The sequence below is a fragment of the Ovis canadensis genome, chromosome 3 (assembly GCF_042477335.2).
Source record: "Ovis canadensis isolate MfBH-ARS-UI-01 breed Bighorn chromosome 3, ARS-UI_OviCan_v2, whole genome shotgun sequence".
Classification (NCBI taxonomy): Eukaryota; Metazoa; Chordata; class Mammalia; order Artiodactyla; family Bovidae; genus Ovis; species Ovis canadensis.
In genome coordinates this window covers 140,615,821-140,742,314 of record NC_091247.1, presented here as the reverse complement: position 1 = coordinate 140,742,314, position 126,494 = coordinate 140,615,821, and the positions used below count along the sequence as shown (strand labels likewise).

The window sequence follows — 126,494 nt, the reverse complement described above, 5'->3', positions numbered from 1 at the left end:
ATGGTAGTAGTTTACTCAAGTTGAATGGTAGATCCATGGGTTATTGTTTCATTATTATTTTTCATAACTTACCAAAAAAATGTATTATTGAATATGTAACAGATATTACATAAATTAGCATCTGAGCCAGGAACTACCCTAGTTCTCTTAGCTGGCCTTTGCCTACAGGGATGCCTCCCTGCTAGTGGTACAGCTCTGGGGACTGTACCTTGAAGTTGGAATGCCAGGCCTGGAAACAGGAATTCCAGGAGCAGTCCTGAGAGTTCTGCCTCCAAGAAAAGATCATCAGGTGTTCCCCTGGACATCCAGCAGCATCCATCAAGAAATCAAAATTTTGTACCCATAACAAAAATCATGGTTTCTATTAGACCATTACTCATAATAAATTTGAGTGATTAACCAGAACACCTGTGGCCCAGAGCTCCAAATTCAGTGTTCTGAACTATTGCCTCATTGTAAAGCATTCATTTCCCTAGACTAGGTCCTGAAACTAGACACTGTTTAGATGGAACACAGCAAGACCTACCCTGGAGGGTGGAAACATGGAAATCCTACGCAAAAGATCGGGACAGATAGCACTCCCCAGGTCCCACCCTATATGGGACAAAGTTAACCACACAGGCTTTAGAGACGGCACATCTTGATTTAAGGCCTAGTTCTGTTGCTTACAAACAGAGCAACCCTGAGTAGATTCCTTGTATTCTCTGCACCTCAGTTCCTTGTCAGTGTTAGTTGCTTAACTGTGTCTGACTCTGTGACCCCATGGACTGTAGCTTGCCAGGCTCCTCTGTCCATGGAATTCTCCAGGCAAGAATACCGGAGTGGGTTGCCATTTCCTTCTCCAGGGGATCCTCCCGACCCAGGAATTGAACACAGGTCTCCCACATTGCAGGCAGATTCTTTACGATCTGAGCTACTAGAGGTCAGAGGCTTGAGGGCTCAAACTCTCTGGAGGATCCACACCTATCCATCCCCTGGGCTTTCTAATTCGTTTAAGAGTCAGTCACTGTTGCTGCGGTCCCAAGTCAATCACCAGGCATTTTCCTCCAGGTTCAGGAAGAGATCATTATCCAGGCAGGCCTTTTTCAGGGACAATCTAGTTTTAACTCTTCACATCTTTCATACATTCCAGACGAAGAAACTTTGAGGCCCAGTCTGGCTTCTTTGATGGATCCTGCAGTTGAGGCATCTGAAGTGAAGGGTGGTCTTTTGGGACAGAGCCCTTTACCTGTGGAATCTGATGCCATCTCTAGGTAGATAATGTCAGAATTGAGCTGAGTTTTTGGACACACTGCTAGTATCCGAGAATTGCTTGCTGATGTGGGGAAGCCTACACACACACACATGCGCACACACACACACACACACACACACACACGGGTTCAGGAACCCAAAGGAACATCCCAGACTCGACAATAGAAACTGCAGTCCCTCCATACTCACCCCTCTTCCTTTAAAGCCTTCTGGGGCCAGTTGCCAGGAAATGTTCTCAACTGGTCTGAGCCGGAGATAACAGCTTCCGCTGATGCTTCTGCTGGGAGCTGTTGGGAGATGCCTGTCTGCATTCAGGGCCAGTCGCTGCCCAGATTCCATTCACTCCCATATGTCACAGTCTAAACATTGCAGTGCTACTACCGAAGCCTCTGAACCTGCTTTCTCCCAGTGGCCTGAAGTCAGGGACTCAGCTCTTAGGATTTCCTTGACAAAGTGGGTAAAAAATGCATTCAGTCATCTGTCTGCTATTTATCAAGCATCTGTTTTGTGCCCTTGGCCTGGGTCCTGAGTCACAGCCTAGTGTTCAGTTCAGTCGCTCAGTCGTGTCTGACTCTTTGAGACCCCATGAATCGCAGCACGCCAGGCCTCCCTGTCCATCACCAACTCCCAGAGTTCACCCAAACTCATTTGGATCGAGTCTGTGATGCCATCCAGCCATCTCATCCTCTGTCATCCCCTTATCCTGCCCTCAATCCCTCCCAGCATCAGAGTCTTTTCCAATGGGTCAACTCTTCGCATGAGGTGGCCAAAGTATTGGAGTTTCAGCTTCTACATCAGTCCTTCCAATGAACACCCAGGACTGATCTCCTTTAGAATGGACTGGTTGGATCTCCTTGCAGCCCAAGTGACTCTCAAGAGTTTTCTCCAACACCACAGTTCAAAAGCATCAATTCTTCGGCACTCAGCTTTCTCCACAGTCCAACTCTCACATCCATACGTGACCACTGGAAAAACCATAGCCTTGACTAGACGGACCTTTGTTGGCAAAGTAATATCTCGGCTTTTCGATATGCTATCTAGGTTGGTCATAACTTTTCTTCCAAGGAGTAAGCATCTTTTAATTTCATGGCTGCGATTACCATCTGCAGTGATTTTGGAGCCCCCCAAAATAAAGTCTGACACTGTTTCCACTGTTTCCCCATCTATTTCACATGAAGTGATGGGACCGGATGCCATGATCTTAGTTTTCTGAATGTTGAGCTTTAAGCCAACTTTTTCACTCTCCTCCTTCACTTTCATCAAGAGGCTCTTTAGTTCCTCTTCACTTTCTGCCATAAGGATGGTGTCATTTGCATATCTGAGGTTATTGATATTTCTCCCGGCAATCTTGATTCCAGCTTGTGCTTCTTCCAGTTCAGCATTTCTCATGATGTACTCTGCATATAAGTTAAATAAGCAGGGTGTGGACACCTTATCTTTGACAAAGGAGGCAAGAATATACAATGGAGTAAAGACAATCTCTTTAACAAGTGGTGCTGGGAAAACTGGTCAACCACTTGTAAAAGAATGAAACTAGATCACTTTCTAACACCCTACACAAAAATAAACTCAAAATGGATTAAAGATCTAAATGTAAGACCAGAAACTATAAAACTCCTAGAGGAGAACATAGGCAAAACACTCTCCGACATACATCACAGCAGGATCCTCTATGATCCACCTCCCAGAATTCTGGAAATAAAAGCAAAAATAAACAAATGGGATCTAATTAAAATTAAAAGCTTCTGCACAACAAAGGAAAATATAAGCAAGGTGAAAAGACAGCCTTCAGAATGGGAGAAAATAATAGCAAATGAAGCAACTGACAAACAACTAATCTCAAAAATATACAAGCAACTTATGCAGCTCAATTCCAGAAAAATAAATGACCCAATCAAAAAATGGGCCAAAGAACTAAATAGACATTTCTCCAAAGAAGACATACGGATGGCTAACAAACACATGAAAAGATGCTCAACATCACTCATTATTAGAGAAATACAAATCAAAACCACAATGAGGTACCACTTCACACCAGTCAGAATGTCTGCGATCCAAAAATCTGCAAGCAATAAATGCTGGAGAGGGTGTGGAGAAAAGGGAACCCTCCTACACTGTTGGTGGGAATGCAAACTAGTACAGCCACTATGGAGAACAGTGTGGAGATTCCTTAAAAAATTGCAAATAGAACTACCTTATGACCCAGCAATCCCACTGCTGGGCATACACACCGAGGAAACCAGAATTGAAAGAGACACATGTACCCCAATGTTCATCGCAGCACTGTTTATAATAGCCAGGACATGGAAACAACCTAGATGTCCATCAGCAGATGAATGGATAAGAAAGCTGTGGTACATATACACAATGGAGTATTACTCAGCCATAAAAAAGAATTCATTTGAATCAGTTCTGATGAGATGGATGAAACTGGAGCCGATTATACAGAGTGAAGTAAGCCAGAAAGAAAAACACCAATACAGTATACTAACACATATATATGGAATTTAGAAAGATGGCAATGACGACCCTGTATGCAAGACAGGGAAAGAGACACAGATATATATAATGGACTTTTGGACTCAGAGGGAGAGGGAGAGGGTGGGATGATTTGGGAGAATGGCATTCTAACATGTATACTATCATGTAAGAATTGAATCGCCAGTCTATGTCTGACGCAGGATACAGCATGCTTGGGGCTGGTGGAGGGGGATGACCCAGAGAGATGTTATGGGGAGGGAGGTGGGAGGGGGGTTCATGTTTGGGAACGCCTGTAAGAATTAAAGATTTTAAAATTAAAAAAATAAAAAACTAAAAAAAAAAATTAAAAAAAAAAATAAGCAGGGTGACAATATACAGCCTAGTGTGGACAGTCAATATTAGGATCGTGAGATCTATGCAGAAACAAGTGCTGGCTTCTGTGTCATTTTGGCCTCATTATTTCAAAGTCCTGCAAAGCGCCTCTGATCCCCAAACCTAACATCTATATCTTAGACATCTCCTGTCCCTTGGGTGGGGAAGGGATGGGAGAGCATGATTTGGAACCCAGCACAGTGCCTGACTCAGGAATCCTGGTTGGGTGGAATCAAAGCTGATGCCTTCTTCTCACCAGTTTAGATTATGTCACTCAGACCTTATCAATACTAGGAAGATGGGGCAGGGGACTGGGGAGAGGGAGAGTCCATGGAGGTATGGCATGAACCCTACTCCTAGGAGGGAGACCCATTTTACAGCCATACTTTCCCAATTCTGAACTTGAGTGGTGGACCTGCTCATAATATTTGCTGGCCTGGGAAACAGTACAAAGGAAGATCCTCTTACCTATATCTAAATATTTATAAAGCATGTGGGTGCATGCTAAGTTGCTTCAGTCAGGTCTGATTCTGTGTGACCCTGTGGAATGTAGCCTGCCGGGCTCTCTGTCCACGGGATTCTCCAGGCATGAATACTGGAGTGGGTTGCCATGTCCTTCTTCAGGGAAAGCATAAATCAACCTAATTGTGACTATTCTAGCCTCTCATCATGATAAGCATGCCTTCATAATGACCCAGAAGGCCAGGTTTGAATTTGAACTTCTAGGACTCCCTCAAGTTCTGTGCTAGAATGTGCCTCAGTCCTCGTCCCCAGCCTGCCTCCTCTTAACCCCATTGCAGCTCCACCTCACACTGTAAAGGGCTTTGTACATATGTAGAGGCATCCAGCCTGCATAGCCAAGCTCTGTCCACCAAGCTTTCTGACAATAGCTGCCCCGTGGCAGGGAATTCTGGGGTCCTAGGTATCAGGGGTGGTCTGGAAAGAGAAAGGTCACACCCGCCTGACCCTGTACCCCACAGGGAGATCATGGCAGTGAAGCAGGAGTCCAGGGCGCTGATCCTCCTCCTCTTGCAATGGGATTTTCCAGGCCACAAGCTCTGCCAGCAAAGGCAGCTAGCTCATCCCCTGGTCTCTGACCCTGATTCTCTTACATCACTCTGAGAGGTAAAAGAGAAACAAGCAGACCAGTACAAAAGAAAAAATACTGTTTATTCCGCACAACTACACCAAGTGCTTGCCCCCTCCCCCCATTCTCCCTACCCCACCCCTCACTCCAGCTCTCAGCAGACTTTGTCCATGTCCAGGAACAGTCAGAACCTCGGTGTCAGAGCCTGGCCTGTGAGACAGGAAGGGAATCTAGGCATAGGAAGGTTATTGGATTTCCAAGGATACACAAAAATGCCAGGGCCTCTCATTCCAAATTCAAACAGGTTCTTTAATCCACTTGGCTGAGTTCTCTTCCTGAACCCCAATTGGATAAAATGTCATGATTAGTACAGGGTCAAAGGCCCCAGCCAATTCATTAAGCCATAGAACATTTTGGTCTTTGAAACAAAAACAAAACCACATGCAAACAGTGAAGTTTTTCTGCCCTTTCGCCTGCCTTTCCATGGCAAAGGAGCCACTGAGCTCTGGCTGGTAACCAGAAAGGTGCTTTTAAAACAAAATCAGTATCAACTCCCTTCAGAGTCTGATGCTGCTCGTAAGAAGGATATAAACAAAACAAAACCTCACCTCAAGGCCATAGCTGCTTCCAGGGGGCCCTATGGTGGGGCAGTAAGAGCAGAGATCAAGTTGGTGAGTTCCTCTGTGTCCCTACTTCAGGGACTCCCTGAAGCCCCTGCCTGGGGAATTCAGCTTGCAAACACTCTGGCCCCCTCCCCCCGGGCTTGTTTCTCTGAAAGACCAACCCATCATTCCAGCAGAAGAAAAGGTTTCGTTCTACCCAGCCTTGGGAAGACAGATTTAGATGCGGGAGGAGCTAAGAAAGCATGGCCGGGACTAATTTAGAGCAGCTTTTTCCTGCCGTGACTCAGGACAGATGGTGTCCTCCGGCATATCCACTGCCATCCATTGGGTCGCATGCTACTCCTGTGTGCACCAGCCAGGACCCACTTGTCTCTCGCAAGAAAGAAAGCATATCTGAAAGCAAAGGCTTGAGGGTAAAAACCTGTATCTCTCTAATTAACTGAACTGTAAGTCACTGAATCCTTCACAAACTCTGGTACTTGATTCTCACTGAAAACTTGTTTACGACACCCCTCTCAAGTGAGCCTGTCACCTCATTGAGTCGGGTGGATAACCTTGAACTTGAGTGTGCAGCCTTACCCTTGGAGACGTATTCTCTGCTGCAGCAAGCGAGGTGCGCACCTGCGTCCTCATCCCCCACCACACTTGAGCAAGTCTGGTTGGTCGGAATGCAGTGGTGTGGGGTGTGTGTGTGCGCATATGTGGCAATTTGACACACAACTGCCCTCTCACTGGCAGGGCCACCAAGACGATGGCCACAGTGGCCCTGAAAGGCCTGGGACGCACCAGCTTCAGGTAGGAAAGGAACCCCAGTCTGCCAGGGGAAGCAAGGCTGGGCTCTGCCCCAGTGTCCCAAGGAGGTGGTGACAGTCACTTCTTCAGGGTTTATCGTGTGAGGGCAGCTGCTAGAGACCAGGTTCTGTAAGGACAGGAGTTGTGAAAGCAGGGGGCGGCTGACCCCTGTGACTTATGTGTGACCTTTAAGTCTAGTCCACATAGCAGGTCTGGACTCCTCTAGCAAACCTCCCAGGGCCCTCCTGACCTTCCGGAGTCACATACTGAGTTCCAGGGGATGCCCAGCTGCAGGGAGGCTGGGAAACTCATTGGATATCTTGCAGGAGATGCCAAGCTCCAGTGTACCACAGATATCCTCTCTGAAGGCAAAACCCAGCCTGCTCTAGGCGGATTCTCAACTCAGAAGACTCTGGGGGGCTTGTTCACACAAACACATGGTCCAAGACTCTGGACAAAATTAGATTTCTCCTCTGGTATCCAAGACTGCAAGTTACAAAGAAAATTAGTTAAGTCACCTTCCACAGAGGACCTTCCCAGGCTGCTGTCCGCTCTTCCTGGATGTGGGCTTTTTCCAGGACCTTCCTGTCTGGTGTCGCTTCATTTGCTGCTTCTGAGAAAACCCCAGGACTGGGTGGGAGGTGAGTGTGAGGGCAAGAGAGACTTAGCATTCCTTTCTTCATTTCCCCACCCCCCCGCCCCCCGCCCCCTGAGTGCCTGCTTATCTGGGCAAGGGGGTTTTCCAGGCTGCAAGTTCTCTTAACCACATCATTCTGATGCAGAGATGGCCACAGACAGAGATCAAATTAAAATCTGGGAGAGATGCCTTATTTATCAAGTTCCCAACCTGCTGGCTTAGCCGGTAAAGAATCCGTCTGCAATGCAGGAGACCTGCGTTTGATCCCTGGGTTTGGAAGATTCCCTGAAGAAGGGAAAGGCTACCCACTCCAGTATTCTGGCCTGGAGAATCCCACGGACTATACAGTCCATGGGTCGCAAAGTCGGACACAACTGAGTGACTTTCACTTCACAACCTGCTATAGGCCCAGGTCAACTCCAGGACAGCTAGTGTTCACTGCTGATTTCTTCCAACATGATGTATAAAAGAAAAAAATTCTGCTTTAGTGAAATTTTCCCTACCTAGGAGCCAAGGAGAGATGGGAGTGATCATGTGTTCTGGCCCCAGGTCTATGGAAACCTTCTGACCTTGAGGTCAAGGCATACATGGAATCTGACTTTCTGAGCTGCACATCACACTTTTCAGAACAAGATCTCTTGGATTTTGTCGGGGGACAGTGTGCCTACAGGCAGAGGGTAGGTGGGTGAGGCTGTGGTTCCACTGGACGAGCCGCTGTACCTGCCACGGTCACACAGAGGAACAGAGAAGAGACAGTGGAGAGAGTGCCATCAAAAACAAGAGCTAATGGCCAGTGGTCCTGGAGGCTACTACAGCCCCGTCCCAAAGATGGGGGGCCTCTGGTTCCCAGCCAGAATTCACCCTTCAAAAACCCACATCAGCAAAGTGCTTCTTTAAGTGACATGACAAGTCCCCTCCTTCGGCATGACCAGCCCCAAACCTGGAGGTCTCAGGTGGGCCCCACTGCCCTCCCTGGGATGCAGATGGCACGGGGAAGAGAAGGGAGGCAGCTGACACACAGGTGCATGGCGGAGTCTCACAACCCAGGACAAACACAGCCACAGGCAGCAGAATGGCAGAGGCCACAGGGTGGCAGCCGGAGCCGGATGCCAAGGGGAGGTACAAAGTGCTGGGACATAGGGCTGGGGGCTGAGCCCTACGGGATCTGAAAGACATTCAGCTTGCTGGTGTTCTTGAGCGTCTGGCGCCGGTTGCAGAACCAGACCCGCACCACCTCCCGGTCATAGTTGAGCTCCTTTGCAATCTCGGTGATCTCCTGGCCTGTGGGCAGCGGGTTCTTCTCGAAGTAGGCATTGAGAGCCTCTATGGCCTGGGGGGTGAAGGAGGTGCGGCGCTTACGTTTCTTGGAGGGCTCGCCTCCCACAAACTCCATCAGGTTCTGCTGGCCTTCCTGGTTCCGGAGTTCAGCTTCATGCAGCCACTTTTCCAGCACCGGCTTCAGCTTCTGGGCACTCTTGGGTGTGATGTCCAGCTTCTCAAACCTGTGGGTGACCCAGGCCCAGGAAGGGACAGTGACAGTGCCCTACTCCCCACCCCGGGCGTGAGTGCTGGCCTCAGGGGGCTGCTTCCCCCGGGGCTGGCAGGCCTGTGCTCCCCTGACAACCCCCACTAGGATCCCCTGGCTCGGCCCAGCCCAGACTCCTCAGATTGTCCTGTCTCCCAGGTCATGACAGGGAGACCATTCCCATGGCCTCAGTTTATAGTGCAATGATAACAGGGCAGCTGCTTTATGAACACCATTCCAAAACTTTCACACCCAAATGGGTGAAGTCCTTTGAGGAATCATGTTGAGAGGCCTCCAAGATGGCAAATAGATGTCCTAAGTGCTGTCTTCCTCCAACTGCAGCATCACTAAGTCAGAATACTCTTTCTGGCTGAGCCCAGATGAGACTACAGAATTCCCAACATGACACTGTAGCTTAATAGTCACTCTAGTCTAATATATAGCATTGGCAAGCAGATGAAACCTTTTGGCCATACCTAAGCCATGTGCTTTTTCGAAAATGCACATGACTTAGGGATGTGCTTTTTATTATATCTTTCTTTCACCATTAAAAAAAAATTGAAGTATAGTTGGTTTACACTTTACAATCAACTATAATACAGGCACCAGAATCAGTCTGTACGCTGCATACAGAAAAGTCAGTTACATCACTTCAGAGTCATGTCTCACAAGAGGGGGCGGTGGAAGCATGATAGAGGTGATTGTGGGTTATAGTCGAGAACCAAGCCAGAACCGAAGTTCCCAGTCTTGTGATTAATTTCATAAGCTGTACTCCTGTCCCTCTAGGATTCCTAACTGGATCAGGATCTTGGATTCCTCCTAAATAGATAATATAAATGCTCAGGATTGGAGGATAAACTTCAGAGGGCCCCAGAAAGACTTTGACTATTCCAGGTGTTCATGTCTAAGTGCCAGATACCTGAGCTCCTGTGAGTGCTCTGATCTTGCCCAGGCAGCCTTACTCACCGGCAGATGGCTGACTGGCTGTAGGCTGGGCCTTCCGTTGCAGTCAGAGCCTGACCCACTTGGGTCTGTGTGAGGCCCAGGGATAGCCGCCGGATCTTAAAGTTCTTGGCAAACTCCCGGATCTCTTCTAAGTTGATCCCATCCTCATCCAGACTTGGGGTATGTGGCTCTAGGCCAGAGGAAGGGGGCAGGGGTGAGTGTGTAAGACAGATAATCATCACTGCTTACCCAGCCCATGGGCCTAGCCCTGGTGAGTAGTGAGGGATCAGGATGTTTGACAAAAAGCCTGCGTACCCTAAGACCCTCATCATTCCTGTCCCCAAGACGAGACGGGAGCAATGAGCCAGGACCAAGGTGCCTGTAGATAGAGGTCTATTTTAAGTTCTTCCAGCTCTAACTGTTGACCCTCCCTGATTCTCCCCAGGCTGGCCCCACGCACACCTGTTAGCTATCCACATTCTTCAAATACTGGTGAGAGACCATAGGAGAGACAGCCAATGATTTGGCTTCTCAGAGAAGCAGCCAGACAGCCGGCTAAGCAGCCTCCACCATGGTCATGCACAGAATCCAGCTCCGTAGAATGAGATTAAGAAAGTCAGTTCCTGGCTACGGGCCTGTGCTCTTCCCTTTTGGACTCCGGAAAGTTTACTAAGGGGAGCATCATCTAATATGGTCAGGGTATCTGAATAAATGCCTCACCCCTTCCCCATACCCTTCCCTTGGAGCCACTTACTGGACACCAGCTGGCTGACTGTAGGGGTCTCTGAGCAGGTGATCGGGATGGGAGCAGAGGCAGCAGGCTTGGCCGCTGGGGCTGGGCTGGCGATGACCACGGCTGGCTGGGGCATGGCTGGTGTGGGCTGGATGGGCTGCACCTGTGAGAAGAAGATCCAACAAACCCCAACTGCCCGCCTGCCTGGGTCAGCGGGGTGGGCAGTCCAGAGGCAGGGCAAAAGCAGGCATGGAATCCTTCCTCACCCAGCACACTTTTACCTGTGCCCCATCAAAAGGCTAGATTAGAAGCTATGCATTAGCACCCACCCAGGCAAGGAGATCCAACCAGTCCATCCTAAAGGAGGCCAGTCCTGGGTGTTCATTGGAAGGACTGATGCTAAAACTGAAACTCCAATACTTTGGCCACCTCATGCGAAGAGTTGACTCATTGGAAAATACTCTGATGCTGGAGGGGATTGGGGGCAGGAAGAGAAGGGGACGACAGAGGATGAGATGGCTGGATGGCATCACTGATTTGCTGCACATGAGTTTGGGTGAACTCCGGGAGTTGGTGATGGACAGGGAGGCCTAGCGTGCTGCGATTCATGGGGTCCAAAGAGTCGGACACAACTGAGCAACTGAACTGAACTGAACTGAATGATGATGACCTCCAAAATAAGCATAGGTTGTGCTCCACCGAGCCAGGGCCTTGTAGGTGTCTATGACCCAGGCAGGTCAGAGGCTCAGAAAGGTTCAGCATACTTGGTCAAAGCTCCAAGTATCCACCCTTGCGATAACTGCTCTCCAGTCTCTGCCCTCAAAGGAGAAGCCTAAACCTGATGCTAGAGCCACCACACCCCAAATATCCATTAATGCGTGCGAGCATGTGTGCTAAGTCGCTTCAGTTGTTTCCAAATCTGTGCAACCATACACACTGTAGCCCACCAGGCTCTTCTGTCCATGGGACACTCCAGGCAAGAATACTGGAGTGGCCTGCCATGCCCTTCTCCAGGGGATCTTCCCCACCCAGGGACTGAACCAGCATCTCCTGCGTCTCCTGCATTGCAGGCGGATTCTTTACCTCTGAGCCACCGGGAAAACCCCATATCCATTAATATTTAACTGGCATATTAAATATGTAAATGACTTTTGGGACCTCGCTTCATTAAGACACTGTGCAGCCATGAAAAAGAATATCTCTTAATAACTGCCGTGGAAAGACCTCTGAGTCACAGTGCTTAGTGAAAGAAAAAAAAAGTAAGGTGAAAAACAATTTTTATGGAATAATTCCTTTAAAAAAATATGAATTTCCAAGAAAAAAATTCTGGAGTCATATAAAGCAAAGTGTCAACAGAAGTCATCTCTGGAAGTGGAGTTAGAAGGGATTTTTACTTTTTGACATCACACATAATGTTGGAATTTTAATAAACAGCTTATATCATATTTACAATCAGGATAAACTATATGAAATCAGTATTTGAAGTATGATTTTTTTTTAAGCTTCCTGAAAGTGCAGATTTCTCTAGGATGGGCCTTGTTCCCTGAATTCTGCCTCCTGGTAGCTTAAAGTCATTCCCTCGTCATCCCCAGGGCTTTGTTTGGAGCTCCTTGTCTCTGGGTAGAATTCTTTAAGCTGTCTCCTAATAGCTGAGGGCTGAAGAATTGATGCCTTTGAATTGTGGTGCTGGGAGAAGACTCTTGAGAGTCCTCTGGACATCAAGGAGATCAAACCAGTCAATCTTGAAGGAAATTGACCCTGAATATTCACTGGAAGGACTGATGCTGGAGCTGAAGCCCCGATAATTTGGCTCCCTAATGTGAAGAGCCGACTCATTGGAAAAGACTCTGATACTGGGAAAGATTGAGGGCAGAAGGAGAAGGGGGTGACAGAGGATGAAATGGTTGGATGACATCACCGACTCAATGGACATGAGTTTGAGCAAACTCTGGGAGATGGTGAAGGACAGGGAAGCCTGGCGTGCTGCTGTCCATGGGGTTGCAAAGAGTCAGACCCGACTGAGCGACTGGGCAACAGTAACAAATAGGACTCAAGTCTCAGCACAGTCCAATTCTTGGCTCCACCTGGATAACAAAAGGAATTTTTAAAATACACATCTAACTAGCCACTTTCCTGCTAAAAACTCTCCGGTGACTCCCCGTTACCTAATATTAGTGATAACAATAAAAGCACCATTTTTTACACATTTTACACACATTTCACTTTGTGCACCAACCTTCCATGTAATGTGTCCTTTACCATTCATAACTTAAGTTGGTACTCTCATCACTCTCCTTCTATAGATGCTGCTGCTGTTAAGTCGCTTCAGTCGTGTCTGACTCTTAGCGACCCCATGGACTACAGCCTACCAGGCTCCTCAGCCCATGGGATTTTCCAGGCAAGAACATTGGAGTGGGTTGCCATTTCCTTCTCCAATGCATGAAAGGAAAAGTGAAAGCGAAGTCTCTCAGTCGTGACCCCATGGACTGCAGCCTACCAGGCTCCTCCGTTCATGGGATTTTCCAGGAGAGAGTACTGAAGTGGGGTGCCATTGCCTTCTCCTTCTATAGATGAGGCTGAGGTTATTCAATGAAGCTGGGAAGCAGCATATCCATTTGAGAACCACAAGCCTCAACATCACCTAGGAACTTGTTAGAGATGTGAATCCTTCAGCCCCACTCCAGACCTACTGTATGAGACTCAAGGTGGGGCCTGGAAATCTGCATCTTAGCACGCCCTCCAGGTGGTTCTTCGGCACACTCAAGTTTGAGAACCCCTGCTCTGGCACACTGTACTTCCTGCAGTTCTGTGGAAGTAGAAGAATCTCCCATCCCACCCATCCCTTTAGATTAGTTCAACGTCGTACTCTGAAGGCTTGTCAAACTCCTCAGTCAGCAGACTGGGTTCCTAAAGCACCTTATCCTGCCCCTATCAGAGCCTTTGCCACACTGTCTTTAACTGTCTCTGATGCTGGGCTACCTAAGGCAAGGAAGGGCATCTTATTCATCTCTGTATCTTCAGCACTGGAATACAGCAGGCACTCAAAAACCACTCCTAGAATGAACACGTGAGTGAATAATCGATGCCACAGTGCAGAGCGGAAGAGGGGTGGAGGGATGAAGGGGTGAAGAAGAGGAGGGTGCAGAATGAACCTCCCAGGGCCTTTCCAGCAATTTGTTCACCCTGGAGTTGACTGAGCCCCAATTAACATTTTTTTTTTTTTGGCCTCACTCTGCAGCATGTGGGATCTTAGTTCTCCTACCAAGGGTCGAACCTGCGTCCCCTGCATTGGAAGTACAGAGTCTTAAGCACTGAACCACCAGGGAAGCCCCAAGGCCCAGTTCACTTTGACCACCCTTCCCTGGCCTTCTCAGAGTGGCACTGGCCTCTGAGGACACCTATACACGTTTGGTGTGTGGGGGTAAGGGGCGGGGTGGTGGTGGTGTTTTTCTGGGCAGAGCACGTGTGAACCAAAGGGACCTTCTACCTTCAGCCTCCCTCCACTTTGGGGAGGTGTCCTGCTTTCCCAGGAGCTTTGGAAAATAATGTTGTCTTGCCCAGCCTCTGGAGGGAGGCCGCTCATGCCTGACAACACTGCCTGCCACCCTCCCCCAACCCAGCCCTTGTACCTCACTCTTAGCAGGGGACTCAGGAGTGCTTGGCTTCCGGACAGCCACAGGAGGAGGCAGGGGGCTGCTGGCCAGGGTCGCGATCACCTGGCCCTGGGCGTTCAACAACAGCTGGGGGGTCACAGCCTGGACCTGCAGGCTTTGGGCCGGTGCTGGGGCCGCCACGCTAGCCGAGTTCACTACCCACGGAAGTGTTCCAATAACCTGGGAGGAAACACAGGGACCCCACGTGTGAGGGCAGCGTCCAGCTCCACCCCCAACCCCCACACTGGCAAGAAGGGACTTAGACAAGTCACCTAACACTTCTGGGCCTCAGGGTCCTCCAGTAAAGTGGAGGATTCACACTCTAGGGGCTGCTTCTCTGTCCTCTCTCCAGAGCCGCGAGGGAGCAGGAGTGGGCCTGCATGTGAAGCCCTGCTCTGCCACACTTTAACTAGCTTAATTTCTCCGAACCTCAGCCTTCTCTCCTGGAAAATGGGAACAAAAATCTCCACCCAACAGGCTGTACTCAGAATTAAGTGGGATAATGTATGAGAAAGTACTTAGCACAGAACCTGGCCACAAAGCGAGGGCTCCCTAAATGAAAACCCCCCACTGGAGTGAGCACCGCCAGGGTTGGGGTGCAGGCGATGCCCCCGCCTGGCCTCAGTGTTGGCAGAGAGCTGTCACACAGGCAATAATGAACAGCAGCTTCTCACCCTGGTTGAGTTTCTAAGACCCAGTCCTGCCCCTCCCCCACAGCCAGCATCTCCACAATCCCCACCCCTCCACCTGGCTTTGACCACTTGCCTGACCCTGAGCGTTGGTGAGAATCTGACTGCTGATCCCCGGCATGCTGGGAATGGCGTTGGCAATGACTGGAGCTGTGGTGAGGGAGCCCAGGATCTGGGTCTGTCCCCCGAGGGAGGCAGCACTGATCTGTGGGTGGAGGAAGAGCCTTGCTCAGAGGCAACGGGGCAAGAAAGAGCCCAAAGCAGAAGGAAGAGGGCTGAGGGTATTAGGGCAGGGGTGGGGGGTAACCGATGCTGGGCAGATGTGAGTGTGGGCTGCAAGCCCAAGTCCACCAACTGAATGGTATCCAGGGCCAGGGGCTGCAGAAGGTGAGCAGGGAAGGACGGGGCCACAGTTATGGAGGAGTACCTCTGGCGAATCTTTCAGGCCAGCCCGGGGAGAGTAGAAGGGCCAGGCTGGAGAGGCTGATGTGACTCTAGCCACATCTAACTAGAAGCTATCTACTCATGCCTAACAGCTCCACTACCAAGTCAGGAACCACACTGGATAGACACTGGCATGGGGCCGTGAGCCTCTAGCGCCACTTGAGTGACAGCTCACAAGTTTGCAATCCCCAGACATCATCCCACCCTCCAAGGCTGGTCCATGGTCCAGGTTCTGGAAAGTTGGGCCAGCCCTCTTGGCAGAGGTTGTCTGCTCTTGGCTGGGATGCATGGGCTGGCAGCTGCCTCGGAAGGAGCCCATCTCTGCCGAAGTGTTGGAAAAGAGCCGCATTCAGGGGGCTGGTCCTCCACCTCCATACTCCCCCGTGGGAAGGGTCAGGTTCACCCTTGGCCAGAGATCCAGTCCATCCCCGGTGAGCCTTGGGTGAGGGCAGCAGCTTACGATTCCTGGGCTGAATGCGAAGCCTGCAGGCTGAACGGTGATCTGTGTGGGGGTGTCCACAGACTTGGGGGTGGGGGCAGTGGCGGTGGCAGCAGTGGGCTGTGGTAGAATGGCCGGTGTGGCCTGCAGCAGTGGCTGGGGCTGGAACAGCGTCTGGGGCTGAGCCGGTGGTCGGGGCTGGGCAGGCGAGGAGGCCTGGGCCGGTGGGGCGGCTTGTACAGGCGCCGGGAGAGCGGTGTTCAGCACGGCAGCTGCTACGGAGCAAGGCAGAGACAGAGGCGCTCAAATGCCTAGCCGCAGGCCAGAGCAGCTCCAATCCCAAGGGATCTGGTATAAGAACGAGACGGGGGTCGGGGCACTGGGGTGGGGGCACAGGCTGCTGTAATTCCCTTGATCCTTGCAGGGGTGGCACATGCCAACATCTCTCATCCCCCCTCCCTAGGGCCTGGAGATGTGTAGGTTCAGAACCAGAAGTGGAATCTTCTTGCAGTCCTTCTCAGGAGGCTGGTCACAGGGTGAGGTTTGGCGTAGGGGGAGGGCAGTCCCAGACAGCTGGCTGAAGGAAGACAGGCCTGCTGGGCCAGCGTGGTGTCTTGGCCTAGAGTCCTGAGGTGGTGCAGCAGCTCTGTGGCTGGGGGCCTGGGGCACCAGATCCAGACTCCAAGGCTCTTGCCCTGGGAGGGCCGCGGGTTCAGAGTCCAACATGGCAAACACACGAGCAGGGAAGGTAGTGGAAGGTGGCGGGGGCCTGGTGCAGTCCTGGGGAGAGTTGCCGTTACCTTGGAGACCGGCTAAAGGTGGCTTGAAAATTCCCCCCGTGGGAGAAGCAGCGGTCAGTCCTGGGAGGGCAGCCACGGTTGCAGTAGGAATTGTCCACACGGCCAGCCCCTGTTGACCAGCCACTTGACCTGCAATACTGATGGGGATAAGAAGAGGTTGAGTAACTGCCCCTGCTGGAACCATAACTCCTGTCAGAACTGTGGCTAAGTTTTCCTGAGTCAAGACCTGCAAAAGCAAACAAGATTTCAAAAAAGAAAAGAAAAAATAAAAAATCAACATCAACAGCGCAAACGCTGGGTCTTTTAGACCCAGCTGAGCACACACAAAGCATCCTGAGGGAAGGTGGGAAAAGGCTGCATGAGTGCGGGGAAGAGATGAGCCCTAGCTGGAGGCCCATCCCTGAGGAGGGACCTGGACTGGACTATCCCATCTTTGGAGAAGTAGCCCACATCAGGGTCAGGGCCCAGCTCTGCCCAAGGATCAGAAAGGGTCACAGGCCTCTCCCGCCATGGTTGGCCGCCTCCCAAGCCTTCCCTGGGTCTTTGCTCACGGGACCAGTGCTTTGTGACCAGGAGCAGGGGCAGGGGCTGGTGGAACTGAGTTGTCCAGGCCCACAGAGGCCTCTGGGAAGCTATGATAGAGGACACTCCTGATGGACACCTTGGATATCTGTGTGTGCAGTGAAAGATGTCACAGGGTGCTAAGTCTGCCTGGAGGCCCCTGGAGCAGCTTCTTGCTGTGCTGAGGCTGTCCTCTGCTCTAAATGAGGAGCCATTAACTCTTCCAGGGACCCCCTAAAGGGGCTGACAAGGGTATTCACTCATTCAATCATTAGATGACTTGAAGAGTTACTGTAATCTACTAATCCTTGCTGGACATGAGGGGATTACCTGACAAATGTAGATTTACTTTCCCCAGGGGGCCTGATCTGGGCTAGGGGAAAAGTCAGGGGTCCCTAGTAGGAGATTCCCTCCCTCAAGCCACAGCCCCTTCCCTGTCCTGCCTCATGAAGGAGGCAGGCCAGACCCCCAGACCCCATGGCCAGCCCATGTTGGCTATCCCATGCCTTGCTCTTGCCCACTGCCCTCTGTCTAGCTCCCTGGGGTGGTCCTTACCTGGGGGGCAGCTTGTACAGCCAGCGGCGTCAGGGTCTGTGATGCCTGAGGCTGGCATGGAGCTTGGCTGAAGGTGGCAACAGCAGGGGCAGGGCTCGAAGGCATCCCCGGAAGCGACTTCACTTCATGCAGCATTGGGAGAGAGAGGGACAAGGAGTGAACCTGGCGGAGTGGGACAACTCTCAGTGCTGCACTGCGTTTCTGCACAACCCGAGGCCGATCTCTGGCTTCCTTGGCCCAAAGAGCGAGTTCCCCCAAAGTTACTGGTAGTGAGCATGGGAGGCTGGAAAGCCCTATGCCAGACTTGGAAGGTATACCACCCTCATCCCACATGTGGATGAAGAAAATGCAGACCCAGGCACAGCTGGGTATCAGCCTGTCATCTCCTGGCTTGGTAGGATGCTAGGACCTATCACATAACCAGCAGTAGAAATGAACGTGTGTCAGGGAGAGAAGGCGCCAGAATCAATGGGATTGATTGGCGCATCCAGCAACTGGATCAATGGTCACTCTGCCTCCAGGCTACTTTGGGGATGCAGTGCTGGCTCAGGGAAGGGGCAGGATTTCTGCAGGATGAAGCCTAGGAAGTGACATGTCATGGCCACACTCTGCATCCCGGGGCCAGATAACTTCTCTCTGGCATTCCCTGAGGTCTGAAGTCTGATGAGCAGCTTTTAGGAGGTTCTAAAGGAGCTTCCCTGGAGAAGGCAATGGCACCCCACTCCAGTACTCTTGCCTGGAAAATCCCATGGATCCAGGAGCCTGGTGGGCTGCAGTCCATGGGGGTCTCGAAGAGTCGGACATGACTGAGCGACTTCACTTTCACTTTTCACTCTCATGCATTGGAGAAGGCAATGGCACCCCACTCCAGTGTTCTTGCCTGGAGAATCCTAGGGACGGGGGAGCCTGGTGGGCTGCAGTCCATGAGGGTCGCACAGAGTCGGACACAACTGAAGCGACTTAGCAGCAGCAGCAGCAGCTGCAAAGGAGCTTCTCATGAATTGTAGCTTTTCAACTAAGTGAGAGCTTCCTCTCACTACATGGAGTTAGGTAGGTAGGGACCCCTAGCAGAAAAATTCTTCAAAGTCACATAACAATATGGAGAAGGGTTATTTAATACATAATGAGACATTACAGGGAGTCCAGGTGTTGGGTGTTAGACCAGATGAGTGACTTCTTAATGCTGGCTGGGCATAGGTTTCCAGACCCTATTCTAGGCCAACTGAGTCAGAATGTCCAGGAGTGGAGGCCGGCAACCTCACATCTCTCTCTCTTTCTTCTAAGCTCCCTTGTAATACACAGGGACAAAATGGGAACCACTGAACTAGAGAACCTTCCAAGCCTGCATTCCCAGCTCTTGTTTTAATCTGGAAAGGCACCAACCTAAGCCAGGACTATTCACAGTATACAATTTTAAAATCCAGATTGCTTCAAGGACTGAAAGAGACAAGCAACCACAAAAACCATATAAAATACCAAAGAAAACCAAACGGCAGATTTATGTCCACTGTGAAGGGGAAATATATTTCTAACTGTTGAAAAAAAAATCAGAGAAGATAAGGATAATCTGAACCTCTGAGAATTCAAAAAATATTTCACTTGACAAAGTGTCATGAAACCGGGACTTCCCTGGTGGTCCAGTGGTTAAGAGTCTGCCTTGCAATGCAGAGGATGTGGGTTCAATCCCTGGTTGGGAAACTAAGATTCCAAGTGTTGTGGAGCAACTAAGGCCAGGCACTGCAATTACTGAACCCGTGTGCCATAACTAGAGAGTCCATGCATCACAGTGAAGGACAACGAAGATCCGATGTCCTGCAACTGAGACCCAACACAACCAGATAAATAAATAAAAACAAGCAACAATACCAGCGATTGTTTATTTTTTTTTAAGTGTGATGAAACCTATAAAGGAAACTGAGGAAATGGAATTGTAACAAGCATGAGTGATGAAAGCTTACCATCTGAAGAAATAAGTCATTTCATTAGGATACATTTCCAGAGTGGGACTATGGGGCCTAGGATTCACCTACATTTAGGTTTTTTTTTTTTTTTTTTTTTTTGCTTCCTGCTAGACTGCTTTTCCACCTGGAAAATCCCATGGATGGAGGAGCCTGGTAGGCTGCAGTCCATGGGGTCGCTAAGAGCTGGACATAACTGAGCGACTTCCCTTTCACTTTTCACTTTCATGCGTTGGAGAAGGAAATGGCAACCCCCTCCAGTGTTCTTGCCTGGAGAATCCCGGGGATGGGGCAGCCTGGTGGGCTGCCGTCTATGGGGTCGCACAGAGTCAGACACGACTGAAGCAACTTAGCAGCAGCAGCAGACTGCTTTTCAGGAAGACTGAACCCATTTGCGGAACCATCAACAATGTGCCTGTTTCTCCACAGCACCACCCAGTTTAGATTTTATCACAATTTCTTTTTCTGGCTTCAGAGATATAGATGGTACCTCTTGGCTGACTACTTTTCCTCTCATTGATAGCAAGGTTTTGTGTGTTTTTCCATGTAATGATTTCCTATTGTGTAAACAATTCATTTCTCTTCAAAAGGAATTTTAGTGGACTACACCTCAAAGAAAAATAGGGTTAAAGCAGCTGTTTATGACAATGAAAAAACCAGGGAGTTTGATAATAGCCAGAGCCAAAATCAGTGAGTGAACCTGTTAGTAAAGGCTACAGAATATGAAATAATATGGTGGTAGGTGTCATACTACTTAGCCTGCCCTCAGGGGCCACATCTATAAAAATACGTATGTGTGGCCAAGTCTGGGTAATAGAGTAGCACAAATCACTAGATTCTTTTTTCATCTGGAAAAAGTTTCCTATTACTTAGTTTTAAGAGGAAACCCTTCTCAATAGTTCATATGCAGAAACGTTCTGTTAAAGCTACATTTTAAGCTGGCAACTTCTTAGGAATTACTACCAACATACCTCCCCTACCTGCTTGACCATGACTAAAATTCCTTTACAAAGAAGACTTTAATGAAAGGCTTAATTAGATAAACTTCTGGAAGAAGATGCACACTACCATGAACACTCATGCTAAGATGTAAATTACTGGTTTTAGATCCATTTCTGAGAGTAAGTTTTGGGTAAGGAATAGAATTAAGGCGCTAGAGGAAATGAGATACGGAAGATGGATAAAAGGGTAAAAAAGAAAGGGAAGCACTGTGGTGGGGGGGCTTCCCTGGTGGTTCAGTGGCAAAGAATCTACCTGTAGTGCAGGAGCCACAGGAGACCCCATGTTCAATCCATGGGTCAGGAAGATCCCCTGGAGGAGGGCATGGCAACCCACTCCAGTATGCTTGCCTGGAGAATCCCATGGACAGAGGAGCCTGGTGGGCTACAGTCCATGGGGTCACAAAGAGTTGGACATGACTAAAGCAACTTCACACACACACACACACACACACACGAACTGTGGACAAAGCTGGAAAATCTCCCAGATTTCCTGAAAAGGGGCTCCATCCCCACAATGGAAAGGAATGGAAAGGCTGGCCGAGATGGAGAATCCTTGTTTTTCCTGCCTGCTCACCAGGACACTGGCCCAGGACACTTCCTCAACAAGGAAGCAGAACACTGCCAGGCTAGGGAAAATGGGCACGTGTCTTGTCATTCCTTTACTCAAAAGGAGAAAAAATAAAATACCAGGCTCCCAAATGGATCTATATACTGATTTGCAAGTACAGCAAGGGAGGTGAGATCCCGAAGTGTTCTCACCTGTTTTCTATTCTCTTTGCTCTCTTCATGTCTCTTCCTCTTGGCCCCCCCGCCCCCGACCTCCCCCAACCAGATCACCAATCTAGGGAAGCGGTGAAGTTCAGCAGAAGGCAAGGCGAGATGAACCATGGCTTTCTGGGGGAACTGGCAAAGGAGGCCCCAGGCTTTCTGCAAAAAGAGATGTCTATTCTGCAAGGTGTTAATGAGGAAAGTCAATGAAAGGGTACCCTGTGCCCAGAAAGCAGTGCCTACAACCAGTGCCAGCTTTTAGAACAGCCTGGCTATCTCACAGCTGTACTGTAGAGTCATTGGGTGAGACACTGTGAGTCAATCAGCCACATCCATTCCCCATGCAGGAGAATCAAACTCATGCCCTAAAGTCACCTTTGGAGATAAACAGCCCAGATAAGCCCACCAGGCTAGATGCGTGTCAGTGTAGTCAGGAGTGAGAAGCTGTGATTCTACAAGGCCCTCCCTAACACACATTCTTAGCCCAGTGTGGGTAAGATGCCGTTCCATCTCCAGCTCCTGGCACCTCCCAGCTCTACCATAAAAGGTACTGATTTGCAAGGGCTGGTAGTACCCTAAAGGTTAAGTCCTCTCTGCCTTGAGCCTGAGGGTCTGGTTTAGACCTGGGAGCCCTCTCGGAGGTTAATTCAATCCCCTTGATGTGCATGTACAGTTAAAAGGCAAATTCTGAACAAAAGATACAAAGAGATCAAAAAACCCACCCGCCACTTTTGAAGAGCCGAGAGCAAAAGCAGAGGACTGTGCATGCCCCCTGCACACGCCACCTAAGGGATGGGCAAAATACCTAGGCCACCCCTTCAGCCTGACCCCTGGACACATCCCTACCTTCACCCCATGTAAGGAATAAGCTGGTCCTCCCTCAGGGAGCGAGCAAGCAAGGGAACCTGTTGCTTGTTCTCGCTTCCCTCTGCTGCAGCAGGGGCCCCAGGAAAGCCTTGTCTGAAAATAAAGAAAATGCAATCCCCTCAGCCGAGTCCCACCACTCTCCTCCCACCTCACCCTGACACGTCCCAGTTTAGGTCTGTAAATAACTGAAAATGGTCCTTCATTCCAGGGATTGAGGACTGGTCTAGGAGCTGAACAGCAGCACAGGCTGTGACCAGAGGCCTGCCCAGTGGACAGGAAGACAACACACCCCTAAAGCCACCTAGCCCCCTGGGATTCATGCTGGCTCCCCAGGGGGAACACAGGAAGGGACTCAGGTGGGAGCAGTGGCCTCGTACCAGTTGCCTCCACGGAGGAGTCTGGGTTGTCTGGGCCAGCTTCACCAGCAGCTTCACCAGCTTCAGCAGGGCCTCCACTCTGGGAGCCCTCGGTGGCCACAGCCTCCAGTGCTTTGCCCTCCTCCTCAGCAGGGATCTGAGCATCCACTCCAACCTCCAGAACTCGGATGGTCTCATGGCCTGACATCACGATGACCTGTGAACAGATGAGAGGGACACTGCTAGGGGAAGAGGCTGATACAGCCTCCGGGGAGCTAAAGCTCTAGGTGTGACTGAGGCAGAGAGGAGAGAGTATCTCAGATTGCAGACTTCCTGTCCCGAGGACTGTGTGCTCGTGAGAATTCCCGGAGCCTGGAGCTCTCTGATTCCAGGGGAGGAAGTGCTAGGAGAGAGCAGGCCCTGGTGACAGGGGGAAGGGTCTAACACAAGCTAGAAAAAGTCCCACTGAGTGAAACCACTTGAAGACATTTCTATCTGCTCCCTCTCTTGCTCTCAGTTCAGGGACTGGTAAATGGCCTCACCCACAGCCTTGCCAGGATGTCTTCTTGGCTGCTAGGATACTGGAGTGTGGTTACGATGACCCCAAACACAGGACCCACAGCTTCAGCTGGGACAAGACAGGAAGCCCTCTACATGTCCCTCTAAACATTACAGGAGTGGAAAATGAATGCTCCAGGATGCTGAGGAACTTTTGAAGTTCATGGTTCCTTAATGTCCAAAACCCTGAGGTTAGAGGCCATGATTTCCTTGCAAGCTAACTTCTTGAAGTGAGGGTCAGGAATTCTGAAGGCACGGCCTCTCGCTGGCCCTCCTGAACTGGAGCTTTGTACCCTGTCGACCTGCAGCTCCAGCGTGCCATCTGGTGTGTGCATGCTCTAACCTTGCACCTGCTCGAGGGGAGCCCCCATGCCCAGCGATGCGGGTGGCCCCTGGGCCTCCTTGGAACACTGGGTCTTCCTTCCTGCTCAGACAGCCAGCACTTAGTGCTTAACCTCCAGCACCGACATGCTTCCACTTGGGTCTTTCAAGAATCAGGGACACCCTATGCATGAAAAAGCTCTGTATCAGGCCTTCCCTGCGATTGTCCCAGGGCCAAAGCCACTCCCACAACACGCTCCTTGGGACTAAAAACTGGATCCAGCCAGAGACTCTGCTGGACAAAAGCAACTATGTGACCCATCAGGGGAGTATGAGTGAAATAACCTTCCCAAGCAGTTTCCTTTCTGACTCAAACCTGACTATGAGAAGCTTTACTCCAATTACATTTTAAGAGATGTTCATCTTTTTTTCTCCTTTTAAAAATACATTAAAAATACATAAGGGAATTCCCTGGTGGTCCAGTTGTTAGGACTTGGTACTCTCACTGCCAGGGACCTGGGTTCGATTCCTGGTTGGGAGATTAAGATCCTGCAAGCTACAGGCATGGCCAATTTAAAAAAAAAATTTATATAAGTTATAAAGATCATTGAAGTAAAAATTAGAAAATGATATATAACCAAGAAAAAGAAATAAGTTCCCGGATATCCAAATCTTTCCCCATATTAACTTATACATATTTCCACTTTTTAAAGTCACAACTAAAGTCCCCAAACCCAGCCCCTGAAAAATCCTAGCTGGCAACCACATCTGGATGGGTCAAGTGACCATGAACGTTGGTAAGAAACAGACAACAAGGGGCTTTATGGAGTTTTCCTCCTTGCCCACACCCCTCAGTCCATCCCCCTCCCCCTCCCCACCCCCACCTCTTCCTGCTCCAAAAGATACCTGCTCATTGACAGTCAGAGATGAGTCTGGCCTGGCTCCAGGATCCATGGTGACTTGTCAGGATGGGGTGGGGGCTGGCCCACACCTACACATTCTGCAGGGTGAGATGAGATGGGAAAAGCAAAGGCTGATGTGACAATGTAAGACAATTTCCATATCATCTCAGAAAGTCAGAAGTAGAATGGTAGGAAGAGAGAGAAGCTAAGGGCTCTCAGGCATGTGTAGAAGTGAAGGAAACAGGATTCTAAGGATTTTACAATTAAAATGTCTGACTTCCTGCAGCACCCTAGGACCACCTACACTCAGGCGGAGCCAGGGTAACAGGAGGAATGGGGGTGGGGGGGGCAGATGTCTGTCCCTGGGAGTTCCCCAGTCCAATGGGAAAGAGCAGACCCAGCAGAACCCAAAGTGACTTTGACCCAGACACTCAGAACCAGACACAAGTAAGGAGCCCTCTGGGTATCAGAACAATTCTCAGGGGAGGGGTCTGAGCAGACTTCCCCCAGAAGAGATGGCAAAGATAGGAATAAGTGGAAACAGTTGTCTCAGACTTTAATGCGCCTGGAACACATTAAAACTGCAGACTGCCCCCCTACCCCGATTTTCCCAGACCAAGCATCTCCAGGGAGTCTGATTCAGTAGGTGGGTCCCTCAGGGGTTTCTGTGGCAGTGGCCCAAGAACCACGCTGGCCTTTAGCATGGGAGGCAGGACAACATACCAGATGGTGGAGCGGCTGCCACAGGCAGTGAGGACTGAGAAGACCTTACGAGAACAGACGGTCTGGCTGGAGCCACTAACCACAGTCACAAGAAATAAAGGAAATAGCTAGGACAACGAGTTTTAGACACGGAAATAGAGAAGAAGCAACCAACACTTTTATTCTGAGTGCCCACTGTGCTAAGCATTCTATGGAACACTAATTCACGTACTACTCAGGCCAGCTGGGGTATGGGAATATCAGCATCACCGTGTCATAGGTGAGGACACTCAGCTCAGAGAAGGGTTCTAGACGCCTCACCTTTCTCTTCTTCCTCCTTTTCTACCTCTGGGTTTGTTTCATGGGGCTTCCTTTTGTTGTTGTCATTTGAGTAATTGAGGTACAAGTCACATGACATCAGATTAAATGTACAACTCGATGGAATTCAGTACACTTAGAGTACATTTACAGTGCTGTGCAACCATCAACACTGTTTAGCTCCAGAGCATTTTCATCCTCCAAAAGGAAATTCCATGCCCATTAGCGGTTACTCCCTTTTCTTGCCCTTGGCAACCATGAATCTGCTTTCTCTCTTTGGATTTGCCTGTTCTGAATATTTCATACAGGCTTTCCTGATGATTCAGATGGTAAAGAATCTGCCTACAATGCAGAGACCTGGGTTCAATTCCTGGGTTGGGAAGGTTCCCTGGAGAAGGGAATGGCTGCCCACTCCAGCATTCTTCCCTGGAGAATTCTATGGACAGAGGAGCCTAGTGGGCTACAGTCCATAGTCATAATGACTTGGACACATCTGAGAGGCTAACACTAATATTTCATATATTAATAAATGGAATCATTTGATATGGGGTCTTCTTGTGTCTGGCTTCCTTTACTTTGCAGACTATTTTCAAGGTTTATCTGTAGCATGTATTGGCGCTTCATTTTTTTACACAGCTGGATAAAATTTCATCATATAGACTCTTTCACTCTCCAGGGAAAGCAGAGGCGCAGGTAAACCAAGACTTTGTTTCCAAGATGGAAAGTCCATCAGACTCAGCTGTGACTTCACCGAGCACTCTGCAGGTCTATGCCAATCCACCACCTCCCCATACGAACAGTTCAAGAACACAACCTATTAGCCCAACACTTAAAGGGCAATTAAGGAAAACAAGATCTTCATTTAATTCTCATAAATAAATGGAGTGGTGAAGCATCTCAAAGTCGAGAATGAAAAAAACTAGCAGATCTTTTCAGAGAAGACCGGATCCTTAGCAAAAGAAAAACTGTTTGGAATTTCAAGAAAAATTTAAACACACAGTGAGTTAGAAGAAAGTTTATATTTGAAAAATACTTTAACGAATATTGATGCAGGACTTCCCTGGTGATCCAGTGATTAAGACTCTGCACTTCCAGTCTGGGGTGGCAGGGGGAGACAGGTGCAGGTTGGATCCCTGGTCAAGGAACTAAGATCCCACATGCCACATGGCGCGACCAAACACAAACAAAAGTGTTGCATATGAATCTAAATCACTGGATACTGGGTTATGCATGGTCCTCCAAAACGATTTTGTGAATGAGAACATTTCCAAACAAGGATTAAATGAAGAAAAAGCCAAATCCGCCAAATGGGTGAAGGAGATTCCAGAGAACTTCAGAGGGTAAAACTAGTCAAAATGTATCACTCAAAGAACGACCTGTCCCAGTTACAACTGTTAATAAGGAAGCAAAGACACTGTAGCTAGATGTCGCTCTGTGAGGGGCAATCAACTAAGTCCCCAAAGGACAAGAAACTGAACCTCACCCAGTTGATAGATCACTGTGGGTAAGATGATAAATTGCTCCAGTGTAACAGAAATGAAGATGAATTCATAAGAGTTTCATTCATAATTCTTTCTCCAGAGAATCTCTGAGAATGCCAACATAATAAAAAAGATACTTGCACATTTTAAAGAGAAGGTATAAGCCACTAGAGCTTAGAGAAAGGTATCCTGATGAACACCAATTTATGAAGCTTGTTATTATCCAAATATAAACCAAGTTCTAAAATAAGGTTTCAGTATTTTGGAGAAATCTGCCAAAGAAAACATTTAAATAAATATGTGAAAATTTTAAATAGCGATTAAAAAATAATTTGGACAATTTTGGAAGTCAGTTTTAATACAGTGTTCTGTTTATTGTGGTAAAAAAAAAAAAAGTTGTACTGTCAATGTTAAAAAACAGTCCAACCTTATAAATGTCTAAACTTAAATGGGTCTAAAAATGCTGGCCTCTCTTATTTTATGACTCTTGTTTCCATCCACTTATCACATATTTCCATCTGGATAGTCTAGCACATAATTAAACTCATATGTCAAAAAAAAAATCCCATGGTATGGATATGCCATATTTTGTTTATTCAGTCATCCGATGATGGATATTTTGGTTGTTTCTACCTTTCTGCTACTGCGAATGGTGCATCTATGAATCTTTGTATACGAGTTTTTGTTGGAACACCTGTTTTCAATTTGGGGGTATATACCTAGGAGTGCAACTGCTGGCTGACCCCAGGGGTTTTAGGGGTTTCACTCCAGTGACTCTAGTAAATAGCACATCTGGATGGCCTGCCTCCTTTGAGCCCATGATATCATCATGCAGTGTCCACAGCCTGAAAGCAATGAAGAGACGATCACCTGTCAGTTTTGAGAGAAGGGGCTCCTGTGACTACCCCAGAAGTAGAACCCCGGTGCAATCATAGATCAGAGCAGAGCTGCTTTGGTTAAAGCTGGGACAGGAGCCAGTGCCCAGCCACAGCATGCCCCTTTGCCTTCTTTCTTCAGTGAGTTGAGTTTGAAAAATACCTGAATCAAACCTGGCAAGGCTAACAGATGGCTCACTTGTCCCTGGCTTTCCTGTGCTAGCATCTAAAAACACAGGCAGCCTCGGAGGGAAGATAAACAGCAGGTCCTGAGGCATTTGTCTCCAACCCCAAAATCCAGAGGTCCAGGACCATCCAGGACTCTCAGTGGCAGAAAAACTGAGTTGGAGGACCTGGTTCTATTATTATTCTCTTTTGGGAACTGGTTTGGGCTTAAGGTAATCTTCCAAGACACCCAGGGGGAGCAATGAAGTATAAAACAAATCAGAACCCCCTAGAATAGCCTGAGATCCTGTAAGAAGAATCCTGAAATGCTTTGTCCTTTGTTTATTCAACAAATACTTCAGTGGCCACTATGTGCTGGGCATTGGGATACAGTGGGGAAAAAGCATGTTCCCCAGCTTTGTTAAGGAGTCAACAGTCTAATATGGGCATTGAGGAAATAAAAAGATAACAACAATATAGTATGTTTAAGTGTCATCGTGGATGAATAGAGGGTGGCAGAAGATACACCGAAGGTATACCTAATGCACTTTTAAATATGATCCTTTGCCCCTTGTTCCAGGGTGGCAAGTGTTTCAGACATAAAATTTGATAGTACATGAAGCATCTTGTGACATGTAGAGGAAAATGGGATTTGTTGTATGAGATTCAGACTTTTAATGCAGACTCATCTCTGTGATTTTAATCACTTTATATATACTTAATGTGGTTGAGGTTTCCAAGAGGTAAAGTACCTCTCACTATAGTCATTTTGAGGGGTGGAGAGTATTCTGCATGGATTAAAGGAGTGAATGGAATGAGTTTAACTGGTATTTAATTGAAAGTCACATTTGTTATGGGAAATTACCTTTCAAATTTTTGACATAATCCTCTCACGAGATTGTTTGTTGACATCAGCATCTCCAACTCTACATCACTTCTATATTTAAATTGTGCACCAACTTACCTCCTGCAGGGCTGCCATCTAAAAAGGTCACAAGGACAGGAAGCAGGAAGCAGAAGATTAGTACAGACAGAAAGTTGGAGTTGAGCCAGATCGTCCAGACAAGAATGGTTTCCTGAGGTGGTCTCACCCAGCCTGTCAGCCACCAGTTGAGACCTCACCTGGCAACTTCAGACTCATATAATCCAACTACCTACTGATTGCTTACAAAATCTTATACTTAACATATTCGAAATCAAACTCCTGATTTGCACCCCAAACCAGCTCCACCTGCCTGCAGCCTTCCCCATCTCAGCAAACGGCAGCTTCATCCTTCCACAGATGCTCAGATTGAAAACCTTGCCTTTGCTCTTATATTTCTATCTATATTGATTTCTTCAAATCCTGTTGGCTCTCCCTTCTAGTGCACCCAGAATCCCTCCACTTCTTATGACTTCCATCATGGTCCATGTAGTTGTACCTGATGTAAAGGAACACAAGATAACATCCCCTCTTGCATGCAAGCATCATCTGCTCTGTTCTTAAACCATCAGTCTTCAGGTGGGTTGCTACAGCTTTCAAGTTTTCATTTGCTTGATGGATTTTCTGTATGTTCTCCCACCCTTCTCCATTTCTGGCCCCAGGACATAGATTTCCCTTCCCATCTGCTGAAAAGTAATCATTATTAATGATTAATAAAAACTGTTAATCATTATTAATAGTTTGTTGGTCCTGGGATAAATGATAACGGAACAGAAGATTAAAAAAAAAGTATGTGTGTATATAACTGAGTCACTTTGCTGTATAGCAGAAATTAATACAACATTATCAATAAACTATACTTCAATTTAAAAATAAATTTAAAAAATAGTTTATTGGGACCCAGCCCCTTTATGCATAGTACTACACTGAGCACTCTTTGGAGACAGACTTTAGGGTTCACAATGTCAGCTTTGACATTCCCTAGCTGTGGGACTTCGGGCAAATTATTTAACCTCTCTGCCTCAGTTTCCTCATCTGTAAAAATGAGAGTAATACCACCTACTTCATAGGGCTTATTATGAAGACTGAATAAATTGATGCCCATAAAAAGTTTAGACCAACGACTGGCACAGAGTAAGTGCTCAGAAGATGGTAGCTGTTATAAAAATTTACATATTCTCCAGGCAAGAACACTGGAATGGGTGGCCATTCCCTTCTCCAGGGGATCTTCCTGATATGGAAATTGAATCTGGGTCTACTACACTGCAGGCAGATTCTTTACCATCTCAGCCACCAAGGAAGCCCTTACAAATACTATCTCATTTAAATTTAGTACAGCAGTTAGGAGCCTAGGTTTGGTAACTGAGGTCTTTATGCCTCAGTTACCATATTTGAAAAGGGAATAACTAGGCATTGTAGCAAATTGTGTAAGGGTTCAATAAATATGAACTGTTAACTATTATTCAATTTTGACACCAGCCCCATCAGGCTACAGAGTAAACACATAGTAAAGCTTGACCACCTGTGTGACAAGTGGGCAGATTACTTCCGTTTTTTTCAGGGATAAATAATAAGAGAGCTTATCTTAGAATTACTGTATAAAGCACAAATAACAATTAGCTATTACAATCCCCATTTTTATTGAAGAGTAAGTTGATGATCAAAGAGAGATAATGGAATAGGCTTAGGAGAAAACCCTAGGTCATGAAATAGCTGTGCCATCTTGGGCAAATGACTGAATCTCTTTGAAGTTTAAGTTCCTTATCTTTAAAATGCTGATTACATGGGCAAGCTTCATGGGGTTGTTATAATGGTGATAGGAGATTAGGGCTTCCCTGGTGGCTCAGACAGTGAAGAGTCAGCCAGCAATGTGGGAGACCCAGGTTCAATCCCTGGATCAGGAAGATCCCCTAGAGAAGGGCATGGCAACCCACTCCAGTATTCTTGCCTGGAGAATTCTTTGGACAGAGGAGCCTGGTGGACTGCAGTCCATGGGTTAGCAAAGAGTAGGACACGATTCAGAGACTAACACTTTCACTTTTTCATGAGATCATGCAAGTAAAATGCTTAACATTGTATTCTTACAACGATCCCCATCTTTATCTATAGGGAAATGGAGGTGGAGAGAGGTCAGGTGATTTGCCCAAGGGCACAGTCCCTGACCTTCAAACTTCAAGGTCACATCACCTGCCCCAGATTTCTTTTCTGACACCACACTAAGCCTTCATTCAGGAAATGGCAGGAAGGCTGGTGGGGGCTGCTCTGGCCCCCAAGGATCAGGACACACTGGAAAGCGGAAGCTCTCAATTCTGCTCCAGGTTGTTTCAGTGGTTAAGACTCTGAGCTTCCAACACAGGGAGTGTGGGTTCAATCCCTGTTCAGGGAACTAAGATCCCACATGCCTGGTGGTGTGGCCAAGAAATAAAAACAGGCTTCCCTGGTGGCTTAGATGGTAAAGAATCTGATTGCAATGCAGGATTTGATTCCTGGGTCAGGAAGGTCCCCTGGAGAAGGGAATGGCTACCCACTCCAGTATTCTTGCCTGCAGAACTCCATGGACAGAGAAGCCTGGAGGGCTGCAGTCCACGGGGTTACAAAGAGTCAGACATGACTGAGCAACTAACACTTTCACTTTGGGGCTTCCCTGGTGGCTCAGATGGTAAAGAATCTGCCTGCAATGTAGGAGACCCAGATTTGATTCCTGGGTTGGGAAGATCCCCTGGAGAAGGGAATGGCAACCCACTCCATTATTCTTGCTTGCCAACTCCTATGGACAGAGGAGCCTCGTGGGCTACAGTGCATGGGGGTCACAAAGAGTTGGACATGACTGAGCGACTAACATTAATCAATTTACTTCCTCCAACCCCAATTCATGGACAGAGATAAATGATTTGCCAAGCTATTGGTAGACTAGCTAGACACACACATGGGCCAGAAGGAGAAGGGCAAAAGACAGGATAGTAGTGAACAAACTTATTTCTTTCCAACCAACCATTTGTAAATTTTAGACAAACATAGTCAAACAGTAAAGACTTGTTTTATAAAGACACATTTAGAGTTGGTTTCTCCTCCTGCACCAACCCCCCATCCCCTTGTGCTCAAACTTGATTTATCCCAGGCAGGGTGAATAGAGGGGATAAATGTGAAAAATAACAAGAAGTATGTTCCCCTACTAGACTTTAAGGACCAAGAAAGCATATCCACTTACCATCATATCCCAGAGCCTCATAAAATTCCTGGTACACAACAGAGGTTAATGAATACGAGCTGAAAACATAAATTATGATATCAGATCATACTCTTTAGTCTGCTCATATTTCCTACCTTTTCCTCAAAATACACAGCCTATTTCAAATTTCATGCCCTCATTTTCAATATTAGAGCTACTTAAAAATGATTTCAAAGAAGCAGTATTAGGTTCTTAAGAAACCCAGTCACACTCACCCCTTCCTAATGTGCCAGTTCAGCTCCTCATTCCCAAGTCTTCCTTCATTTGGCCAGTTTCTCCCGAGTCTCATTCTCTCTGTGGCCTCACTGACCCTCATTTTGACACAGAAAGAGCTTGGGGTTTAAAGGCAGAAGACTCAGATTGAGTATCACTTCTGTTTAAGGTAACACCTCCCAGCCTGTTTCCTTATCTGTGAAATGGGGCTAAATTCCAGTGCCCACCTCATGGGCTATTGTTAAATCATTAACATTTATGTAAAGCTTTTGGAACAGGGCCTGGCACACAGCAAACGCTATGTAATTGCTTTGAGTTGAAGTAAAGCACTGTTCTTAATTGTAAAGTGTTATAAAAAATGTGTAAGATTACTACTATGACTTTACAGTGAGCAAATCTTGGGGAGAGGGGATATGATCTTGTCCCATGTTCCTTCATAATGCAAAGACTCCTTAGAAAAGCAAATTTCTTCTGAGTCATCTCTTAATTGCTAGGTAGTACTTCCAAGAAGAGAATAACCCATCTCCTTCTCTCTCTCTCTCTCACACACACACACACACAATCACTCTATGATCTTGTTTTTTTCATGTTTATGATCTGCCTGTCCCCATCCCCATCCCACCCATCAAACTGAAATTAAAACTCCAAGACAGGGCAAATTCTGTCTGTATTGTTCAGAGTTGGCACAGAGTGGATATTTTTGTCACCCTAATGAACAAATAAATGAAGGTCTACAGCAGATATGCAAAGAAATACCAGATCACAGAAATAACACCCTGAGAAACTAGACTTCAATCAAAACAAAATACATGGAATTATTCCTCAGAAGGCCCTGCTGGTCAACTTGGCTGCCTTGGATTATCAAGAAAAGGGAGGTGGGAAATAACAACTGAAGACCAGCCTTTTACTTTGGGATCAAGGAATTTCAAAGAGCAGATCACAGATCTCCGCAAAGAGCTTCTTTCCACTAGCCCAGGTAGGCTTCACAACCGCGTTTTATTTTCCCCCACAGCCGGCTGCGGAGGCTTTCGAAGATTTGGGGCTTCCAATGACAAATGAGTAGGGGACCGCAACGCGGGAAAGTGGAGGTTGCAAGGCGCCCTGCGGCTCCTTGGCCTTGCCAGGTGAGGATGCCCAGGGAGCACACAGCGGGTCCATTATGATTGTTTATTAATAATAATATCGTTATTAAATATTTATGAAGTGCTTGTGCTCGGCTAGACGGTGACCCTCCCACCACTCTCCCACCCTTCCAGCAGCACCAGGCCCCTAACCCCGAGTCCCACCAGTCCTCCGGGTGTATGGTGGTTGGAGAGAATTGTGACAGGTGCCTCTGGCCGCCTCATTTGACCTTGACTGCTGGGAACCCAGGCGTCCGGGTTCTCCAGTGGGGCGACAATCCTTTCGCGGTCGCCACGGGGGCTGGGTAAAGAACGTCCCCGTGGTCCGTGCCCAACCTGGGCTCCCGGAGCAGAAATGGGGAGGGGCCAGGTCCAAGCTCCCCTCGGGGTCCACCTGGCGGCCGCCCCCTCCTCCCCTCGGTCCCCGTGGGCCGGCAGGAAGGCTAGGGCGCGGCCCCCGGGGTCTCCGGCCTCCGGCGAGCGGCCACACGCCATTCAGCTCCCGGAGCTCCTCGCCGCCCCGGCCCAACATCCCGGCGCCCCGGCCCCGCGGCATTTTTTTTCTCTTTATCATAAATATATAAATTATGCTAATTACGGGCATTGCATATTAACCAAACCCGAAACCTCCCCTGCCCGGCCCCCTCCCCCTCTGTGCAAACCCCTCCCCGCCCCGGACCCCGCTACTTACCGGAGCCCGAGCCCGAGCTGCCTTCGCCCCGGGTGCCCGGCGGCCACCGATTAGAGATTCATCTCACAGCTCGGGCCAGGGGGCCGGGGGCTGGGGCCCGGGGGCCGGGGCAGCCGCCACCCGCAGACAAAGAAGCCAGTGCGGCTTGGCTGGGCTCGGCTCGGCCCGGGAGCCGGTCGGGACCCGCCGCCGCCCCCGGGCCCCCAGCCCGGGCTGGCCAGAGCCGAAAGGGACTCGGCGGGCTGCGCTGGGCGGAGGGGGGAAGGCTGGCAAGCGAGAAGGGGAAGCAGGGTGGGTGGGGGGGCGGTCAGGTATATATATATATATTTTTCTTCCTTCCCCCCCTTCCACGGCCCCCCCTTTTCCCTCCCCCCCCCCTCGTTTTTTTTCCCTCCTTCTGCTACTTGGATTTTTTTAGCTGCTGCGTCACGAGCATAATTTATGCAAAGAGCTTTGCCGCATGCTGCACCGCGCGCGCCAGCCGCCGGGGGCGGCGGGCTGGGCGGGCCGGCAGGGAAGGGAGGGGATCTGGGGAACCCAGAACGAGCGATGGTGGGGGCATCCCAGCCCCTTGCCATCCCCGCTCCCAGAGGCCCCACAGGCTAGCTCCCCGGACTGGAGTGGAAAGTCGATGTGGCGGGTCACGCAGCCCCGCTCCGAGGAGCATCCTGAGGTCGTTTCATTTTGGAAGGTGCGAGAGTGGGGAGCACAGAAGTCCACACTGGGGACCCTATGCCACATTCCCGTCAGCCTAGGGTGGGGGCGGTAACTCCCAGCGGCCGCCCTGTCCTCTCTAGCTTGGTCAGTTGCCCTGCTCAACACTGAAAGTCAAGTTCGTGTCCATTCCCAAGTCCCAGGCCTGGCCCCCACTGTGAGAAAAGGGAGGGAACTCAGCCAGACCAAAACCACCGCCCAACCAACCTCCGAAGCAACTGCGGCCGAGCTCCATCTCACCCGGGGGGAGCGGGGTGGGGAGGTGGGAGGCGTCGGGGGCCTGGACCCGAAAGCCCCCATATAGCAGCTGTCTAGAGACTAGCTTGCCTGCTTTCTTGACCAAGTAGATGAGGAAATGTGAAAAATAGACAAAGTTCTGTGGCATAGAGCAAAAAAAAAAAAAAAAACCCACAAAAAACCCAACGTTCTGCTTTGGTGGTGGTGATGTCGGGAAGGGTTTGGTTTAAGAGGCTCCTGAAGGTGGGGAAAGGGGAAGGGATAGAAAGAGGCACAGTTTGAGGCTGAGGGAAAACGGAGGAGACGTCGTTGGCAAATAAAAGAGGAAGGAGTTGGAAGAACAAAGGGGAAGAGAAAGAATGAGGGAAGAAGAATTGGGGAGGAGGGAGGCTCTGTAAATGCAGCAACTGTGGGTCCCAGCTTTGAGACCTAGAGACAGCCTGACGTCACCCTGGGCTGCTTGCCCTCTGGCCCACCATCTACTGCCTGCTCCCCCCGATCCCGACCCCCAGATTTGGTGGCTTATATTTTGATGAGGTAAGCATAGACGAGTTAGAGGTAATGTGAGGAGAATGGAAGTGGGGCCCTCAGCCCACCGGAGACTGTTCACCCCTCCATGGAAGGACACTGAAAGGCAGGGGAAAGGAGCAGAGGGGAGCAGCACCAGGTGGTAGACCATCTCTACACACTTTGCCAGAACCTTACCTGCACTTGGCAGATCTATGAGTAACCCATGGATTCCAAGTTAGGATATTTAGGGTTTAGCCCCTACCCTTCCACTCAAAGTTCAGGCAGGTGATTTAACTTCATTACTTACTTTTCTATTATCATTACTTCACGGGGTCAAGAAGTTTAACTGTGTGAGCTTGTATGTGAAAGAACCTTGAAAAATTCTAACTGATATACAATTGTAGTTTTAACTGGCCTTGTAAAACTGATACATGACAGTATTACAGTTCTTGGAGGTTCTGTTTGATCTTTTGTCCCTATGGTCCCTCCTCTTAGGCTGTAAATTTCTTGAGAGCGCAGATGGTGAGAACTCATTTTTGTCTTTCCCACTGCTGTTTATGTGAAGAGGCTCAGTATTGCTATTGAATGTAGTCAGATGAAGACAAAAACTATGTGACATGTTTTGGTGCCACACACAGATAAATCAAATGCATGATATCAGGGACAGTATGAAGAAAGAAACGGATGTGATCAAAGGGATTCAGGGAGACATACATGAGAATGGTAATTGTGGTTTTCTTTGGAAAAAGGAAGCCTTAAACTTATATTGTATACTCTTCTGCCTAAATTTTTGATGCTGAACATATATTACTTTTTTGTTGGTCTAAATTTTTTATTTATCGGTTGTAACATGCACACAGTAAAGTACACAAACCTTAAATGAACATATTGATGAATTATTTATACATAAAATATTTATTTTTATCTACACAGTACATTATTTACACACATTATTTACATATAAAATAGATTATGTTATTTACATATAATATTTTTAATAGCAATTGGGGCTTCCCTGGTAGCTCAAATGGTAATGAATCTGCCTGCAATGAGGGAACCCTGGGCATAATTATAATAATTACATTTTACTATATATCACACATATGTATTTTATAAACATATATAAAATCAACACCCACAATATGATGTAGAGCATTTCCAACAACTGAGAAGACTCCTCTGTGTTCCTTGATAGGTAAACTTCCAATTATCACTATAGATTAATTTTACTGGTTCTTGAACTCCATCTAAATGGAGTCAGACAGTATGTGTATTCTTTTGTGTCTGGTTTCTGTTACTCAACACATGTTTTTGAGAGTCACCCATGTTGTTGTGTTTAACAGTATTACTTGTTCTTTTATACTGCTGTTTACATTCCATTGTATAAGTATACCACAATTTATCCATTCTACTATTGATGGGCATTTGAGTAATTTCTCTTTTTGTCTTTTATGCATAAAAGCTGCTCTAAACATGCTTGTATAAGTTTCTTTATGAATACAGGCACTTATTTTTCCTAGGTGAATATTGAGAAGTGGAATTGCTAAGTTTGGGGTATATGTTCAACTTTTTATTGGGTTGGCCAATAAAAACCTTTGGGTTTGGGTTTTCCATAACATCTTACAGAAACTCGAATGAACTTTTTGGCTAACCCCATAGATACTGCTCCCCTGGTGGCTCAGACATTAAAGAGTCTGCCAGCAATGCGGGAGACCTGGGTTTGATCCCTGGGCTGGGAAGATCCCCTGGAGAAGGAAATGACTATCCATTCCAGTATTCTTGTCTTGAGAAATTCCATGGACAGAGGAGTCTGGCAGGCTACAGTACATGGGGTCACAAAGAATAGATATAACTGAGCCACTAACACTTTCAACACAGATACAGCTAAATACTTTCCCAAAATGTCTGAACCAATTTATATCCTTACTAGTAATGTATGAGAGTTCTAGTTGTTTCATCCTCACTGATGCTTGAAATAGTCTTTTTTTTGAAATATTGCAATATATGATTTTTGGAATAAGTATACATTTTATAGTCAGAGAAAAAGCCAACAATACAAATATTTCCATGAGTAAGTAGGGAGAAGCTGTCACCAGTGACATGCTGCGCCAAAGAAAACTCATCAATAGTATCCTCAGCCCAGGACATTTTTTTTTCCTCCTTTGCTCCCACTTCCTGTGCCTCTGAGCCTACATTTATTCAAAAAATATTATTGTCTACTACATTGGATGCTAAGTGTCCAGTGGAAAACAAAACAGCTTTCTTGAAATTATAGTCTTCTGGGGAAACACATGTTAAACAAAAAAAATAAGCACACAAATATATCATTACATGTGACAGTGAATGAAACTAGAAGGTGATATGAGAAAGAATCACACTGGGGGGCAGGGAAGGCCTCCCTAAGGAAGTCACATATAAGGTGAAGTTTAAAAGATGGAATAGGGACTTTCCTGATTTTCCAGTGGCTAAGACTGCACTCCCATTGCAGGGTGCCTGAGTTCAATTCCTGGTCAGGGAACTAGGTCCTACATGCCACAACTAAAGATTCTACATGCTGCAGCTTAGACTTGGTGCAGTCAAATAAATAAAGAAAGAAAAATAAATACTTTTAAAAAGTGAAACAGGCAGGAGACCAAAGGAACAGCAGAGGTGATAAGACAGGAAAGCACCTGGTGTTCAAGAAACGAGCACAGCAAGTGATGGGAAGAACTTCACAAAATAAACTTGGAAGGATAGGCAGGGCCCGAATCAGGAAAGCCTGGCCATTTGTACCTCTGCTGCTGCTGCTAAGTCGCTTCAGTCGTGTCCGACTCTGTGCGACCCCAGAGACGGCAGCCCACCAGGCTCCCCCGTCCCTGGGATTCTCCAGGCAAGAACACTGGAGTGGGTTGCCATTTCCTTCTCCAATGCATGAAAGCGAAAAGTGAAAGTGAAGTCGCTCAGTCGTGTCTGACTGCTAGCGACCCCATGGACTTCAGCCTTCCAGGCTCCTCCGTCCATGGGATTTTCCAGGCAAGAGTACTGGAGTGGGGTGCCATTGCCTTCTCCAATATGTACCTTTAATCTTCACATTCAGCTGGAGCTGTTCTTTCCTTGCAAACTCGCCTCAGGATTTACCCCCTCTAAGTAGCCTTCTTGAATATTACTGAATTGTTCAAATTAATATTATTGTTTTAATTATATCATTGTTTCAAAAACCTCATAATTTGTAGTAAATAGCCCTTTCTTTCTGTTTCCTGAGAATATATTGGTTTACCCAACAGATGTAGGACAGGGCTTTGTGTTTCCTCTTTTACCTGAGTCTCCTCCAAGCATCAGGATGCTCTGTTGACAGTAAGGGCCTTCCTTGGCCCTGCACTCTATTCCTAGAAAGCTCTTGGGATCTAAGTAGATAATCCCTAGAACCCTGTTTTTCCTGGTTTGAGGACTGACTCAGTTTCAGATCTTCAAAAGTTGCCCTGGAGCAACCAAATTTCCCCAGGATCCACATACATTTTCCCAGACACCTTCCTTAACTGCCAAGTTAATCTTGCCCTCCTCCTGCCAATCACCAGGTTAAAGGCATCTTTGCTGTTGCTAAGAGAAGGAGGCTTGGGCAGGTGGGAGTGAGTTGAAGGATGATACAGCAGGGAGTCAGGCTGGTCAGCAGGGGAAAAAATCTTTCAGCTGTGAGGGAAGACAGCAATGCAAATACATTTTTCAAGTGCTTCTGGGCCAGGTTCCACCCCCCACTGTGTTTACCTGCTTGCTCTCTGAAAGCTTTTAGGACTTTCTTTTTAAAAAATCTCTGATGTCTTAAATTTTACATCATGGCTTGTAGTTGGCCAGCTTTCATAAAACAAGGAAGCTATTGTTCACCTTGACTAGTTATACTGAAGTCCTTGTGAAGGGAAAAAGAGAAGATCCCTAAGTGCCGGTAACAATGTGGGGCTATTTAAAGGTGAGAAGTCAGAGTTCTGGAATACTTGCTTGGCAAGGAGTGTGGTTGGGCATGCTCCATTTTTTATAGACTTCCCACACCGAAATGCATATATTTTATCTATTTACTTTAATTTTAGCAATGATGTAAAATTATTGCTGGGCTGCTGTCACTCTGACAGATCACCTTACCAGCTCAAAGGGTAAATATGGATTTTTTCCCCCATAATTTTTGTACAGTAACAAGGTGAGGAACATTTTAGCTCATAAATTATTCACCAAACCTCACAGGCATAATAGGCTGTGTGCATATTCATCAGGTTATCATCCATTATTCATAAGAAGTTCACTTCGACTGTTAGAAGAAAATGAGGTTGTTGATTGAAATGCTGAAGAAACGTGGGCTTTTGTTCCCCCCTTCTTTCTCCCATCTAAGTCTGGAAGTTTCCATCAAAAAAATCATATCATAGGGGAAAATTTTTATTCCTGACATGCAGATGTGTAGATAAGAGGAAAAGAAAACATAAAGTAGGAAATAAGCTGGCAGAATCAACCATCATTCATTTAACTTGGCTAAAGGCCTCTGACTCCTGCTTCCACAGAAATTGTGTCCAGGAAGTGTCCAAAAGGAGTCCCCTTTCTTGCAACAAAGGAGCAGCTTTAGCAAATCTGATAGATATTTTTTCAGACTTCATACATACAGATTACATTCTGCAGCCCAAGAAGTGTTACCATTTATGTTATTATTTAACCTTCATACCATGTCTGTGAGGTAGGAATAATTTCAAGATGAGACAACTCAGGCTCAGAGAGGTTAAGTGATTTGTCTAAAGCCAAACAGCTGGTGAGCAGAGCAGGACTGGGATCTACGTTTTCTTCCATATTCCATGTTCTTTATACTCTGTCTTCCTAAATCCTCTGGAATAATGAAACCTACCACTCCCAGAGGCATTTCACATTGTTTTCCAAGAACCACTGATTTTATTATTTTCTCTTTTTAGTATCTTTATTATTTCTGTGAAATTCAGAAGCAATACAGGCTTGAAAGCATCAAATAACCTAAAGTTCTATAGAATAAAGAATAACAAATGGACAGGCAGTTAACTGCCATGATTGCCAAACTCCTCTGCCACAGGATCCAGGAGGAGATATTATAATTCAGCCAGATCTACAGATATGGGTTCAGATCTGATCACGGTCACTGACTAGCTGTTTCACTGGGGCAAGATAGCCTCTTTAGGCTGTAGTTTCTCATTTGTAAAATGGGGATTACACTTCTAGAGTTGTTTTTTTTTAAGAGTTTTTTAAGAATTAAATGAGATGATGTATATGAAACCCAAGTGTCAGCACTTTCCTCTATTTTAAAGGCTCCTTCTCTCTAGCACAGCTGGCCATCCACTATCCATGGGTATTGCATCAGAGGATTCAATTTACCAAGGATTGAAAATATCTGGAAAATAAATTTCAGAAAGTCCCCAAAACCAAAAGGTGAATTTGCTGCAAATCAAACTTTGTATATAGAATCTACAACTACATAGTATTTAAAACTATGCAACTTACATAGCATTTACATTGTATGGAGAAAGAGATGGCAACCAACTCCAGTATTCTTGCCTGGAAAACCCATGGATGGAGGAGCCTGGTGGGCTACAGTCTATAGGGTCAAAAAGAGTCAGACGGACATGACTGAGTGACAGAACTGAGGTATTATAAGTAATCTAGAGATGATTTCAAGTTATACAGGAGAATGTGCAGAGGTTTTAGGCAAATACCATTTTATATAAGGGATCTGAGCAGTCTTGGATTTTGGTATCTGTGAAGGGGGTGTGGATCCTAGAACAAAATACCCCGTGGGATCTGTATATTTATTTGGGGAAATGGAATGGAAGGCAAGGCTTGTCGTTTGCCTGTGCCCCCAAGTCTTTCGCTTGGTCCTCTGTTTCCATCTGTCCTGCTAGTTGCCTGGTGTGGTTCCTCTGGATGAAATGCAGCTGTAGTCACAGTGGGGCACCGCTGTGAGTTCTCCCCAGCATGACTGAATATGGTTGCTCTTTTTTTAAAGAAAAGTATTTATTTGGCTGTGTCAGATCTTAGTTGCGGCACGAGGGATCTTTAGTTGGGGGATGTGGGATCTAGTTCCCTGACCAGGGATCGAACCTGGGCCCCCTGCATTAGGAGTGCAGAGTCTTAGCCACTGGATCACCAGGGAAGTCCCTCAAGGTTGTTCTTTATTGAAGAGTTGGGAAAAAAGCTAAAGAGAATTCCAATGAATAAGAGCATTTAATTTTTTAACTTTCTGTGTAATTCAAATGAAAACCAGATAAGAAGTTCAGTTTTTATGAGAGGGTCAGATTTTGCATGCCTGCACCCCAAACCCTAATCTGACTCCCTGTCCTCAGGCCAGTTTTCCTCCCTAGGAACTCCTCCTTCAAACTTCCATTCCTTTCTGGGAGGGCCCAAGCCCTTCCTCCCTCTGCTTCCTCACTTTTACTCAGAAGTGTGTGCGCGTGCGCAGTCGCTTAGTGGTGTCCAACTCTGTTCGACCCCATGGACAGTAGCCCGTTGGGCTCCTCTGTTCATGGGATTTCCTAAACAAGAATACTGGAGTGGGTTGTCATTTCCTCCTCCAGGGGATCTTCCCAACCCAGGGATCGAACCCGAGTCTCCTGCGTTACAGGTGGATTCTTTACCACTAGCACCACCTGGGAGCCCCTATTCAGAAATACATTTCCCTAAATGAGGGTGAGGGATGGAGTGGGCGCTATGAGCTTTAGCACACAATCCACCCAGAAAATTTGTCCAAGGAAGGTTGGCACCCCAAGTCCAGACCCCTTCCAGTCTCTTGGGCAGATGGAGATGGAGATGAGGCTCTATTTTTTCTGAGTACCCTTTGGAAAATAACTTTTGGAGCACACACACACAACACACACACACACCTTGAAGAATAAAATGAAAGCTTAACCCTCAAACCAGCAAATGTCATGTGGTAGAATCACCCTACTACGCTGTATTTTTAATAAACACTAAGTGATTCTCATACAAGTGGTTTGGGATTTCACAGGGATAAAAATTGCTCAGATCCCCCAAAGAAAAGAAGCTGTCCCAGGATTTACTAGGCTCCCCAGCTACAGTGGAGTTAAGCCTTGACATTATTATGCAGAGCAGTGTTATTGCCTCTCCTACAAAGGCTTGCCAGCAATAAGAAAAGAGGATCCATTTCTGAGCCATATATCTTGTAATCTTTGTTCCCTTAGTTAGTTACACAAAGACCAGCCAAAGCTTTGAAAAGGTTGCTTCAGAGCCTGACTGGATTCTTCCACAAACCTCCACCCTCCCTCTCTGGGCTGAGAAAGAGGAGGTGTTTTTGTTTTCTGTTAATAGAAATGAAGAGTCCAACACAGTAGATGTTCAATAAAGGTACATTAAAAAGCTCTAATCAGGGACTTCCCGGTGGCACAGAGGATAAGAATCCGCCTGAAAGTACAGGGGAAACTGGTTCGATCTCTGGTCCAGGAAGATTCCACATGTTCTGGAGCAGCTAGGCCTTTGCCCCACAGCTGCTGAGCCCACATTCTAGAGCCCATGTGCCGCAGCTACTGAAGCCTGCATGCCTGGAGCCTGTGCTCCACAAGAGAAGCTTCTGCGATGAGAAGCCCACACATCACAAGGAAGAGCAGCACCTGCTTGCTGCAACTAGAGAAAGCCTGAGCAAAAGCAATGAAGTCCCAGCATAGCGCAGAAGAGCTCTAGTCAGCCTAATTTACTGGGACTAGGATAACCTTCGGGGCTTCCCTGGTGGCTCAGTGGTAAACCCACCTGCAACGTAGGAGCCAAAAGAGACTCCGGTTCGATCCCTGGGTCGGGAACATCCCCTGGAGGAGGGCACGGCAACCCACTCCAGTAATCTTGCCTGGTCGTTTACAATCCATAGGTTCACAAAGAGTCAGACACAACTGAAGTGACTTAACACACACACAGGAGAACCTTCAGGAAGAGGTGTGTCAATCTCTGAACCCTCGGAGGGCAGTTTATCCATCTCTACTGTAGTGCTTACTGAGTTCTATAATTTCCCTCTCAGCATCTCTCTTGCCCAAACACACTACAAGAGTTCATTAGCCATCATTCTTGGCTATTCTCTCTTCTTCATCCCAACAATTTTAAAATTTATTTTTAAAAAACAATTATTGGACTTCCCTGGTGGTCCAGTGGTTAAGATTCTGCTTGCGAAAGCAGAGGACATGGGTTCCATTCCTGGTCTGGGAAGATTCCACGTGCTCTAAGGCAACTGGGCCCCTGCACCACGACTGACCCCACACTCTAGAGCCTGTGTGAGTCAACAAGAGAAGACAGCACAACGAGAAGACTAGGCACAGCTAGAGAGAAGCCCCTACTCTCTGCAACAAGACAAGCCCGCAGACAGCAAAGAAGACCCAGCGCAGCCAAAAATAAATAAATAGTTTACAATTTTTATTTATTTGGCAGCTTTGAGTGTTAGCTGTGGCTCACAGGACCTCTCCTTGCAATGCTCAGGCTTCTATCTAGTTGTGGTGTACAGGCTTAGTTGTGAGATCTTAGTTCCCTGACAAAGGATCAAACCCACATCCTCTGCATTGGAAGGCAGATCCTTAACTACCGGACCACAAAAGAAATCCTCCCAACATTAACTTTTTTTTTTAAACACCTTTATTGGGAATTCCTCTGTGGTCCAGTGGTTAAGACTCTATCTTCCAGTGCAGGGGCATGGGTTCAATCCCTGGTCAGGGAATTAAGATCCCATAGGCCACACACTGTGGCCAAAAAAATAATAAAAAGAGAGGGGTATCACCAAAAAAAAAAATTAAAAACACCTTTATTAAGGCATAATTGACACAATAAGGGCTTTCCAGGTGGCTCAGTGGTTAAAAAAAAACCTTTCTGCCAATGCAGGAGACTTGGGTTCGATCCCTGGGTTGGGAAGATCCCTTGGAGTAGGAAATGGCCACCAACTCCAGTATTCTTACCTGGAGAATCCCATGAGCAGAGGAGCCTGTCGGGCTGCAGTCCATGGGGTCACAAAGAGTCGGACAGGTGAGCGACTAAGCACGCACACACAACATACAATAAACTGCATATGCTTAAGATGTACAAGCTGGAAAATTTTGACACTCCCAAGAAGACTATCACCACAATCAAAACAATGAACATATCCATCACTCCTCAAAGCTTCCCAAAGTCCACCTCTTCTCTCCTGTCCCTCCCTTTCCCTTTATACTGGCAATCATTGATCTGTTTTTTATCACTTATGGTTTGTAAATTCTCTAAAATTTTATATAAATGGCACCCTTTAGTGTGCACTCTTTGTCTGGTTTCTTTCCTTCAACATAATTGAGCTTAAAAGGTTTTTCCAGTAGTCAAGTATAGATGTGAGAGTTGGACTATAAAGAAAGCTGAGCACTGAAGAATTGATGCTTTTGAACTGTGGTGTTGGAGAAGACTCTTGGGAGTCCCTTGGACTGCAAGGAGATCCAACCAGTCCATCCTAAAGGAGATCAGTCCTGGGTATTCATTGGAAGGACTGATGTTGAAGCTGAAACTCCAATACTTTGGCCACCTGATGCAAAGAGCTGACTCATTGGAAAAGACCCTGATGCTGGGAAAGATTGAGGGCCAGAGGAGAAGGGGACGACAGAGGATGAGATGGCTGGATGCTATCATCGACTTGATGGACATGGGTTTGGGTAAACTCCGGGAGTTGGTGATGAACAGGGAGGCCTGGCATGCTGCGATTCATGGGGTTGCAAAGAGTCGGACATGACTGAGCAACTGAACTGAACTGATGTTGCATGGATACACAGTTCATTCCTTAATACCACAATGTATTTATCCACTGACCTGTTGATGGATATTTGTGTTGTTTCCAGTTTCTGGCTGTTACAAATAAAGCTGTAATAGTCATGGGCAAGCGTTTGTGTGCCCACATTCTTTCGTTTCTCTTGGGTTAATAGGAGTGAAAGGACTGATCACCCAGTAAGTATAACTTTTAAAATCCTGCCATACTGTTTTCAAAGTGGTTGTACCATTTTACACTCTTATCAGCAGTGTGAGAATTCTAGTAGCTCCACATACTCTCCAAGGCTTGAAATAGTCAGTCTTTTTTGATTATTATTAAGTTACTTTATTTTTGGTTATGATGGATCTTCATTGCTGTGCAAAGGCTTTCTCTAGGTATGGACAGTGGAGGCTACTTTTTAGTTGCGGTGCCCAGGCTTCTCATTGCAGTGGCTTCTCTTGCTGTGGCGCACAGGCTGTAGGGGCACAGGTTTCAGTAGTTGTGGCTCCAGGAACCTAGAGCATGCAGGCTTCAGTATTTGTGGCACACGGGCTTAGCTGCTCTGTGGCATGTGGGGACCAGGGATTGAACCCGTGTCCCCTGCATTGGCAGGCAGCTTCTTATCCACTGTACCATCAGGGAAGTCCAGTCAGTCTTTTTAATGTTAACCATTTTAATAGGTGTGCCAACATTGTTTTAAGTTTTTGAACTGGTAAGCATTCACGTTTCAAAATTTTTAAAAATGTTTTTTAAGGTATACAGTGAAAAGTCACTCCCATCTCTGTCCCCAACCTGACTCAGTTACCACTTTTATAGGTATCATGTGTAATCTTCCAGAATTTCTTTACTCAAAATACTAACGAATATGGTTTTCCCACTCTTTTACACAGAAGATTCCATGCTAAGCATGATTCTGAACCTAGCCTCGTTTTCATTTAAAAAATATTTTGGAGAGCTTTCTCATTCTTTGTTACAGCCATGCAATGTTTAATTATATGGATGTACTAAGATTTAATTTACCATTTCCCTACTGATGGACATATATAGGTTATTTCTAATCTTTTGCTTTACAAACAATGCTGCAGTAAACAGCCTTATATACACAGTGTTTCTCATGAATGCAAAGGTATCTGTAGGAACCATTCTTAGAAGTGGGGATTATAAAATTTGACATTTGCCAAATTAACCCTATAGGAATAGTACTCCCACCATCAATAAATTAAAGAGTGTCTGCCTATCCACAGCCTCACAATTAAAGTTTGTAAATGTTTGGATTTTTGCCAGTCTGATGGTAGTATCTGTGTGGTTTTAATCTGCCTTCTTAAGAATGAGGCTGAACATCTTTTCATATATTTAGAAGCCATTCATCGAAAAAGCAAGAAAGTTCCAGAAAAACATCTATTTCTGCTTTACTGACTATGCCAAAGCCTTTGACTGTGTGGATGACAATAAACTGTGGAAAATTCTGAAACATATGGGAATACCAGACCACCTGACCTGATTTCTCTTGAGAAATCTGTACGCAGGTCAGGAAGCAACAGTTAGAACTGGACATGGAACAACAGACTGGTTCCAAATAGGAAAAGGAGTATGTCAAGGCTGTATATTGTCACCCTGCTTATTTAACTTCTATGCAGAGTACATCATGAGAAACGCTGGGCTGGAGGAAGCACACACTGGAATCAAGATTGCTGGGAGAAATATCACTAACCTCAGATATGCAGATGATGCCACCCTTATGGCAGAAAGTGAAGAAGAACTAAAGAGCCTCTTGATGAAAGTGAAAGAGAAGAGTGAAAAAGTTGGCTTAAAGCTCAACATTCAGAAAACTAAGATCATGGCATCTGGTCCCATCACTTCATGCCAAATAGATGGGGAAACAGTGGCTGACTTCATTTTTGGGGGCTCCAAAATCACTGCAGATGGTGACTGCAGCCATGAAATTAAAAGATGCTTACTCCTTGGAAGGAAAGTTATGACCAACCTAGACAACGTATTAAAAAGCAAAGACATTACTTTGCCAACAAAGGTCGGTCTAGTCAAGGCTATGGTTTTTCCTGCAGTCACGTATGGATGTAAGAATTGGACTATAAAGAAAGCTGAGAATTGATGCTTTTGAACTGTGGTGTTGGAGAAGACTCTTGAGAGTCTTTTGGACTTCGAAGGGATCCCACCAGTCCAACCTAAAGGAAATTAGTCCTGAATATTCATTGGAAGGACTGATGCTGAAGCTGAAATTCCCATACTTTGGCCATCTGATTTGAAGAGCTGAATCATTTGAAAAGACCCTGATGCTAGGAAAAACTGAAGGTGGGAGGAGAAAGAGATGGACAGAGGATGAGATGGTTGGATGGCATCACCAGCTCAATGGACATAAGTTTGAGTAAACTCCAGGAGCTGGTGATGGACAGGGAGGCCTGGCATGCTGCAGTCCATGGGGTCTCAAACAGCTGGACATGACTGAGAGACTGAACTGAACTGAGAAGCCATTCATATTTCCTTTTCTGTGGACTGTCTGTAAAAATCACTTGCTATTTAAAAAACTTTTTAATTAAAAAAAATTTTTTTTCCAGTTTTATGGAGACATAACTGACATACGGCACTATGTAAGTTTGGGCTTGTCTGGTGGCTCAGTGGTAAAGAATCCGCCTGCCAATAAAGAAGATTTGAGTTCAATCTCTGGACAGGGAAAATCCCCTGGAGAAGGAAATGGCAACCCATTTCAGTATTCTTTCCCGGGAAATCCCATGGACAGAGGAACCTGGTGAGCTACATCCATAGGGTCACAATGAGTCAGACGTGACTTAGTGACTAAACAACAACAACTATGTAAATTTAAGGTATACAACAAAATGATTCGACTTACAAACATCATGAAATGATCATCACAATAGGTTTAGTTAGTGAAATCCATCTCACATAGATACAAAATTAAAGAAATAGAAAAAAATTTTGTGATGAGAACTCAGGATTTACTATCTTAAGAACTTTCATTTACAATTACAGCAGTGTTAATTATCTGTATCGTGTTGTATGTTACATCCTTGTACATTTTGACTACGTTCATCTAACTCCTTGTGCTCCCAGCTATTTTTTCTGATGGTTGGTCATATACTTATTGATCTCTAGAAGTTATTAATATTTAGGGGGATTAGCCCTTTGGAGAAGGTAACAGCATCCCACTCCAGTACTCTTGCCTGGAAAGTCCCATGGATGGAGGAGCCTGCTAGGCTGCAGTCCATGGGGTCGCTGAGGGTAGGACACAACTGAGTGACTTCACTTTCCCTTTAACTTTCATGAATTGGAGAAGGAAATGGCAACCCACTGCAGTGTTCTTGCCTGGAGAATCCCAGGGACGGGGGAGCCTGGTGGGCTGCCATCTATGGGGTCGCACAGAGTTGGATATGACTGAAGCAACTTAGCAGCAGCAGCAGCCCTTTGTGATGCAAATTGCGATTTGTTCCCTCATTTGTCATTTTTCTTTTGACTTTATGGAGTTTTTATCCCTGACATTAACCCTGTTAACTAATCCAGGACATTAATCTCGGTGTTAGTCCAGCTGGTTTTCAGGTATAATTCTACCTGTTTATTTATGGCTGTGCTGGGTCTTCGTTGCTGCGTGGGCTTTCTCTGGCTGCTGCAGGTGAGGGCTGCTCTCTAGCTGGAGTGCTCCAGCGTCTCAGTGCAGCGGCTCTCTTGCTGCTGAGCACAAGCTCCAGGGCCCTAGGGCTTCAGTAGCTGTGGCTCCTGGGCTCTAGAGCACAGGCTCAATAGTCGTGGCACAGGGGCTTAGTTGCTCCGCAGCACATGGGATCTTCCTAGATCACGGATTGAACCTGTGTCTCCTGTACTGCAGGCAGAGCCACAAGGGGAGGCCCCATACCATCGTTATGACAGCACTAATCACACTATACTTTGACTTTGTTTACTTTCTCTCTCTCATTAGGTAGACTAAGTTCCATGAGGACAGGGACTAAGTGTGCTTCTTCATTACTGTGTCCCTGGAGTCTATTATAGGGCCTGGCACATAACAGGTGCTTGATAAATAGGCTTTTTTAAGTTACTTTTTAATTTTTAAAATTTATTTACTTTTAGCTGGGCTGGGTCTCTGTTGCTGCTCACACCCTCCTCCAGCTGCAGTGAGTGGGAGCCACTCTCCTGCCTATGTGCGTGGGCCCTCACTGTGGTGGCCTCTCCTGTTGCACAGCACAGGCTCTAAGGTGTGTGGGCTTCAGCAGCTGTGGTGCATGGGCCCAGCTGTCCCACAGCATGTGGAATCCTCCCAGACCAGTGGTCGAACCTGTGTCCCCTGCATTGGCAGGCAGACTCCTAACTACGGAAGCATTAGGGAAGTCCGTCAATCAACAGTTGTTAAATTAATTCAGGAAAGGATGTTTGATGACTGAATGGTATCTTTGTCTCATTGGGGGACCCAGGAGCATGAAGAAAATAAAAAAGCTTTTGATGCCTGTTCAAGAAAGTAGCCATATGCCCCTTAATCCCACCTGCCAGGGAAAACAAGTGTTTGCAGCTCCTTCTTTTTGGTGGTAACCTCATTTGGCTCTGCCCTGGCTTTCAGGAGACCCAGGTCCCTGAAAGCATTAAGCAAAAAAAATACCTAACATCCTGTAGAGGAGGATGAAGACTGACCAGTCTGAAGGCAGTTAGCCTTAGCTGGAGCTAGATCCTGCAGGCTTCCTGGACGTCAAGAGTTAACCCTTTAGTCACTAGACTATGGAAAGGTCTGCAGAGGAGGGGTTTCACTGAAGGGCTGGAGTAGAGGAGGGTATTAGGGGAGAAGGCTTGGGGCAGTGGCTGATTATCATCCAGTAGAAGTATTTGTATTTATCCTTGTAACACCTGATAGGGCCTGACTGGGCTTCCCTGGTGGCTCAGATGGTAAAGCATCTGCCTGCACTGCAGGAGACCTGGGTTCGATTCCTGGGTTGCAAAGATCTCCTTGAGAAGGGAATGGCTATCCCCCCCAGTATTCTTGCCTAGAGAATTCCATGGACGGAGGAGCCTGCAGGGCTACAATCCATATAGTCGCAAGGTGTTGGACACGACTGAGCGATTAACACACACAGAGCCTGACAAGAATTTACAATCTGATTATCAGCTTGGCCCACTTCCCCTCTGCCTTCTCAGGCTCCTCTTTGCTTTTTTCCTTCCTCAAAACAGAGTTTAGATTTAGAGCAGGAGGTGACACAAGAATTATGTGAATTTTTTGGCAGATGATGAAACTGAGACCCTTGGGAGGCAACAGATTAAAAACAAGGTAAACAGATTAAACAATGTATTAATAAACATTAGAAACAAGGCTTGTAAATCAAGCAAAGCTGAGACTGAACACTGGCTCTGTAGCAGTGTAACTTAGTTCAGCTATTTAACCTCTCTGAAATACAGTCCTCTTGCCTGAATGTTTCCTCTGTCTGTTATGGACACAAAGTGCATAGCGTCTGCAAGGACACTGGTGTAGATTCTGATTCCTATATGACAAGGAACAAGTGCAGCAGAGATGATGAGGACCAAAGTCAGTTAGCTGGTGACACACTGATGACCAGAACTAGCATCCCTCTCCTACATTCTCACTGACATGGGTTGCTATGAAAGGGAAGTTGCTCAGTCGTGTCTGACTCTTTGCGACCCCATGAAGCCTACCAGGCTTCTCCGTCCATGGGATTTTCCAGGCTAGAGTACCGGAGTGGGTTGCCATTTCCTTCTCCAGGGGCTCTTCCTGACCCAGGGATCAAACCCGAGTTTCCTGCATTGCAGGCAGACGCTTTGCCCTCTGAGCCCCCAGGGAAGCCCGACATGGGTTGCTATAGTCAACACAATTTCAGGGTTCCTAACTGAGGGTCCAAAGAGAAATAAGGGCAGTTCCTTTCTTAGGTTCATTGCTGTATTGTCTGAGGCCCTGGGCACAGGGTAGGATGGGTATAGATTAGTGACCTCTCCAGTTTCAGGCTTTCGGGTGGTTTAGGATCTAAGTTGTAAAAGTTAGGTTACAAGGGAGAAGATTGACTGATCTGACCTCCAAGGACTTATTCTTTCAAATTTACCAATTAGTGACTGCAAATTTCATGCTAAGAAAAATGCAAGACCCTAAAAGTCCACTTAAACAAACCAACCCCAAAACAGTGTTTTTCAAAGTGTGAGTCCTGACTTGTTAGTAGGATGTGAAATCACAACCAGAATTGAAAAAAGGAAATAAGAGAGATTAGAAAATATGAGAGTGCATTGTATACAGAAGGATAGATATCAGGTCATAAAATTTCCAGTTACATATAATTACACATATTTATTTATGTGTGTGTACTGGGTCATGATTTAAAGTTTATTACTTTAAATTACTGTGAATTTTGCTCAAAAAACTTTGCAAGCCCCTTTACCAGAAGGTGAATTCAGGAGAGCAAGAGCTTTGTTTTCTTTTAGAACAGTGCTTGGCATTTTTCAGTGTTCTCCAAAGAACTGTTGAATGAGTGAATATCTAACACTGTGCCTGCCTTCAAGAAGATTAGTCAGAAATACAAGAAAAGGTAAATATCAGAGGCTTTATCATACTAATAATACCAGCCTGAACCAAATAAATAATATGAATTTAAAGAAAGGGAAAAAACCTAAAAGAACTCCAAATACAGTCTTGGATATTGTGCTTTTAGGGCATTTTAGTTGTGATAGGCTGGAGAAGGCAATGGCACCCCACTCCAGTACTCTTGCCTGGAAAATCCCATGGACCAAGGAGCCTGGTGGGCTGCAGTCCATGGGGTCGCACAGAGTTGGACACGACTGAAGCGACTTAGCAGCAGGAGCAGCAGCAGTTGTGATAGGCAGAGTAAAGGGATAAGAACAAAACAAAACAAAAACACTGATTTGGGAACCGGGGTGGGGGCGGGGACCAAGATAACACACCTGACTTTGTAACCTGTTCACTGTGTGACTTAGGGCAAATCTCTCATTTGAAAAACAGAAATGCTTAAACAAGCCCTGCCTGCCACACAGGGCTGTTGTGAAGATCTGTGATGACTCCATAAAATCAGGCATATTAATGGTGTCCTGCAAACTGTAATATGACACTGGAGAGAAAAACAGCGGATTGCTGATGAAGTGAGTACTGGTCTTTTCAGTGGTTTAAGTCATTCAACAGCAAGTATGGATCAGGTTTCTAATGTTTACCGAGGGTTTTTCTTTTCAAAGCTTTCTTTTCAGATGCTTTTCTAATGTTCTTCCTACACTACAGAATGTAAAGCTGTCTTGTTCAGCTCCATCTCTGTACCTGAACACAGCAAGCGTTCAGCAAATATCTTAAAATAAAGAATGGAAGCAATTGTTGCCTTAAAGGATGGCATCTTTGCTCTTAAGAACGATTAAGTTAGAAGAGAAGGGATACACAGAGAAAATACCTATCAGGTACCATACAGGTGTCTGTGACAGGTATCAAAGTAAGGGCCAGGGCATGGGTACTCCTTGGGTACCAAGAACATGCGTTTTGGTGCTAGCTGTTGCGGCGGGGTGGGGCGGGGCACAGCACAGCATACCCTTCCTGTCGGTGAGAAAGCGACACAGAAATAAAACACCGACAGCCTATAGGTAGAATAGAAAGGCAGTGAAGACTTGAGTGAGGGGAACGAGAGACAGATCAAGGGTTGCGAAGCATCTCAGGCAGTTAGGTAAGATTGTAGGAATCTATGTCCCTTGTGTGTGTGTGTGTGTGTTAGTTTCCGGTTCGGTCCATGGGAAATGGCAACCCACTCCAGTATTCTTGCCTGGAGAATCTCATGGACAGAGGAAGCCTGGCGAGAATCTCATGGACAGAGTCCACAGAGTCGCACAGAGTCGGACTCGACCTATGAGACTTAGCAAGCATGCATACCCCTTGTAGAAAGGCTGTCAAGGTGAGGTGACCTTGAGGTGCTGAACGTAGGTGGAAAAAGGTTCCAGAGAATAGTTTAATGTTACTGCCTCCGAGCGTTCAAGAGAGAGAAGATCCCGTTTTGAGACAATACCTGTATTTGGTTTTCCTTCAGCCGAGGGACAAGGGTAGGGGTTGGAGGACCAGACCCGGTGGGCGGGGCCTACGCGAGCGGACGGGATCACGCGGGCCCTCCCTCCTGCAACCGGCGGCCGGGCGAAGGGGCGGGGTTTCCGGTGGCAGCGGCACTCGGGCGTCGGGTGACGCTAGGCGGACAGATCGTCACGTGACACGGAAGTGACTACGAACAGGAAGAGGACGAAAAAAATAACCGTCCGCGACGCCGAGCCGAGCCGGACCCGCAGCCACCATGAACAGCAAAGGCAAGGATAGGGGGTGGCTGAGGCCGCCGGGGGTAGTAGTGCTGGCCCGGAACGAGCGGGCCCGGAGCCCAGGGTCACCGAACGCCAGGCCTGGGGCGAGGTGCGCCGCGCTCCTGAGCCAGCTGCAGTGCCCGGGGCTGCGCCAGACACCTTCGTCATTCCCGAACTACGGCCGTTCGCTCCCTCACGGCCCTTTCTCCCTTAAACTCTGTGGCGCAGTTTGGAGCTGCGGACTCGGGTTGGGGGGGGGCTGTTGGGTGGGTGGGTTGGGGGGGTGGGGAGAAGGTTTGTCGTGATGGGCATCTGTAGGAGCAAATGGGGAGCTGGAGGCGAGATTTGGGTAGGCCAATGGAGAACTGGCAGAGGCGGGGCGCCGCGCTCCGGAACCACAGGCAGGCCTCCGGGCTTAACTAGTAAAGTGCCGCTCTGGTGGGCGGGCCAGTCGGGCCCGAAGGGGGTCTCTTCCCCCTTACCCTCGCTGGCGGCCAGAAAGTCTCCCGGTTTCTGTGTCAGAACATTCCCCTCAGCCCCCTCCCCGATCTCAGCGTTCACTTCCACCACTCACTCTTTTCATTTGGAAGTCGACCTTGAGTAGGAACCTGTGAGGTCGATGACCACAACCACCGTTACTCACGAGGTCTTGGTCAGTTACAACCAGACCTTTGGAGACCACGCAGGACAGGGAGACAGGACACACCGTTGAAATACCGGCTAGAGGGGATGCCCAGAACTGCCCTGCGTTCTGAGAGGATCTTGGGCCCAGCTAGACTTTCCCCTTACAGCAGTCCGCTACTGGATGTCCAGTTGGAATCCAGCTTCTTCAGCTTTAAGGGTGCAACGAGAATGTTTATTTTCTTGGCTCCAGGAATCAGGCCCTCTAGGGCAGTCTGTTTGGAAATCTCTTTTTGCTTATCCCAGCTAGATTAGCTACCCAATATGCCCTGCTTTGTTTTGGTGACTGTATGGTAGACAACATGCTTTTTTTCCCCCCTTGTCTTCCAGGTCAATATCCAACGCAGCCAACTTACCCTGTGCAGCCTCCTGGGAACCCTGTGTACCCTCAGACCTTGCATCTTCCTCAGGCTCCACCCTATACTGATGCTCCACCTGCCTACTCAGAGGTGCTTCCAGTTAACTTAATAATGGAATACTCTTGGATCATGTTTTCGGTCCTTGGCCAAGTCTGGCTCCACACGTTTATTTACTTTCCACAAACAGAAGAGAGTGCTCACATGAATCATCTTAAAACGTGACATAGTTCAGCCATTTCTTTTGGGTTTGAGAAGGCATTATCTGATTGTTTTATGTTATTTGGCACTGGCTGAAGTTAAGAAGATGAGTTTGCATTCCCTGAGCCTAACATTAGCTATAGCAGGAAGTGATCCAGGAGAATATTGAGTGGCAGTGGAAAGGCAACTTGTGTAACTCAAAGAGTGTAATCTGCACAAGGAGAATTAAGACTTGACTCATTAAATTGAGATCTGAAATAGGAATGTCATGAAGTAACTTATTGCCTTCTCTTCTGCCTCTTCTAGCTCTATCGTCCGAGCTTTGTGCACCCGGGGGCTGCCACCGTCCCCACCATGTCAGCTGCATTTCCTGGCGCCTCACTGTATCTTCCCATGGCCCAGTCTGTGGCTGTTGGACCTTTAGGTTCCACAATCCCCATGGCTTATTATCCAGTTGGTCCCATCTATCCACCTGGTTCAACAGTGCTGGTGGAAGGAGGGTATGATACAGGGGCCAGATTTGGAGCTGGCGCTACTGCTGGAAACATTCCTGTGAGTATGACTTGGTCACAAAAAAGCTCGACCCTTGTGTATTTTAACTTTCTGAAATGACTGGTCATCCTTTCATCATCCCTGGGTAATAGTTGCTGGTATTGGTGTAATAATCACTGACGTCCAGTAGTCAGGCAGAAAGCACTCAAAGGGGCAGGAGAACCGTGGCCAGTCAGTAACATCTGGCGTACTCACCGATGTTAGAATTTATCAGATTCCTTTGTTTTCCTGTCTTAGGAGTCCTGCCTGCTGCTTTTCCAGTTCACTTTGATACTAGTTTAGTAACACTCCTCATTCATTCCATAAGCATTTATTTATATGTGCCATCAGCATGGCATTGTAGTAGGAACCATGACGATTAAAAAAACAATGCATAATCCCTATTAAATTGCATTTAGAGAGATACTAGGGATTTTAGCAATGTCTTTTGATTAGTTCCCCTATGTATGGGAGTTAGAGCCCATATGGTCCTTGCTAGGACCATCTACTCAATAACCATAGGCTAGGGATGAAGTGAAAATGCTGTCATCAGGTAGAGCCTTCAGATTATCCAGGGCCATTTGAAAACTGTCAGGCCCCGTGATATAAGTCCCTGGACCTGGTACCCGCTCCGTTTTGGGATGTGAATAGGAGTGATTTTCTGCACTGAAAATGCCGAGTCTGGACTTCCCACACTTAGAAGGTATCCATAGGCTTTATTTTGGATCCAGAACCCTTTAAATGAGTGGGTTTCCTGTTTATATCTTTGGCCTTACAAAGAATGTAGACCTGCTGGACTCAGATTGGTGGCCCAGATAGCTCTTTGAGATGCCGCTGGTTAGCACACTGCCATCTTCCTGATTGGTCCTTTTTCACCTTTGTCCACTTCCCTCCCATAGCTGCCCTCTGCCCAATCAACCTTGTCTTTTCCTTTCAGCCTCCTCCCCCTGGATGCCCTCCCAATGCTGCTCAGCTGGCAGTCATGCAGGGAGCCAATGTCCTCGTAACTCAGCGGAAGGGAAACTTCTTCATGGGTGGCTCAGATGGTGGCTACACCATCTGGTGAAGAACCAAGGCCATCTCTATGCCGGGAAAGACATCACATACCTTCAGCACTTCTCACAATGTAACTGCTTTAGTCATATTAACCTGAAGTTGCAGTTTAGACACATGTTGTTGGGGTGTCTTTCTGGTGCCCAAACTTTCAGGCACTTTTCAAACTTAATAAGGAACCATGTAATGGTAGCAGTACCTCCCTAAAGCATTTTGAGGTAGGGGAGGTATCCATTCATAAAATGAATGTGGGTGAAGCAGCCCTAAGGATCTTCCTTTAATTCCTCTGGAGTAATACTGTACCATACTGGTCTTTGCTTTTAGTAATAAAACATCAAATTAGGTTTGGAGGGAACTTTGATCTTCCTAAGAATTAAAGTTGCCAAATTATTCTGATTGGTCTTTAATCTCCTTTAAGTCTTTGATTTATATTACTTGTTATAAACGAACCGCATTAGTTGTCTGCCTTTTTCTTTCCGTCCTTTGCCCCTGGTCCTACCCTCAACCCTTGTCTTCCACTCCTTCCCACCAATCTCCATTGAATCAATGGTGCAGGACAGAAAGCCAGTCAGACTAATTTCCTTCTCTCCTTGCACTTCCCCCCACTTGTCATCTTTTAACTAGTCTTTCACAAAGGATCCTCTGAAACCCCCTCTGTGCCCCAAGCACAGGACCCATTGCTTCTGCTTTTGCATCTCCTCAGGCAAAAGCGGAGGGTGCCTTTTGGACCCTCCTCATAGGTTTTCTCTTCAGACATGAACCAAGCCCAAATTTGTTCTGGTGCCAGAAAAACTGAACCTTGTTTTAACAAAGGATATCAGTGCAAACTGTACCGTAAACAGCAGTCTTTATAATTTTGAGGGGCAAGGAAGAGGATGCATTTAAAAGCCTGATGACTCTGGAGCCAAATTAAGGGGAGTTTGCAGATCAGAAATTGGTTACCATTTCTTGTCAGTGTCTGATGTAGCCACTTATGGCTCCCAAGAATTCCTCAGCTGGGTTAATGGGGTCATATTGTGAATGCCTCACTACTAAATGACTTGAGTCCAGTGAAATCTCATTAGGGTTAAGAATATTTCAGGGATCCTTAATATTTTGATTTTTGTTTTCTAAAATTGGATTTTATTTTATTTTATCTTATAATTTCAGTTCATCTAAATTTGTGTTCTGTACATGTGATGTTTGACTGTACCATTGACTGTTATGGAAGTTCAGCGTTGTATGTCTCTCTCTACACTGTGGTGCACTTAACTTGTGGATTTTTTATACTAAAAATGTAGAATAAAGACTATTTTGAAGATTTGAATAAAGTGATGAAGTTGCATTACACCTCACTTCAAGGATTCTTTACTCAACTTGTTTTTAGATCTCTTCTGTATATAACGTTTTTTATATCCCACCTAGACTTCAGATAAGTGTTGCTGTCATTGTTTTGTTTTGTTTTTTTCTTTTAATGAAGTCTTTGAAATAAATGCAGGAGTACAAGGCTAAGATTTGACCATTTTCATGAGTTCCATTCTAGATGTTTAGCTTTTTTTCATTTTATTTCCTAAGTGCTTTCAGATTCTTAAAAGCCTATTAGGCCAGAGGAATTCAGAACATAAACTTAGAAATAAGGGAACAACTGAGTCTCCTCATTTGGAGGAGTCTCCTCCAGCCATTAAGTTTGACAACTGTTAAGCTGTAAGTTGAGGGTGATCTTCGGTTTTTCCAAAATTCTGTTTGGAGAAATGCTGAAAACTGGAATATAAGTTGCTAAGATGAATTTCTCAACTCTTGGGTCTTACCTTGGGTGGACTTGAGCTTGAAAAATGAAGACCATATAGTTAAGACCTTGAAGGAGGTTTAGTTTAATTCCAAAGTAAACAATGCATGGAGAGTTAATGATTTCTACCAAAACACTGTACCTTTTAAATATGCCTCATTTTGAGATGGATGAAATGAGATAGAAAGGGCACTGGTGGGAAAAGTCACAGGTTGTTCCTGGTTCCCTCTGTGTGTACACAGAATGGATCAGGGACATACTGGCCCTTGCCAGGATGGAGGCTAGACAACTCATCTCCCAGGGTCTATTTCTAATGACCCTCTTCCAGGACAAATTTCCCAGGACCACCTCTGTTGCAAACCTCTGAGATTGTTCTGGGAACTTCTGAAACTTCCCTGGGGCCCCCTTTGCTTGGGAGAGAACACAGGTAAGAGTTGAGTAAGCAAAAAATGGACATGAACTTGTGCAAACTCTGGGTGATAGAGGACAGGGAAGCCTGGCATGCTGCAGTTCATGGGGTCACAGAGTCGGACAGGCCTGAGAGACTGAACAACAACAGCAGCAACCTGTCAAAAAAGTCTCAGCAAAGATAAGTCACAGTGTAAAGATGGTGATTTTTTGCACATGAGAATCGGATTTCTGTATCAGTAAATGATTTTAATTCCAATAAAAATAGCATATGTCTGGATTGTTGGGGGCTAAGGAAAGGAAGGGCTCAGATTTAGGGATGTGGCATGTTCATCAGGAGGGAGGTCTCCACAGTTTCCTGGCCTGGCCTTTCCTTGTGGTCTCCCGCCTCTGGGAAGAACTAAGGATACTGCTTCCACTTGGGTTGTCACTAGGTGACCAGGTAAGGGACAGGAGCATCCAGTGACCCCCAACTCCTCTTCCCTTCAACCTGTGAAAAAAGTGAAGATGACTGGGTATATACTCCAGTGTTGCCCAGTCCAGCTCCATCTCACTCATCAGTCAGAAGCTGTGTGACAGGCTGGTTAGAGACGTGAGCAGCTTTCTTCGTGTCCTCGGTCCATGGTGTCGGTGATGCTGGCAGTTAGGTCTGTGTCCTGGAAGGAGCTCAGGTCTACCCATATCAATCGATGGTTCTCACCAGTTTCAGGTAAAACTTTCACCTAATAAATAGTGTGATAGCACTGGAACCTGGATAAGCTCCTTGGGGCCTGGGAACCATTAGATGAAATATTCTTCCTTTTCCCTGCCCTTGGCTGAATCATTCTCCATCAGGACAACGGCACCGGGCTCGCCATCTGCGGGTTCGTAGGTGACGTAGCTGCCTTTGTTCTTGTACAGGTAAAAGAAGATCAAGATCACGACTGAGAGCAGGGTGAGGAAGACCACGGTGATAACAACTTGGAAAGGAGAGGGAAAATGCATGTTTCAGGATTGGGGCGTCTCAGTAACTCAACCGGGTCCCCTGCTTTAGACGATTCCCTCACTCTTAATGAGGATCCTCATGCTGTTAAACTAGTGTCCAAGTCCATATTCTCCCACCAAGCCCAACTTCCTCAGTATATGATATCCAGAGTCTCCTTGGGCTTAAGGACTTGATTTCTGTCAAAATGAACTGCTCAACTCGTTCCTGATGATTATGATGGAAATAGGAAGGAGGGAAACAGGAAATCGCTTATCCCAACAGGAAGAGTTTTTAAACCCATCGCCTCCTGTAGGGGTTTCTGATCCCTCCCATCCTCTTTCTCACCACTCAACAAACCACACACATCCTCATCGCTATCCCCACACCCAACTGCAGCACCCATAGGCAGTGCATCTGTTTGTGGCTACCTCCCAACCTCTCAATTACTGGCAGTGCCTCTGATGTGAAGCCTCTATGTGTGTGTAACATAACTTACATGCCAAAGTGAACCCATTAATAGATTTAGTCTCTAGTTTGTGGTGCTGTTCTGTATAGGGAGAATCTTAGTCCATCACATTGGTTTCTTGGCTGTCTTTGAAGCAAGAGGGCCCCTGAGCTCAGAAGGCCCCTTGGATTTGACTCAGAGTCTTTGTTACCTGCAATGAGAGCTGTGCTGGCTTCAGCTTCCGGAGACAGGGCCTCAGTGGCCTGTAGAATTGTGGTAGCCATCAGTTCTTCTGGAAAATTTAACAAAGTGGAAAAAGAAATAGTGTGGATTCTTTTGTTCTAAAACATATTTATCCTTCAATTTCACCCTCCACTTCTTCCCTACTCAAACTTCTATCATTTAACTCTTATAGGATATCTGTATAGAAAAACCTGGAGAACAGAGGAGAAAGCAAACCACCACAATGAACATTTTGATAGATTCCTCTCTGTCTAACATAATAGTTAAGAGTATGGGCTCTAGAATCTCCTAGTGGTACAGTGGTTAGGACTCTGCACTTGTACTGCTGAGGGCCCGAGGTCTGATTCCTGGGCAGGGAACTAAGATTTTATAAATTGCACTGCCTGGCAAAAAATATACACACACACATATATACGTATATATACCCGCAAGGTTCAAATCTGAGCTTTATCTTTCACAGGCTGTGTCATTTTTGGAAAATTACCTAACCCATCTGTGCATTTGCAAACTGGTGATAACAGTACCTACTTTATAGGGTTGTCGTGACATGTAGTAATTCAACAGGGTATGTTATTGTTAGGAATACACATTTTTATATAAATGAGATCAAATAATGAATGCATATATGTGTATGTATATTTATATTATACAGCACATGTATTTCTTTAATGTTCTTACAAACTCTTTGTAAACATTTTTTTAAAATAATGAAACATTTCTCCTTCCCTCATTAAAACCCTTTTCTATACATTCAGAGTAGGCCTTGCAATTTGAAAGTTTTTGAAATAAGGCCTCTCCTATCCTAAAATATATCCCATACCTCCTCCTGCTATATTGGTCTATCTGTGTCCTTCAGAGCCTGGAAGTCCCACTTCTAAAAAGTCACTACCCAGGCTTTCCATAAGTCAGGAAGCCCTTCAGTTTTCTCCTAGTCAGCATTTTACTGTAGGGGCTCCCCAGGTGGCGCTAGTGCTAAAGAACTCGCCTGCCAATGCAAGAGACTTAAGAGATTGGCTTGATCCCTGGATCTAAGGAGCGGTGGCTTCGTGGGCGCAGGAAGGCCGAGAGGAGCTACTCCACGTTCAAGGTCAGGAGGGGCAGCGGTGAGGAGATACCCCACGTCCAAGGTAGGAGAAACCCAACTAAGAGGGTAGGTATTGCGAGAGGGCATTAGAGGGCAGACACACTGAAACCATAATCACAGAAAACTAGTCAATCTGATCACAAGGACCACAGCCTTGTCTAACTCAGTGAAACTAAGCCATGCCATGTGGGGCCACCAAAGACAGGCGGGTCATGGTGGAGAGGTCTGACAGAATGTGGTCCACTGGAGAAGGGAATGGCAAACCACTTCAGTATTCTTGCCTTGAGAACCCCATGAACAGTAGGAAAAGGCAAAATGATAGGATACTGAAAGAGAAACTCCCCAGGTCGGTAGGTGCCCAATGTGCTACTGGAGATCAGTGGAGAAATAACTCCAGAAAGAATGAAGGGATGGAGCCAAAACAAAAACAATCCCCAGCTGTGGATGTGACTGGTGATAGAAGCAAGGTCTGATGCTGTAAAGAGCAATATGGCATAGGGACCTGGAATGCTAGGTCCATGAATCAAAGCAAATTCGAAGTGGTCAAACAGGAGATGGCAAGAGTGAACGTCGACATTCTAGGAATCAACGAACTAAAATGGACTGGAATGGGTGAATTTAACTCAAATGACCATTATATCTACTACTGTGGGCAGGAATTCCCTAGAAGAAATGGAGTAGCCATCATGGTCAACAAAAGAATCCGAAATGAAGTACTTGGATGCAGTCTCAAAAATGACAGAATGATCTCTTCGTTTCCAAGGCAAACCATTCAATAATATCACAGTAATCCAAGTCTATGCCCGAACCAGTAACACTGAAGCAGCTGGAATTGAACGGTTCGATGAAGACCTCCAAGACTTTTTAGAACTAACACCCAAAAAAGATGTTCTTTTCATTATAGGGGGCTGGAATGCAAAAGTAGGAAGTCAAGAAACACCTGGGGTAACAGGCAAATTTGGCCTTGGAATATGGAATGAAGCAGGGTAAAGGCTAATAGAGTTTTACCAAGAGGACGCACTGGTCATAGCAAACACCCTCTTCCAACAACACAGGAGAAGACTCTACACATGGACATCACCAGATGGTCAACGCTGAAATCAGATTGATTGTATTCCTTGCAGCCAAAGATGGAGAAGCTCTATACAGTCAGCAAAAACAAGACTGGGAGCTGACTGTGGCTCAGATCATGAACTCCCTAATGCCAAATTCAGACTTAAATTGAAGAAAGCAGGGAAAACCACTAGACCATTCAGGTATGACCTAAATCAAATCCCTTATGATTATATAGTGGAAGTGAGAAATAGATTTAAGGGGCTAGATCTGATAAGAGTGCCTGATGAACTGTGGACGGAGGTTCGTGACACTGTACAAGAGACAGGGATCAAGACCATCCCCATGGAAAAGAAATGCAAAAAAGCAAAATGGCTGTCTGGGGAGGCCTTACAAATAGCTGTGAAAAGAAGAGAAGCGAAAAGCAAAGGAGAAAAGGAGAGATATAAGCATCTGAATGCAGAGTTCCAAAGACTAGCAAGGAGAGATAAGAAAGCCTTCCTCAGCAATCAGTGCAAAGAAATAGAGGAAAACAACAGAATGGGAAAGACTAGAGATCGCTTCAAGAAAATTAGAGATAGCAAGGGTTAGTTACATTTCATGCAAAGATGGGCTTGATAATGGACAGAAATGGTATGGACCTAACAGAAGCAGAAGATATTAAGAAGTGGTGGCAAGAATACATAGAAGAACTATACAAAAAAGATCTTCACGACCAAGATAATCACGATAGTGTGATCACTTACCTAGAGCCAGACATCCTGAAATGTTAAGTCAAGTGGGCCTTAGAAAGCATCACTACGAACAAAGCTAGTGGAGGTGATGGCATTCCAGTTGAGCTATTTCAAATCCTGAAAGATGATACTGTGAAAGTGCTGCACTCCATATGCCAGCAAATTTGGAAAACTCAGCAGTGGCCACAGGACTGGAAAAGTCGGTTTTCATTCCAATCCCAAAGAAAGGCAATGCCAAAGAATGCTCAAACTATGCACAATTGCACTCATCTCACACGCTAGTAAAGAAATGCTCAAAATTATCCAAGCCAGGCTTCAGCAATATGTGAACTGTGAATTTCCATATGTTGAAGCTGGTTTTAGAAAAGGCAGAGGAACCAGAGATCAAATTGCCAACATCCGCTGGATCATGGAAAAAGCAAGAGAATTCCAGAAAAAACATCTATTTCTGCTTTATTGACTATGCCAAAGCCTTTGACTGTGTGGATCACAATAAACTGTGGAAAATTCTGAAATATATGGGATTACCAGACCACCTGACCTGCCTCTTGAGAAACCTGTATGCAGGTTAGGAAGCAACAGTTAGAACTGGACATGGAACAACAGACTGGTTCCAAATAGGTAAAGGAGTATGTCAAGGCTGTATATTGTCACCCTGCTTATTTAACTTATATGCAGAGTACATCATAAGAAACGCTGGGCTGGAAGAAACACAAGCTGGAATCAAGATTGCCAGGAGAAATATCAATAACCTCAGATATGCAGATGACCCCACCTTTATGGCAGAAAGTGAAGAGGAACTAAAAAGCCTCTTGATGAAAGTGAAAGAGGAGAGTGAAAAAGTTGGCTTAAAGCTCAACATTAAGAAAACGAAGATCATGGCATCCGGTCCCATCACTTCACGGCAAATAGATGGGGAAACAGTGTCAGACTTTTGTTTTCTTGGGCTCCAAAATCACTGCAGATGGTGACTGCAGCCATGAAATTAAAAGACGCTTACTCCTTGGAAGAAAAGTTATGACCAACCTAGATACCATATTCAAAAGCAGAGACACTACTTTGCCAACAAAGGTCCGTCTAGTCAAGGTTATGGTTTTTCCAGTGGTCATGTATGGATGCGAGAGTTGGACTGTGAAGAAAGCTGAGCGCCGAAGAATTGATGCTTTTGAACTGTGGTGTTGGAGAAGACTCTTGAGAGTCCCTTGGACTGCAAGGAGATCCAACCAGTCCATTCTGAAGGAGATCAGCCCTGGGATTTCTTTGGAAGGAATGATGCTAAAGCTGAAACTCCAGTACTCTGGCCACCTCATTCGAAGAGCTGACTCATTGGAAAAGACTCTGATGCTGGGAAGGTTTGGGGGCAGGAGAAGGGGATGACAGAGGATAAGATGGCTGGATGGCATCACCGACTGGATGGACATGAGTCTGAGTGAACTCCAGGATTTGGTGATGGACAGGGAGGCCTGGCGTGCTGCGATTCATGGTGTCACAGAGCGTCGGACACGACTGAGCAACTGAACTGAACTGAACTGAACCTTCCCTGGATGCAGATATCAGTTGTTTTCCACTTATATTAAGCCATCTGGTGAAGCAATAAATGGAAACGAAGGTGGTAAAAAAAATTTTCCTTCTATCCAACACATCAGATGAAGGGAGACCCCTATACGAAATTTACCTCTGTAGAAAATTTATCTCTATTCAAAAAACACTAGAAGAAGGCAGATCCTACATCAGATTTTTAATTTTGATGAAAACAGTCTTTCTTGGAAGTGACATCTCTCCGGAACCTACCTCTAATCTAGGAGGAAGCACACTCCCCAGGGCACAGGGGTCTACGATGGACAAGGATTCGAGGTTCGACTGTTAGCAGAGATTTGACTGCTAGTATTTTAATTCAGATTGTTGTTGTAGTTTTAGGGTTCTTGTTACAAAGTTACATAAGTTTTGAGTGTTCTGTCCCAGTTCTGTATTTCCTGTAAGCCCATTTCCAGTAACGTGATTTCAGAAGGTGAGTCTTTAAAAAAATGCACATAAAAGCTAATAGCAGAAACTTAGAGAACCGTGTCAGGAAACTCTACACAGCTCCAGCTGGCAAAGGACACTGGAAGGACAATTTTAAAAGTGTTATATTTGGAGCAAAAACAAGGAAACGGGACAGGTCTGCTGTCTGGCACTGAAGCTAAGAGACTGGAGGTAACAGAGACTAGAAATCTCTCAGCCTCTTTTGCCTCTGCCTCCTGTCAAAGTGAATGATTTCTGCACTAAAAGAGTAGCAGGAGCCTTGGCGACATGGGGAAGTGAGCTCAAGGGAAGCGAAGCAAAAAGCCCCAGGCTAATATGAAAGGGACTCAGTGAAGTGGCAGTCAAGGGCACTGGGAGAGTATGTAAATGGGACAGCTATTGGTGACACAGGAGCTTCTGAGAAAGATAGAGGGGCCAGAAGCCTGAAGGGCCACCGAATGGGGTGGGTTCTATAAACAACTGGTGAAACTGATATCATTCCCACGAAAATTCTAGTACAAGTTATAAGGGACTGCTTTGGGGGTCTTGAACTTGAAACCACAGGCATTAAGAGTTAGTGTGAGACCACTAGGAGCAAGCTAGGTCAGACAAGTCACACAGCCTTTTTAGACTGTCCAGAGAATGAGAAATTAAAAAGTTAATTCAACAAGTATTTATGGAGTGTGTACTTTGGACCAGCCTCTGTTTGATTATAGATTGGTTTGGTTATAGATTAGTGAACACAACAGGCAAAAACTCATGCGTTCATAGTTCCTTAAAAAAATTAAGTAGAATTATCACATGATCGAATTATCACATGATCCAGCAATTCCACTTCTGGGTATTTATCCACAAGAAATGAAGGCAGGAACTGGGACTACCATTTGTACATCAATGCCCACAGCAGCATTATTCACATTAACAACTAAAGAGTGAAACAACTCAAATGTCTATCAACAGATGAGCAGATAAACAAAAGATGGCATAATTCTATATATATGTGTGTATGTGTGTGTATATATATGGGCTTCCCTGGTGCCTCAAATGGTAAAGAATCTGCCTACAATGCAAGAGACCTGGGTTTGATCTCTGCCTTGGGAAGATCCCCTGGAGAAGAGAATGGCTATCCATTCCCATACTCTTGCCTGGAGAATTCCAAGGACAGAGGAGCCTGGTGGGCCACAGTCCATGGAGTTGCAAAGAGTCAGACAGGACTGAGCAACTAACACACACACATACACGTGTACGTGTACACACACACACACACACAACAGAATATTATGAAGCATTGAAAAGGAAGGATGTTCTGACACATGCTACAACATGGATGAATGTTGAAGATATCATGCTAACCGAAGTAAGCCAGTCACAAAAGGACAAACAGCACATGATTCTACTTATCTGAGGTACCTAGAATAGTCAAATTCATAGGCACAGAAAGTGGTTATCAGCAGCTGGGAGGAGAGGAGAATGAGGGGATACTGTTTAACAGGTACCGAGTTTCAGTTTGGGATGACGAGAAAGTTCTAGAGATGGATGACAGTGACGGCTGCAGAACGATGGGAATCTACATAGTGCCACTGAACTGTATCCTTTAAAAGGGTAAATTTTATCTTGTGTCTAATTTTACTGCAATTTAAAAAAAACCCCATTTTGTCATACAAGTTACATCCTGACTGGGGGAAGATGGACCATGAACAGATAAAGGAGTAAAGGTTGTACCACGTTAGACTTTGGTTAGTGCTATGTAGAAAATAAAAGCAGGAAAGGGAATCAGGAGTTGGACTGTGAATGGGGTGGCCAGGGAGGTGACTTGAGTGAAATAAACACCTATAGAAGTTGAGGGGGGAATTCCCTGGCAGTCCAGAGTTTTCACTGCTGAGGGTGCAGGGTCAATCCCTGGTCAGGGAAACAAGATCCCACAGGCTGCATGGTGCGCCGAAAAAACAACAACAACAACTAAGACTTCCCTGTGGTCCAGTGCCTGGGAGTCCACCTGCCAATGCAAGGACATGGGTTCAATCCCTGGTCTGGGAGGATTCTACATGCCTTGAGACAACCCCACAACTACTGACCCCATGCTCTACAGCCTGTGCTCTGCAACAAGAGGAACCACCACGATGAGAAGCCCAACTAAAGAGCAGCGCCCGCTCACTGCAACTAGAGAAAGCCCGAGCAAAGCAACGAAGACCTAGGACAACCATAAATAAATTGAAAAACTGGAATCTGGGGAAGAGGTCTGGACTGGAGATTTAAAAAGTCAGCACAGGGCTTCCTCGGTGGCTTAGTAGTAAAGAATCTGCCTGCCAATGTAGGAGACACAAGTTCGATCCCTGGCCCGGAAAAATCCTGCACGCTGCAGAGAACAACTCAGAGTCTGTGCTCCAGAGCCCAGGAGTCACAACGACTGAAGCCTGCGTACCCTCGAGCCCATGCTCTGCAGCAAGAGAAGCCACTGCGGTTAGAAGCCCCAGCACTGCAACGGAGAGTAGTGCCCGCTTGGCCCAACGAGAGAAAAGCCGCCACAGCAACAAAGACCCAGCACAGCCATAAAGAAACAGTTTTTAAAAAATAAATAAAAAGCCAGCATATTTACAAACATGAGACGGAATGAGATCACCAAGAGAGTAAGTATGGACAAAGAGGACCAAGGACTGAGCCCAGGGAGGGTTAGGAGGCTGAGGAGTAGCAGCCAAACAGACCAAGTAGGAGGACTACCAGGTTTTGCATGCAGAGGTCATGAGTAACGTTGACAAGAGACATTTGGTGGAGTGCTGAGTATAAATCCCTGGTTTACGGTGCGTTCAAGAAAAAAAGAGAAGGCAACCTAAATGTCACTTGACAGATGAATGGATAAGAAGATCGCGCGTGCGCACACATACATAAACATACACACACACACACAGTGGGATATTACTCAGCCATAAAAAGACACACACACACACACACAGAGGAATATTACTCAGCCATAAAAAGATACACACACACACACACACAGTGGGATATTACTCAGCCATAAAAAGACACACACACACACACACACAGTGGGATATTACTCAGCCATAAAAAGACACACACACACACACACACAGGGATATTACTCAGCCATAAACACACACACATACACACACACACACACACTCTGGGATATTACTCAGCCATAAAAAGACACACACACACACACACACAGGGATATTACTCAGCCATAAACACACACACACATACACACACACACACACTCTCTGGGATATTACTCAGCCATAAAAAGAATGAAATAATGCCATGTGCAGCAACATGGGTGGACCTAGAGATTGTCACACTAAGTAAGCCAGACAAACATGATATGATATCGCTTATGTAGAATCTAAAAAAAATAAATGAACTTATTTATAAAACAGAAATAAACCCAGACACAGAAAACAAATTTATGGTCACCAAAGGGGAAAGGGGGAAATTAGGAACTTGGGATTAACATATACATGCTACTATCTATAAAATAATTAACCAACAAGGACCTACTGTATAACACAGGGAACTATATTCAGTATTTTTTAATAACCTATAAGGGAAAAGAACCTGAAAAAGAATAGATATATATGTATCTACTGAATCACTGAATCACTGAATCACTTTGCTGTACACCGGAAACTAACACAACGTGTAAGTCAACAATTACACTTCAGTAAAAAAGAAAAACAGGGAAGGAAAGGCGCTGACAGCGGGATATGAACTCTTTCATTTTTGCAAAGGTGAGCAGGGAGATAGAGCTATAGCTGGAGGGGGGAAGAGAGTTCAAATTTTTTGTTTTTGCTTTTTGGATGGGAGAAATGACAGTATGTTTATGTATGGATATGAATGACTCAGATGAGAGGGGACAATTGACACCTGGAGCCATGTCCTTGAAGGGATGGGATCCAGTGCACAGATGGAGGGACTGGCTGCAGACAGCAGAGATCACTCAAGATTAATGTGCACGTGGGCATGGAGGCGGGTAGTATGCAGATGGGGGCAGGGGAGCCTGAGAACTCTAATTTGCTCCAGAAAATAGAAGGTCATGTCATCAACTTAAGAGTAAGGATGAGAAGGGGGTGGGTTAGGGGAGTTGAAGGTGCTGCCCGAGTAGCTAGCATCTCATCCGAGAACACATGATGGAGTGTTTATAATATCTCTGTGGACTAACACAGCCTGGCTTTATTAAGGACTAAGTGGGGTAGTAATTGGCCATCAAGGAATGGAGTGATGCCAGTCTAAACAGAGCTTCTTCCGCTGGGACTTGACCTCAGTTCTTTTTGAACTGATATTATTATGACAGACCATGCCAGGGCCAAATTAAGGCCTTTATGTAATTCAAAATAAAAATGTTAAATCACAAGACAGATATAACAAAGTCCAATAATACATTTTCCCCTTATGGTAACAGCTCTTAGCTTTTTTGCTAGTGTTTAAAAAATAGTGAGGGGGACTTCCCTGGTGGCCCAGGGGCTGGGACCCAATGCTCCCAATGCAGGGGGCCTGGGTTTGATCCTTGGTCAGGGAACTAGATCCCACGTGCCTCAACTAAGACCCAGCACAGCTAAATAAACAAAAATATTTTTAAAATATACATAAATGAGGGAGCTCCTTGCTAGTTAAGTGGCTAGGGCTCTATGCTGTTGCTGCTGAGGGCCCAGGTTCAATCTCTGCTCAGGGAATTAAGAGCCCACAAGCTGGGGAGCATGGCCCCCCAAAAAGTAAATATCGAATTCTTTACAAGAGCTTTGGTTTTGGTGTTCTGCCTTACTGGTGCTGTGTGGAAGGGTTTAGTGTCCTTCACGTAAATACAGAACCCAGTAGACCCAGGGAAGTTTTGGCAAATTTGTGAAAGACACAAAGTTAAGGAGCCACTGATAAGTTGATAAACAGAGATTAAAAATGGCTAGAGAAATGGGCCAGATTTAACAAGATGAGAATTCAACAGACTCCTTGCTCTTGGGTCCAGGAAATCAACTACTCACAAATAAAGGGGGGGGGAGGGGGAAGCCACAGCTTAGTGGCAGCATCTATAAAAGACTTACAGTGGGATCAGTAGAAACTCACTGACGCTGGAAGCACAGACCTCAAAACAGCAGTGAAAGCGACAGGGAGGTGGTAGGACTTTGGACGCCTTTTAGTTTCTTCTGTATCTTTTCCTTTATCTTTCAAGTTTCTTACAATGATAATGACTTTTATAATCCTAAAATAGTTAAAGCTTGCTCTTATTTTCAGTTCAGTTCAGTTGCTCAGTCGTGTCTGACTCTTTGCGACCCCATGAATTGCAGCACGCCAGGCCTCCCTGTTCATCACCAACTCCCGGAGTTCACCCAAACCCATGTCCATTGTGTTGGTGATGCCATCCAACCATTTCATCCTCTGCCGTCCCCTTCTCCTCCTGCCCTCAGTCCTTCCCAGCATCAGGGTCTTTTCAAATGCGTCAGCTCTTCGCATCAGGTGGCCAAAGTACTGGAGTTTCAGCTTCAACATCAGTCCCTCCAATGAACACCCAGGACTGATCTCCTTTAGGATGGACTGGCTGGAACTCCTTGCAGTCCAAGGGACTCTCAAGAGTCTTCTCCAACACCACAGTTCAAAAACATCAATTCTTCTATGCTCAGCTTTCTTTATAGTCCATCTCTCACATACATACATGACTCCTGGAAAAACCATAGCCTTTACCAGATGGACCTTTGTTGGCAAAGTAAGGTCTTTGCTTTTTTAATATGCTGTCTAGGTTGGTCATAACTTTCCTTCCAAGGAGCAAGCGTCTTTTAATTTCATGGCTGTAATCACCATCTGCAGTGATTTTGGAGCCCAGAAAAATAAAGTCAGCCACTGTTTCCCCACCTATTTGCCATGAAGTGATGGGACCAGATGCCATGATCTTAGTTTTCTGAATGTTGAGCTTTAAGCCAACTTTTTCACTCTCCTCTTTCACTTTCATCAAGAGGCTTTTTAGTTCTTCTTCACTTTCTGCAATAAGGGTGGTGTCATCTGCATATCTGAGGTTATTGATATTTCTCCCAGCAACCTTGATTCCAGCTTGTGTTTCTTCCAGTCCAGCGTTTCTCATGATGTACTCTGCATATAAGTTAAATAAGCAGGGTGACAATATACAGCCTTGACGTATTCCTTTTCCTATTTGGAACCAGTCTGTTGTTCCATGTTCAGTTCTGTTGCTTCCTGACCTGCATATAGGTTTCTCAAGAAGCAGGTCAGGTGGTCTGGTATTCCCATCTGTTTCAGAATTTTCCACAGTTTATTGTGATCCACACAGTCAAAGGCTTTGGCATAGTCAATAAAGCAGAAATAGATGTTTTTCTGGAACTCTCTTGCTTTTTTGACGATCCAGAGGATCCATGAATATAAATATGGCCTCTAATAGTGGTATCAGCAGGGCAGTCCCACTTTGTGCTACTCCTAGGCTGCTGAGTTGAGTCTGGGTATTTTTGAGTTGAGTGGGGAACACAGTAAATGGCTTGGAAACCATATCAGATAAGGAAAGCTTGCAAGAGAAACCACATCAGATGCGGAAAGCTTGCAAGAGAAAGCTCAGAGTGAAAACCTGGTCAGGAAGCAAGGACTAGGACTTGAGTGCTGTCTTCGAATACATCAACTCGTACAAAAGGACTACTGGCAGAAACTAACGGGAGATGGGTGTCTCCCCCAGAGAATGAAGGACAAAGCGGGACAGAAGCTTCGTGGGCATCAGGAAAGAGAACCCTGGCTCAGAAAGGGTAGCTGAACTAGCTGACCCTCCAAGACTTTTCTCAGTCTTAATGTTAAGAATTTTTGAAAATTTGAAGTCTTTTATCAGAATTATCTTCAAAATCAAATTTTCAAATGTGACATCTCAGTGAAATCTGTAATTTGTTAACAGTATCGTGCCAGTGTTAATTTTTTGGTCTTCACAAATGTACTATGGTCCTCTGTATTAATGTCAAATGAACCAAATGACATTTCAGGTAACGAAAGGGTGCTGTTTCTGTCCTTTATTGAGCCCATCTTTGCATGAAATGCTCCCTTGGTATCTAATTTTCTTGAAGAGATCTCTAGTCTTTCCCATTCTGTTGTTTTCCTCTGTTTCTTTGCATTGATTGCTGAGGAAGGCTTTCTTATCTCTCCTTGCTAGTCTTTGGAACTCTGCATTCAGATGCTTATATCTCTCCTTTTCTCCTTTGCTTTTCGCTTCTCTTCTTTTCACAGCTATTTGTAAGGCCTCCCCAGACAGCCATTTTGCTTTTTGCATTTCTTTTCCATGGGGATGGTTTTGATCCCTGTCTCCCGTACAATATCACGTACCTCCGTCCATAGTTCATCAGGCACTCTTCTATCCGATCTAGTCCCTTAAATCTATTTCTCACTTCCACTGTATAATCATAAGGGATTTGATTTAGGTCATACCTGAATGGTCTAGTGGTTTTCCCTACTTTCTTCAATTTCAGTCTGAATTTGGCAATAAGGAGTTCATGATCTGAGCCACAGTCAGCTCCCAGTCTTGTTTTTGCTGACTGTATAGAGCTTCTCCATCTTTGGCTGCAAGGAATACAATCAATCTGATTTCGGTGTTGACCATCTGGTGATGTCCATGTGTAGAGTCTTCTCCTGTGTTGTTGGAAGAGGGTGTTTGCTATGACCAGTTCGTTCTCTTGGTAAAACTCTATTAGTCTTTGCCCTGCTTCATTCCGCATTCCAAGGCCAAATTTGCCTGTTACCCCAGGTGTTTCTTGACTTCCTACTATTGCATTCCAGCCCCCTATAATGAAAAGGACATCTTTTTTGGGTGTTAGTTCTAAAAGGTCTTGGAGGTCTTCATAGGACCATTCAACTCCAGCTGCTTCAGCGTTACTGGTTCGGGCATAGACTTGGATTACTGTGATATTATTGAATGGTTTGCCTTGGAAACGAAGAGATCATTCTGTCATTTTTGAGACTGCATCCAAGTACTTCATTTTAGACTCTTTTGTTGACCATGGCTACTCCATTTCTTCTAAGGGATTCCTGCCCACAGTAGTAGATATAATGGTCATTTGAGTTAAATTCACCCATTCCAGTCCATTTTAGTTCGCCGATTCCTAGAATGTCGACGTTCACTCTTGCCATCTCCTGTTTGACCACTTCCAATTTGCCTTGATTCATAGACCTAACATTCCAGGTTCCTATGCCATATTGCTCTTTACAGCATCAGACCTTGCTTCTATCACCAGTGGGGTATTGTTTTTGTTTTGGCTCCATCCCTTCATTCTTTCTGGAGTTATTTCTCCACTGATCTCCAGTAGCATATTGGGCACCTACCGACCTGGGGAGTTTCTCTTTCAGTATCCTATCATTTTGCCTTTTCCTACTGTTCATGGGGTTCTCAAGGCAAGAATACTGAAGTGGTTTGCCATTCCGTTCTCTAGTGGACCACATTCTGTAGACCTCTCCACCATGACCCACCCGTCTTGGGTGGTCCCACACGGCATGGCTTAGTTTCACTGAGTTGGACAAGGCTGTGGTCTGTGTGGTTAGACTGACTAGTGCAAGGAGATCCAACCAGTCCATTCTAAAGGAGATTGGTCCTGGGTGCTCTTGGAAGGAATGATGCTAAAACTGAAACTCCAATACTTTGGCCACCTCATGCGAAGAGTTGACTCATTGGAAAAGACTCAGATGCTGGAAGGGTTTGGGAGCAGGAGGAGAAGGGACGACAGAGGATGAGATGGCTGGATGGCATCACCAGCTTGATGGACGTGAGTTTGAGTGAACTCCGGAAGTTGGTGATGGACAGGGAGACCTGGCGTGCTGCAATTCATGGGGTCACGAAGAGTCGGATACGACTGAGGGACTGAACTGAACTGAACTGAAATGAAAGGGTACTGTACTATTTTTTCAACTTTTCTATAAACTTAAAATTATTCCAAAATAAAATGTCTATTAAAAACATAAAAAATTTTAAAGAATCTAAAAAAGACTGGGTATAGGTTTGTGTATATAACTGGTTCACTTTACTGTACAGCAGAAACAAACACAACATTGTAAATCAATTATATTTCAATTAAAAAAAAAATCAGGGACTTGCCTGGTGGTTCAGTGGTTAAAACTTTTGAGTTTCCACTGCATGGGGCAGAGGTTGGATCCCTTGTCAGGGAACTAAGATTCTACATGTCATGTGATGTAGCCAAAAAAAAAAAAAAAGAATATGAACCTAACTCTATGCAGAAGAATTTTTCTCAGACTACAGGTCACAGGATGTTCGCGTGAATGAGCTGGGGCCTTTGGGCTGACACAAGAGTTGAACCCGTGTCTCTTATGTCTCCTGCGTGGGCAGTCATGTTCTTTACCACTAGCGCTACTTGGGAAGCCCAAGTATCACAATGGTAATCTATATCTGTGACTTAGAGTTCAAAAAACATAAGCTATTTTATCTCCACTCCAATAACGTGATATAACTAGGGTTGGTGTTATCGTTACATACAAGCCAAAAAACTGAGGCAGCTCGGCAAGCTTCATCCACCAGCCCCTCGTCACTCAGCGGTTGGCTAGGCCCAGCTACAAATTTGTCTCCTCACTTCAAGGTTCTCTCCAAAGTCTGGAACCATCCCTATTCACTCCAGCCTGAACATTTTGTTGAACTGTCTGCTGGGTTTGGTTCTCAGAGCTTGACTGCAGGATGGAAAGGGTGTTCACTGAAGCACTGTTTGCAAGAGTGACACATATCTGAATGTCTATCAGCAGAGGAATGATTAAATAAATGACAGGCCATTCATTCTGGAAATAGTACACAGTTGTTAAAAAGAATGTGGTAGATCTGCAATTACTGGAACAGAGTATACGGTTAGACAAAAAAAGCAAATTGCTAGGGCAGTACGTGTAATATGATTACATGTTTGTAAAGAAAAAGTAAGTTAAAATAAAACTATAAATACGCACACACACACACACACACACACACACACACACACACACACATATATATATATATACACACAGAGAAGCCTAGAAGGTTATTCCCTGAGGGGGATGTAATAGCTTTGTAATGAAAAAACAACAATGAAATAAACAAAGTTCAGGAAACCTGGCATTAAGTGGAAGGAATGGTTTACTTCCCTGATCTCCTTTTCCCATCCCATTTCTCTCCTGTCTCCTCTTCCAAACAAAGGAATAAGAATGTGTCTTTATCCTTCCCTTCTTAGACATGGAAAGAGTATAGCACTGATTTTCTTTAAGAAGGGAGGCCTGGGGCTGAGGACCATAAGATTTGAGATTTGAGGCTAACCCAAATCCTAACCTACAGTAAATGAACTTCAAGATCTATTTGGCTCACCTACTCTTTTTTTTGTTATAGTTAACCTAGATACTGGTTGGTTTCTTTGTGGCCCTTGTTCCTGGGCTAAATCTCTTATCACTGAGACATCAGATCCTTTGCCACCTGAGTCTGCCAACCTACTTATTTGTTCTAGCCCTGCCCAGCACAGGGCGGCTCCCCCAGTTCTCCTTTCCATGGGAACCCGCCCTGGAATTCTGCTTCCTTTCTTCCTTCTTTGTCATGTGCCTCAGCCACGGGGTGGAGTGGCTGAGAGCAGTGCACTATGATGGAAAGAACACAGGCTCTAGAATAAATCAGACTTGGCACAATATCCTGCCTCTGCCATTATCAGTTGCTTAACCTTGGGAGAGTTTAGCCTCTGAACATTTAACGTCTCTGAACCTCAGTTTTTGCTTCTTTAAAATGTGAATGAAACATTCTCACAGAACTTTCCTGATGGTCCAGTGGTTGAGAATCTGCCTGCCAATGATCCCTAGTCTGGGAAGATCCCACAGGCCTCAGGGCTACTAAGTGCGTGCGCCACAGTTAATGAAGCCCGTTCACACTAGAGTCCATGCTCTGCAACAAGAGAAGTCATCACAGAGAGAAGCCTGTGCGTGGCAACAAAGAGTGGCACCCACTTGCTGCAACCTGAGAAAGCCCGTGCACAGCAATGAGCACCCAGTGTAGCCAAAAATAAATAAATAAATAAAATTTTAATAAGTGCTCACAGGATTGTGATGAAGAATAAGCATGATGAAAAACCCTGAGCATCTAATCTAGAGTGAGGACAACCTAGTGTGACTAGGTGGCAAGGCATTGGGCTTTACCTGGTGGGGTGGGCAGAGCCCACAACACCAAGTCCCACTCCACTCTCCTTCCAAGAAGGCAACTTACGCACTATGTACAACAGGCAACATGCTAGGATCCATAATACTTCTAGGGGCCCATGAAAATGTTTTTTAATGATCTTAACTTCTTTTAAAATCAGAAGAAAAAATTGATACATGTTTATGTCAAGGACATTGTAATATTGCTATATCAATCAATTAATTATAAATATAACCACTAGTGATTTTATTATATTGATATTATATTCTTCCTTATAGCAACACAGTTGTAAAATACAATTTTTAATATATTACCTTTTTCAAATGGAGGAATGGGTCCACAAAAGCACACGTGCTAAGGGCCCATGAAAGTTACAATGTGGCCCTCACTTTCAACCCTCTTAAAGTCCTCCTTGGGGAGGACTTTACAGATTGAGGAAAAGGGATGTGAGAGGGGATAGGTAGGGAGGTGGGGAAGAGACATTCGAGGCCCTCAATGATCACATTTTTCCCAGTGAAAGCTCTCACCCTGTGGGATTTTTTTCCATTTCTGTCCTGGGAACTTATTAATACATTTGCTTGGACCCACTGGGTAGGGGACTATATGGTATGTCCTAAAACACCACTCCACTCAAGTCATTTGGTGGGTCAAAAATGTAAATACACAACTCAACAACAAATCAAAACAGACAACTAAAAAATGGGCATGGACTTGAATAGACATTTCTCCAAAGAAGATATACAGATGCCAATAAACACGTGAAAAGAGGTTCAACATCACTAGTCATTCAGTTCAGTTCAGTCGCTCAGTCGTGTCCAACTCTTTGCGACCCCATGAATCACAGCACGCCAGGCCTCCCTGTCCATCACCATCTCCCGGAGTTCACTCAGACTCACGTCCATCAACTCCGTGATGCCATCAGGGAAATGTAAATCAAAACCACAGTGAGATCCCATCCATACCCATTCGGATAGCCACTATCAAAAATCAAAAAATAACAAGTGTTGTAGAGATGTAGAGAAATTGGAACCCTATGCATTGCTGTTAAGAATGTAAAGTGTACAGCTACCCTGGGAAATAGTATGACAGGTCTTCAAAAAATTAAACAGAATTACCACACATTCTTGCAATTCTACTCCAATCCAAATTCTAATTCAATCCAAAAGAATTGAAAGCAGGGACTCAAAGAGATATTTGTAAAACCATGTTCACTGCAGCAGTTCACAACAGGCAAGCAAGCCAAGTATCTACTGATGAATGAATGAATAAAAAAAATGATGTACTTATATACATATATATGTATATAATATTATTTGGCCTTAAAAAGGAAGGAAATTCTGACACATGCTACAAAATGGATGTGCCTTGGAAATGTTATGCTAACTGAAATAAGCCAGACACAAAAGGACCCATTTTGTATGATTCCACTTACACTAGGTACTTAGTCAAATACAAACAGATCAAAAGTATAATGGTGGTAGCCAGGGGCTGTGGGGAAAGTGGAAGGAAGAGTTATTATTTAATAGATACAGAGGTTCAGTTCGGGAAGGTGAAAAGTTCTGGAGATGGATGGTGGTGATAACTGCAGAGCAACCTGAATGTCAATCAATACTTAACAGCACTGAACAACATGCCAAAAAATAATCAAAATGGTAACATTTATATTATGTTTATCCTACCACCAACTTAAAAGAAAAGGAATGTATACAGTTCTCCTTTTGCCCAAGTTCTAACTCCTTAGCTGCCAGGCAAGCGTCACTTCTCTTCCCTACAGGCAGGTATACTCTGGAGGGCCTCTGTCTTCTCCCTCAGGATACCCTCCAGGGTAAGCATAGGCTCTGCAGCTCACAAGAGGTGGCACTGCCTTTGTCTGGAATCCCTGCTGCACCCCTCTTGGCCTGTATAAACCTCACCCATCCTTCAAGCGTTAATGCTTAATCCCCTTCCCCACTCATGAAGCCTGTACTGACTAATCTAGCTGGCTACCTGTTTCTCCCTTTTCTTATCTCTCAGCAGAAAACTAAAGATCTGAATTGTGTTCATCACCAGTCATACAGGACAGCACCTTCAACTTCCCCTGGGGTTCTCACTCACTTGTTTCCACAACAGAAAAGCAGAGAATGTCTGTCCTAATGACAGATGAGACGGTATATGAAAACAAAAGTATACAGACTAACCAAGGTTTCATTCTTTCCTCATCCTAATTAACATGCAATGAAAACAAGCTTAGTTTGTCCAGCTAAGTTTGTTTATGAAATGAAAGGTGGGACTCCATTCTCAATGTGAAGCAGAAGAAGAGGGGGTACTGGCCTGAGGAACAGGGTTAACAATAGTTCCAGGAACAAGGGATTTTTGATGCTGGAGTGAATCATCAGAGTGGAATTAGAAAGCAGGCCGAGGGACTTCCCAGGCGGCCCTGTGGTTAAGAATCTGCCCCTCCACTGTAGGGGGCCAGGTTCAGTTCCTGGTGAGGGAAATAAGACACCACATGGCAGAGATTTGGGGAATCCCACACAACTGGGGGCCAGGGGGGAAAAAACAAGCAAAACTGCTTCCCAGGAATAGATGGACTTTTCTTACAAGCACCCAGTAATAATAACCCATGTTTTTGAGCGCTTACTAGACACCAGACACTGTGTTCAGTGTTTTGCATGGATTATCTCATTTCACCCTCACAGATAATCTCTTAAGGTACTATTTCCCCCATTTTACAAATGAGGAGACTGGCGCTAAGAAGGTAGATAATTCACTCAAGGTCACAAAGCTCTAAGTGGTACCAGGAATGGGCCCAGGTCCATGAAGCTCCAGATTCAAACTGTACTGAAGTGTGCAGTCAGGTTGCCTTCGGCTTCCTCGCGGGTTTTGCGGTGTCAGGCAGGTGGAGAGTGGTGGAAGAGTCTTCCCTTCTGGGCTGAGGCCTCAGGGAATTCCGGAACTGGGCTGTGGGTGAGGGACTTGAACTGGGAGAGGCGCTCACCTACCTGCTGGAGGAGGCGTGGTTGGGAAGCCAGTCATCGCGGTAGGTGATCGGGCACCGGTAGGGAGGTGCGGGTCTGTAGGAAAAGGGACAGAGCCCAGCATGAGGTGGGTGGGCCCGTGCCTGGGGCTGAAAACGACCGGAAATCCTAAGAAAGCATCTGGTGCCAGGTTTTCCTGAATCCCTTCGCCTCCCCCCACCCACCCTTTCCCCTTTGAGCGTCTATCCCGAGATCCCTTCACTGGGCCACCACGTTTACCTAGGAGGCTTATCAAGGCCTGAGAAAGTTAGGTAAGAGTCTGCAAATTAGCAACGGACCCGGGCTCGCCCAGGCGCGGTAATAGGTTCCCCCCCTACCACCGGCTCTCTCCCAGCCCGCGAGTTGGGGGAGCCGTCCACTAGGTGTCAGGAGAGCGCAGGGAGGGCAGGCCCCCGGCCCAGGCTCGGTGGCGGCGCGGGGGCAGGGACCCGGCCCCGCTGGGGGAGCCAGGAGCGGGGAACCGGAGAGGGGGTCCTCAATCGTCCCCCGGCCCGTCCGAGACGGCCGGCTGTCGGGGCCCGGCTCGCCGCCTCCCAGTGGCCCCTCGGTCGTCCGCTGCGCCGTCCGAGCGTCTACCGACCCCCGCTAGCCGGGCCCCGGGGCCCGCCCCCCACCTGGCCCTGCCGAGACCGGGACACCCTGGGGCCCTCGTCGCGTCCACGATCGTCGGGGCTCGCGGCCCCCGCCCCGGCCCCCTTTACCGCGCCAGGCAGGGCTCGCTGCGCTCCGAGGGCGGCCCGTCCTGGTCACCGGTTCCGAGCCGCCAAGACGGGAGGCTCCAGCCGAGGCCCAAGCTCGGCCGCTCTGGGTTTCAGTTCCTGCGCGGCCGCGGCGGCTGCGGTGCGAGTGTGGGCGTCCGGCGCGCCCGGCCCTCCGGCCCTGCGCAGTCCCCTCCCCCGCGTGCTCACCTTACCAGTCGGACGGGCGGCGGGGACGGGCGGGCGCCGCGCGTCCCTCTCAACTCGACGGGGGCGGGCACCGCAGGCAGCGCGGGGACCCGCCGGGGACTCGGAGCTGAGGAAGCGCGCAGGGACTGGCCGAGTTAGCTGCCGAGGCCGGCGGGAGTAGGGGTGGGGGTGGGGTGGGGGCGGCCGACTGGGTGGGACAGGAAAAGAGGAGAGAAACCGCCCTCTGCAGGTTCCCTCTGCCCGCCGGCCGCCTCCTGCTCCCCCGGGAGGAAAGGCTGCTTTTCCTTCTCCGATTGTCACTTTACTCTCCATCCGGAGCCGCTTCCTCCCCCGCCTGCCTCGAGGCTCGGGAGGGCACGGGACCTGATGAGCCCCGGGGTTAGTGCGACCATCCGCTTTCCCCGCCACCGACATTATTTGAATTTTCAGCAAATAAAAAGTTACACTTCACTTGCATTTGCGTGTCATTTACGTAAACAGGTCTGTGTGCAGAAGCTTGGAACCTAAGCTAACGTAGTGGGCACACCTCGGGCCGGGGAGCATGCGGGTGCGATGGAGAGAGGAACGATGCCCGAATTCTTCTGAAGAGGTGTAGCGCAGAGGTGGAGAGACTCGTGGACTTTGGACTCAAACAGTCCTAGCTCCGCTGCTTCTTAGCCTTGTGACTTTGGGCAGATTAGTTAACATCTCTAAAATCTGATCTTTCATCCCTGAAATGGGGGACTGAAAAATCATGCCGTTTCAGTGTGGTTCTAGCACCTGGGAAACACCTCCATTTGAGACTAATTAATGCCAGACTTTAGTCACCTCTTGACTCACTTCTTTGTGGCAGGAAATGTTCCTAATTAATGAGGAGCTCGATGAGTAAGGCTGTAATGTTAGTGTTAACACAGGCTCTGGAACCTGCTCTGCTGTTTGATCTTGGACAGTTCTGTTTCATTTCTCTCATCTGGAGCAGTACCTGTCTCACAGAATTGCTATGGGGATGGAACGAGTTCATGCATTTAAAGCGTTAGAAGCTTACCTGGCACAATAGTAAGTGCTCAGTAAATGTTATCTTGGCTTCCTACTTACTAGTTAGAACTCTTATTGTTACTCATCTTCCCTCTAAGTGTTACAGACTTCTATGCTTGCTTCTTATTCCTGGAAGGAGTTCTCTATCTTAGCGAATCAATATTTATATAAATCAGATAGAGACAGGAATTGTACTTGTTCATTTGGGAAACAAGGACTGAAAGACAGAGTCTCAGAGAATAGGGGCATAGAGTAAGGGGAAAAAGGCAAAGAATACTCTGTAACAATTTAGAGGGGTGGGAATGGGTGGGGTGGAGGTTAAAGAGGGAGGGGACACATGTATACCTATGACATTCATGTTGATGGGTGGCAGAGGCCAACAAGATATTGTGAAGCAATTTTCCTTCAGTTAAAAATAAATAAGTTTGGGGGGGGGGGAAGCAAAGAATAAATAAAATAATAAGTAAGCAAAGATAGTTGCTTTTATTCCTAAAGATACTTATTGGTTAAAAAAAGGAAAAAAACAAAATAAGTTGATTAAATTCATTCATTTAAATATATATTCAACAACGAGCAGTTGTCAGTGAGGAAGAAAAAAGGCCATGTGTGAGAAAACTACCAATCCAACCAAGAAAGGCAAAGAAAGTTAACACGTAGGCAAGATGTATGTAAGTTAATAAAAAGGTAAGCCTAGCCAGTCCTCAGATAAAAGAATAGAAAAGGAAACTCAAATCCTAAGGGTTAAATTGCAGAGGTGGACAACTGCTTGCATTTATTGACAAACTGACCATGAATTCCAGGGAAAGTTGAGATTTTTCTTGTATCTGGGTCAGTCTCCCCCATGGCATAGTCCATTATGTTTTTTTCCTAACACTTTAAAAAATTATTTTTATTTTTTTATTCATTTATTTTTGGCTGTGCTGTGTCTTCATGGCTTAACACGGTCTTTCTCTAATTGCAGCAAGTGGGGACTACCCCCTTCCTTATGCTGTGCGGGCTTCTCATTGCAGGACTTCTCTTGTGGGGCACAGGCTCAGTAGTTGTGGCACATGGACTTACTTGCCTCAAAGCATGTGGATCTTCTCAGACCAGGGATTGAACCCACGGTAGGAGGCGGTTTCTTAACCACTGGACCACCAAGGAAGTCCCTCCACTATGTTTCAAGATTGTTAGAACCACAGACTCTCAGAAGCCATCCAGTCCAACTGACTACTGATTTGCTATTACTTTTACACTTTAATGTGAAGGTTCATAGTCTCTCAGAAGCATCTTTTTTTCTGTTTAAAATGTAACCTTAAAAGGTTTGCTGGTACATGATTTTATCCATGTTGGCACATGCCATTCACTTTGAAAGTGTAAACATGCGGAAAAATAGGGTCCATATGCATGCACGGACTGGTTCCAAATTGGGAAAGGAGTATGTCAAGGCTGTATATTGTCATCGTGCTTATTTAACTTATATAGAGAGTACACTGAGCAAAATGCAGGGCTGGATGAAGCACAAGCTGGAATCAAGATTGTGGGCAGAAATGTCAATAACTTCAGATATGCAGATGACACCACCCTTATGGCAGAGAAAGCAAAGAAGGATTTAAGGAATTAAAGAGCCTCTTGATGAAGGTGAAAGAGGAGAGTGAAAAAGTTGGCTTAAAACTCAACATTCAGAAAACTAAGGTCAGGGCATCTGGTTCCATCATTTCACAGCAAATAGATGGGGAAACAATGGAACAGTGACAGACTTTTCTTGGACTCCAAAATCACTGTGGAAGGTGATTGCAACCATGAAATTAAAAGACGCTTGCTCCTTGAAAGAAAAGCAATGACAAGCCTAGACAGCATATTAAAAAGCAGAGACATTACTTTGCCTACAAATGTCCATCTAGCTAAAAGCTATGGTTTTTCCAGTTGTCATCATGTATGGATATGAGAGCTGGACAATAAAAAAGGCTGAACACCAAAGAACTGATGCCTTCGAACTGTGGTGTTGGAGAAGACTTGAGAGTCCCGTGGACAGCAAGGGGATCAAACCAGTCAGTCTTAAAGGAAATCAACCCTGAATATTCATTGGAAGGATTGATGCTGAAGCTGAAGCTCCACTACTTTGGCCACCTGGTGGGAACAGCCGAGTCTTTGGAAGAGACCTTGATGCTGAGAAAGACTGAAGGCAGGAGGAGAAGGGGACGACAGAGGATGAGATGGTTGGATGGCATCACCAACTCAATGGACACGAATTTGAGAAAACTGCAGGAGATGGTGAAGGACATGAAAGCCTGGTGTGCTGCAGTGTATGGGGTCTCAAAAAGTCGGGCACGATTGAGTGAACAACATGCATGCACATGCTCAGCATCCACTTCAGCATAAAATAACCAGTACCGTAATCAGTGTGTCCTCTGCTCTCTGGTGTGTCCCGTGTATCCTGGATGTGTCTAGTTTCTAGTATTCTCTGGATATTTTCCCTGGTCTGTCAATAGTCTCCTTCACATTGTTGGAAGTCAGGGATTGGGTGATGGGCTTGCAATCAATTCTAGATGCATACAGATAGGTGATGAATGACGCCTCAGGTGGTGGTGAGCTACCAGTATTCTCCAAGTATTAAATGCCAGACTTCAGAAGCTGCAGCCATCCTTATGGCAACAGACCTCCAGGGGCCTCAGGGTAGAGGGTAAGACATATTCATCTCTGCCCAGCTTTCAGCCCCTTCTTGTGGTGCTGCCAGGATGGCAGTCTTCTAAGTCCTAGTCTAGTAAGTTCTGTCAACCCACTACCACTGGACCAGCTACAACTTCACCATTTTTCAAATTAGGGTAAACAATTTGATTCCTAACTGGGACCATCTGCCCTAGATAAGCAAAATGATTACTCATGCCCAGCTTACTAGCCCTCTTCCCAATATTCCTGGAGCCTCAGGTGGGGAGGCGGCATATGCTAATAGAGCGTCAGTCTCACACAGTTAAGTTTTCCACTTCATTTGTGCCTCTTTTGTGGAAGTTACCTTGAGTGCTTATCTCCCCACCAATAGACCAAGGACCCTAGGAGTCCTCTCTGGCACACTTTCCAAAGAGGATCAGCTTCCTAGGAGATGAGGGTCAGGAAAGCCCAAAAGAGAAAAGGCTTGAACTGGGGTTTTGCCTTGGGAGGAGCATTCTATGCAGGTCCTGGAGGGCCTTGAACAGCCAGGAAGCCTGTATTCCTAGCATTCCCCTACCCCCTCCATTAGTCCTAGAGTATCACCCGCAGCAGTGACTGAGTGCCAGGGGAGCGGGAAGCCTTCTAGGAGAGGAATTAAAATACAGACAGGAGGACTTTGATAGGGGGATATGCAACCTCCACTTCATTAGAGATCCTCTGAAGTTTTTAAAATGGAACAATAACAGGATTAGATCTTAGAAAAATGACTCCTAAGTACGAATATGCATTTCCAGCTCCCTAAGTGACATGTCTACTGAAAAGTCCCGCAAGTTCTGAGGCTCTTTGTATTAATGTTTGTGTGGGACACCCAATAAACTGCACATAAAGGGTACAATTTGATCAGTTTTGACAAAGGGATACATATTAAATTATCACCACTATCCCAGTCAAATCACCCCAAAGCTTCTTTGCCCTTCTTTGTAATCCACCCTCCTTCCTACTCCCACCCTCTACCACCACCAACACGGTCTTCCTGTCATTCCTGTAGACACTAACATGCCTCCCCCTACACTGGGCCAGTCAGAGTCTTTCTCCAGGGAAAGAACACAGTGGCAGGAGACAGCTGAAGCTGAGTCTTCCAATGACAGCAGCCAGGAGAGGCAGCCCATGCATTCCTGCTACAGACATCCGTAGACTGGTCCTTTCTGCAGCCTGGTTGTCTTTCAGTTCTGTGAGCTGCGTAATATCCTTCCATCATATCCTTTAGTGCTGAATTGTGTCAGTTTGTTGTCTGAAACCAGAAAACTCATATATAATGCATTTCCTCCTGTAGTCACCATTCCAGGAAATGTTACCACCAAGCCTAACCTAAAATAATTCCTCAAAACTTCAGTCTTCATCACATGTCTCCTCTCACTCATTGCTAAATCCTGCCTGTTCTGCTCCCTGCTGAGCAGTCTGTCTCTATAAAGTTCTTACTCTCCCCCATCCTCATTGTTTCTCTAGTACTCAGTGCAGTGCTTGGCAGACTACTCAATAAATTCTTGCTGAATGACTGAACGAATAGTGACATCATTAATCACCCCCAGAAACAAAAGCAAAAATGGATGAGTGCTTTTATATGTATGCATATTTATCAGGGTGGCAGGACTTCAAAGTGAAATTTTTTAAAAATTTATTATTTATTTACTTTTGGCTGCACTGGGTTTTCTCTAGTTGTGGTACACAGGCTTCTCATTGCAGTGGCTTCTCGTTGCAGAGCATGAACTAGGGTGCTTGGGCTCAGCAGTTGTGGCGTGAGGGCTCAGTTGCCCCTTGGCATGTGGAATCTTCCCAGATCAGGGATCAAACCCATGTCCCAAGCATTGGCAGGCGTATTCTCAACCAGTGGACCATCTGGGAAGTGCTCGAAGTTAGTTTTTAATGTTTTCACAGAAGCAAATGATAGTACTTGAATCCAAAAGTTCTGATTCCAAATTCCATACCACTTCCATTGCACTTTGTATCTATACCATGAATCCTTCCCCTTCACTTGGAGTTCTGTTTCTTCTTCCACCCTGGTCAGAGCCTTACTTACATCAAGTACCAATCTGTAGACACTAGACACAGCTCTAAAATAAAACCCCTTTCCAAGGATATCTGCTTATTAACCAAAGGGCAGAGGAGGTAGGCAACAATGCATCTAGACTGAGGAGAGAAGCCTGTAGCCCCAGGCATCAGCAAAGTGTTATAGCCACAAGGTAGGGGGAGCTGGAGGTCAGGGATGTGACTAAAGCTTTCTGAACCTGGGGTACAGTCAATAACCTTGCCTAAGTGGAGGACAGTGTGCCGGCCTGGAACAACTTCCTGTGTCCAAAAAAGAAACCCCACACACATCAGAATAATACTTTATTTATCAATCTGAAAATCTGTTCTTTTGGCTTTAAGTCCTGCAAAATGACTGGTAAATCAAAGATTTGTGCATGAGTCTCTGGGCATATGTGGTTATATGTCTGTATGAGGACAGATGTCTATGTCCACAGATGCTTTTGCTTTTTTTTTTTGCTTTTGCTTTTTATAGTCTCACTATAATTTTAGTCCCACTTAATTAGTATATAAGGTCTTATTACTGTCAAAATGCTAAAACCTGAACTAAATATTCCAACAGTCTCTTCTCCCAAGCCTGCCTCCCTCCCTCCCCTAAGTGTGCTCCTCAGCCTCCATTAATGCTAGGTCTTTAGAGACAGCCGGGATTCAGAGCCTGAGAAACCAGGAATGAATGCTGGGTCGTTAGTCCCTCTGACCTACATCCTCTAGCTGAGGACTTTCTCCAGGGAGGTGTGTGGGGAGGTCCTCGCGGTTCCTCTTCAGAGTTGGGCATTTTGAATGGCAGACACCTAGAAAGTAAACATGATTGCATTAGATGTGGACCTGCCCTCCCACCAACCACTCAAGGGAAATAAAAAATCAGCCTTCCTCTCCTGAATATATTTAGTGTAATGCACTGGCCTTTATGGGGGGTGGGGGAGGATGTGAAACTGGCTATCGGGATGATTTTAAAGCCTTATTGCAGAGACTGTTCACTATCTCATTCACCATCTCTTTGTAAGGATTCGCAGAGGAGATTTCTTTTTAAAAATATTACTTATTTCTAGCTGTATTGGGTCTTGGTTGTGGTCGGGCTTAGCTGACCCTCAGCATGTGGGATCTTAGTTCCCTGACCAGGGCTTGAACCCATGTCCCCAGCGATGGAAAGCAAATTTTTAACCACTGGACCACCAGGGAAGTCCCAGAAGAGATTTCTTTTCATCTTAGTAGCAGGAGATGTTCTCTTAAGGAAGGGGCATCATAAAGTGGGTGAGCTGATCAGGTTTTCCCTCTTCTTCTTGGATGTTAGAAAGTCTGGAACCAATTTTGTGGTCTATCGTTAGTAAGTCTACTTTACAGAATGCATTTTTGTATCTGCCTAATTCATGGCTCCGTTTTATGTCACTATCACTAATGTACAGAATTCTGCATTACTTTGCTACATTGTGTGTGTGTGTATTTACCTTTTGTATGCCTTTTGAGTCTCTTAACTCCTTTTTGAAATAAGTTTAGGCATAACTAAATATATTCTTAGGAGACGGCTATGAGAAGGGATCAGGAAATCCAAAGCCAGTTGGGAAACGGGCACAAAGGAAGCCTCATTTACTCTTGATTCTTCTGGCTCCCACCTGCTTGACTTTGCCCTAAGGAATCTGTTCACTGCTGGGTTCCCCGTGCAGCCCACAGTGAGGATTCCAGCCTGCAGCCAAGCCTTGGTCCATCCCCAATCCCAGTCTCACCACCCCGGTGTTCTCTGAGCATCTGGCCTTCTTACCTCTTCTTCAGGCTCATGTGGTATGACATTGCTCTCTTCTGGAACTGCAGAGCCATGAAGCTGAAGACTTTGGTTCTACAAAAAGGAGAGTTCTACTGGTGAGATGTGGCTCAACCTCCCAGCCTGTCGGCTTAGAAGGGTCTTTTGTGCCCTACACTTTATTAGGGTCACAGGTAATACTAAGGGCAAACATATAAAGTTGTTTCACTGCAGCCTGAAAGCATCAGGGAAGGCTTTATGTCATCCTCTCTTGGATTAGGAAAACAAGATTCAAAGGCTGAAGTGACTTGCTGGGACAGGCAACCAGGCCTTTGAATTCCAGAACTGTTTCCATGATTTGTGTGACATGCATCTATATAGATGTATTTATGTGATGGTCTGTAAGGATACAAATATAGGACTTAAAACCACTAGCTACCACTTTTAGACCAATTCTCCTCAAGAATGCACACATTTAGATGATCCTAACCCCTGGCAGTTAGGAGAGCCAAGTGGTATGATGTCTTCTTTGGGAAAAGGTCTAGGTTCTGAGATGGGAGCCTGAGGTGTGGAACTGCTAAGACAGGGGAAGACCTTGGCACTCTTAAGGTTTAAAAAGATTTTTTAAAAATTGAAATTTTATTTACACACTATAAAAGTCATCCTTTTAAAGTAAAACCTAACAGTATGACAGTCATGTGAAATTCTGTGATTTCTCCTTTCAGGAAAATTTCCTTATTCTTAGTCCCTCTGCTGATTCTAGGCCATGAATTACCTCAAAGGTAATACTACCTCTGGGCTTCCATGGTGGCTCATTGGTAAAGAATCTGCCTGCAAGGCAGATGACTCGGGTTCAATCCATGGGTCGGGAAGATCCCGTGAAGGAAATGGCAACCCACTCCAGTATTCGTGCTTGGAGAATCCCATGGACAGAAGAGCCTGGCAGGCTGCAGTTCATGGGGTCACAAAGAATCAGACATGACTTAGCAACTAAACAACAACAATTCTACCTCCAAATAAGTAAGTGCTACCTCCAAGGAAGTTGTCAAAATCTTCATGTTCTCTCAGGTGATTCAAATGCTGGGCAAGAACAGATTTTCTCAGTTATCTTTCTATTTGCCCACTTTTATATGTGATAGGTCCACAGTTCTGCTTGAGAGAACATATGATTTATGATGTATCTGTGAGGGAGGTGAACAAATTTTATAGGGACACAAGCTTCAAAGGACTGATGATACTGACAGGCCAGGATGTAAGATGCTCTATTGCTTAATTCCACAGAAAAAATATGTCTCCTTAGCCACTGACTAAAGCAATCCCATAGGAGAGGCTGCGAGTAATGCGAGTAAGGAAACACTATATAAATCTCAAATGTAACGAGGTTGTGTCCTGCACCTCTTTCCCTAGGAAGATAGTGTTACTAACCTGTTCCTCAAAGTATCAAATAGCATCATGGCCCCCAGAATTTCCCCTTCAGTAAAATTACTCCAAGAATGCAAACTTATTCACCTGAGCCAAACAGGTCATTCTATTGCTGCCTCTATACTAAAATCATACATTACAAAGTCAAATTCAATTTTGGATTTTCCATAGAGTTGAGTTGCTTTTCAGTGCAGAAAAGTGACTCTACTCTTCACTAACCAAAACCCCACAGTGGCCTTGTGCTTATGCACTATCCACGTGTCCTGCATATCTCTCTCACACGGAATGGCAACCTCAGACCGGAGACCAGCCAAGGGCAAGTTTTATGTCCTACGTATTAGCATTTTCAATATCTCAATATCTCACGTGAGTCACGTGAGTATCCTTCCCAGGCAAGGATATAACACCCTTGATGACTCAGATTTTAGTACCTCAGGGGAGTCAGCTGAGATAAGCTTATTGTCCTCGTGTTTTCTATCTTCCTTGTCTTGCCAGGCATCACAGCCTTGTGCCCTTTGTCCATGCTAGCTCCTCTCAGACAGCAGGGAGCTCCCAAGAGAGCTGGGTCAACCTTCAGGTAGGCATACCCAGTAGTAGGGTGCTATGATCTGAGGTGTACCAGACATCTCACACTCCTAGATATCCACATGGTTCATGACCTGGCCTCCTTCACTGCCAAGTGTCACCTTTTCTGACCACTGTTTAAAACTGCAATTCAGCACCCCCTTCTGGTCCCTTCCCCTACTTAGTTTTTCTCTGTAACTCTTATTAACACTAAACTATAATTTTACTTACTTATTCTGTTTCTTGTCTTTCCCCTCCACTAAAAGGTAAGATGCAGGAAGGCAGAGAATTTTGTGTTTGGCTTTACTCTAATAACCCTACTTCCTAGAAAAGTGTTTGGCACATAGAAGGGGTTTAATGAATGATTGTGGATTGAATGAATGAATCTGGATGCCATCCAGTCAGATGCTGCACCATAATACTCTGCACAATGCACCTGACAGGTAGGTGACCACATAGCCTGAGCTTCTAACATCAAGGAAGGGGAACTATTTTTCAAGGTGGCTCATCCTTTGGTTTTTGGATGCCCCTGGTGCCCCCTTTCCCTGTATTAAAAAAATATTTTTCCCATGCCATTTTTTAACAGAGCTAATCGCTGAAAGTTCCTCTACACTGATTCAAAGTGTACCTTAAAAAAAAAACTTCACACATAGGGCCTTTTTCTGTCCTCAGGAGTCTTGAAGAACAAGTCAAATCTCTCTTCTATATGATAGACTTTCCATGTAATTTGAATAGAATATGACTTGATTTCCAGATCTTTCACAGAGGGTCTGCGTTTCTATTTTAACACAATCCTTTTCTCATCAAAATTTTCACTTTTCAAAAGACCATCCTTTTGCTTTACTGTCCTCTGTGAGTTCCTTCTAGGCCTCTCTCATCAAAGACAATGCCTTGGAAATTTGCTGATGCCATTTTGCTTGGCGTCTGTTTACCATAGTTACAAGTATGACAAAGTGAAATGAGACCTTCCTCCCTACCCCACATTAAAAAGTAATAATCAGATGTCAGTTGTGGGTACTTTATATTGGGAACTCCCAGAACTTGGAGCAAAAGAAAGAAAGAATTAGTAACAATCTGGTTATACTAATATTAGAGATAAGCCCTTTGCAAAAGTCAATTACCCTAGCAGTACAAATCACTAAATTAGTTGCTATGATGATGTGCAAGAAATCCCAGAACCAAAAAAGGTGTCTGAGACTATCCTTGAAACTGTAATATAATGACGTAAAATCCTATCTACTGTGGGGCAACCTGAGCATAGCAAAAATGATCCCCATGGAGATTATAAAAGGGAATAAAGACTCAGCCAGATCTATGCTCACCTGAGAGATCATCAAAGTAGGGGAAGTACAAAGTTCTTCTGGGTTCAGATTGCTGGTGTTTTCCTTTTCTCTTACTGGCTTCTCTGGTGGCTGTGGGTCAGGAGAGGCCTCTGAGGAAGCCCTACGGCTGGTGGGTGAGGCTGGAGGGCTGGAGGGCGTGTTCCCTAAGGAGCCCCTAGGACTGGGAGTGGCTCTGGGTGGCGGAGGCCTACTAGGTGGTGCTGAAGCCCTCTGCACAGAGACTCTCTTCTTTAGCTCTTCAGATCCCTCGCTTGAGGTACGAGTTCGGAGGACTGCTACTGAGGAAGATGAAGCCTGCTCTGAAGGGGTCAGAGCTCTGGCTGGTGATGGAGCTGGGGAGCAAGGGAAAACTTCCTCCTGGGACTCTCTATCCTCAGTGAGGGGTGAGGGCTGGGACTGGGTGGGGCCATTGCAGGCTAGCAGAGGCTCTTCTTCCTCAGAGGAGCTTGTCTCGGCCTCCTCCTCTGTTTCCTTGTCTTTTAAGGGCTCTTCTTTAATCTCAGAGTTGTCTTCTCCCTGGGCTGAATCAGATGCCAGCTCTTCTTCACTTGCTGAGCTGGAGTCCTTCTCACTCTTCAAGGAAAGTGCGGAAGGACTGGTAGGTGAGGTTAGAGGGCTGGAGACTGTAGATGTTCGAACTGGGGGAGAGATGACTAAAGAGCGTCTGTTGCTGCTAAAAAAAGGAAGGGTGTTTAGATTCAGAAGAGTGAAAAACTAGAAGTAACCCCAATATCTCAAATATATAATGATACATTCATATAATAATAAAACAGAAAAAGCAATTTTAAATGGCATCAGAAAGTTTGTATAATTTGCAATAGTGCTTAAATTATAAAGTAAAGTGGAAAAAGGCTACAGAATTTTTATCCATATCACAATCTTGATTATCTAAAAATATATAAAGAAAAAATGACTGGAAAAAAACTCAGCAATATATTAACAAAGTATTTTCCTCAGGGAAGAACAGTTCATGAGTGAAATACAGTTGATCCTCATGGATTCTGTGTTTGCAAATTCATCTACCCTCTGAAATTTATTTAAACCTCAAGATCAACACTTGTGATACTTTCAGAATCACTCTCGGACAAATGCCAGCTATGAAGAATGATTGCCTGACCAGTACTCTCCCAACTGAGGTCTAACAAGGCAAGCCTCTGCCTTCCTGTTTTAGCTCTCTTAGTGTAAATATGTCCTGTTTGCCAAGTTTTTACACATTGTTGTGATTTTCTTTGGTGATTTTGCTGCTTAAAATGGCCTCTAAGTGCAGTGCCAAAGTGCTATTTGAAACCAGAAAGTCTGTGATGTGCCTTCCAGAGAAAATACATATGTTAGATAAGCTTCATTCAGGCATGAGTTATAGTGCTGGTGGCTGTGGGTTCAATATGAATGCTGCTGCTGCCACTAAACTGCTTCAGTCGTGTCTCTGTGTGACCTCATAGACGGCAGCCCACCAGGCTCCCCCGTCTCTGGGATTCTCCAGGCAAGAATACTGGAGTGGGTTGCCATTTCCTTCTCCAACGCATGAAAGTGAAAAGTGAAAGTGAAGTCGCTCAGTCGTGTCTGACTCCTAGTGACCCCATGTACTGCAGCCCACCAGGCTCCTCCATCCATGCAATCTTCCAGGCAAGAGTACTGGAGTGGGTTGCCATTGCCTTCTCCCAATATGAATGAATCAACAATATATATTAAATGTCTTTAAACAAATATACAAGAAAGCTTCTGTATGGATTGCTTGATGAAAATGTTGGAACCAGGGGCTCCTAAGAACCTAACCCCATGTTTCTCCTAGGAGCAGTGGGTCAGTATTCACTAATTCAGTGCTTGTGGTGATTTCTATAACAAAACTACCATGAACAATGAAAACTGACTACAACATTTATTGAGTATTCTGGATACTGTGCTGAGTGCTTCTGCAGGCAACATCAGCTTAACTCCTACTCACCTCCTTAAGTGCCTCCTGGGTACCAGCCACTACCTGATTAAGCAACTCACCAATATTTGCTTGATGTATAGCAACTACGTGCTGTATCCTCGGTTCAAGGATGGGAGAGAGTGATAGGAAGAGTGATAGGAAGAGAAAGGTAATAATTTAGTTCCAGCCCTGTGGGAGTTTCTGATGTAAGATAAGCTAAGTGATATAAGGTTCTTTCTAGCACTAGCATCTTATGGGTCAGCAGGTTTAGAAGGCCCAGGATATAGAAAGAAAAGATCAGATTTCTCTGCAAGGTTCTAGGACATCTTGGTGTAAATGATGGTTAATTTCAGATGAATGGACTCAGAGAGAACTCTGGTTTTCAACGCTGGGAAGAGAAGAAATAGAGTTTTTGGAAAAGGGAAGTCTATATTGGCCCGTTAGTGATTCCTTTTAATAGTCTGTAACTGACTGTTAAATGAGTAATACAAATATCAAATACAAACAACATACTGAGTCCCATTCTTTCTTCAAATCTCAAACTCAGTTTCAGCACCTCCTCAGTCTTCCCTGACCATCTATCTGCATATTGCAATCACTTAACTCTTGGTTCCTAACTGGTCTCCTTAGGTGCTTAGTATGTGCAATTTTATATTGTTCCTTGTTTTCTTAGGCACATTTTGTGTCCCTCCAACTTTTGTAAGTCACTTCAGGGAAAAGACAAGTCACCTATGTCTCTGGGTCCCTAACTCTCAGCATAAAACCTTGTGCATAGAAAGAACTTACTAAAACTTAAAAGGCTTTAGAATAAGAAAGTGATCACATTATGAAGGTAACAGACATGCCACATTGACACACACAGGAGAGCAACTCATGACAGGTTAAGAAAAGGTATTTGTAATGTGTATCACTGAAGGATTAATATCCAGAATATAAAAAAAAACCCACCTCATATAAATCAATTTTTAAAAAGAAGTAAACTATCTACATGAAAAATGTGAATAAAGGATAAACATGAAAGTCACAGAACAGGAAGCTTAAAAGGTCAATAACATGAACAGATATTCAAGCTAACCAGCCATTGTGGAGATGTAATTAAAACTGCAAAAAATTCAATTTCATACCCATTTCCTTGGAAAAATTAAGAAGTCTGACAATGTCACATGTAGCAAGAATATGGAGCAATGGGGGCTTCAATTCACTGCTGCTGGGCTGTAAACTGGGACAATGGCTTTGGAGAGCAATCTGGCAATGGTAATGTCTCATAAGGCTGAAGGAACCCAAACGTACAGATTCTATGAGTCAGCAATTCTACTCCCAGTACATCCTAAAGAAACTCTTAATAATATTCATACAAGGAGAAATGTAAAACACATTCATTGCACCATTATTTGTAATAGCATAAAACTGGAAGGCAATGTCAATGTCCACTAGCAGTTCAAATAGATTGTGAACTAGCCATATAGTAATATCCATAACAGTTATGAAAAGGAAAGATCAGAGCTAACAACATGTAGCAACAGGATAAGTAAATCTCAAAAACAATACTAAGAACAAAAGAATATATACAGTATAATTATATTTAAATAAAATTTTAAAACATGCAAAATAGTATTTTTGTGTATTCATATATGTGTATAATTAAAGTAAAAAAACATGTGGATAATAAATACTAAAATTTAAGACAGTGGTTACCCTCAGTGGGGGACAGGAAGAGAAAGTGAGTGGGGAAGGGATACTGGGAGATTTAATTATATATATTCTTTTTTTCTTCTAAAAAGTTTTTATGTATTTATCTATTTAGTTTTGGTTGCACTCGGTCTTGGCTGCTGCACACAGGCTTTCTCTAGCTGTGGAGAAGCGGGGTCTACTCTTGGTTGTGGTTTGTGGGCTTCAGTAGCTGTGGCACTTGGGCTTACTTGCTCTGCAGCATGTGGGATCTTCCCAGACTAGGGATTGAACCTGTGTCCCCTTCATTGGCAGGCGGATTCCTATCCACTGAGCCACCAGGGAATTAATTAAGTGATTTCTTAAATTTGGTGATGGCTATATGGCTATTTGTTGTACTATTCTTTTTTATCTTTAGTTATCATTGAAGTATTTCACAAAAGAAAAATAATATATTTAGGGGTCTAGCACAAACGAAAAACAATATTATGCACTTGGACACAAAGGAAAGGTCAGGATTTGGGATCAGAGATGAGAGTGCTGAATGTGTTCACACACAGAATGAACCAAACAGAAATGAGTCTCAGAAGCAGCTCACCTTGAGAGTCCCTTCACCACAAAGACTTTGTCAGAATGTTGCTTCTCCAGTTTGCTCATCACCTCGTAGAGATTGTGGTTCAGCTGGAGCAAGCAAGAGAAGAGATGTTAGCCACGTGGGAACCTGGGACCAACAAATTCCTTCTCTCCCCAAAATAAAACCTTCCTACTCTAAATGATAAAATTCCTCATCTCTTTTGCATTAGTGTCTCAGTTGTGTCTTAATTTCTGTCGTTTCCATCAGACTGACAGTTCTCTCAAGGCTAGGTCCTTGATATCTGATATTGATTTGAGGTTCTAGCGTCTCTCAGGTGACCCAGGGAACAAAAAGTCATTGTAATATCAACTAGACAAACCATAATTTAGCCAAGAAACTGTGGAGAGGAACATGTGTGGATATGGATGTGAATATAATTAATACTGTAACAGCAAGGTGTCTTGGAATTGCAGGTCTAGAAAAGACCCCATGGGGTCACGTTCCATGGCTGCCCATCTCTAAATAGGACTGGCCCTTTCCAAGACCAATGCCCTGAGAAACTGGGCTATGTTTAAACACCACCTCCACTCCCCAGCAACAGAAGACAAAGATTACACAACTTAGTTCCCCATTTCAGCTGTTCCTTCTATAGTCCTAATCTCCTTGGTGCACCTGAAACTCATTTGGAGACCATTCAGTTGTTAATGGAGCAGCACAGTCCATCAAGTGCTGTTATTTCACCATGAGAAAAAAGTAAACATCTGTGATGCCAATATGGATATTTAATGAGGTTATGTAAATTAAAGCGACCTTCAGATATGTTAGAAAAACCCTCCTAGGTGTCTAAACGGGCTTCTCTGGTGGCGCAGATGGTAAGGAATCTGGCTGCAATGCAGGAGACCCAAGTTTAGTCTCTGGGTCGGGAAGATCCTTGGGAGAAGAGAGTGGCAACCCACTCCAGTATTCTTGCCTGGAGAATTCCATGGACAGAAGAGCCTGGCAAGCTACAGCCCATGGAATTGCCAAGAGTTGGACATGACTGAGCGACTAACAGTTTCAGGTGTCTAAATTGGCCAGATGCTTCTCACCTTGCTCATTTCCCTGTAGAAGACATCCCTCAGGTTGGAAATGTTTTGGAAGATGGTCACATAACAGCCAATACGACTATCAGGAAGCAAAAGAACAAACACGTACAGGTAAGTGCTGGTAAAGAAAGTCTCTGTTGGAAGTATAAGGTAGACTCATAAGCCAAAGCCAGCCACTGCCGGGCTCCTCATAGAAAAGCACTGCATGGCCTAGACTCAGGATGCTGGGATCTGGATTCATCAGAGCCAGGACAGGAGTACATTAGACTCTCAGGAGTGGGAAGGCAGGGGAGACATGATACCAAAAGTATAACAGATCTCTATGAGTGAAGTTTCCCAGTGGCTCAGAAGTAAAGAATCTGCCTGCAACGCAGGAGCCACAGGAGACATGGGTTCAGTCCCTAGGTTGGGAAGAGCCCCTGGGAAGGGCATGGCAATCCACTCCAGTATCCTTGCCTGGAGAATCCCATGGACAGGGGAGCCTGGAGGGTTACAATCCACAGGCTTGCCAAGAGTTGGACACGACTCAAGTGACTTAGCATGCGTGAATGAAGTTACTGATTCAGGCTCTTCAGATACTGAAGTAGACATGCAAGTGCTTTGAAGAATTTTAGAAGTGATGTATAAGGCCATACAGCTGTAATTATAAGTATTCTTTCTCAGTATGTGGTACTTGGATGTCTATGCAGCTGTATGTACATTAATGAAATTCTACTGTAGATGAACTGTGGAAGTTTACATTTAAAGAAACTATTAAATTTCAATTCTGTTTAAATTAGGAATCACCTAATTAATAATTTAGAATACATGTAGTCATTATAAAGGATCCCTCACTCATAGACTAATATAAAGTGACAATATAAAATACTCTGCATTAAAGCATATCTTGTACAATGAAAAGAAAATAGGATACAAACAGAACTTCTGATCAGATTCCTTTTCCAATGTGGGAAATTTATATCTAAAACATTTTTACCTACTGTGAAGCAAAAACATCTTCTTTAATGGAAACACTCATCCCATGGTTTATCTTATATATGAATCTAGATGTTCATGAACCAAGCTTGTTTAAAACAATACACACTCAAGCATAAAACCAGATACTCCTAGCAGGCATGATGACAGCACTTTACTTGCCAAGATCTCTCCTACCTAAGAGACATGTTGTCTTTAAACCCAGAAAAGCTGGTAGGGCAAAGAATCTCTGAATTTCAGATGAAGAAATCAAGGTCCAGAGATAAGGTGGTGAGCCTAATAACCCCCAGCAAGTTAGGAGCAGGGCTGAGGCTACATTCCATTCTTGGACCAGGGCTCTTTTCAGGAGGCAACATGTTTGGGCTGCCCAGGGCCTGGGATCCAGCCTTCTTCTGAAACTCAGTCATTACCTGTTATAAAGGACAGGCAGCTCCTCTAGTAGTTCCTGGTTCAGATCTTCAAACACAACCTGGGCTTTGTTGAACTCTTCCTCTGCCTAGGTAGTAAGAGAGACAGACCAATTCCCCTTATTCCTGAACCCAAAGCTACAGATTGCTTCCTCTCTCTTCTGCATTTTTTCAGGGACTAGGCTTACTAGGAAACATGCCTCTCCTTCCCCAGACCTGTGTCCTCCCCAGCCTTGAGTCTGACTATCCTGAGAGCATTGGTGTCAGAGGAAACAGGATTTCCTTCAAGACACTGGAGGCTGAGTTTATCATTTCCTAAACCGAACTTGGCTCAACCACCTGCCACCACTGTGGGTAAAGGGAGGGCATGGAGGTTTTACCAGGGTTTGTTTGTTTTTCACCTTGGCTGTCTTGGCCTCATCTTTCTTCTTGGCATTCTGCACTGCCTCCAGGTGATGTCGGGCACTGTCGTAGTCCACAAGCTTCCGGCCCCGCTTGGCGATTCTTTCCTAACCCAGAGTCAAGAGAGAGGACCTTGATACTCACTTTTAAGTGACCAGGATGTTGGTAACAGAGTATCAGAGAGGCAGCATTCCTGTCCTATTATCAAATTTTATTGTACTTTCTAACAGGGTTTTGTGCTCAGGGATCTCCCTCATTATCTGGAAAGAATGGAGAATTCTCAGGGGGAGAGAGTAGAGGGCAATCCCCCAGAGCACCTGGAAGCCCTCACTCAACTGCAACATATCCTACGACCCTATTAGAAACTGGTTCAGCACCCAGAACAAATGGCCTTGAGAAACTTACTAAATTGAAAGTCAGGAGTTTTTGGGTTTTACTCCCATCACTACCATTTATTAGCCTTGTCACCCAGGGCAAGGCATGCCTCTTTTGGAGCCTCAGTAGCCTCATCTGCCCTGTGTTGTTGTTTAGTTGCTCAGTTGTGTCTGACTTTTGTGACCCCATGGACTGTAGCCTGCCAGGCTCCTCTGTCCATAGGACTTCTCAGGCAAGAATTCTGGAGTAGGTTGCTGTTTCTTCTTCCAGGGGATCCTCTCGACCCAGGGATCGAACTCATGGCTCCTGCACTGGCAGGTGAATTCTTTACCACTGAGCCACCAAGGACTGATTTCCTTTAGGATGGACTGCTTGGATCTCCTTGCAGTCCAAGGGATTCTCAAGAGTCTCCTCCAGCACCACAGTTCAAAAGCATCAATTCTTCAGTGCTCAGCTTTCTTTATGGTCCAACTCTCACATCCATACATGACTACTGGAAAAACCATAGCTTTGACTAGATGGCCCTTTGTTCACAAAGTAATGTCTCTGCTTTTTAATATGCTGTCTAGGTTGGTCATAACTTTTCTTCCAAGGAGCAAGTGTCTTTTTATGTCATGGCTGCAGTCACCATCTGCAGTGATTTTGGAGCCTCCCAAAATAAAGTCTCTCACTGTTTTCATTGTTTCCCTGTCTATTTGCCATGAAATGATGGGACTAGATGCCATGATCTTAGTTTTCTAAATGTTGAGCTTTAAGCCAACTTTTTCATCAAGAGGCTCTTTAGTTCTTCTTCACTTTCTGCCATAAGGGTGGTATCATATGCATATCTGAGGTTATTGATATACCTCCCAGCAATCTTGATTCCAGCTTGTACTTCATCCAGCCCAGCGTTTCTCATGATGTACTCTGCATAGAAGTTAAAGAAGCAGGGTGACAATATACAGCCTTGACGTACTTCTTTCCCAATTTGGAACCAGTCTGCTGTCCCATGTCTGGTTCTAACTGTTACTTCCTGACCTGCATACAGATTTCTCAGGAGGCAGGTCAGGTGGTCTGGTATTCCCATTTCTTTAAGAATCCTAAAGGATATCAGTCCTGAATATTCATTGGAAGGACTGATGCTGAAGCTGAAACTCCAATACTTTGGCCACCTGATGTGAAGAACTGACTCATTTGAAAAGAGAAAAGATTGAGGGCAGAAGGAGAAGGGGACGACAGAGGATGAGACAGTTGGATGGCATCACCAATTCGATGGACATGAGTTTGGGTAAACTCCGAGTTGGTGATGGACAGGGAGGCCTGGCGTGCTGCAGTCCATGGGGTTGCAGAGTCAGACATGACTGAGCGACTGAACTGAACTTCGACACCAGGGAAGCCCAGCTGCCCCATAGTGTTATTTTAAAGATCAAATGCTGAATATAAAGTAGTTTGAAAATCCTACAGCATAATAATAAACATTGCAAACTATTATGAGCTCTGAGAGAACATCTACTCAATCTCATACCAACTACAAATTACACCAGGGAGAGGCAAACCATGGTAATGGCTTTGTCTTGTTCTCTCAACCACAGAACTTGAAAGGATCTTGTTAATTATCTGACCCAACTTCCTATTCAATTCACAAAGCTTATCCACAATATCCAAGATAAGAAGTAGTTAGACTTCTGTTTGAACAGAGAATGGACAACTCACTATCTCTCAGTAGATTTCATTTTTTTGGGAAAGCTTTAGCTATGGGAAATTTAAGTGAGGCTTCCTTTAATTTCTTCCTATATTAATCTAAAACCAGCACAGTGTTCAACAGAGTAGATGTTTAATAAATATGAGTTGAATGAATTAATGAATTCTAATTCTACTTTCTGGAACAGTTTAGAACAGGCTGAAGTCCTCTTTTACCTAACAGGCTTTCAAATATTTGAAGATAATTATTATGACTCCTCTAAGTTTTCTCTTCTCTACAATAAATATCTTTAGTCCCACCAGCTGTTTCTCACAACAAAAAGGGATGCTCTGACCTGGATCTAATTCAAAACCAGCCCAAATCTAGTTCACTGAAATCTAAATCTAAATGTAACCTTTACACTGTCTCTAACCCTTCACGCTAACCTCTTGTGTAAACCCTCAACTTTCAATCTTTTTCCTAACCTACCCAACTTCATTCCTAACCATGGGCTCTAACTCTACTTTGTACTTTTACCCAGGTGAAAGTGAAAGAGACAGTCACTCAGTCATGTCCAACTCTGTGACTCCCTGGACCGGAACCTACCAGGCTCCTCTGTCCATGAAATTCTCCAGGCAAGAATACTGGAGTGGACTGCGATTCTCTTCTCCAGGGGATCTTCCTTGTCTTCTAACTTACATGGGCCACCCATAATCCATCCTTGATGCTGTAAACTGATTACCTTAATCTCACTAAACTGGGCCACATAGTTTTCCATGGTCCTCAAAGCCTGGTCAGCTAGTTTCTCTTCATAGTCTTCCCAAAGGAGATCATTATTCTGTAGGATAGAGGCAGAGGGCAGTGGTAAGGGCCCCGCTTCTCAACAGCAACTTCATTCCAGGGAAATATCCCAATTCTTCCCGCAACAAACTTCCTTTGAGAGCACCAATATTTTCAAAAGAGCATTTTGAACTCTGGGGAAAAGTCAGATGAAGAAACAGCTCTTCCTCGGGAACTGCCCTGTAAGAGACTGGACACACATTCTAGGGATTAAGAACAGTCTTGGACTCTAGAGTTTGAAGGATAGGGAAGTATGGGAGCAAATGACTGCATAAAGTTAGTTTTCAAAACCAACAAACTGGGTTTTGTGTAGGTAAAACTTTCTAAGGTTTTCAAGAGAGGAAAAGGATAAAAAAGAGAGGAATCCACGGATTAGGGAAAACTTGCTTTTACCTTCATAGTTACAGCTCCTTCCTACCACCTGTGATCAGGGCTATACAAACAAACAGTGTGAATTGGCTCCTTTGTTCTCCTGTTTGCTTGGACAGAGAAGCTGGGAGGAGGCTGAGATGAGGGTAGGGTGACTGTGGAAGAGCTGTAAAGCCCAGCATACTCTTACCGCCACGATGGCCTTCAGCTCCTCATGACCGTCCCACTTGCTGCTGTAGATCTCCTGCAGGGTTTCTGACACTCTCTTTGAACTTTCATGCATCACTGAAAGGAGAGAACTCAGTGCTACCATAAGGTAGTCTGACATAATCATATAGGTGACAGGCAAATCAATGGGGCTAATCCAAAAGGGCGAATTCCGTAGGTTTGGGCTATCACTGAGGGAAGCTGGGTGGGGTTGGATAGGAAAAGTTACTCTTCGTTGGTCCACAAAGTTCCAGGGGTCAGGCACAGGCAAGTGATGAAAAGCCTGAGTATGGTTGGTTTTTTCCCTATCCCCCCGACTTCTTAGTAGCTGCATAAACACCATCTGGATCCCCCTGTGCTCCCTGATACTCACCTTTGACTGCACTGAGGAAGTTCTTCAGGTCCTTGTATAGCTTATGACCTTCTGCCTGAAACGGAGAAGTGCCTCTAATGACTAAAGAGATATATCTGGAAAGATGCTCTAGGTGTCAAGGTTGAAAAGTAGGTTAAAAGCAGAAATCAGTCCTGGAATTTCTTCAAACATCTGCAAATGTTATATATCAGCTTCTATTCTCTTTACCAAGAAGTTGTAGGTTGTCTCCTTTGGGATAAAATTTCAAGTTGCGAAATTGCTCCCACTGCACTGGCACGTCTTTTTTCCTTGGTTTGTTCTCCCCAGTGAACGAGAACTCCCACCTAATAGACCCTTGGAATTTAAGGATCCTATGTGAAGCTATCTATGTGACCCTCTGGCTGACCCTGACCTCTCTGAGTAGATAAACTGCTACCATTTTCTGCAGACACCAGGCTCCCTTCTTTCTTTGTACTCAGACACAGGCCATTCCTGTCCTTCCCTGAACTTCCTTTTTTCTTTTGGTATTTATGTTTTAATCAACAACACTCTTTACCAGGTGTAATTTTATGTAGGTCTTATGAAAATTTAGGTTGACTGTCATGAGACTAAACTGCGTCACCTCCAGGAAGATTTTGACCAATGTGTGTGCGTGTGTGCTCAGTTGCTCAGTCGTGTCCGACTCTTTGTGACCCCATGGACTGTAGCCCAGCAGGCTCCTCTGTCCATGGGATTTCCCAGGCAAGAATATTGGAGTGGGTTGCCATTTCCTTCTCCGGGACATCTTCCCTACCCAGAGATCAAACTTGCATCTCGTACATCTCCTGCACTGGCAGGTGGACTGTTTACCACTCACCAATGTACAGTTGTTTTTTTTTAGTTAATTTTTATTGGAGTAAGGTTGATTTACAAGGTTGTGTTTGCACTTCATTTTTTTTTTTTGCTCCCCCACCCCCACCCCCCCGCACTTCATTTTTTAATAGCTCTCTTAGACCTTCTGCCCACTGGTCCTAGGTTGGCCCTCTGTATTCAGAGCAAACTAGTCTCTCTTGCACGCAGCTTTGAAGACATATTTCACAAGGTCTTCTTTTTCATAGGCCTCCTCAATTGTTCCTCATGGTGTTGTCTAAGACCCTTTATATCTGGACTCCTTCCTCTGTGTGAATTCTAGTTTCTAGGAATTGAGTGAGGAGGAGTTTTGACCCCAGGCCATCAGCCTTTTGGAGACTGACACTCCCAACATTTGGAGTGTGGGACTAGATGGACAGCCCACATCAAGGGTATCCAACAGGGCCAGGCCTGCAGACCCGAGCAGTGATCCTCCGTTCAGATGATCTGAGCTAAGAGGCATTTTGCCGTACATCATGAAAATACTTGTGAACATGTTTGCTTGTTTTATTCGCTTATGTTCATTATAGGTAGGCTGTTGAGTATACCAAGAGTATGAAAAATTTATGAGAAAAAAGCTGAAAACTCACAAAATTCCATCTCATAATTTAAAAGTTTAAACTGTGGAACTGTTTGTGAGAAAAATCATTATTACTTAATTTCAGCAGCAGAAAAACTAGGTCTACTTGGTCAAGTAAACAAAGGAAGCTAGATGATTAGCATCCATCTTCTTGCCTCCAGAGCTCACCTCTAAGCCAGTTCAAACTCTTGACCATACCTCAAGCTAAAAGTCTTTTTCAAGGGGCTGCATGCCAGGGCTCAAGGGACACAAAGACAGATAGTCTCAAGGGAATCTGAGGTGCCATCAGATGGGTGGGAGAAGAACTGGGATCGTATGTGTGGCACAGCAAACAAGGATCAAAGGAACATCCTGACAGAAGAAGGGTAAGATGGAACAGAGAGGTCAGAATGCATGAAGAATCAGGAAATCATTGAGCCTGGTAATTGGAGGTCACGGGTGACCTTGAGAAAGTGACAGAGACAGATTTTAATAGCGTAATAGACAGATTCAGCTAGCAAAATTCAGAAACAGCATTCACCAGGAAAGATGTCTCACTTCCTCTTTGCTTTGTCATTCACAGAAAAAAGTTTAAACAGTCTAAGACGTACATAATATGTTTTAAACATGGGTATGGTAGGTGGGTATAACTTTCAGAGTTTTGAAAATGTGATAACCATGCTTTGAAAGAGTTTGAGGGATTATGTAAGTTAACAAGGATTTTAATTTCTTTTTTGAAAGGAAATAACATGGACTCAACTTTTTACTTCACCATGAAGATTTGGTCTTCAGAATACAAATGTAAGTAATAAAAACTGTTAAACTGTCTTGCATAATTTCTACAAATGAAGTTCTTAATTTTTTATCCCATTAGATATTATGTGGCCTGAAAAACCAGATCAGTAATCAAGGCTACCATGTATGATGATGCAGGTTATAGGTACACTATTCAAAACCAAGGGTACTATTTATACCATTGTCCTTAAGACCAGAATGCTTCTACCCTCCACTGCACCTCACAAAAGCCCAACTCCATTTCTGTGTTTTAGATCAAGTGTCTTGGTCAAAGTTCTTCCTGTATGCTCCTGCTCTTTCCGTTGGGGAGATGAAGAGAGAGAGAGACAGACAGACAGAGAGGATGTGCGGTGGTGGTAGTGGGTGCTAGAGACGTGGGACAGGACCAGCGTCATTTTATTTCTTTGACCTGAAATAATATCTGCAGGCTGAATAATCCCAGCATCTTTTTTCTCTCCGGACAGATGGGGCTCTGACAGTCTTAGCCTCCCACTTGTCTGGAAGTCAAAAACTTGTTTCTGCCACCAACTAGCAAGCTATTCTACTTCTCTGGCTTTAATTTCCTCATCTATAAATATCAACTAAGCCCAGCTCTAAATGTTAATTCTGGCTCTAAATATTATAATTTTATCACTTCTGCTCTCTCTGTTCAGTTCAATTGCTCAGTCGTGTCCAACTCTTTGCGAACCCATGGACTGCAGCACGCCAGGCTTCCCTGCCCATCACCAACTCCTGGAGTTTACTCAAACTCATGTCCATTGAGTCGGTGATGCCATCCAACCATCTCATCCTCTGTCGTCCCCTTCTCCTCCAGCCTTCAATCTTTCCCAGCCTCTAAATCCTTGCAAAATTCTTGATGGCATCATAGAGTCTGAGTTCATCCTTCCCATCCCTGAAACAAACAGTCCCAGCCCTCACTCTGGAAGCTTGTGCTAAGCACTCAGGTAGACAGAGCTGTGTCCTAATAGACTGGGGTTCTGAGGATGGAGAAGTCCATCCTGGGGTTTCTAGCTTGCTAGAGAAAAATGGACTCAGAGAAACACAAACACTCAGCAAAATAAGGGCATGACCAATCCTGAGCAAGTGTTGACAGTTCTTGATCTAATAGAGGTCCAGGAGGGAAAGATGAAGCTAGATTGTTAGATGTGATTTTAAATTTATTTATTTATTTTTGGCTGGGTCTTCTCTGCTGTGGGCGGGCTTCCTCTAGTTGCAATGAGCAGGGACTACTCTCTGGCTGTGTTGCTCAGGCTTCTCAATGCAGTGGGTTCTCTTCTTGTGGAACATGGGCTCTAGGCATGTGGGCTCAGTGGTTGTGGTGCACGGGCTTAGCTGCCCAGCGGCATGTGGGATCTTCCCGGATCAGGAATCAAACCTGTGTCCTCTGCATTGGCAGGTGGATTCTTAACTATTGGACCACCAGGGAAGTCCCTAGATGTGATTTTAAAGGCAATGAATTGGAAGCAGCTGTCACTACCAGAAATAAGAGATGAAAATGCTGCTTGAGGAAAATAATTCTTCCTATATAATACATTTTGAGGAAAGGGAAAGGGGGAAATAAGCAGAGTCCTCAAAGAAAAATTACTTATGAAAATTTGATGAAGCACCTAGGCAAGTGTCAAAGCCTTGAAATCTGGCTGGGTAGTTTGGGAGTAATATTTATTTATTAATAAAAAGTTCACCTATAAACTGGTTGCAGGTGAGAGGTAGGGCACATGACCAGCTGGTCCAACTTCTGGAAAACTTCACTCACTTTCAATTTCCTTGAAAGTGAAAGTTGCTCAGTAGTGTCCAACTCTTTGCAATCCCATGGACTATACAGTCCATGGAATTCTCCAGGCCAGAATACTGGAGGGGATCCCTTCTGCAGGGGATCTTCCCAACCCAGGGATTGAACCCAGGTCTCCCACATTGCAGGCAGATTCTTTACCAACTGAGCTATCAGGGCCCAACTACCTTAACCTTGTCCTTTTTCCTCCTGTTCATTTTATTTATTTTTATTTTTATTTATTTATTTTTTGGGGGGGGGTTTAAAGTTTTTTATTTTTTTTAATTTTAAAATCTTTAATTCTTACATGCATTCCCAAACATGAACCCCCCTCCCACCTCCCTCCCCATAACATCTCTCTGGGTCATCCCCATGCACCAGCCCCAAGCATGCTGTATCCTGTGTCAGACATAGACTGGTGATTTAATTCTTACATGATAGTATACATGTTAGAATGCCATTCTCCCAAATCATCCCACCCTCTCCCTCTCCCTCTGAGTCCAAAAGTCCGTTATATACATCTGTGTCTTTTTTGCTGTCTTGCATACAGGGTCGTCATTGCCATCTTCCTAAATTCCATATATATGTGTTAGTATACTGTATTGGTGTTTTTCTTTCTGGCTTACTTCACTCTGAATAATCGGCTCCAGTTTCATCCATCTCATCAGAACTGATTCAAATGAATTCTTTTTTATGGCTGAGTAATACTCCATTGTGTATATGTACCACAGCTTTCTTATCCATTCATCTGCTGATGGACATCTAGGTTGTTTCCATGTCCTGGCTATTATAAACAGTGCTGCGATGAACATTGGGGTACATGTGTCTCTTTCAATTCTGGTTTCCTCGGTGTGTATGCCCAGCAGTGGGATTGCTGGGTCATAAGGTAGTTCTATTTGCAATTTTTTAAGGAATCTCCACACTGTTCTCCATAGTGGCTGTACTAGTTTGCATTCCCACCAACAGTGTAGGAGGGTTCCCTTTTCTCCACACCCTCTCCAGCATTTATTGCTTGCAGATTTTTGGATCGCAGCCATTCTGACTGGTGTGAAGTGGTACCTCATTGTGGTTTTGATTTGCATTTCTCTAATAATGAGTGATGTTTAGCATCTTTTCATGTGTTTGTTAGCCATCCTTATGTCTTCTTTGGAGAAATGTCTATTTAGCTCTTTGGCCCATTTTTTGATTGGGTCGTTTATTTTTCTGGAATTGAGCTGCATAAGTTGCTTGTATATTTTTGAGATTAGTTGTTTGTCAGTTGCTTCATTTGCTATTATTTTCTCCCATTCAGAAGGCTGTCTTTTCACCTTGCTTATATTTTCCTTTGTTGTGCAGAAGCTTTTAATTTTAATTAGATCCCAGTTGTTTATTTTTGCTTTTATTTCCAGAATTCTGGGAGGTGGATCATAGAGGATCCTGCTGTGATTTATGTCTGAGAGTCCTCCTGTTCATTTTAGACACCCAAGTCCAGCTTCAGACCCGACTGTATATTCACTGTTTTTCTTCCTAAACTGTGAAAGCCTTGAGAACAGGGGTGCTGTATTGTTTGTATGTAGCAAGTACCTATGAAATGGTTGTTACTTAAACTTTCCAAGCATATTCAAACACCAGTTACCTAGGTGCATCATTCTCTCAGGAGAAATGTTTTCCCTTATTCCTAATCTAACTCCATTTCATCTCTCAAATGTATTTCCTCGCTCAAGTGACAGTCAGTTGGTGGGCTCACACAGGGAATACTGAGGGGGTTGTCCCATCTGATCCTCTTCTTCTTCTTGATGGCTATTCCTTCATCTCCTACCTTTTCTACCCACACATCTACCATTCCAAGTCCACCCTATAAGGCAGAGAAAGAACTGCGGGCCAGATGGGCCAAGAGTCAGAAACCTTTCAAAGTATGCTTCCTATCTTGGCGTTGGAAGTAGAGCAACAGCTGGAGTTGAGAAGAGGCCCAGGGAGGCCTCCATGTGAGGTACGGGGGGAAAAAAGTAAAGGCTTTAAGTTTGAATCCTAGCTCTGCAGCTCTTAAGTTATGTTACTTTGATTAAATTACTTCCCTCTCAATCAGATCCTATTTCCCCTTGATGGAGTTAGACTAGATTGAAAGTGAAAGTGAAGTCGCTCAGTCATGTCTGACTCTCTGGACCCCATGGGCTGTAGCCTACCAGGCTCCTCTGTCCATGGATTCTCCAGGCAAGGGTACTGGAGTGGGTTGCCATTTCCATCTCCAGGGATCTTCCTGACCCAGGGATCGAACCCGGGTCTCTCGCATTGCAGGCAGACGCTTTACCGTCTGAGCCACCAGGGAAGCTTTTTAAACTAGATTGGTGGTGGCCAAAAGCTGTTCTCCCACTGCTACATCATAATCACTTAGGAAGCTTAATGTAAAACAGATACTCTAGTTAATGATCACCTATGGCTGTTAATATCACACAAAAAAGGAGATAATCACACACTATGTGTCTCCAGTGGAAGAATGTAACACCTATAATATCAAGTATTCTTGCTTCCAAAACAAATAAAAACAAAAATCTGAATCTCATCAACTCTCTAAATCTAACGATTAATTTACAGAAAATACAAGAGAGAGAGAGTAACCTGTTAAACAGTATCAGGGAGATTCAATCAGCAAAATTTAGAAACTGCAGGAAAAACAACCTAGTATTATCCATGAAGTGAAGTCGCTCAGTCGTGTCCGACTTTCTGCGGCCCTGTGGGCTGTAGCCTACCAGGCTCCTCTGTCCATGGGATTCTCCAGGCAAGGATACTGGAGTGGGTTGCCATTTCCTTCTCCAGGGATCTTCCTAACCCAGGAATCGAACCCGGGACTCTCGCATTGCAGGCAGACGCTTTACCGTCTGAGCCACTAGGGAAGCTATCATCCATAAATAAACTGCAAAAAGGAGAGATAAGAAACCTACAGATTAAGAGATTTATTAAATATGTCAACAAATTGCTGATTTAAACAAATTATTTTTTAAGTGACACAAATCGAGGAGTGTGAACACTGTATATTTTATGATATTAAGAAATTACTGCTATTTTTTAGATGTTTTTAAGATACTGCTAAAATATGTTTTAAGCCAGATACTTAACCCGAACTATCTTGAAAGATATTTGTAAAGTGAAAAAAGTAAGTTGTAAAACCAATGAATGGAATAATAACACTTTTGTAAACTGATTGTTGTGAGATCATACACATACACAGCGAAGTAATTGTAAGTATAAAAAACAGTAGTTGTAGCATGGGATGGTGTGAAACCATTATTTTTTAATTTTTTTTCTTAATATACTATTTTTTTGGCCATGTGGTTTGTGGGATTTTAGTTCCCCAACTAGGGCTTGAACCTGGGCCTTTGGCTCTGAGGACACTGGACCATCAGGGATTTCCTCTTGATATTTATAATTTAAATATCTCAAAAAAAATTTAAAAACTCATTGCTGGAATGAGTAAATGTTTTATAAAAAATATTTTTAGGTGTAATAATGATTTTGTGGTGAAATTTTAAGTGTCCTTATCTTTAGAGACGGATAATAAAATTTTTATAGATAAAATATCTAGAATTTGCTCCAAAATGATCAAGGATGGGGAAAGTGGGTGGAGATACAGATGAAACAAGATTTCATCTGTTATCAAGATTTTATCTGTATCAAGATGAAACAAGAAACAGGTTTTTCTTAGTATATATCTGAAATCTTCCATTAAAACAAGTTTAAAAATACAGATTCCCAAGCTCTACTACTGGAGATGTTGTATTTAAAAACATTTCTCAAATGATTCTGGCACAGTCAACTACTGAATTAGATTATAGCTAATATGCTTTTAAATTAATTTTAAAGGATTATTTTCCATATAATTCAGTTAACTGATATAGGACAATAAAAAATTTGACTGGTCTTTGGCCCTGGCTTCTGAGAAGTAACTTCTAAATTCTTGGGATTTTCCAAGTTACTTCCAAGATATTCACGGTGGATCTCTCAGATCATACCTAAGTTTATACTAAATAAATGACTCAGGATGGTGGCTGGTCAGACCAGAAATGTGAACCATGTGATTAGGGGGTTGGGGCTTTCAGATAGGTGATATCAGCATGACCTCCAGGGGAAAGGAGAGGAAGAAAGTTAGAGATCAGGTTCAATCACATGGCCTATGATTCACTATGTAATGAAATCACAATAAAAACTCTAGACATCTTAAGTTTAGGTAAGCTTCCCTGGTTGGTAATCCTATATCAACATGCTGGGAAAGTAACATGTCTTCAGAACATAGAAGCTTCATGCTTGGGATCATCCCAGACCTCCCCTTGTGTGTCTCTTCATTTGGCTGGTCCTGGTTTGTACCCTTTATAATAAAACTGTAACTAGAACTCTTTCCTGAGTTCTGTGAGTCATTCTAGTGAATTATGGAAGCTGAGTGGCCAGTCAGTTCAGTCTCTCAGTCATGTCCAACTCTTTGACCCCATGGATTGTAGCACGCCAGGCTTCCCTGTCCATTGCCAACTCCTGGAGCTTACTCAAACTCATGTCCATTGAGTCCGTGATGCCATCCAACCATCTCATCCTCTGTTGTCCCCTTTTCCTCCAGCCTTCAATCTTTCCCAGCATCAGGGTCTTTTCAAATAAATCAGCTCTTCCCATCAAGTGGCCAAAATATTGGAGTTTCAGCTTCAGGATCAGTCCTTCCAATGAATATTCAAGACTGATTTCCTTTAGGATAAACTGGTTGGATCTCATTGAAGTCCAAGGGACTCTCAAGAGTCTTCTCCAACACCACAGTTCAAAAGCATCAATTCTTTGGTGCTCAGCCTTCTTCACAGTCCAACTCTCATATCCATACATGACTACTGGAAAAACCATAGCTTTGGCTAGATGGACCTTTGTTGGCAAAGTAATATCTCTGCTTTTGAATACGCTGTCTAGGTTGGTCATAGCTTTTCTTCCAAGGAGCAAAGGTCTTTTAATGTCATCACTGCAGTCACCATCAGCAGTGATTTTGGAGCCCAAAAAAATAAAGTCAGCCACTGTTTCCATTATTTCCCCATCTATCTGCCATGAAGTGATGGGACTGAATGCCATGATCATAGTTTACTGAATGTTGAGTTTTAAGCCAACTTTTTCACTCTCCTCTTTCACTGTCATCAAGAGGCTGTTTAGTTCTTCACTTTCTGCCAAAAGGGTGGTGTCATCTGCATATAGAGGTTATTGATATTTCTCCCGGCAATCTTGATTCCAGCTTGTGCTTCATCCAGCATGGCACTTTGCATAATATACTCTGCATATAAATTAAATAAGCAGGGTGACAATATATAGCCTTGACCTACTCCTTTCCCGATTTGGAACCAGTCTGTTGTTTCATGTCAGTTCTAACTGTTGCTTCTTGACCTGCATACAGATTCCTCACGAGGCAGGTCAAGTGGTCTGGAATTCCTATCTCTTCAAGAATTTTCCATAGTTTCTTGTGATCCACACAGTCAAAGGCTTTGGCACAGTCAATAAAGCAGAAGTAGATGTTTTTCTGGAACTCTCTTGCTTTTTTCAATGAACCAACAGATGTTGGCAATTTGATCTCCGGTTCCTCTGCCTTTTCTAAATCCAGCTTGAACATCTGGAAGTTCACGGTTCATGTACTGTTAAAGCCTGGCTTGGAGAATTCTGAGCTTTACTTTGCTAGCCTCTGAGATGAGTGCAATTGTGCGGTAGTTTGAACATTCTTTGGCATCGCCTTTCTTTGGGGTTGGAATGAAAACTAACCTTTTCCAGTCTGTGGACATTGCTGAGTTTTCCAGATTTGCTGGCATATTGAGTGCAGCACTTTCACAGCATCATCTTTTAGGGTTTGAAATAGCTCAACTGGAATTCCATTACCTCCACTAGCTTTGTTCGTAGTGATGCTTCCTAAGGCCCACTTGACTTCACATTTCAGGATGTTTGGCTCTAGGTGAGTGATCATACCCTCATGGTTATCTGGGTCATGAAGATCTTTTTTGTATAGCTCTGTGTACTCTTGCCACCTCTTCTTAATATCTTTTGCTTCTGTTAGGTCCATACCATTTCTGTCCTTAATTGTGCCCATCTTTTCCCTGGTGGCTCAGATGGTAAAGCATCTGCCTGCAATGCGGGAGACCAGGGTTCAATCCCTGGGTCAGGAAGATCCTCTGGAGAAGGAAATGGCAACCTACTCTAGCACTCATGCCTGGAAAATTCCATGGATGGAGAAGCCTGGTGGGCTACAGTCCATGGCGTCCCAAAGAGTCGGACACGACTGAGCGACTTCACTTTTCACTTGCATGAAATGTTCCCTTGGTATCTCTAATTTTCTTGAAGAGATCTCTAGTCTTTCCCATTCTATTGCTTTCCTCTATTTCTTTGCACTGATCACTGAGGAAGGCTTTCTTATCTCTCCTTGCTATTCTTTGGAATTTTGCATTCAAATGGGTATATCTTTCCTTTTCTTCATTGCCTTGAGCTTCTCTTTTCTCAGTTATTTTTAAGACCTCCTCAGACAACCATTTTGCCTTTTTGCATTTCTTTTTCTTGGGGATGGTCTTGATCACTGCCTCCTGTACAACGTCACGAACCACCATCCATAATTCTTCAGGCACTCTATCAGATCTAATCCCTTGAATCTATTTGTCACTTCTACTGTATAATAGTAAGGGATTTGATTTAGGTCATACATGAATGGTCTAGTGGTTTTCCCTACTTTCTTCCATTTCAGTCTGAATTTGGCAATAAGGAGTTCATGATCTGAGGCACAGTCGGCTCCCAGACTTGTTTATGCTGACTGTATAGAGCTTCTCCATCTTTGGCTGCAAAGAATATAATCAGTCTAATTTTGGTATTGACCAGCTGGTAATGTACATGTGTTGAGTCTTCTCTTGTTATGTTGGAAGAAGGTGTTTGCTATGACCAGTGCTGTTAGCCTTTAACCTACTTCATTTTGTACTCCAAGGCCAAATTTGCCTGTTATTCCAGGTATCTCTTGACTTCTTACTTTTGCATTCCAGTCCCCTATAATGAAAAGGATATCTTTTTTCGGTATTAGTTCTAGATGGTCTTCACAGAACCGTTCACCTTCAGCTTCTTCAGCATCACTGGTTGGGGCATAGATTTGGATTACTGTAATATTGAATGGTTTGCCTTGGAAACGAACAGAGAGTGGCTGGTAAGAACCTCCAAATTTGTAACCAGTTGGTCAAAAATGCAAGTGGCCTGGGAACTCTCGAGCTTTGTGGCTGGTGTCTGAAATGAGGTAGTTTGGTGGGGAACTATGCCCTCAACCTGTAATGTCTGGACTTACTCTGGGTACTTAGTGTCAGAATTGCATTGCAATTGGATATTCATTTAAGTTAATAAGTCCTTCCTATTATAAAGAGAAGATCACATGCTCCAGGACTGATGTCAGACTTAAATCAGATAAATGTGAGGCCTGGTACAGAGATAGTAAGTCAATATCCCATAGAAGAATAAATCTCTGTACACACTTCTCTCTCTTTCTCCTTTTTAATAAGATGAACCACAAATTTATTCTACAATTTTCTATAATAGGTATTCAATTCTGAAGAAAAATGCAAACAAAATAGTTACTATTTATTTGGTTCTATAAACAAACTTGGGGGAGAAAGAAAACCTTAAGAATTTTAATATAAATTTATAAAAATTTCAAGAATTTGGTTTTCATCATTTCTGAAAGTTATTTATCTTTTTAAGTCTAAAAGCCACTAGATATAGAGGTTGAAAGAGAAAACACTGACAACAGATTATTTGAATTTCCCTCTTCCCAAATATCTAAAACATCACATATATTGTTGTTTTCAGTGTAACCTGTGTAACCTAAGAATTCTGACTTCTCTTCACTAGTCTGAAAAAAGTTCAGTAGAGATTGTACTGTTGTCATTCAGTCACTAAATCGTGTCTGATTTTGTTGCGACCCCATGGACTGCAGCAAGCCAGGCTCCTCTGTCCTCCACTATCTCCCAGAGCTTGCTCAAATTCATGAGATTGTATTTGTGAACTACAAATTCTGTTTTCTTCTTGCATAGTAAGAAGTTTAGTATTCTTATAAAACTCTGCATTTGGTTCCAGATTTTTAAAAAAATTTCTTCCTTATAATATTTTCATTCTCCAGTGGATTTTACCAGATGGTAAGCTCTCTGAATTCTTGACATCACATTCATTGGATTCCCAGAACTTTGGGATGGAGCCTCCTCTGAACTAAGGTGGTGCTAGTGGTAAAGAAAAGAAAGAAAGAGAGAAAGTGAAGTCACTCAGTTTTGTCTGACTCTTTGCATTCCCATGGACTGTAGCCTACCAGGCTCCTCCATCCATGAAATTTTCCAGGCAAGAGTAGTACTGGAGTGGGTTGCCATTTCCTTCTCCAGGGGATCTTCCTGACTCAGGGATCAAACCCGAACCTACCTGATAATGCAGGAGACCTAAGAGATGTAGGTTCAATCCCTGGGTCAAGCAGCTCTCCTAGAGAAGTAAATGGCAAACCACTACAGTATGCTTGTCTGGAGAATCCCATGGACAAAGGAGCCTGGTGGGCTATGTCCATAGGGTCGAAAAGAGTCAGACACAACTGAGCAACTGAGCACACATCCCTGAACTATTTACTGATAACAAATAAGAGTCTTGGCCAAATACAGAATGAAGGTCCTTTTCCTTCAGATCCTATGCTGGGAAGAGCACAGCATCTAACTTTTGTTTTGGTTGAGATGCAGTTTTTTCCATGTTGAAATCAGAAACTTGTATACATGTGTGTATCCTACAGACAGTGATCTACCCTTAGCTCTTCATTTTCATGTATAATTCATTTCCATTCAGAAATGCCAGAATGCATTTTTGTTCATTTTCATGTAACAGTAGATATGTAAAATTTTATGTCATTTTCATAAATGGAACCTTTATTAGATGTTTTCTCATCAAGTCCTTTCAATTCAATAGAAGAAGGGTAGAGAAACACGTTCTGAAAAAAACCCAAAGTTTTGTTCGGTTATTGGGTTTCTTTACATAGGAAACCCTGGTGAAGTAACTGTACATTATTTTCCCTGATGTCCTTCTGAGGTGTATGTTGAAGTTCCAGCTTTTCTTTATATTCAGACTTTTCTGGGACATTTGCAGTTTTTATAGTCAAAAACTAACTTAGATACAATAACATCAACAACTTGATAGTGATTACTCTGTGCAAAGTTTCTGTGTTGCTCACTTATAAGATGTGCCTCATGTCATTTACCTTTATAAAAAAGGCTTTTTGAGTCTACTTGTTCTTGCTTTTTGTGGGCCAGTTCCTACTCTTTTTCCTACATCTCTTACAGAAGTTCTTGATTTCTTGAGTAAATACTTTTTTTTCTTTTGTTCCATGTAGTATCTTATGTCATCAGTATGAAGAATTTTTACTCCCCATGATATTTGGTAATCTATTTGAAGGAATAAAATCAGTCATTACTAGTTTTTTCAACTACTAAAAGGAGAAATCTGTACTTTTTCTTTGAAGTTAGGTAACTGAAATCTTTACTGAGAAATTCTTCAACTCACTCTCCCAGATCTTGTCCTTTTGCAATTTTTCAGATATAGTGACAGAAGGTAAGTCAGTGTAAAATGCTTTTTTCTGCTTTTCTGGTTTGTTCTCAGTTTTCAGAAAATTCAAAGACTGTTCTTTTTTTTGTTTTTGACCTGGACTCCACCCTGGAAATGTGAATCGCTATGGATCTTCATGGCTCTGTAGTTCATGGCAGTCACCTGTCACTCACATGCTGGGTCTGGAGAAGGTGTCACATCCAGCAGCTCTGGAAGCACGGCTCCCCAAGGCCCGATGGCTGGCCAGGTGCCTCTCCCCATCCATAGGCCACCAAGTGTTACCCACTTTCTCTTCTTTTTTTTTAACGTTACTATATATGAATTATATTTTTTCTTGTTCAAATCACATATGCAGTATAGAATTTTCAGAGTTGGTTGCAGTGCCTTCTTTTCCACTTCTTAATGTAAGTTTTCTTCTTTTTTTTAAATGTAAGTTTTCTACATAAAATTACCCATAGCATCCAGTGAAGACAGAAGCAACAGTGAGAGCAGGAGTTTTGCTGGTCAGAATGACAGGTAAAAGATGGAGGTATTATTTTAGAATAAAAGGCTTTGGTGAGGTAGATGAAATGGACAAAGAGGCAACATGACACAGGGCCACTGTGATGAGAAGATGCTAGGGTAGGAGAGAGGCAGCCTGAGGAAAAGAATACGCCAGAAACTGAAGTGGAAGGCACTTGTTTTGATTTTTGTCCAAGGACCTGGTGATGTCTCTATACCCTGCGGGAATCACGATGAGAAAAAAACACTCTCTGTCCCTTACGAACCAGGGTGAGCAGGAACAGGAAAGGTAGTTTTCTGTGGTTCCCAGGGGAAGAATAAGCAGCAGGTAGGTCACCCCGTGGCCCTGACTCCTGGGGCTAGGTGGGTTAGAAGGGATGCTTGCTGATCTGCAGAACCTGCTGTTGTTCTGCCACTCAGCCCTCACATCTTCTTTCTTCCTCCAAGCTTCCCATTCCCATCCTCCAGATTACCTGTTGTTGGTGGAAATTACTGGCACTTTGTTCAAACCGTTCATCTTTGGTCTCCACAGTTTTCCCCAACTTCTGCAGTACCTGGGAATATAAATCAGAGAGGTCCACACTGTTATAGTCAAGTCTCTCTTGTCTGTTAGCCTCATCTGACCCTGGCTTCTGAGTCTCAGGTTCAACTAAAGGGAAGTACATATATTAGCCCAGCAGAATTAGAAATACAGCATGTTGCTGAAAAGTCAATTATGTTTGTTTTTTTTTTCAATTATGTTTTATGGTTCTTCTCAATTTGGGGTATTCAGCAATGTGCTAGAGTATATATAAAGCCCAGAATAAATAAGGTATGAAATTGTTATTTAGAGTGGTTTTCTGTGGGGATGGGGGGAGAGTATTATATTAAAGTAAGGATTAGTTAGAAGAATGCAAAATGTGCATGGCTAAAATGCACGTCTTAGCCTCAGATAAGCCTTAGCCTTGAAGACATTTTCTCACATGGGACACCCTCTTCCAGCCATAGCAGCAGATTCCTTTAGGTAGATGAAGTCAGAGAGGTAGGTAGGAGACTTTTCTCTGAAGCCCCTTGTAGGAAAACTGAGAAGCTCTGACATTATGCATTTGAAACTCAGCTAGAAGTGAACGCTATCAATAGCTACCTCCTCTCCCCTAGGACCCAGAGAACCAGCCATCATAGTGGTCTCAGTGCTGATGCAAAGGACACAGAAATGAGAAAGATACAGTTTCTCTTCTCCTAGAGGACACTCACTTACAACAAGTAAGAAAGCCCTGACTCTTCTACCTGTAACCCCCAGTTTGGAAAGAGGTACCACCATCCCCCAGGCCCAAGTCAGAATCAGGAGTTTCCCTCAACTACTTCTCTCTCACTTCCTTCACAGAATCCCTCACCATGTCCAGCTCTGGAAACCATCCCGTGTTTTCTAGTCTCACTGCTATGGCTTTAGTCCAGGGCCTCACTGGTTTTTTTGGCCTGTGACAACAGGCCTATCTTGTTGCTGCTTAAAACCTTCTAATGATTCTCCATTCATCTGCTCAACAAATGTTTCAGTTAAATGTCCATTACATATCTACAAATTATAGTTGTAACTCTAGTATACATATGGGTCTCTAGGATCTGACCCTTCATTAAGCCTCAGCTCTCACTATTCCTTTTTCCTACAGGTCTCTCTCTCACTCATGTTTTTAGTTTTCTAATAAGCTGTACTGTTCTTGTTGTAGATGCTATTCCTTCTTTCTGGAATGTTCTTTCTTACCTTATCATCAGGCAACTATCTAAAATGACCAAATTCATACTCTATATTCTTTGTGACACTTAATCACATCTATTGCATCTCATTAATCAAGGTAAATCAGTCCCTCCTAAGCACTTACAACTTCTGCACCTGTATACATTTCTATTACTGTTGCTCTTTTTTTGTCACACTGTGTGGCTTGTGGGATCTTAGTTCCTCAACCAGGGATTGCACCCAAGCTCCTTTCAGTGGAAGCATGGACACTTAACTTGCTTAACTTGCCTGCTGATTTGCAGAACCTGCTGTGTTCTACCACTCAGCCCTCATGCCTTCTTTCTACAAGCTTCCCTTTCCCACCCTCCAGATTACCTGTTGTTGATGGAAGTTATTGGCACTCTGGTCAAACCGTTCATCTTTGGTTGCCAGTTTTCCATGGATCACCAGGGAATTCCTCTCTGTTTTATTATTTGCATTTATCTTTGTCTCTTTCTAAACTGTGAGCTCCTTGAGGACTGGACACTTGCCTTACTTATTTATATTTCTCAGTATCCAGCAAATAGATACTTAATACTTATAACAGGAAGGAGAGTGAGACTGATACAGGAGGGGACCAAAAGGTTGGGCCTTTAAGATTTTGCTAGACTGGAATAAAGTGAAAAAGGTGAGGGTAGAAAGAGGATTTCAGGCAATGACAACATCAGCAAAGTAACAGAAGTGTGCAGATTCACAGCAGTTTTCATGAAATGGTTCAGCATGAATGGCTTAGAGTGTTACAAGGAGTGATGTTAAAGGAAACTAGAAAGGGAGATTGGAGTCTCATTGTGAAGAACTCTGAATCATATGAAGGAGTGCCCAGGTCTTGGGCGTGAGGCCAGCTCTATGCAGACTCTGACTCAGGTGTCTCCACTCTTAATCCTGGGGTTCTGGAGCTTTCTCTATGGCAGTTAAGACCAAGGTCTCTGGAACCGAACTGATATATGCCCATATCTTGGCTTTTCTACTTACTGGCTATAAGCCTTTGGGCAAATCACTTAAACTCTAGAGCCTCAGTTTGTAGAACTCCCTTTCCTCCATTAAGAATAATATCTCCTGGAGTTGTTGGGAGAATTAAATGATATTATACACATAACTTGCTTTCATAGTGGTGCCCTATGGTGAGTAGTTAATACAAATTCACTATCATTGTGCTGAGTTCCACTCTATTCCCTATAAACACCTGTCTTTACTTCCTTTTCAGGGCATTCTTGTCTTTATTCTGCCTCACTTAACACAGGGCCCTGGGTGTGCAGAGTCACTCATCTTCCCAAGCTCCACCCTCTCCCCTCAACCAAACACTGTCCTCTACCAGAAAGTTGCAAAACCACCTTGGCTTAGTGGTAATCACAGCTCTCACTTCCTTCCTGCCAGCCCTCCCTTCCTCTGCCTGGGGCTTGGTTCTTGGTGGGGAGAGGGGGGTGGGGGCTGAAAGGAGAGAGGAGTCGATTCAGTTTAGAGTCTGTGTGACATACCTGGGAGCAGACCAACTTCCCCAAACCTCAAAGGCTCAGGGCAAAAAAGCTTGGAGGGTGTGGGAGTGTGTTTGTTGAAGGAATACGCCCACCTTCAATTCTGAAACTGAAAAGATGAGCATGATCACCGTGAAAACACAACCCAGTGTCTTGGGGCCAAAGTATTTTTTGTCTTAAGCAATAGGGCCATGTCTCAGGGCACTTAAACTACGCTGTAGATGTTCCTCCTCAACTTGAGTTCCTTGAAGAAGGATGATGTATGGTGCTCCAAAAATGTTTGTTGAAAGAATTAGTAATTTTACCTTTGGATCACTTACTAATGAAAGCCCATATAATACTAATCCCTAAAGTCCTGCACTGAGAATTCTGCCCCAATTTGCCTGGCCTAGCAGCTGAGAAGTTGGAATACAGATGTTTAAAGAAAAAAGAGCAGGGACAAGAAAAAAAGTCAATGTGGCAAAATGTTAACACTTGGTGAAATAGGTGAAGAATATTGCAATGTTCATTCACCTATTTTACCTTTTATGTACGTTGAGTTACAAGTATAAAGCTTAAAAAAAAAAAAAAAGCCACTGCAGACATGTTTGGTAGCTGTAGTTCCTCACTATGACCCCTCCCTATAATCATTTATTATATTTTAGTTAGTTCTGTCAATTGGAGTAATTTGAAGATGCCTTGGATATTAGATATGATGGAATCCTTATTGTCAAGATATATTCTAAAGTAGGCTCTCCTTCATCCCCTCATATATTTTCCAGCTTTTTCTCCCACCAATCCCTGAACTCCAGCTCAGCAGCATTTCTCCCTTGTTTGCCTAAAAGGATTTCCAGATTCTATGCTTTGCTCCTGCTGGCATTCCTCAGCTGGAATGCTCTCTCATCACTTGCCTGAGGAACTATTAATCAGACATAATTCCTTTCTCAATTCAGCCTTCACTACAAAACCCCGCTCTGTTCTCGCCTTCTGAATTCCCATGGATTTGTCTCTCAGGTCACTTATTTTACTTAAAAACAAAACAAAACAAAACACCTAGACTGTAAGCTTCTAGCAGGCAAGAATGCCTCTTACTCAACTCATCTCTAAGTTCCAGAGATGAGTTGTCCAGCCCATATCGTGGACAAAGGGATTTTTCTGTAAATATTGCTGACTGAACCCTCACAAGTTGACTGAAAGTCAGCAGCGAAAAAGACCAACAGAGGAGTGGTAAACAGTGAATGCCTTTTCCTGGGGGGAGATCTAAGAGGCTTGCCACAGAGAAATCACAAACAGATGGTGAAAGCATTTGTGTGAAATGTGAAGATGTAGCATACTGTAGAAACACAATAAAGCCAGACTCATCTTGAATCTGAGAAGGAACTGGAAAATAAAACAGGATGATGCTTCCTCTCCACTGGTTTAACAGTCACCAGACCTTCACTCGCAGCTTTACTCCTACAAGAAGATCAGCAGGAAGTGGGCCAGCACAGCAGGAAGTGGGGAGACACAGATGTTAGAGCGGTTTTTCAGGAACTTTATAGAGAGCAGCCTGAGATTGGGATCCTAAGGCAGGACACCTGAGTTTCAGTGATAATTCTGCCACTTGCCAATCTCTTTGGAGCCTTATTTCCTCATTTCTAAATTTGGGATACTAACATAAAGCTTAAAGCGTTGAAAAGATGAAGTGAGATCATGAGAATGTGGGCTCCATAAAGGGAGAGATCATGTCCTTCTTATATTCCTGTGCTTTGTCTATAGCAGGCACTTGATATTTGACACATTAGTTGTTACATATTACAGTCAACCACATATAGTAAAATTGCAGTGTCCCAGGGAATCCTTTCTTTTGACTGTAAATTTCTCCATCTTTATTTTGCCTTCAATAACTTCCCAAGACTCAAAAACTCTGACAGGCTGAGCTGAACTCTTTCTCCTAACCCAGGTCATTTCCATCCTATCCAGACAACACCCACTGCCTCTAGGGTACCAGCTGTACTGCTTGAAGTTCAATGCCTGCTTGCCTTTGTGTCTAAATCTGGGTTCAGAGTATCTCCTTGTTTTCTGCAACAGCCTGGGACTTTCTCAGGGCAGATTCAAGTTTGTTTCTCTCTCTGCCTTCTAGGGGCTCAGACTAAGAAGGACAGAGTGTATTTGGGCAGTTGGGAAGTATTTGACTCTGAGGTTCAAGGAGCCCTCTCCCCTTCTCACTTCAGTGTCCTTACCAAATTGAGTCTCCAAATCACTGAACATCAACTGCATTTTACAGATGCAGAATCTGAAGCCTAGAGCAGAGCTGTTATTTACCTGAGGCTTCAAGTTGATGCTTTAAAAAAAAAAGAGAGAAACCTTAAAGCAAGGGCATAGTGATGGGGCTTCCTAGGTGGCACTAGTGGTAAAGAATCCACCTGCCAATGCAGGAGACGTAAGAGATGCGAGTTCAATCCCTGGATCAGGAAGATGTGCTGGAGGAGGGCATGGCAATGCACTCCAGTATTCTTGCCTGGAAAATCCCAGAGGAGTCTGGAAGGCTACATCCATAGGGTCACAAAGACATGACTAAAGTGGCTTAGCACGCATGCATGCATAGTGTTGATAGGTTGGATGATGATAGAAGGTGAAAGAGGGAGGTAAAACATAACTATTGTCCACAAATTTTTGGCCTTTGGCGATTTCTTTTTGTTTTTCCAACCCATAAGAGTGACCAGCCTTCTCTTCTCTAGCACCTCCTTTTCCTCCACAATGACTTCTAACTAGACCTTTCCACAGGCTTTGTAACCTTTGGAGAGATTGAAACCATGATCAAGGTGAAGTTAGGTTAAGGTGAAGTAACAAAATCTAGCCACACAAAAATCTTTCCGTTTTCCTCTGCTCTTTCACATGACCCAGCTTCCTCAGACAAAGACAGGGGAAACACACACACACATATTCCCCCTACCCTTCCATTGTGAGCCTCTTAAAGATAAAGACTAAATCTATATTCCATAAATTCTCTGTTAATAATCCCACTTTGGAGAGCTAGTTGCCTTTAATCCTTCCCAGCACCCAAGCTAGTGCTCTGCTTTTATTTAAATTCTTAAGCATATGGTGTTCATTCAAATGCTTCTAAGACCATGAAGTCTTAGAAAACCAAGATTCTCACTCAGGTCCTAGTTCTCTCTCTCCCTCCCATTCTCCTTCTAGCCTATTCACTTCTCCTTACCATCTTACCTACCAGGGTGCTGATGCGTGGAGAGCAGGGACTCAGATCAGAAGCAAAGAAAATACACTGGACACATAGAAACAAAAATGCCAGTGAAAAGTGTGCAGAAATGGTCACATCATCTAGTTAAGTGGGCAAGATACAGATAAGACAGTCTACCTCGATGGAGCCGTGCTGTGCTTAGTCATTCAGTCCCAGTCCTGTCCGATTCTTCGCGACCCCATGGACTGCAGCCGGCCAGGCTCCTCTGTCCTTGGGGATTTTCCAGGCAAGAATATTGGGTTGCCATGCCCCCCCTCCAGGGGATCTTCCCAACCCAGTGATTCAACCCAGGTCTCCAGCATAGCAGGGGGATTCTTTACCGTCTGAGCCACCAGGGAAGCCCTTCGGAGCAGGGCCACCCAAAGCTAATTCAGGACACAGTGCAAAAAGAGATGCTCCTTGCCCACCCTGAACCAAGTACTCTCCAACGCCAAAGAGAGGCACAGGAAGCAGATACGAGTTTCTGCTTACATCCGCTAAAGCAACAGCCTGCGGCCAGGGGGGTCAGGCAAGGAAAGAATCCGTCAGAATCACTCTAGTCCTTGTGGACTCCAGGTCCCACCTTAACGGGAGGTACTCGCTGCCAGCCCAGCTGGTTGAGTGCTGTCTTATGTGGGAAATGACCCTCTTTGAACCTCCAGTTTCATCATCTGTGAAAAATACCACTCTCGCTGGGTGGCGAGGACAAAATCTGCTACAGAGCAGTCACCAACTTTAGTTCCTTTCTTTTCCCTTTTCTGGGTCAGCTTGGGCGTTGTTTAGGTTCCAAGAGAAACAGACGGTGGGAACTGTCTCTCAGCTTCCCCCATCCCTGTCCGAGACTGGGCGAGGCTCTCTGCCTTCTCTCAAATCTGCTGTTTTCATGGGAACCCCTGCTCGCCTTTCCCGAGGTCAGCCTCTGTGTCCAGCCCAAGTCTCCCGCCCCGAACGCCCCTAACACCCCGCACACCCTGCGGCCGCGTCGGGCCTCAGCCTCGGCTCCCAGCCTCCTACCTTCTCTTGGGCTCTGCTGAACTTCTTCTGCACCTGCTTGGCGAAGAGGCCGGCAGCGCCGCCCGCCCGGCCCTCGGCCATCCTGCCAACTCCCTCGGGGGCGGCCTCCCCTGGCCCGGCGCCCTGTGGTTTTCTCGAGGCCCCCAGAGGAGGAAGTGCGTTCCCGTCATGCCTCGCATCCGGCCAGGCGGGCCTCGCGCAGGTCACCCCGCCCCGTTGCCGCCTGGGAATCACCCTGGACCGCCTGAGGCCCCGGGCCCGGCCGGACGCAGCCGGAAACCTGCGCAACACAGGCCCAGGGCGGCGGCCTAGCCCACGGCAGGCCCAGCTGGCCGCTCACCTGCGCTCTCGCTGGAGGCCCACGGCTGTTCGGCCCGGGGCATGGCCCAGGGCGTGGGCGAGGGGCCCGCGGACACTTGTGAGGCTCAGGCTGGGGTTGGGTCTGTTCCAGGAGGCCAGAGACTCAGGTCTGCCTTCAGGCGGCGCTTCCTCCAGGTCAGCTTCAAACCCTCTACCCGTGAGGTAGAGAACATATCCGCGAAGAGTTTTCAAATCTGGGCCAAGACAATGTTCCCTGAGAGCTAACCAGCTGTAACGATCAGCAGGGGAAAATAACTGGAACAGGAGGGTAGAAATTTTTTGTAATTTCCACTCAGTGAGAGTGTTGAATGGGGTGTTTATGGATATGCGTGCAGGAGCAGCGTACTCCAGTATTCTTGCCTGGGAAATCCAGAGGAGCCAGGTGGGATACGGTTCATGGAGAGACAGAGACAGCACTCAGTGACTAAACAACAACCGGATGACCAAATAAAATGGACTTTCTGCTTCAGGCTGGAGTTTTTAAAGATGGAAGCCCTCTACTAGAGAGGTTGGCTCTGTCAACTGGGGAAAAAAAAAAGCACAATCTAAAAGTTGAGAATTATGTTTTATTTAGCAGACAAAACTGAGGACTTAAGCCTGGGACGCAGCCTCTCAGCTCTGAGAAACTGCTCAGAAGAGGTAAGAGAAGAGCCAATATGTAATCATCAAAAGATTATAGTTGATTAAAACCAGGTATTTCAAGTTAAGGAATTTGGCACTTTTCTGTTTATGGGAAGATGCAAGAGTCTGGCTCACTGAAATTATTCCTTGGATATGTACCTCCACTATGTGGAGCCAGTATCTTGCACTTTCTCATCCCGAGTCTCCTCAGGGTACAACAATGAGTGGTGGCTATAGTGGCTGATGGCCTGAGGGCCAGCATCCTCTCTCTCTCCTGAGCTCTCTCAGGGCTCACCATGGGGAGGATGGGGCTGTACTGTGATGACTTGATGACTGCAACAACCTTTGTTTACTGATAGGTCAGGCAACATTTTTTCACTCATGACTCCAAACCCAAACTGGTAGGAGGGGTAGGTTGAGTAGAGGACAGGACTCCAAATCTGGACTTGAAAGAGAGGAGCAGCTGAGCTAGAAGTAGAAATGAAGATGCCTAGGAAGGGAGAGGACCTTATAGAAAAAAGGCCAAAGAGTTGGATATGGAAGCCTGTGCTGGGCATGGGGAGCAAATTTTTCTAGCTGGAGGAACTAGTATAGTGTACTAGATGGAGGCAGAAAATACATTGTGTAAATTGGGATGGGACTGCTGAGATTATAACAGTTGCTTCTCTAGGTAGCTTTCTAAATGGAAGTTGCTTCCTGACCTGATTGAGAAGATAGCTGGAAATTAGGACACTAGGTTTGGAGGAACCATTTACTGAAGGATTTTGCAAGTAAAATTCTCCAAAAGAAGGAAAGAAGTTCAAGATAAACTTCCTAAGGACTGGAGAAGGAAGCTGAACACCTGAGACAAAATCAGAAAGCCTTCTCTGCTATCCTTTTCCAGATCACTCCCCCAAACAGCCATATTGCACTTAGAATCAAGCATGTGACAGGCATTGCCAGGTGCTGGGAAGCCAAGAATGAATTTTTTTAAAGTGATTCTTGACTTAAAAATGCTTAAAGTCTGTAAGTGGAGATAGGTTGTTAATCAGATGATTTTAGAGATGGATACAAAATTTTCGGGTAATAGGTCATTAGGGTTTATTGTGTTATAATGCTAGTTGTGGGGATGATCTAGAAGGGGCAAAGTGAAGAAATGGAAGGACTTGATGTTGGATGGGAAGAAGTGGAGGGAAGTGGGAGGACAGTGGTGCTGTGGGAACACTGAGAGAGATGGTGATCACCACAGATGTGATGATCAGTAGCAGAAGGAGGCCAGTACCTGGGTCATTCTCTGGAATTCACAGCATCCTCAGCAATGCAGCCCAGCCACTGCTTCCTAAAAAACCCTCTTCAGTGCCAATCCCTTGGGAACTGAAATTGATAGTCACCAAATCATGTAGTATTAGAGCAGGACAAATCTTTGGAAAGTAACTAGGTTGGGAATCTGAGTAACAGAAAGGGTGACTTGCCCAAGGTTATCCAGTTCCTCTGGCAGGCTACATAGTGTCGCACAGAGTCAGACACAACTGAAGCAACTTGGCACAAGCACACACACCCAGTTTGTCGGTAGTAGAACAGAGACGAGAATACAGGTGTCCTGTCAAGCCCAGCTTCCTTTTTTAAAAAAAAAATTTATTTAAGTAATTGATTTATCTGGCTGCAAGAGGTCTTAGTTGTGGCATGCAGGATCTTTTAGTTGCTGCATATGAACTCTTTTTTTTTTTTGGTGTGAACTCTTATTAATAGTGGTATGTGGGATCTAGACTGAACCCAGGCCCCCTGCATTGGGAGCATAACGTCTTAGCCACTGGACCACCAAGGAAATCCCTTGCCCAGCTTCTTTTGCTGTACAAACTGTTCTAGAAGCCTCTGCTGACAAAGTAGCCTATAAATTGTGAGACCGGTCTTAGACAGTTTCCTCTAATGTAATGTAAACTCTCCAGATCCCTCTTGTCTGATCCTCAGCAGTTGCTATGAAAAACTGTTTCTCATCCCCTTAGCTTTCTCCTTTCAGTTCCCTCTTCGCTTTATCATACGCCACTCTAACAGACAGAGCCCTGGCCAGGATAGGGAAGATTTATCAGCTTCCCAGTTCTGTGTTTTTTATAGAACCCCGGATCCAGTTGCCTGTTTTAGTCCAACCTTGAAGTGCTGACTCATACGTAACTTGAGGCCCCATATTCTTTTCCCCTCAATCCTTTCCTTTCTTTGTTCTGCATCTTCTTTTCTCATTTTTTCAATTCTTTCCTCTCTATCTCCTTTCTGATTTGTCACTTTCACTGTCTGCTGGCACCTGACCTACCAC

The 126,494-nt window shown here is 44.9% G+C and overlaps 4 protein-coding genes, 1 long non-coding RNA gene, 1 other non-coding gene and 3 pseudogenes across 23 annotated transcripts; 2 read left to right on the top strand and 7 right to left on the bottom strand.

Annotated features, from left to right (window-relative positions):
* Positions 1-5,256: 5,256 nt before the first annotated feature.
* POU6F1 (POU class 6 homeobox 1) lies at positions 5,257-34,416 on the bottom strand. 11 transcript variants are annotated; one of them, XM_069584370.1, is made up of 12 exons: positions 34,039-34,166; positions 31,993-32,051; positions 24,326-24,419; positions 22,562-22,757; positions 17,591-17,752; positions 16,475-16,700; positions 15,696-15,949; positions 14,868-14,996; positions 14,079-14,282; positions 10,471-10,612; positions 9,738-9,906; positions 5,257-8,748 (listed from the first exon to the last, which is right to left on the bottom strand). In XM_069584370.1, the coding sequence occupies exons 4-12, from the start codon at positions 22,736-22,738 to the stop codon at positions 8,403-8,405; spliced, it is 1,809 nt and encodes a 602-aa protein (XP_069440471.1). In that variant the 5' UTR covers positions 22,739-22,757; positions 24,326-24,419; positions 31,993-32,051; positions 34,039-34,166; the 3' UTR covers positions 5,257-8,402. The 11 variants fall into 11 exon arrangements, with proteins under 11 accessions (XP_069440471.1, XP_069440466.1, XP_069440470.1 ...); XM_069584365.1 differs by having other exon boundaries at positions 17,591-17,712; positions 34,039-34,129; XM_069584369.1 differs by lacking the exon at positions 31,993-32,051 and having other exon boundaries at positions 34,039-34,416.
* Positions 26,029-26,933, top strand: LOC138436316 (swi5-dependent recombination DNA repair protein 1 homolog pseudogene; annotated as a pseudogene).
* Positions 34,417-41,553: 7,137 nt separating the features above from the next.
* TRNAR-CCU (transfer RNA arginine (anticodon CCU)) lies at positions 41,554-41,626 on the bottom strand. The gene has a single exon. It is a non-coding gene; the product is annotated as a tRNA-Arg (tRNA).
* A 3,944-nt stretch (positions 41,627-45,570) lies between these two features.
* On the bottom strand, positions 45,571-53,439 carry LOC138437326 (uncharacterized). Its single transcript, XR_011255871.1, has 2 exons — positions 53,233-53,439; positions 45,571-45,741 (listed from the first exon to the last, which is right to left on the bottom strand). It is a non-coding gene; the product is annotated as an uncharacterized lncRNA (long non-coding RNA).
* Positions 52,789-57,668, top strand: DAZAP2 (DAZ associated protein 2). Of its 2 annotated transcripts, XM_069584421.1 has the most exons (5): positions 52,789-52,896; positions 53,254-53,521; positions 54,524-54,642; positions 55,057-55,302; positions 56,219-57,668. In XM_069584421.1, exons 2-5 carry the CDS (start codon positions 53,509-53,511, stop codon positions 56,345-56,347), a joined length of 507 nt encoding a protein of 168 aa, XP_069440522.1. In that variant the 5' UTR covers positions 52,789-52,896; positions 53,254-53,508; the 3' UTR covers positions 56,348-57,668. The 2 variants fall into 2 exon arrangements, with proteins under 2 accessions (XP_069440522.1, XP_069440523.1); XM_069584422.1 differs by lacking the exon at positions 52,789-52,896 and having other exon boundaries at positions 53,413-53,521; positions 55,057-55,225.
* Positions 57,669-58,160: 492 nt separating this feature from the next.
* SMAGP (small cell adhesion glycoprotein) lies at positions 58,161-80,501 on the bottom strand. The gene is made up of 5 exons (XM_069581950.1): positions 80,451-80,501; positions 79,794-80,058; positions 79,144-79,215; positions 60,128-60,208; positions 58,161-59,466 (listed from the first exon to the last, which is right to left on the bottom strand). Exons 1-5 carry the CDS (start codon positions 80,499-80,501, stop codon positions 59,288-59,290), a joined length of 648 nt encoding a protein of 215 aa, XP_069438051.1. The 3' UTR covers positions 58,161-59,287.
* A 5,603-nt stretch (positions 80,502-86,104) lies between these two features.
* Positions 86,105-123,743, bottom strand: BIN2 (bridging integrator 2). Of its 7 annotated transcripts, none has more exons than XM_069584399.1 (12): positions 123,227-123,743; positions 116,265-116,345; positions 101,726-101,780; positions 101,336-101,430; positions 100,679-100,774; positions 97,901-98,008; positions 97,503-97,588; positions 96,121-96,196; positions 95,057-95,139; positions 90,858-91,551; positions 87,571-87,645; positions 86,105-86,605 (listed from the first exon to the last, which is right to left on the bottom strand). In XM_069584399.1, the coding sequence occupies exons 1-12, from the start codon at positions 123,305-123,307 to the stop codon at positions 86,576-86,578; spliced, it is 1,560 nt and encodes a 519-aa protein (XP_069440500.1). In that variant the 5' UTR covers positions 123,308-123,743; the 3' UTR covers positions 86,105-86,575. The 7 variants fall into 7 exon arrangements, with proteins under 7 accessions (XP_069440500.1, XP_069440501.1, XP_069440502.1 ...); XM_069584400.1 differs by having other exon boundaries at positions 90,858-91,548; XM_069584401.1 differs by lacking the exon at positions 87,571-87,645.
* LOC138437319 (protein DBF4 homolog A pseudogene) lies at positions 112,131-116,258 on the bottom strand (annotated as a pseudogene).
* Positions 114,283-114,923, bottom strand: LOC138437323 (protein DBF4 homolog A-like; annotated as a pseudogene).
* Positions 123,744-126,494: the final 2,751 nt, after the last annotated feature.

What these genes read in the sequence shown, in the direction of transcription:
- POU6F1 (XM_069584364.1), bottom strand. Translation starts at nt 24,373, where the DNA reads ATGGATCCTGGAGCCAGGCCAGACTCATCTCTGACTGTCAATGAGCAG. An exon ending in AGTCAGCCAGCTGGTGTCCA is followed by an intron (nt 9,907 to 10,470) that starts GTAAGTGGCTCC and finishes CCTCTGGCCTAG; the next exon opens with AGCCACATACCCCAAGTCTG. An exon ending in AGCCAGTCAGCCATCTGCCG is followed by an intron (nt 8,749 to 9,737) that starts GTGAGTAAGGCT and finishes GGTCACCCACAG; the next exon opens with GTTTGAGAAGCTGGACATCA.
- SMAGP (XM_069581950.1), bottom strand. Translation starts at nt 80,501, where the DNA reads ATGTCGGTGGCGGGGAAAGCGGATGGTCGCACTAACCCCGGGGCTCAT. An exon ending in CCCGGTCTCGGCAGGGCCAG is followed by an intron (nt 79,216 to 79,793) that starts GTGGGGGGCGGG and finishes CTTTTCCTACAG; the next exon opens with ACCCGCACCTCCCTACCGGT. An exon ending in AACCACGCCTCCTCCAGCAG is followed by an intron (nt 60,209 to 79,143) that starts GTAGGTGAGCGC and finishes TAAATTTTCCAG; the next exon opens with AAGAACTGATGGCTACCACA.
- BIN2 (XM_069584399.1), bottom strand. Translation starts at nt 123,307, where the DNA reads ATGGCCGAGGGCCGGGCGGGCGGCGCTGCCGGCCTCTTCGCCAAGCAG. An exon ending in CTTCCTCAGTGCAGTCAAAG is followed by an intron (nt 101,431 to 101,725) that starts GTGAGTATCAGG and finishes CTCTCCTTTCAG; the next exon opens with TGATGCATGAAAGTTCAAAG. An exon ending in CCCAGTTTAGTGAGATTAAG is followed by an intron (nt 98,009 to 100,678) that starts GTAATCAGTTTA and finishes ACTCTGGGTTAG; the next exon opens with GAAAGAATCGCCAAGCGGGG.
- DAZAP2 (XM_069584422.1), top strand. An exon ending in CTCCACCTGCCTACTCAGAG is followed by an intron (nt 54,643 to 55,056) that starts GTGCTTCCAGTT and finishes TGCCTCTTCTAG; the next exon opens with CTCTATCGTCCGAGCTTTGT. An exon ending in TGGTCCCATCTATCCACCTG is followed by an intron (nt 55,226 to 56,218) that starts GTTCAACAGTGC and finishes TTTTCCTTTCAG; the next exon opens with CCTCCTCCCCCTGGATGCCC.